This window comes from Malurus melanocephalus, unplaced genomic scaffold, assembly GCF_030028575.1.
Source record: "Malurus melanocephalus ecotype Western Australia unplaced genomic scaffold, MMel_1.1 scaffold_256, whole genome shotgun sequence".
In the NCBI taxonomy this organism is placed as follows: Eukaryota; Metazoa; Chordata; class Aves; order Passeriformes; family Maluridae; genus Malurus; species Malurus melanocephalus.
Genome location: NW_026623488.1, coordinates 878,840 through 1,018,001, shown reverse-complemented (window position 1 = coordinate 1,018,001; position 139,162 = coordinate 878,840). Strand labels below are relative to the sequence as shown.

The window sequence follows — 139,162 nt, the reverse complement described above, 5'->3', positions numbered from 1 at the left end:
AAAAAAAAAAACAAAACAACCTTACCTTTATAATTATGACAAGCTCCAAACTGAAAATTGGCACTTAATCATGATTTGAAGTTATGACAACTTTATGAAAACATTGATTCAGTTTTCAGGAGCAATCAAAAAAGTAAATCAAGTACTAGGAATTACTAAGATGGAGCGGATGAAAACGTTACCATTTCACTGCACAATTTCACAAAACTCTCAAATCTAACAGCCAACATGTTTTTTTGTTCCACAAGAACAAGACAGAACAAAAAAGACAGAGGTAACAAGGAATTAAGGTAATTTCAAGTACCTGGACAASGTAAGGCACAATTCTGTACCTTACAAAACAGACGGCTGGCAAAGTCGTAAAATTAAGATCTACTAAATCTTGACTGCGGAAAGTGAATAGGTTTTTAATTATTTCCCGTTTTGCTATGTTCTCACAAAAATGCAGATCTACAACAATAGGGGAAGCTGTTGCTTAAAAGAGAAAAGCAAAACAGTAAAGCTGTGAAGGAAGTCCAAATGAATGTGTGTCACAGAACAGACGAAGTATTTTGACTACCGAGTTAGCAGATGGAGAGCAAATTATAAAGGCAGCTGAAGACAGAAATACTTGCCATTAGGAAATAAATACTTTTCCGAAGACAATGATGGGAGGGGGTGGTGTGTGATAATCCTCACGAACAGTGGCAGGGAAGGCAGTCCGTGGTGTGAAGCAGAGCTCCGCACCCACAGCTGGGATGTGACATCTCGTGGTCACATGGTGTAAGTGCAGATCAGAACACCGCGCCGCAGAACAGAGTTTTGTTTTCGATATGAAAAGCAGAGACCCTGAAGTTACGGTCAGTGATGAGGGGTAGACGGAATTAAATCAGAAGTATACAGTACTTATAGGCTCCTTCATAGACATGGGTATTCTTCTAAAATTTAAGAAGTGAGGTTATCAGTGAAAGAAAGTTGAGTCAAATGCTATTCTACCATTAAAACAGACATGCTTTCATTAACATTGTTAAATGTGGCTTCAATTATTGAGGAAAACAGACTAAATTTTAAGCCTAATCTGAATAAAAAAAAAATCACAGACCTCCTGAATAATGGTTCCTCAGCTGTGAATGGAATTGGATTTGAGTTTTAGCACATGCATGCTGTATGGTTCTAGCAAACACAAGGACATGGAATCTTTAACTCCCATGCCTTGGAAACAAAACATATCTGTTTATCTGAAAACCCTACTGGGATGCAACTTCCTCCTAACCTTTGTTTTGACTCTGTGCAGCTTTTAAGAACAATTCAGCTCATCATAGCTAAAGCAATACTGAAATTTTATTTTGAGATCCTTACAAGAAAGGCGTATGTTGAATTTCTCACACCTATAGGACAAGATTTTAAGTCTTACAGATACTTACCTAGTTTTAGGTTTGTGAAGAGATTGATTATTTAGTTTTGAAGACAAATCATAACAAGAGAATTACAGAATATGCTGAGTTGGAAGGGAACCACAAGGATCATTGAGTACAGCTTACACAGGACCATCCCCAAGAGTCACACCGTGTGTCTGAGAATATTTTCCAAATGCTGCATGAACTCTGTCAGTCTGGTGCTGTGACCAAGTCCCTGGGGAGCCTGTTCTAGTGCCCAAACCTATTAAAGTTAGTTTTGAGTTTCAATGCATACATATATTAGATAACATATTCACTGAGATACCTATTCAAATGAAAATTTCTAATTAATATAAAAAAATTTAAATCACTCTACTTATCAGAAATATTAAATCAGAAAACCAGTATTTCTTGAATAAAAAATAAAGTAGCAGAAGTTGTTTTTTAAAAATYCACACYATTTTATCTACTTACAATMAKTTAGATTTGTTGAATTTCTCCTATTTTATCTGCTTACAACAAACACACAAGAGTTCATTTCTTTAGAAAATCCTGCAYAACTTTTCTATTCCTTCTTCAAGGRCTTTTTGTTCACCTGAAATCTCAATTAGAATTTGGACTAACAGTGTAAAAGAAGTATATATATGACAAGAGCTCAGTAGTGTTGCAAATTATATTAATCAACTTTTTAAGGAAATTACAATCTTGGCAAGAATATAATATTGACAAAATAAAATAAGCATAAGTAATGCTCCCTTGTTATTAAGTTGCGAGTATGCTTTTCCTAGATGAGAATTAAATACATTCATGAGGAATACAAAAAATTGAGGATTGAGGCCTCCCATTTCTATCTGTTTTTTAAAGTAATAAAAATGTTGTTTCAGCAACATAAACAAACAGCATTCTAMACATTTCAGAAGAAAAAATCTAATCCTCAGCATCAGGGTGAAATCATGTAACAGCATTACTCCTATGGGAAGGATTGAAGTACTATGACCTTTCATAAAACTCTTTGTCAAGGCATAAGTAAGTTCAGAGGGAAGACAGATGAACCCAAACAGAAAGCCAGAGAAASTAAAGATGTCTACACAATAAATAATGTGACCGGATAAAGAGAGAAGGAGGAGGACCACATTGCTCAGCTAYGAATAAGTGTCTTCTCCCACACAGGAAGCTGTACAACACACACATTCCCAGAGAGCATCTTGATTACAAAATCAGTTATACTCASTCTTGCAAGCCATGATGTAAAGATAAGGATCAGACAGCCTTTGCTCTATTTGGAAAGAAGTCACTGCTAAGAGAGATGAGAAAAAGTCAATACCACTACTGTCAGGTCTGTACAGAAGAAGCCATTATGGTACATTGTGATTCATGGTGTATCTGTCTGATTAACACTGCACCTGCCAGGAACTCACAAAAATTAATCCAACACAAAACCATTCATGACCAAGTTTCCATCCACTTATATYTGACAGTAGAAACTGTGAATGCTTCCTATCCATTAGGTCATATTTTGTCTACAGGTAGRTCAARGCACCTCCTGAGTAGAAAGCTTAGWTWAACACCACAGTCTAAGCAGAACTTGAAAAATCTTGAAGCTTTCAGCTGAGACATGCTGATAGAGTTTTACATGCTTTTGGCAAAGCTGGCAGCAGATGTACTWGAGAAGGTAAACGTCAGTCCCAAAGTGATACCAGAATGAAAACATACATATTCTCCTTTCTGTTCATTGAAATACAGCTCCCYTATTTGTGCCAGCTGCTGAAAGACACACCTCTTGCTCAGTTTTGAAGGGAATACAGAAGGAGAGGGGTCGGAGTTCTGGAACACTTACATAAAGCTGCATCTCCTACCCCACCCCTCTTGGTCAGGGACATCCTCTCCAACAGGGAGATCAGATGTGTCTAATGATCAGAACAGATGGATGTGAAAATTGAAATAAAGTCCTGAAGCATGTTATCTTGGAGTCCTCACAAGCAGATGGGTCTGAGGACTTTTGGAGTAATGCTCCACAGACCTCATGTATAGGACTCATTTGGAGTTAATTTTGCTGCCAATCAGTGCTGTAGGTAATCACCTTCTCAGACTAGGTATTAGCAAAAAAAGTCTGTGAAAGTCCAGAAGGCTCTTAAGCTCAGGTGTAATCTTGCTTGTCTAGCAGAGTGGCATGGCAAGTTTCCTCACAGTTAAACTGTGAGATATGCTTCAGCCAAAAGCAAGAGCGCAGTAATTTCTTTAAGATTTTTTTTTTTCTCTGCAAGAATGGACATGTCTTTATTGAGAAAAAKAAATGAAATGTCTGAAAAAAAACCAGAAATGGGTGTATTAAGAAAGACATGAATGAGCTGGGTGAATYAAACAGAAGTCATGTCAGGCACCTAGCAAACACTTATGGTCCATCATAAAGGCCAAAGGTTCAGCTTGTCTCCAAGCACATAAAGAAATTATTTCAGCCAGACTAAGACAAACTGGAAACCATTTAAATTGTCAACTCTGCTTGGGAGCCTATCCATCTACACTCTACACCTGTACATTTAATAATCTGTTGGAGGCTCTAAGTGAGTGRCAACATGCTATCTTTCCTAAAGAAACCACTCCAACACTAAACAAAGACATAAAAAGACAGATGGCCTTTTGTGGTGGGTTGACCCTGGCAGGCTGCCACGTGCCCACCAAGCTGCTCTGTCACTCCCTTCCTCAGCTGGACAGCAGGAGAAAAACATGACAAAAGGCTTGTGGGTCAAGATAAGGACAGGGAGGTCACTCAGCAATTACCATCACAGGCAAAATAGTTGACTCAGGGAAATTAGTTTAATGYATGACCAATCAGATCAGAGTAATGAGAAATAAAACCAAACCTTAAAGCACCTTCCCCCTGCTCCTCTTTTCTTTCCAGGGTTAACTTCACTACTGTTTTTCTTTATCTTCTCAGTGAGGTAGGGGGACAGGGAGAGGGGTTTGCAGTTGATTCATCACACGTCATTTCTGCCATTCCTTCCTCCTCAGGGAGAGAACTCTTCAAACCTCTTGTGCTCCAGTGTGGGGTCTATCCCATAAGAGACAGTCCTCCATCAACTTTTCCAGCATGAGTCCTTCCCACAGGCTGCAGTTCTTCACAAACTGCTCTGTCATGGGTCCCTTCCACAGGGTGCAGTCCTTCAGGCACAGACCCTTCCAGCATGAGTCCCCCATGGAGTAACATGTCCTGCCAACAAACCTGCTCCAGCATGGGCTCCTCTCTCCATGTGTCCATAAGTCCTACCAGGTGCCTGCTCCAATACAGGCTTGCACAAGGTCACAACCTCCTTTGGGTATCCACCTGCTCTGGCATGGGTTCCTCCACAGGCTGCAGGCTGATCTCTGCTCCAACATTAACCTCCCTAGGCTGAACGGCCACAGCTGCCTCAGCGTGATCTGCACCACAGGCTGCAGGGGAATTATGTGATGGTACTGAAACACCTCCTGTCCCTCCTTCTCCCCTGTTCTGGTGTCTGTCGTTGCTTCTCTTACACATACTCTCACTACTCTCTCTTGCTCTTTCACAGCAGTTTTTCCCCTTCTTAAATCTGTTACCCCGTTTATTTTTCCTTTTTAAATCTGTCATCCTAAAGGCACTACGACCATCGCCGATGGACTCAGCCATAGGCAGCGGCACATCCATCCTGGAGGCTGCCTGGCTTCCCAAAGAAGTCAGCCCTGTAGCTTCCMCACTACCAAGACCTTCCTACACAAACTCAATGCAACTTATCACATCTTTTCTCCTATAATGGCAGCCTAAAATCTAAATAAAAACAACAAAAAAGGCATTCATACTTAGGCTAGTAAAGTTATAAATAAATAAGAAAAGTTCATGGAAATATTATAGAGAGTGTTTTTAAAAAAATGAACCAGGACTTCCTTCTGCACAAAATATTATATCCCTCAGGACTAATTTCATTTATTTAAAACCAATTTCTTTATAGTTTCAAAATTCCARTTTATTATGAATGCACAGGTATATATCCACGTCTAGAAAGTTGCACTTGCCTGAACATTCAAAAATGACAACACTTCAAGAATTTCTGACCCAAATAAGTGAATATTGAGACTTAGAGACTGTAAAAATATATTGGCATTCTGCTATTTCTATCAGTATAAACCAAGCACTGYGGTGGGTAACATAGCAACAATCTTGCAAGGCATTATTGATTTACTGAAAATTAAGGTCATCTGAAGAGTGGTTCAAATAATATTAAACAAAAAAAAGATTGCACTTTTGAGCTCTCTGTTTAGTATTTCTCTAGGTGGGATGGAAGGAGTAACATCTTCCAACAAAACCATGCTTGTCACTGAGGAACAAGTKCTGATACATTGAACAGAAGGAAGAATAGATTATAGTTGATGACAGCACATAGAATGCATTCTCTTAAAATATCCATAAGCTATTTTACATACAGAATTCCAAAATAAATAAGACAGAGATTTCATATTTGATTTGTTCTGGCACAAATCTGGGTAAACTACAGTGCAAGGCTACCCAACATGAAGTTATTAAAGGAAAATTATACCCACAGTTTAATAGCAGTCAAAGCAATAGTCATGAGATCGTTTTATTTTATGGTAAATATCTGACATTTTCATTAGTATACACTGGCAAGAAATGCATATTGATGTTTCAAATGCMTATAAAAAGTAAAAATTAATACACACTCCCAAAAATTACAAGTAATTTAGAAATTGCTTTATATTTCATATCAGTTGCAAGCTCCTATGTGATTGCCAGCAAGCAGGAGTAAAAAAAAATATTTTGGGGGAAAAAAATTGAAGGTTTTACATGTAAGTACTGCTAAGTCAGACAAAAAAATCTACCTAGCACAATTCTTTGAGTAGCAAAAGGAAATGCTGTTTAGGGAGAACACACACATCCAGCCAGTTTCTCCCATCACATTCCCACATCACCTACAAATGTTGGGTTAGGAATGCTRGAAAGCACACATTGCTTACTTCTCTTCTTACTCAGTAATTATTTTGTTTATGACAACAATTCCTTTTTGAACCTACTTTTACCACCTGACTACACAATCTCCAGGAGATTCCAAGATTTCAATGCCTACTGCATATAGCAGCATYTTACCTGTCTGTTTTAAATTCACCTCCTACTACCTTCACTGAATGCCATCTAGTTTTAGTACTGTGAGATCTGGCAAGCAACAGTTCCATATTTCATTCATACACTGCCTTCGTGATCATAGGAACTTCAGTCATATTTCTGTGCCTTCTTTTTTGCCGAATTGAACCCACTGCTTTTGTTACACTACTGTATRCACATGCACTTTCAGACAGACTGTGTGTGTAACTTCCAATTTTTAAATCTCCTTTTTACTTAAATTTTACTTTGGAAAGATATCTTTTAAGCCACTTCTGAAAGATGGTTYAACTTTTCAACTTTTGACAGTCAAAAAGTCTCAAAATCCTCAGAATAATTAGTGCATTGTTCTTGTGTCTCTTAATACCTATATATAATATGAAAAATCAGTTTCCCAGTACTTTAGGCATAACTATATACAGTAACTCATATCTGAAAATATTCTATCAGACATTTGTGCATAATGTGATATTTTCCCAGCCTTAAAGGAGTTTGGAATAACTGTTATGGTATTTTGGGGCAACCCAAGCTCTGGAACAAAGAGTAACCAGGAATTCAGCATGTTAGCTTTAACAAAGACATCTAAATTGTACACCATGCACAGTCTGTTAAYTGGATTGGAACAAAGTTTGTCAGACCACCCTAAAAAGTAACTGAAAGAAAATACATTTGACRGGAAGTCTGTTTGGGAGACGTGTCCATATCTTTGCTGCCATCAACTACTACATGGAACACATTAGGAGGAAGAAATAAAGTCCTTATCTTACTTTGAAAGCTCTCACAGGTGAACAATTATAATCCATATTGACTTCATCTGAATTTTGTGATAAACCTCTGTACCAACAGAGAGCAAGTCYAATCTGATACATTTAAAAAATTTAGTTTTTCCATTTCAGTGTTATTCCTGCAGTAGCAGGGCACACTACCTGTTCATTTTTTACTTTATGGATTTGCTTATTATAATTTAAAAGCACAGAAAATACATATGTAAAGCTTCAAAGATACTTCATTGACCGATTTTCCAATTGTGATTGTCTTCATAGACATTCAGAAATCCTTTTAATGAATTTGGAAGACCTGTTGATGCTAAAATCCAAAAGTACTACAATACAAATATCACAGCTGTGCAATTTTTCTCAATTGAGGATTGACCCGAAAAAAATAATGATTGTAAAACTTCAGTTGAAAGAACTTCCATTGGAGCAGCATGCAAGTTGCATGTTTARTATTTTCTGTGTTCTTAATTTTGTTATAAAAGCAAAATGCACAGAAGGAATTAGAAAGCTTTCCTGTTCCACAGCAAAGGGCCAGGCATTCTGTYAATGCTGCAGCTGGCAAGCAAGAGGTAACCTTTGCTCCAGCAGTGCCACAGCTGTTTAGAGTCAATGCCAGCAGGCTTGGGAACCACAAGCCAGGGCATAGGAGTGTCTGTGAGCTCTACAAAAAGCTGTGCTGTGGGCACTGTGTGAGAGGGGAATGCTTGGGGTGAGGTTCTCCAGAGAAATGGACAGACAATAGTTGTCTGCTAGAGAGCGTCAGACAGCGGTTTGCAAGAGTTCAACATTTGTGGGCAAAATTTTGGTATGGTTTGCAGGAGAGTAAAACGAAGAGAAAGCTTTGGAAAATGAAGGGATGGGGTGGGGAGGTCAGGTCAGATTTTGCTGTGTTGAAAGGATGAGATCGACTTGCACATTTCTGTTGTTTCTGTACACCTAAACCCAAGCCTTAGATCATCAGAAAAGTCATCTTTGCTCAAAGGCAACTGGTATTAGACACTGAAAATCATAACAAAGACTTCTTAAAAACATTAGTCAGTAAAGTTAAATAGGTACCAATAGAGGCAAGATGAAGAATAATCTAATTTAAAAAATACACTGATGCTGAAAAAATGATATAAATCATCTTACCCCCAATAATGGAGCATGATTCAACAATGATTAAAATAATATTAAGTGGTTTTCTACAACTACTGTTTATTTTTCATACACTTGAGAAAAACACTGCATATAAAATATTTCTGCATATAACAYAAAGTATGTATATGTCTTGACAAAAAGAGGACAACTAAAAAATTAGGATTATAGCCCCTGTAATTTTACCTTGGCTATCCACATAGTTTTTCCAGAACTGCTTCCTAGAGGAAGTTCTGGACAGATACAATTAATTCCATTTTTATGGAGTTCAGTCTCTTCAGGAAGATACTCRTTAGAAATCAAACACTTATTAAATCATGGATAAGTATCCATATTGCAATATCATGAGTTGTATAAACTTGCATCATCAGTTCCTGCTTTAAACATTTTCCATTTTCATTATGAACCTACACTTTATAGAGATGAATGTTTCAATTTTTTCTGGCCATAGGAAAGTAAAATTTTTGGTTATTCTTCATTACAAAATGTCAAACTATATTCCAAACTTTTTTTTTTTAAATCCTTGATTTATAACAACTAATGCAACAGATTTTTTTCAAGGAAGATTTATTTACCAGTAAAGATATTTTTAGTTCTTTCCATGATCTAAAAGAAAAATGTTGTTAACAAATGYACTTTATCTCACACAACAAGGATAGAAGGAAACTGTCAATCAGTACATATGCGATATAATCAGAACAGATTACTCCAGCTACTAAYTTCTCTATCACCTAACGAAGACGGTAGAAGGAAAAAAAAAGGCAAGAAAATATTGTGGAGGAAAAGTAGGATTAACTAAAATATATATGGCAGTACAATCCCTCGAGATCTCTATTTCTCCATAGTTCTTACATTCAAAAGAATATCAGATATTTAWAATGCATAATTAATTATATGAACATTAATGATATTTCAACAACAAAATCATTCCTAGCCTCCTATTTTCACTCATTTTTTAGTTTACAAAATCRGGTCTGCTTTCTTTTATCACAGAAGCATGACTATACCTTCAAACATTTTTTAATTTTAATTTTGTCAAGTCGGAATATTGCACAAAGGGAGGAAGGGMGTCCTCTTAAAAAATTCATTGCTTTGATAATGAGATCAAGTATGACAGCAAAGAGCCTTGCCTACATTACAAGGTCAGTGCAATGATCAGGAAGCGTGGAAGGATCAACTTGAACCCAGGACTATGGTCAATTTGAACCATCATTTAAGTCATTTGACTGCAGAATATGGCATTGTTCATACATGTCAAGAAAAAGAAATAAAAAATAATTTTAAMATTAACAATGTATTTCGATATTTGGATGACATGCCTGGTCCAGACTCTTTTCTTTTTCTGTCATATACATTCCAGATGATGAGGAAAGACATCCATGAATACATTCTCAAACAAGAGCCCAGTAGAAAAAAATCAGAGGAAGAAGATAGGAAGGCCCAAGAACGTGGAGCCTGCCTTCAGTACAGTATGCCTATATATAATTTACTTTCTTCTCATCATTCAAAAATGATAGAAAAGGTCCCAGGAAAATGCTGCTTTTCTGGAAAGTACATTAATCTATCCTGAATTGTGATTATTYCTTCAAAATTAACTCTCTTTCTTGGCCTTCTAGAACATGCTGCAGATCTATCAAGTAAAAGACATTTCTTTTCACATCATGCTTGACAACTTACAGCTTTGAAACTGCCACTCAAGTGGCTYATCAGTATTTAACTGGTAGAAAACAGAGGTGGAAAATTATGTCAAAGGACTTTCCTGTTCGTGAAAGAGATCTATACCTATGCAGTAGGACAACATTTTTGTTATCATTTGAAGCCCCCAAAAGAGTCACTCAGTTTTCCCCAGCTAAGAAGGAACAATTTTTTTGACTCAACTAATGTATTTAAAATATTGAAGCTGTTGGAAAAGAGTTCCACTGGTTAGGAAAGACTTGAGAATACAAAGCATTTACAGTTTATATCACTGAACTGGAGGCTTATTAAGCCAGGCTCTAATTAATGTAACTATCTCAGCAGAAAATTACTCACTCATTCTTTTTATAGTACCAAATCRTCTATTTATCACAGTACCACATAATAACTTCCATGAATAAGGAATACAAACATTTCCTTCCTATAGCCTACTTCCCCAAAAAACACTTCTCCCTCCCCCAAAAAAAAAAGAAAAGAAAATCTAATAAACAAAACTACAAAATACATCCTAAAAATTCTTCTTCTTTCCCTTTGCTTACTTTATGTGTTTCYCTATAATTTGTACAAGAAATCAATAAAGAAACATTCAAACAGTGGGGAAGCCTGCGCTTGYGCAAGTTCGGAAGACATTTAGCTGAAAAAAGTAGCTAAATTTCCAATTCTAAATACTCATAACTAAGAGAATGAGCAGTTTGGGATTAACACCGAAATAAAATTCAAAAGCTTACTCAGAAAAGGGTAATGGAATTTTAACTGGTTTTGTCATAGTAGCATATGGAAGTTCAAACTTGTTGCAGCTAGTAAGAATGAGTTAAGTGTGCTCRAGACCAGATCCCTTTGCTCAGCTGAAATGCTATCAGAACACACTGCCCTGACAGTCAACAGATGTCTCTGGCTCAGGTACCCTGATTACAACTGCTAGACAGTAACAAAACATTAGGTACCAGCTACTTCAATGCCTTCCACAAGTGAAGGCAGAGCTTACGGGTCAGGGCATGGTAGTTTTTGAATTCAGATAATTTAATGTTTTCAGACAGCTGTAAATTCTGAACATTTCTATCTTGTATTTTGATATTGTAACACCTGTTACTGGAAATGACAATACTCATAYAATGTAAAAGCTTACTATAAGAAGGGTAATCAATAAGATGACAGAAGATGCTATGAAACTTAACCACAAGTCATTAGCCTGTATGGTAATTAGAACCAAGAGTTACACAAGACACTAAAAGTATTTCACAAGGAAAGAAAACATCCATTAGAATTTTAACTGTGGAGTCAGACAAACAAGAACAATTTGCTGCAGGAAGCTGTCATTGAACACCAGAATTTTCTGAGTGTATTGTTAACTCTTACCACTTTCATGATCCTTGAAGGAAACAGTAGACAGACAGCTTTAATTTAGGAGACATTCAACAGACAAATYAACCCTGGGCTAACAACTAGCTTGATAATAAAAATACTATTTATTCAGCTTATGAATTGCATACTACTAATAGTTTTATGTTTTCTTTATCATACTGAAATTATCTGAGTGTGCTTTATCTGTCCCATTTGTGCCACATCCTAGTTGCACTGCAGAAGAAAACTGAATGCACACATGAAACAAATAAGAACAAAGTAAGAACAACTAAATGTCAAGTAAAAAAGAAGTGCTTAATCAGCTTGATACCATATTAAGCCAGTAACAAAATTCTGGTCATACTCTAAGMTTCCTCCCCTCCTCCCTGATTCCTTTTCAATCCAAAACCTTTTCCTTTTTTTCTCTAAAAACTGTGATAAGAGTTTATAGCAATAAATGGCCATATTTGGAATGGYAATGCTGTAGTGCCTCAGAGTTCATACATTTTGTTGACAACGTTTTCTTTCAGAACAGAGTTTCCTTTATAGAAATTAGTGACCGCYCCAAATTACAGTGCTTACCACCAGGCTAGTTCTGGACAGACCTCTTTCTGTTTCYTTTCTCTTCTCGTTCACGTACACATACAGCTCCTGGCATCAACACATAAAAGTCAAAATWCAACTTCCAAGAATTTTCCAGACACTTGTGAAATTGCACAAAGCTTCAAACAGACAGTACTTTCATTTGATACACAGAACAAACCTGATAAGCATATTTTAGCTACAGAGAAAGAAAAGTTAGTCAAGTTTCCCAAATGCAATTTGGACCTAACATTTTGTTTTAAATTTCAAAGTAGAGATGGGACAAAGTAAAAATTACTAAAAATTACATTTGCTTAAGCACAAACAAGAGATGCTCAATTTTAATGCACAAAACAATTTAGCATTTCAAAATCTATAGGCATTAAGGGGACAGCAAGAGAAATTTAGCTCAGCTGAATTCAGTACAGGTTTGACATTGATTTTGTCAATTAAAGACCACTTTTACTCCTTAAGCTATAGATGGTGATGAAAGCTGAATATTCAATGTTTTGTATTTTCAGTCTCTTTAAAGTACTTTCTTCTTTATTAGGAACTTAATTTTTTTTTTTGTCCAACAAAGCATCCGTTCTTTGCAAGGATTCACCATTTCAGTTAAAGTGGGTTCCGAGGCAGCAGCTCAAGGAAGATACATAAATCTATTGTGATTTAAAAATAGCTTTCATATGCACTGAGGAGCTTACTATCATGGTTGGTTTAAAAAAAAAAAAAAAAAAAATTTAAAATACGAACCCTCACCCCCAACACCAGCCACTAAGCTCCTATGTTCAACCGCTTCTTCCTTCAGCAGGTTGCGGTTCTGGATGAGGGGAACGAAGGGAGATTTTCGCGAGGAGCCCTCAGGGCGGGGAGGGATCCCCGGGAGCGGCTGACGGGCAGAGCCGGCCCCTTTCTGCCTGCCGGGCCGGGGCTGCTCTGCTTTCAGAGCTGCTGCTTTCAGAGCGAACCCAAGCGGGCGCGGTACCTGCGGTATTTCTGCAGCGCCCATCACCTCACGGAAAGCCGCACCCGAGCATTCGCGGACACCTGAAGCGAGGGGAGGAGGGGGAATTGCGGCGTCGCCGCCCGCTCTGTCACCGCCCGGAGCCCTCAGCTGAGGGGCGAGCCGGGCATCGCTGAGCTGCATCACCGGCCCCGCTCTCCGCGCCTCCGGACAGGGAGCCCGGGCCGAGCCGGTCCCGCCGCCGCTGGGCGCAGCCCGGGCTGAGGGGAAGGGGAGCAGGGACGACGCCTCAAAGGCGCCCCACGGTGCTTCCAGCCAGGAGCCGCGGCCGGGACAACGGGGCTGGGCAGCGCCGCTGTGCCCCCYGCGCCTCCGCCCCACGACCCGGGGCCTCCCTCAGCCGCTGCCCCGCACCCTCGGGCATTTCCTCGGCAGCTCAGGGGCTCGCCGAGCCCGCCAGGCAGCGCCCGGAGCGCGCAGGGATGTGAGGGAAAACGCTGCGGGACCGCAGGGAGTGAGGGCAGCAGAACCGGCTGTCGATCCGGGCAGCAGCCTCGGAGTTTGTCAGCTTTTTAATTTGGAGTTTCGTCCTCTTTGYTGGCAGCTGGGTAAGACAATTCTTAGTCAGAAGCATGTCCTCATAACATTTTCCAGCACAGGAMCCACTGGCGCCCAAGTCAGCAAGCACAGTGATAAAAACCAGCCTTCTTTCTCAAATCCTTTTTAACTAAACCTTTAGAAATTATTCTGTAATGCTATTTGCTACTGCAATAGGGATAATTTATATAGTGTAAGGTTAAAAAAAAAAAAATGTCCTTTCACTATCCATAAAGAGTTTGGTTCACTAGAAGTGTCACCCATACCTGTCTCTCACACAGGACTGAGCCTGAGCCTGTGTGTGGATTTTTAGTCATAGTTTTCTTAGAGGACTGAAAAAACCTCATTAATTAAAAAAAAATATGCCACTTTTGCTAAGAAAATAAAGGGTGCCTTTATTTTTCTTTTCTTAATATTCATTTGTTCTTAGCAGTCAGAAAATTACCCACTTATGTTTCTCCATTTTAATTATTAACAAAAATCCTAATGAAATAATGAAGTATAAACATATCCTAAATATTTTCCCCAAGAGAGACCTATTTTGGTTTTGGGGTTTTTTTTCCCCCTTTTCTGTTCAAATCCTCCCTTTCATAGCCTTCCTAAAGAGGAATCACATTTTGAAGTGTTTTGGACTTGCTTGTTTGTGGGGTGTTGTCACTTTTTTCTACCTCTACTGCTAGCTACTGACTTTGAACAAACTGTGCTGGTTTGTGCTGGGGTAGAGTTATTTTAAATGTGACATACTTTATTTCTAGAGAAATAAACAACAGGGATTTTAATTGTMTATATTATTATTTGATACTTCCAAATTTTTACTATAATGTAGTTTTGTGTCCTAAGTTGACTGGTGCTACCATCTATGGTATAGACTGCTAAGGCATTATCTTTGAGCAAGATAGGTTTTGTGATCTTGGYGTTGCTTCTGTACAATTTCAAGCATAGAAAGGGATCTGAAGAAAGCAACTATGACTTGGATTTCATTGCAAGGACTTGCACTGCATCATTAATAGATGCGAGTGTTTAACACAGCCTTTGCATCTTCAAAGTGAAATCTAATATAATGTGGTTCATAGAATGTTGATTTTTGTATCAAGTTCATTCTGTTCTAATTATATACAATAACAGTTTTGTATCATTCTAATTATACTGATTATTTAAATCACACATAATAGAAATAGTTGAGAGACTTAAACAGAGTAAATGGAGTAAGCTGTTCTAGGTAAATGCTTTTAACACATCAGAATTATTTACATGTCATAGGATGTTAAGGGCTGGAATGGACCTTAAAGATCATGTAGTCCAACCAACCCTCCGTGCCATGGGCAGAGACACCTCCCACTGGACTGGGTGGCTCAAGGCTTTATCCAGCCTGTCTTGGAACACTGCCAGGGTTCACACTGTCATCTGGGACCTTAACATTTCTGAATATTTTACCTTCCATTTACAATTTTCTAGGTGAGAATCTGATACTGTGTCATTTAATATTACTTATACTAAAACAAAAAACCTATGTTTAATTGCTGATCAGTGGGTTGTTTTTTTTCATGACAGAATTTTTATTTTTTCTCTTTTGTAGTAAAACAGTCTTCCCATGAATCTGAAAAACAAATAATGGAATCAGTTCCTTTGAGGAACACACCTGTTTGACRGGTAGTGAAACCGGAATGTATTTAGTATTGAAAAGTTACTAGGCTCAGTTAAAGACACACCTTTTTACACCGGACATTCTGGCACACATCCTTGTGGCCAYCTGTTGTGGTGAATTATTTGCAAAAGTTTGAAAAGATCTGAGACTTAGCTTTGGTGGGGTTTTCTTGTTTTGTTTTAAAAGTCCAGAATTCRGGTTCTGCAGGCTTCTGCTTGTGCCAAGCAATATATTTCCTTTGTATGTTCTTAACATGTGCTGGGMTTAGGATGTCAAACTGAAGTACAGGGAAATGTCTTGCTAATTAGATGATAATTCYTGATAGCTTCCAAGCTCTAGGCTGGACATCTTACAAACAGCTGTGTAGCAACATGATGGTGTTACAGGAAAAATCTGTCAATCTAATGGAAAAATCGTTCATTTTTATATTCCACAGTTGTTCAACAGAAAAAAAAAGCATCCCCATATGCAGCTGAACTATGTAAGGTTTGCACTTACTAATTAGCTTTTTAATCCATACCCTATTCTAGTATTTCTGTACAAATGGGGTGATAACAAATTCATTTTTATCTCTTCAGAAATCAATTTTTCTTTCAGAAAAAATAACTGACACCATGAACTGTTGTCTACCTAAATATTCAAAATTTGATAGAAAAAAACCAAACAAAACCAGACCGTCTACTACAGGAAAATCCTGACATTAATTTTAATATCACTGTCTTTAAGCTGGATTTAAATGTGTGGCATCAGGTTTTACAATACTGGCCACTGTTTGGGGCTGTTTTTTGTTTAACTATTCTGTAGATAGGATGTCAACTGTATTTTAATGGGAAAATATTACAAATTAAGACATGATTAAAAATAAATGTGATAATTAGTCTGTGAATGCTATCTACAAAAATAGTGGACACATTTGATAGCCCAAATCCTTATGTGCTTTCCTTCTGGATTTCATATTGGCACAGTTTCAAATCCATGTTAATTTATGTAGTAAGACCTCTGTTCTGTAACTTAATGATGTGCAAACACGTTTGTATCCATGTCATACAAATTATTACAAAGAAATGTTAACTTGGAAATAGTATTTTTTGCCCTTCAGCTGAAGGRCACTGCTTTTGGGAAGAAATACAGTGGAAAACAGCATTGTAATACTTTAGCTCATAAAATAGAAAGAAGTTAACACATAACATAAACTTCTGGTGAACATCTTAGTAAYGGTAGTATGTTACAAAGTTTTTAAGAAGTTGCTTTGAGGTCTGTGAGCCTGATTAATGGAGAACTTGTGGTTTCGATTTTTAAATGAGATTCTTGTCCAAATAACAATTCCCTACCCACAGCATGGGTCCTATCTCCATTTGGTCTTTAAGTATTTAAGGAGCACACAATATTGCAATACTTTTCCATATATAGATCAATTTAGCATGTTAGTATACTTCCCTTGCTCCAGCTGACTTTGTGGCATAGTTGCCAAAAGCCCCTTGGGACTTGGCTGAAGAACTCTCACAACATAAAAGCAAACTGCTTGTTTTTTTAGCCGGAAAGGAAACTCCTGTTAGTTATAAATTAGTCTTGAACAGCACAGCTGCTCTTCCCTGTAGATCTCCATTAGACTTGTTGAATCAGCTTGCTTTTATTCCCCATAACAGAGGTCCTGATCTGCAATTTATTCTTGCTTCATTTTGACCTTGGCTGAAGAACAAAAGCTGTGTTTTTGGCAGATGAGGTTACATGTAATGATCTCGTCACCCCGGTGTAGCAACAGAGCGTTCACTGCCTTTCACCTCTGCCTCTGGCTTGGTGGGAGGGTGGGGGTAATAAATAAAAAAAAAAAAATATGGATGTAAAATGATGGTAAATGTTACCCCGTGTCTCACTAGCTCTTCAGCTGTGTGCAGGTGTAACTTCTCAAGAAGCTGGAAAGAGTTTGAAGAATGTGAACTGGATGGGGTCCTTTCCTGAGGAGCACTTGAAGCAAGCTGAGGGCAGCTCCCATTAAAAGTCACTGATCTTTATGCTTTGCTACAGCCTTATTTTGAATGATGGCAGCGAGCTTGGTGAGCTTCAGAAGAGGGAGAAGGGGGGAGTTTTAGTTGCTGGCTCCTTGTGGCGATGCCCAATGGTGCTGGAAGAGGGCTGACAGGCAGCACATCTGTGCCCTTGTCAGGTGAGTGAAGCGTTATGTCCAGTTRTGGGYTCCTCAGTACAAGAAAGACAAGGAGCTAYTGGAGAGGGTCAATGAAGGCTAAAAATATGATCAGGGGTCGGGAACATGTCTCTCGTAAGGAGAGATCGTGGGAGCTCGGCCTATTTAGTCTGGACAAGAGATGCCTGAGAGGGGATCTCACCAGCGCATGTAAGTATCTCAAATGCGGCTATCAAGAGGATGGTGCCAGAATCTTTTTGCTGGTGCCCAGCGACAGGACGGGATGCAGCGGCCATAAACTAAAACATGGGGAAGCACTTATTCATGCTGACGGCAGCAGAGCACTGGAACAGGCTGACCAGGGAAGTCGCGGAGACTCCCTCTCTGAAGGCATTCCAAACCGACCTGGATGCGTTCGAGATGGCCCTGCTTTGGCAGGGGTGTCGGCCTGGATGATCGCTAGAGGTCCTTCCATCTCTAACAATTCTRTGATTCTGCSAGACYATTACAGGTGCGAACACAAACCGGAATCAGCTGCCAGGCCGCTCAGGGGCGGCAGCAGCACCACCCACAGCAGGGCGGAGCCGGCTTTCGGCAGCGCTTCCCGAGGTGCCCGGCTGGCCGGGTGTCGGCCCGCTTGCACGCCGGGATTTGCAGTCCGCTCTTCCCTTCCTGGTCAGAGGCGGGGCCGCCTCTCTCCTTCCGGTGTGGGCGCGCACCCGTTGGCGGGGCCGGCGAGCGGCGTTTGTTGACTTCCCCGGCGGCGGCGGGGGCGGCGCCCAGCCCCGGGAATTCCCCGCGGTGGCGGAGGCCGAAGCCGCGGCCGGGGCGATGGGCTCCCGAGGGGGCCCGAGCGGAGACCGSGAGGGGCGGCGCTGCCTCCCCGCCGAGCTGAGCGCCCGCCGCTGACCCGCCCGGCCGAGCGGGGCCCGCACAGGTTGGTGCTGGCGCGGGGGGCGGGACGCGGAGCGGCCCCGGCCGGGACTCCCCGGGGCTGCTGAGCGGCTTCGTGCCCCGTGGAAGGGGTGTGGCTCGCCCTGGAAAAAGAGGCTGGTCTTTAGTTTCTGTTCCTAAAATCTTCGTCCTTGTACAATCCCAGAATTGCTGGGTTTGGAAGGGAGATCAGGGTCCAACCCTCCCTGAAAAGGCAGGGCTACCTCGAGCAGGTTACAGGTGACACAGGAACGCGTCCAGGTGGGTTTTGAATTACTCCAGAGAGGGACCACGACCTCCCCGATCAGCATGTTCCAGGACTCTTCCTCCCTCAAGTAAAGTTCTTCCTCGTGTTGAGGTGGAACTTCTTGAGTTTGAGAAGGAGCAGACTCGGTCTTGTCCCCTGTCTTAGCCAGTCATTCCTTGGCCGGAATAAGGGAATCATCCCGTGTGGGGACTCTGAGCAGGGCAAGCAGGTACCGCTACCAAGCTGGGGGTGGGCCTCGAGCAGGCAGTCAGRCTAGTTACAAAGCTGCACCTAGTCAAGGTGAAAAACTGGGTGTGTTCTTGGAGCTGCAGTTTGTGCCTTGGTGCAGGGAGAATCTGGCAAAGAAAATGAGTCAAGTAGGACTTGGGACGTGAAAATGGAAACGTGGTGGAATAGTGGAGCAGACATGAAAACAGGTACTGCAGGCCGTGTTAGTTTGGAAGAAGGGAGTGTAGGTATAAGTTGAGGTAGTTTATATAATAGTGGTGCTTTAAACTTTTAAGAAATTTCATCTTTAAATGCATGTGTTTCTCCTGGTAGGGAAAATACCATTATCTCCTTAAATAAATTGGTCCCCTAGCARCTTAGAAGTGAGAGAGTGTGTCAGCTGTTCCAGTGAGTGCTTTTAGGAGCTTATTGTTTCTTAAGGAATTTCCGCACTGTCTTACACTGTATGTATGCAATAAAATCAGTGTACTAGAAGCAAACTCTGGAAAAATTGGAGTTGGGGGAGAATTATTGCCAGGATAGTCAAGTCTGCTGTGCGCTTCAARGGTCAGTTTCTCTTTCGAGACAGTTTTCTGGGAAATGCTGTTTTGGACTGTGGGAAACATGTAATTTCCTGGGTAGTGGTGTGTGATCAGATGCTACTGCTGCTAATAATCCAAGTTATCTGTTGCCACATCTACTTTAGAATTTTGGTAATTCTACTAGAATTACTGTAGAAACCTAAAGAAATCTAAGATTATGACTGCTTTTTGTTCTTTGAATAATTGGTGTTTAACTACAGGACGTTTGTTAGAAGTGTTTATCAGATAATTTTGCTATAACTTAAGTAGATGACTATTGCCCGAAATTTTAAGAACTATTTTTTCATCTAAACTCTCAGTGATGTCAGAAGGCAGAAAACACTGGTTGACTGAACTCTAGGTCAGTTTATATGAGGGACTGAGCCACTTCCTCCCCCCAAAAAACATATTTTTGCTAAAATTGGCAATTTTTCAGAACCTTGTGTGTTGCGTTAGCTGTTTAGAAAAGTGTAAGGTGACCATTGGCCAAGTACCAGCTAGATTATGTTTTATGGTGAAACTTTAATGGTAAAAATTTTCTTCAAAAAGAGCAAAGAGAGTGAAGTAACATGTTTGTGCAGCAAAAATGAGTAATGAATTAGAGATAAAGACTGTCTAAATTTCAAGTATTATAGTTTAGTTTTGAGTATATCTCTGTTTTCTAAAGGGCCCTTAAAAGGTGGGGAAAGTGTAAAAATTACTGGTCAAATACATGTAGTGTACTCAGGGCAGAGAAAGAATAATTTCATCTCACAACAYTGGAAAACCATAGAGTTTGCATACAGTTAGAAATCCAGTAACATTTGTATTATTTCAATAGATGCATTGAATTGAAGATTGTGCACTATGACTATAAAATGTTAAATGTGGGTTGCCTACTTAGGAAGGTGGATATTGGCCAGACTCACATGACTCACATGAAGCCGGGGAAAGTGTCAGGCATCAGTCACAGTTCAACCTTTCATACCTTTTCTTTACATCACACAAATACCACGAGCTCTTTTTACCTATTTCTGATTGGTYGCAAATCTSTGTYTCTTGTTGTAAAATGTCAGCACACRGTTGACATTCCTCAACTTTCTCTCTTTCAAAGTTGATTGTCTATAATATCCAAGGCCACAGCTGCAGAGGCTGCTTGCAGCCTCTTGCTGGCTTTCCACAAGTGGAAGCTTCCTTGGAMAGAGTGTAGACCTGTCACTGCACATGCTATCCATATCTGGCTTCTTTAGAACAGAATTTGAAGAGAACAAGAGAACATGTATAAGGAAACAGGATAAAATGCAATGTCTGTTTACCTTTCGATACAAGCTTTCATTCTTTCATAGGGATTCCCTAGACAGAGGAAGTCCATATTGAATAAAACAGTGATAATGAGATCCAGTTTGCTAAAATGACGATTATAGGATTAGCAAAAAGGACAGGGTAGTAACCACCTTGGTAGGAATCAGTGGGGAATTCTGCTGAAGGAGACTCCTTGTGTGTGTGTTATCCATGGTTCTCTTCGGAATCAGTCTTAATGTTTTTGATAAATGTTTGAACTATAATTAAATGTTTGAGCTATAATTGCATTAATTAACTAATTTACATCATTATACATAGTTTTTATGTGATTTTCTTAGTGTATGAAATCATAGATGCAACTAAAAATTTGACAGAACATTTGGGGAGAGGAGATTAAGTTTGAGAGGGTAAGTGAAGCATAAGCAGCTTGAACATTCTAAGTCACCCACTTAGAAGCTGCTAAGTGGAACTTACAATCAGATGACCAGGTTTGTCTGAAATATTGCAATGTAAATCTGAATATAGAATTTTAGAAGACAGCCCAAGTTGARAAGGACCTGGGAAGACCACGTGGTCCAACTTTTTGGGTAAAAGGGAGCCTGGATGAGATTTGCTGGTACCCTGTCTAGTTGTCTTGGACACCTACAGATATTACGTTGATGTGTTTCGGGATGACCAAGGGCCATCAGTGAGAGTCACTTTCCTTCCAGTAGCTGTAACAGGTGAGGCACATTTCCAGTTGAATTTAAAGTTAATGAAATTTCATAAGGCTTATCACTGAACTTGTGAATTTACTGAATGTTAATTAATCTGGCACTTTCATTGAGTAGAAGGGRGCTTATGACTGGGAGGTCGACCTGCTGTTTGGTTTGCAAAACAAAATATGGAAAAAATTGCATAKCAAACCCTCTAAACTTTTGGAATTAGTTATTCATTATAAACATTTTGAAATGGGAAGGAATGAACACCAAAATCAGGGTTTTCCAGTAACCTTTTAAGATATTTATATTTGGCGCTAGAAATGTTCAACAGCCAAAAGCCGTCTTGCTCCTACTTGTATTTCTTTGACARTACTGCTCTTAATTAGTTTCAACACTAAATGTAATAGTTTAATAAACAGGATTATATGATGCTGAGAGGATAATATTTTATTGACTCCTACTTCTGGGTTTTTATTTTTCCCCTTTTCAGGTAGTTGTCAGGGAAAGTGATTGTGACAGCATCCACAGGATTGCAGATTGAATATATTGCTTGAGGATGCATAAGGTTTGCARATTAGCAGTGGAGATACTGGAGTCTGACACTGTTCAGGGAAAGTAAAATTTATCAAGCACTGTTCTCATAAAATAGGCTTTTTATTGCTTTTCTACTTCTTGTGAGAATAGATTATTTATTTTTAAAAGCTTGAGATTGAAAAAAWTTGGCTGTTGTACCTAAAGTGATTTTGCTTGGCTTTTCTAGCTTACTCACATGTTCAGGATAGATGAACTACAGTGATCTGGTGGATGAGCTTGGAGACWGCTTTCATTTCCTGAAGGCAAAAAAACGAAAGTGCTCTGGAGTCTGATGTAGCTCCTGTGCTGAAACAGCACTGAGTGCCCKGAGGCGGCCGGGCTGTGCCCCTGTGTGCAGGGACTGTGTGGGAGAGTGTTGGGCCTGTGGACTTTGTCCATGYTGAAGGGTGAACAGTGGCAAAAGTAGCACACACACTGAGATGTGTGTGAACTTTTTTTTCTTTAAAAATGGAGCAAGTATGTGTAAAAAGTGATGGCTTTCTCTGTAGAACAGTTTGTTCACAACTGGAATCAAAGAGAGCCTAAGATTTCTGAAGAGGAGATGCAAAATGATGAATGAAAGAGACTGGAAGTCTTGCTTGTTTTAATACCTTGTATGATATGCTCCAAGTATTGTGTGGAGTTTTTGATGCTGGCTGCAGGAATTCTSTATTGTTCCTTGCTGTACTGAAGTGTCTTTTTTTAAAAGAAAAARWAMWGYWYTKYTKWWWYKAARTTGAGAGCTTTAATATGCTTACTCAAGACTCCTGTGGTTCAAAGGCATTTCTTGAATTTWAAGTTTTATTTTTATATATACATGTGTGTATGTATATCTTTCTATGTAAAGCAAGATAAACCAGTACAAAAATTACGTTCTTAACAGTTGGAAACATACTACCATTATTAAGTCAAACCMCTTGAGTCTGGAAGGTAAACAGTAAAACAACCATCTTGAAATTATTTGCATTTGACGTTTGGAAGTATTTTGAACATTGTTCTGTTCTCTTTCAAATCAACGGTTAGGCCAAAATGGGAATCTGCTTCATACTGGGAAAAATTTAATATAATCCTGCTTTTACTATTTCTTCTGATCTGAGAATAAGATTAGCATTTCAAACTACAGAGATGTGTTTATGCAGTAGTCTGTTTGCTATTAGAGCCTCTGCATCCCATGTTCCTCATATGTAGAATGTGTTTTATGTTTAACTGCCTCCCATGGTGTTAATGAGTAGTACTTATAAAGCTCTGTAAAGAGAAAAGCTGTTTTTCTGCCAAGCATTAGTAGGATACAGGAAAATGCTCTTTTTCTCAAGGTATTTATTATATTAAATCAAAGCTGTTCTGTAACCTATRTTGAGCATCAATGAACAACAGAAGTGGTTCCTGTAAACTCTTCCTCACATTATGTGAAAGAGAACTTAAATGGTGCCACCTCTTCAAACTCATGTATAAACAGGGAACGTAATTAGTCCTGCTAGAACTTAATACTGTGTCCTGTCAACAGTGTGTTCAGGTTGGGCTTTTTGTTCGTTTGTTGTTTAATACAACCAGTAGTACTGATACTCACTCAATGTCTTTATTTTTGGACATGAAGATTAAATTAAACTCCTTTTGAGTAGGCTACTTCGTGTGCCAGTCATTCTAAAGCGTAAATGCAATACTTTTGTCTCAGGCAAAGTGTTTAGCTASTGTGCTGAAGTAAAGGGAGTAAAATGTAAAGTGTTAGGGAGACCTTTCTCAGGATGATGGGATGTGTGGTAAATGGGAGTGTAAAGCTTGCTTTAAGGAGGCCAAGATGGACATGGATTGTATTCATAGACATTAACTTGTCAGTATATTTCTTCAAATATTTTAGTGAGAAATCTTTCACTTGAACTGGTTACTAGTACAGATCTATATAGTACAGAATATCTCATGAACTGCAACCCCAGAGAGGTCAAAATTCACTCAGGTGCTTCAGAGTGACAGCTCTGGGGCATTTGCAGCAGTGCATACAAGCATGGCTTTACATTAAGAGAAGTCAAACAGATTAAAACAGGGCTTAAGTGGTTGGACTTGCTGAGCCATCTTGCAAGCCCTTCTGGCACCCTTCTGCCAGATCCAAGGAGTCGTAACTTGTGGAATAATCCAAACGCTTCTTTGTTGCTTGCAGCTAATATTTTTTAAATGAGGTAATAGTGGAGAATCTAAATTTTGATTCATGTTTTTGAGTGAAATTAGAGACTACAGCTGTAGTTGGGGATTTCTTACAGATATAGCCCCTTTTTGTATCCTAAGTGTTTCTCTCTGTCCTGACAGCAAAAAAAGCTGGGTGAGCTGTACATTGCACCATGGCCTTTATAGTATTGCTGATCCTGAACTGTTTAATGGCAGTTTGTCATCACTTAGTATGCAATACCGTTTTCTGAGCTGTTAYTGTGGGTGTAGAAATTTAGAAAAGTGTGCAAACRAAATCCTTCTGAATTATGTGGAATKATATGCTTCTCTTCTAAAAAATMTCCAGTTCTGGCTTAGAGAGCGGCATCAGAAAATCCAAGTTGAATAATCCTATAAACTAAATGAGATCTTTCAAAGAAAAAAATGCAACTGATATTCTTAGCAGGTACCAGTTAAACATGTGTCTGAATTTATAAAATAGTATTTGTGTATGCTGAGTSTTCTTTGGAAGGAGTTTCTCTCTTGGAAGCTCTTAAAGGCACTTCTGGTTAACAAAATGCRGAATAAATATGGTCTTCTGATGTTGTCTCCTCTTTTCCCATATTGCCATCTCCTGGTAGAACTGATGAGTGCAAGAAATATGGAATTTATGATGCCCAGGTTTAGGAGCCATAGAGAAGCATGGGGACAAAGATCTATTTTATGTACAAGGTCACAAATTTGCTGCTTCCYTCGAGAGATAATGATAAGCTGTGACACTTCTTTAACAACATTTTAGTCAAGTGTTCGGAGAAAAGGAGATGTGTTGCCTTGAGAAGGCAAGCTCTTGGGAATTTGATGAGATGGGTGAGAAGAGTTGCAGGGCCTTTGGTGAAATGGGGGAGGATAAGCTGGTGTGTTATGCTCATCTTGGAAGACAAAATGAGCAATTCCTTCAGTCAGTTAATGCAGTTTGAATGATGTGGTGCTTTTAGTCAAGGTYACCTTGTGCATGAAGTGATACTGTTCTTACAATGAAAAGGAACCAAACCTTTTTTGCAGGGCTCTTTCTACTTAATTATCATAGAAAACACAAAATATTCAAGGCAGAAAAACAAATAAGGGAAGCTTAGACTACTTTTTTTTTTTGTCAGAATGCACCAAACAATATACAAGGCATCTATTCACCTCCTGAACATAACCATTAAAAGGAGTTCAGTTTTGGTTTRTAGTGCTTTTTTAGTTTTTCACTGTTGAAATTCCACTCCTGTCTTATTTAGTATAAATGAGCTGTCGCAGTTTTTTATCATATTGTCTAACTGGCTTGGAGCAAATTGAGACAAATGGGTTAACAGCACCACTGTTCAGGAGTAGATGTACTACARCTCTTCATAATGCTGCACTCTGTAAGTGTTCTGTTGCTAGCATGGTGAGAGAAATGTGACCATATAGACAAGCTTCAGGCCTTTACTTCTTATAATCTATAATCAAATGGAAGTCTAGTTTGAATTTAAATAGCAAATACACAGGAGAAGCCGCATTTGTGGCTGTGGGGCTTTTCTGCACTAATGCCTTCRTTTTCTGCAAAGTTCTGCAGATCCAAGTCAGTTTTGTGTTGAAGTAAGTTTTTCCTGCAGTACAAAAAACTGTCTTCATTATGCTCAGTTCTTTCATTCTGGCATTTCTGTTGGTTCATTACCTAATCAGGAATCTAAGGATTTGTTGAAGGGGGTAAAAAATAAGTCTGCTTTTCATAGAATCACATCAGTAGTTTGTTTAAAGGGTGTGTAGCATTTCTTCATATTGCACAGAAATGCAAGGAATCTTGATTTTCATAACTAAATGAGATGTGTCTTTGGTTGGTTCCTTTTCAGTTTTGGGGGTTGGCTTGTTTTTAAATAAACTCCAAAACTTGTTCCTGATAACTAGTAAGTTAAGGRAGATGGATTTGGGGATTTTCCCTTGAAATCTAGTGCTTAAGAAAAGATACAGAATTTCTTTAAGATGTTATTTTCTTATTGGATGTTTTGCTGTGCTTACGTGATGTAGGTTGTAACAAAAACTCATTTGTAACTGCATTTGTCATTCAGGTGGCTTTGCCTGGTACTTTAGGGTGACAGTTCACTAAGGGTCAGATTATCGACAGTTTTCTCCATGCATATTAAGGCAGGTCATGTTACTGAGCATGTTTTCATTTGCATATTTTGAGCCCAAAATTACTGTAATTGTTGTTCTTTTTCCTGGAAAGAATAGATACTCATGCAATCTTTTTAAGGACAAATGCAAGTGTACTTCAAGATTCCATTTTAAAGTTTGGGAAAAATATAAGTATTTGCATTCAGAAATGAAGGAACTCTGGCACTTGTGCTCAGGAGCCATGGTAGGTAGTTGATTTGTTGAAATTATACTTTCTTTTACTGCTCAGTGCTGGCTTGCAAAAACTCGGATACAATATTCCTTTGGAGTTCATATAGTTGGTACCAGCCAAATTCTATATTGGTGTTAAGACTTARTAAAAATGAATTTGAGGGTTCATAAATCTGATATGTACTCAAAATACTTTTATCAAGTAACAGTGAAACATGTCTTTTCTAAACAGGGTATTTTCAATGTAAAAYGGATTTCAAAATTTTTCTGCAAGATTAAGATACTTCCTGATTTTTTCAGTCTTGTCATACTAGACAGAAAAACCCTGCAGTATTATTTTTTTGAAAGGTTTTCAAACTCTTGATGAATTTGTCTTTGTGAAAACTTAGCACTTATATCTGTCTTTTTAACAGCTGTCATGGAGGAGTTGGTAGAGGATGACATCTGTATTTTGAACCATGAAAAAGCAGACAATGCTCACAAGAGAGACAGTGATATTCCTGTTCCATCATATAGTGGAGATGAGTCTGTTGCCTCACACTTTGCACTTGTCACYGCATATGAAGATATCAAGAAACGACTGAAAGAGACAGAGAAGGAGAACTCCTTCTTAAAAAAAAAAGTGAGAATTTTAGAAGAGAAGGTAAGAAAGAGGTTGATATACCAGTTTCTGGTAGCAGCTTCTTTTTTGCTCCTGGCTGGATGGCAGAGAACAAGGTTAAGGATTTAAAATACATGCTTGAAATAATTTCCATATTTARAWGTTTTGATGAATTGCTTTATTTAARTGAAATGCAGCTTGTTCCTCTGATAGTGTAGTTGTGTCATACTGGGATTTTTGGTTCTCAATGGGCATGTGTATGATGCAATGCAAAGACAGTGGCTTTGATTCAGACAGCTGTGTAGTTGCATTGGATTATCGCTGTAATTTGGGTGCCTCYTTATGGTGTTTATTAGCTTGGGCACATTTGACACAGTGAACAGTGAGGTGCAAAGCTTGGAAACTATAAGAATCCAGGAACTGTCTATTGAAAGACTCTCTTGGGCTCAGCATACCAAAATGATAAAGAAAAATTGGTTGCTAACAATATCCAGCTAGGTCTAGCTAATCACAGCCTTTAACAGATGTTGGCTGGTTAGCTTTTGATGCAGTAATTCTAAAATGCAAATGAATCTTGGAATTAGTTTTATCGGCAGTTTCTCATGGCCATAAACTAGTGAAGTTCATTAAAGCTAAAAACTGACCAGGGCACTTCTCTCCAAGTAATGGATGCTGTCATTAAACGTACATCCATTGTTCAGTAGTGAGTGTCTTTGTACTGCAGAAGTTTTTGACTTGATAGATTGCTTTCTTACATAAGATGCAAAGATAGATCCTAGTGTTAGAGCTGAGACAWTTTTTAGGAATTACTCCTGTGTGCTACTGACTCTTAAAAACTTTCCAAGTGTGCATTTTGTGGCATTGGAATGAAGAACTTGAGTTAYTTGGCACACTTTGAAAAAACTTATTCAGGAACTCTTGCTGAAGACAGGATTGTCTTTTTCTCAAAAAATAAATCTGTCTTGGGACTTTCTTTATGTAAGGTCTGTTGCCTTGTTGGGAATAGGAATAGAACTTTAGACYGAATACTCTCTGAACCATGCTGAACATAACATCTTTAATGTGGTTACTCAAAATCACAATAAACAGGATTTGACCTTAACAGTTCCTTTTGTCTTGTGTCTTTTGGTTTGGTCTGGTTCAGCTTAATTCTCTTGAAGATGATATTCAGCTTAATTCTCTTGAAGATGATATTTTGTTTTCTGTAGAGAAAATTTACAGTATGTGAATACCACAAGAATGTTTCTATGAGAGAGGAGTATTAGGAAGACTGACTTTCAGTCTTTATCAACAGTTAATATACTTGTATGCTTAAAAAATATACGGGGAGTTACCCATTTGAAGTTTCCAATTTCAGTGTGCATGGAAACTTCCAGTAGGCTTATTAAGGCTTTTGTTCTATCTGAGTGGTTTTATTAGGGGGAGAAAAATATGAAGGACAAAACTTAAAAGGAGTCATACATGTACTTTGAGATTCAGTACAAAAGGAAAGAGCAGAAGCTTTCTATCTTTGTGGCTTGATTTCCCATACTTTCCTTCAAACAAATACTTACTACATATTTAAGGTAGATCCATGAGTGTCAATGCTTTGTTTTCAKAATTTTTTTTGTGTGGCTCTCAATCTCCAAGAAATTATGTGCAAATCTGTTGTGAATATMTACAAGAGGTACACTGAATGTGTTTAAATTTAAAGGAAGTGTCCAGGATAAAAAGAATTAAAAGGAAAATGTAATACTTAAAGGACAAACTTTCTGTATGAATGGATCTAATTTGATATAAGGCTTCTTTTCTTCCTGTCTTGTTAAAAATGCTGAATATATTTTAACTCTGTCTCCCTTTTTCTAACAATGTAGTTGGTAGTGCTTATTCTGCCTTGTTTGTCTTTTCCATAGCAGGTAGTGAGAAAGTGGTGATCTGAAAGTTAATAGAAATTTGTAAAGTAATTCTGTTTTTGGCTTTTCTTATGTAAATACACTGAAATAAAACTTTATTTACAATATGATTTGGTTTTCTCTAAACTTTGTATGTGTTGTGTATTTCTGTGCTTACAACTCCTTTTTCAAAAAGCAGTTCACAGTTTTTCAGAGCCTGGAAAAAAATGACTAAGGGATTGTCAGTGTGAATAATCATGACTTGTGAATGTTTTTTAAGTACTCAGAGCAGTGAACTCATAGCAGTGTAATGGAAAGTGTCCCTGTCCRTGGCAGGGGGGTTGAACTACATGAGATTTTAAATGTCCTCTTCCAACTCAAATGTTCTATGATTCTTTAAACTAGTGAGCACTAARTGTGGTTAGAACTTTCAGAATTTGTAGACACAAAGTTTTACTTTTGTATAAACTTTGGCCCAGTGTATTTGATTAATTTATTATCTAAACTGAAAAAAAAGTTGTTAGATTAATATTGCAGACTGTACTATTTCCTTTTTTTTTCAAATTTTGCAGTTCTCAGCATAACATATAAAACTTCTTACTTCTGCTATGTGTTAAACCTTCAGGTGCTTGGCTCCCGACTGGAAGAAGAATGCAGCTCAGTTGGGCGGGAACAAGTGAATAAGGCTTACCAAGCCTATCGAGAGGTCTGCATCGACCGAGATCATTTGAAAAGCAAACTGGAAAAAATGGTGTGCCTTCTTAAGTAATGGCTTAAATGCATGCTTTATCAGTACTGTTAGTTTAATTTAAACTACTGTTAGTAGTGGAGTTAATTTTTGCTGTGGAGCTAATTTTATATACTAAAGATCTGTGGTGTTGGTTTTGTCATTCATTTAAAGTACATGACAATGCTTTCTGTAGGATAACAATTTAAAGAACCTCAGTTTTAGTAYTGGGCTAGAATAATGCTAAAAAATATCAAAGCAATATTTCCTTTTTGTTGTTTTTGTTTTAAAAAAATTGAATTCTCAGACATGATAGAAAAAAGCTTCACAAATTATTTTGGGTTGGGGTTTTTCCCTCTGTGAAAACAGGTGAAAGAAAGTGCAGAATCCTTGAAAAACTTGAATGAACAGTTGCAGTCTAAAGAAGTAGAGCTGTTACAACTAAGAACTGAAGTGGAAACTCAGCAAGGTATGCAATTGGTTATTTCACCTTAGCCTATGTTGAGGAGCCCTATGGTTATACTGTGATCTCGGGTATGAAGAGGTCCCCTAAGCGGGGACAAGGTAAGAGAGGCATGTACAGCAGTGAGGTACTTTGAGCTTGTCTTCATTCTTGTGAATGGTGATATGCGTTTTAGGTCATCATAAGGAGCTTCACTGTAAAGATCTGAGCCTATTGTCTTCTTCCACTGATGATGTAATAAYTTCAGAAATGGGCACCACCTGATGCTGTGTCATGTATATCTCTGGACCCAGAACCTTTTCCTCAGAGCAGGGCAGGAGCCTGTTCAAATATAAAGAACGTTCAGTCAATCCCACTTCCAGTGGCGCCTGCAGAGGGTCCAGTATGTCGCTTTGTCTCACTGTTGGGATATAACAGTTGCAAGAGGATGTTGTATAGCAATAGCTGCAGTCACCAAMAGTTACTTTGACAGCTGGGAAATGAGAAAAGATAGAAAAATGCTGGTTAGAGAGAGCCTGGTGAAAAGAGAGAGAAACAAACAGTATATTCTGGCAATTCCAAAAGCCCAAATCCAGCTTCTGTTACCACAGTTGTAAAGAGTGCTGTGTACATGATAGATGCGTAAAACAAAACTCCATGGAAGAAAAAAAAMCCCTTTATTAATTTAGTTACAAGAAAAGAGAGCAAGAAAATGCTGTCTGTATAAATTCAGAGAGATGGACTGACTTCAGGGTCTGTACATATGCAGTCATTTGTAAGCCACTTGTAAGTATGGATGTGCTTGAATTGGATTACTCTCCAAGAGGACCTGGAACAAATGTTTAAACCTAGAAAAATAAACTGCRGGTAGTCCTAGTATCACTGTTGAGGACCTCATTGTTTTAGGAAATAAGAATTGCAGAGTTTATAAGGAGAGCTCTGAAAATGTGGTGATTTCAATCCTTATTTGTGACTCAGTTTTACTCATAAGTGGACTCTGAGTGCCTCGTTTAAAGAAAAGAATCATTAAGCTTGTTAAACTATTAAATCTGGAAATAAGTGTACCATGCAGTTGAAGGCTTGTGGGTTTCTTTCTGTCATGTTCTTTCTTTTCTTGCTGTCWTACTAGTGTCCTCCTACTGATCTGATGGTAATATGGTTGCTTCTTACCATGTGAATTGTTTAGTMTAATAAGATTGTGTAACTTTCATGGTTTCTCCTTTTGTTTTGATTGTATCTTTGGCTGTTCTGTTTGGAACTTCTTGATATTTAACTTGGGACAAACTGRTAAATTATGTAAATACAAATCTGCAAAAGCTCATGTTTTCAAAGTATGTAAGAACTACGCAGGTTGGCATATGTGATGTATGTTTGCCATTAATTGATACTTCTATTTCCACTGACTTTTTGTGGTGGTACTTCCTTTTTCTGTATTTCGAATTTCCAGTGCATTCCTAGAAATTTGGGCTCCATGTTTTAAACCCAGAAAATAGACCACTTCTCTGCCAACAGCTTTACCAGTGTTACTAGTTCTGTGTTGCCACAGACTCTAGTTTCTTCACAATATGATGTTTTTTGTAGGGTATGGGCTGGTTGAGGGGAGTCCTGTGTAGTGTGTTATATTCCTTGGTCTGAGATTGGAATCTGATTGTCTTGCTTGTCTTCTTTACAGTGATGAAAAGTCTGAATTGTACTCCGGCTAACTGGGAATTAGAGAAGCTGAGCAGTGACCTGAAAGTACACAGTTTGGAACAGGATCTAGAAAAACTCAAGGAAGAGTGCAACAGTCTCAGGAAGGAGCTGCAAAATTCCAAGCAGAAGGTGCCTTAATTTTTAAGGAACTTTTGTATTAATGGTTTCTTTTATATCCCATGGTTAATCAAAATCAAAGGTTAACAAAAATATKAAATATATAATTGAGTAGAAGATTAATATCTTGGTAAAATTAACCTGAAACATTTTAATAGACTGTCATTTTTCCTGGAAATAGGAACAGGCTCCTCAGGGGAGTGTTCACAGCATCAAGCCTGTCCAAATTTCAGAAGRCTCTGGGTGATGCTCTTAATTATAAAGTTTAGTTTTAGGTAGTCCTGCAATGAGCAGGGAGTTGAACTTAATCCTCAGGGATCCCTTCCAACTCGAGATATTCCATGATTCTATACAGATGAGATTTCCCAGCCATTGCCCATATAACAGCAGAAAATATGATTATGATTTTTTTATAAGTAGCCACTGAAGTCTTCTATGTAAGCTGGGCTACTAAGAAAGTTTGGGCAAAATCTGGTCCTCTTTTTCGAACAATGGAATGCTAATGTTAAAATATGTGAACTTCATTTAAGGAGATCTGGCACTTTTCTTTAGAGTAGACGCATGAAGCTTGTCAGAAAAGGACCTCTTTGGTGCCTTTCCTTGCCATTTCTGGGGTAAATGTCTGTTTTAAGTGACAAATTTTGTAACCTAGATGTTGCTAGGATCTCAAAAAAAATAAAAAATAAAAAATAAAAAGATAACAGTAACAAAAAGCAGTAAGTTACTGCCTAGTGCATTCTTACTGCTTTCCATTTTACCTCTGATGAAAGGTATGGTGGCAGTTTTTAGGACTCTGCAGTCACATTGAATTTACACAGTGGACATGAAACATTYATATGTGATGGTTTGAGGAGGCAGACTATTTTAGATACATTATGATCTTTAATAATGGTGATTATGTAATCCTGATTCACGCAGCATTTGAGCGAGTCTGCATTTTTTTCCACTAGGTGGGGATAAAGCACATRAGGTGTTTTGTTAACTTCCCTTACTGCTGGTTTCACTTGTTCAGGTGCTTTCAATAACTTGTAAAATCTGAAGGCCTGCTGTAACTTGTATGCAGTTCTGGTGTCTACGGGTAACTCTAGAGCAGAATARCAGCTGTATAAATAATTGAAGATTTCAGATTGTATTGTGAGAGTGAATGATGTCAGAGAGAAAAGACTAAAATAGCAATTGTAAGGAATGCTACACGTGACATGGTTTAAATAATGTTTATGGCAGCAGCTTTTGTTGCATAGAACAAATACAGGGAACAGTGTTTTGTTTTGGGGGTTTTTGTTAGTTTTTTGTTTGATTGGTTTTTGTTTRTTTTAGTGTAATTTCTTCTCGATCCTGGTAACTGCTTAATATAGGAAATAAAAGGGTGCAGGTTTTCAAATGTGGGGTAATACAACACAACTTTTTTTTAACTCTGAATTTGAATCTTTGATGGGGAATGGTGAGAAAATTCAGGAGGTGAACAAAGTCTGTCAGGTGAAATACAGTCAAGTGTGATCAATGGGCAATGACAAATAGAATTGTTTCATACTCAACTGGTATTTTCATTATTACCTACTGTAATTATATTAGTGTTTTCAAATGTTTTCTACTTTAGGCAAGTGTACTTTCTAATTTTTTGTATTTTTAGATATTCTTACAGGAGTTTTGCATTGTACTTGATGCAGYGTGCACATTATATTGACAAGTTGCTTGAAATGTGTACAGGTTGTCATAAAGTCACAGTAACAAGTATCAAATCCCTAACAGCTGTGACTAGCAGGAATGGTAGGAAGGGAATATGGAAAGAAGGGATATATATGAAAAGGAGATAGCTCATCACAAGTGAGGGTCTAACAGAAATGTGTCTAACAAAGTGAGACTAGTGTTTGATTGGTTAAACAGTCCTGCTAAATTCAGTGAGGCTGCCTGTATGTGCAAYTTTAAAGTAGTCTTTCAGACTCAAGAGATAAATTATGTTCTGTCATAAAAGTAACTTGTGGAAGTAATTTATACTGCAACAGTTTGCTTTCATTTAAAGATCTTTATATACTGAAAAGAAGGAGCAAGGAAAGACTTTAAAAAGCAAAAATTGAGATTAATAACTTTTTTTAAGGTAAGACAACAACAGTCTTGAATTCTGAGAGTTCAGCTGTTTTAAAAAAAGAGGAGGCGGCTGAGCAATGTGTTTATATAAGAAGGTAGTTTAAGCATTTTAAAATGCAAATTCTTAGTAGAAGCCTCATTTCCCTTTTGAAACCCGCTGCAGCTAACACAAATGRTGACTGCTTTTCTTGTGAATTTCAGTATTAATGAACTTGAAGTTTTGCTGGTTTTTGAGATAGAAGATCTGAAATCATGTTTGTTCATTCTCTGTCTTGTCTTTATTCTTTTTATGCAGGACCACACTCAAGAGGAAAATCCATTACATGGAGACCACCTTCAAAGGCAAGACATCCAGAGGTATGAAACATTTTATTTTCAGTTTACTAAGGGACAGTTATTTGAACAAGTAAATTACTCTTGCAGACTCTTTAAGTATGTTATTTCAAGTTCCATAATTTAATTCAAAGTCTAGGTATATTTATTTAGTAAGATCATTGTAAATTTTTTTATTTGTTATGATTGTAGTTCAGGATGACGATGATGAACAATTATATCTCCAGATTGTTGTACAGAAAAGGAAAATTAATTAACTTGGATTTTAAAATCAGCTTTTTTAATTAGTTGACTGAAGGAGGTGGTAGATAAATTTCCAAGTCTCATGCCAGCTATGGAGTATCTTCATTCTGTGTATGGAGAGGTTTCTGTGTTTGTAAATCCCTCACTTAGKGCTAGAATACATTCTTTGTGGTGCAGTAATATTTCTACTAGATTTTTTTTAATAATGTAGAGTTGTTGTGTGACCTACTCAAAAGAAACAGCAATGTCCAGAAAAATGCTAAAATATTAGAAGCTTTTTTTCTCATTTTGCACCCATTCAAATAATAATTATGCTTATGATGCAAACTCCTGTATTATGCCTTGAGTATGTGTACTGTATTAGAAGGTACCTCTGTATTTCAGTTCTTTATGGAACTGTTGACGGATGCACAGAAGTTGGCAAATGTTTTGTCTTGTGGGAATGAAACGCTGTGTCACTTAACAGCCAGTTATGCCTGGTGGTGCACTTACACCATTTTCCACCAGAGGGAAGAGTGGCCCTTCACAATGCCATGGTTCAGTGCAGTGGGCCTTGCTGCTTCCTTGGGTGTTGAAGGGACACGAAGGGAAATCAGTCACTGAAAGAGAAGTACASATATTTCTCATCGGATGTTCTCTGCTGTAATGATAATAATTCACACACTATACACAAATCACACTTTGTCCTTTCACCTTGACTGGATATTTATTCCTGGCTTCTGCTGGAGCTTCCCAGTCAGCCTTACACGGCTGATAACTTCCGTATCTTGAGAGAACACCTTTTRTCTCTTTGATCAGATCACTGCTCTGATCAAACTGATCATTTGATCACATGATCATCTGTCAGAGCAGGTTTATTCCACAAAGTGGTGCTCAGGTGGCAGCCATCTAAAACAGCATATGTACAGTATAGTGTTTTTTGCAATATAASATAAATAGTGAATGTGTAATGAATATAGAAGCCCATCCAAAAATCTGTGGAAAAAACACTCGAAAACCTGCTATGACAAATGCTTTTGTAGTAAGCAATCCTGCCTTTTATGGGAAATGGAGGCATTTGCATTTAGTTTACTTTTTGGAAAGTAGTTATWTCATATTTGTGAGTTGCCTGCAAATCTGACTTTAAATTCTCAGTTTGCAAATCTAATTTGCTGTACATTTAGACATGCTGTCATAGTGGAGGTTCGTATTACATATTGAAAGGCAGTATAGGTTAAACCTCCAAGCAAGGGAATCCTTATAAGGTTTTCAATTACAAATTCATTGAAAATTAGGCTTTGCAATGGGATTCTAAAAAATCCCATTAAATGGGATTGCATGTGATTTAAGTGGAATTCTGGTACCTGCAGCCCTTTGCAAGATGCTTGTAAAAGGGCTAAATGCACTTTAAAATTCCATTCAAGCACTTTTGTTCTGGTTGGTGGCAGACACTGAATTGTCCTTATATTTACTACTTCTGTGTTCAATATTGGACAGGTCTGGTTGGACATAGCTTAAAGTTTTGATCTTATTTTTTGACTAAAACACAAGAATTAATGAAGTGTGATTGCCACATCAACTTAAAGTTACCATCTCTTAAGAGTTGAAAGGGCCAAAAGAAGTCTGCAGTAGAAGAGCCACAAGTTTAGCTGAACTTCTTGAAACATTAATTCTAAAAAATTTAACTTTATATCTGTCAGAATTGCTGACACTTATGTTACCTGTTAAACTATCAGCATCCTCTGTTCTTTAACAGAGCTTTTTGAATCTGGATGTTCGTRTTCTGGGAAGTATTTATATGCATGAAGTTCTATTTCTTTGTTTTAAGGGGACTCTCTTAGCACTGACTTGCATAATAGCTGCTTCTCAGAGTGATTTTTGAACACATTTGTGCTTGACATATTTCATGCAGCAGCGATCCTATATTGCTGTTTTAGAAGGATAGTGTGCTTGAAAATACAGTTATAAAGCTTATTAATTCTTACTCATTTCAATAGCTGTTTCCAAATAAATGCTTTGTGGGTGAATGTAGTGAGGAAGAAATATTCTAGAAACTCTCACCCATGATATTTGTCTTTATTAAAATGTGTTTTGGTAGAATGTTAAAAAAAGTATTAAATCATTGATTTAATGTTTAAATTGAARTAACTACATCCTTATGTCTTTGAACACTAAGTTAATTATTAATCAACATAAATGTGATATTCAGTGAGCCTCTGCTAGAAATTTTACCAGGAAACATATGGTAATGCTGACTTCTCTTACTTTTTTTGTTTTCCTTGATTTTCTTACCAGTTACTAACCTGAAACATCAGTGTTGGAACAGTGCTGCTGTTGCTAAATATGTTTCTCRAATTATGCTGTCTTAGAGAATGAATTGGGTCACTATTTTTCACACTGTCTAATAAGGCAGTATATCAATATAARTTAGATTATTTGAATGTGAAACAGTATGTTTTATATTTTAGTTTGGTCTGTATGTGGATGCTCAGTTTGGGTCTCAAGTATTTAGTCTGAATTCTGTGCAGCAACATGGATGSTTGTAAGACCCAAATATTTAAAGTTGATTATTTAAAGTTACAGTCAWTCAATATTGCTAGGCTTGTAATAGGTATTGCTGTGTGTGGTCATTTATTGAAAGGTGTTTAAGGTTAACATTCTGCCCTTTTTAGAACCTGGTGTTACTTTAAATAAAGTATTCCTTTGAGATGACTAATTTTATTGGAAGACGGTTAGTTTCAAGTAGAAAAGTATGCTTCATATTTCTTTGCATTTAAGGAGTTGAAATTGCTGTTACTACCTAGTGTGTCATTATATAATGTGTTGTATATTGTAATAGGCAAGAATCAAATAMAGTATACACAGATCTATACATTTAAGGTAATTCTCAATACTGTTCAGACCATTTAGAGTTATYGTACTCTTAACAAAACTTGCAGTGTATGTCAGGCAAGAACAGTATATTGACAGTTAATATGATAAGCATGTTAATAGGCTGCTTTAGAGGCAGCAATATTTAACTTGTAATAAATTTTTTGTTTTGAAAGTTTGCAACAAACATATTGGGACCTGAAGAGAGAAATGTCTAATTTGCGTGTAGTGACTGACAAGCAAGCTGAGGTTCTGCGAAAACTGAAAAGGAACCCAACAGGAGCCAAGAAAGGCAAGTCAGTGTTTGTAGTAACAGACCTTACAAACATAAAACATTGATTAAAGCTGCAGCATTTCAAAAATAAACTAGCTATCATATCTTRTCAGAATCTCATCAATTGAAGTTGATAAGCTAGACTGTATATTATGGTTCCAGCTTACCCATTTTCTGCTTTTGCTTCTGTCTCATACTGGTCAACTTCACACATAAAGGTGTTGCTGATGTGTTTTTTTCTCCAGTACTGTATTCTGTTCCCCTTGTGGCTTTTTTCTCAGTCAAGTGTTGCTTATGTGCACAAGGCTGAGGTGTTAAGTTTACTCGTATTTGACCTTTTACCACAACTACTTCATATTAGGGGGAAAAAAAATCTTTTTGCAAATGCAGTCTTTATTTTCCCAGTACAGAATATATGAAGTATTAAATTGGCAAAATTTCTAAATTAGATTTTAATAGACTGAAATTTCATTATGGTTCCATATTTCTTTTTGTTGGTGTTCAGAAAATTGTCTTTTCTAGCAAAATACTATACAGTATGACATTTTCTGAATGTCAGAATACTGGGGAAGCACAACTGCCTTAAATCATTTCAAGGGTTAAATATTTTTCCCATAAAGTATGTAAAATCTCTGAGCAGTTCATCAGACAGTTGTTCTRTTTCATACATAATGTTTCTTTCAAGCCAAATGCTGGACTATCAGTCGAACTGTGGTAACCAGCTAATTTCCTTTGTTTTCTGCTCACTTCAATTGTGGTCCTTACTGTGCTCAGAATACTGGTGRAAGACAGTGACCTTGGTTACAGTGTACTGGTGACACTCTCTGATGTCCCTGTCCATTCCCAGATCAAGACATTTTGTTTCTAAACAAACAGCTCAGTGAGGAAATGACAGGATTCACTTGCTGAGCAGTCCCTGCCTTTGTGGTCAGYATTGACTAATGATCACTTTGTCTCTGGTACTTGGCTGATACAAACTATCAACCCCTTTTGTACACTTGGCCATATTGTTACCAGGTGAGTCTGTGTTCTTACAATTCTAAAATGCATTTGTCAAATAAGCAAAGAAACTGTAAACTGAAATTRGTCTAAGGAATCTTAAATCTGTCAAGGTTTGATGTGATCATATACTRTCTTTATGCCCTTATTTTTAATTTGGAGTTACCTGTGTTGCCACTACCCAAGTGCTGATTTTTCTCTTTTCCTTGGTGAAYAGTCTCATTTTCTGCAGTTGTAATGCAGTTGTTCATCCACAGCCTTAGAAGGCATTCTTGATTGATCAGGAAACAGTGGACTTTTTGCCTTTTCATCTGTAGACGTTTTTCAGTAATTTTTCAGAAGTATGTGAGAGTGGACAGATCTGATCTTGGTCATTAGCCACACTTATGAATGCAGTACAGATCCAAAACCTTCCACTTCCTCTACCTCTACTACTGGCTATTTTAGCATCTACAAACCAGCTGCCATTGTCAGAGTTGCATTGAGTCTGCAGAACATGTGTTCAGTACTCTGTGTGGGACATGAACAGGATCAGTTAACATGTRGATTATACTTACCTGTTATGTATAGAAGCATTTTGAACAAATGTGTATCTGAGGTTTTTTTGGTTTGTTCTCTTGGGTTTTTTTTTTACATTTTCAGTCTGTTTTCAGTGGATTCAATTTTTCTTGAACTTTTAAAGGTCTGTAGGCCTTAAATTGCTTTCTATACCTGCCAGCACTAGGAGTCCAAATCCAGTGCCTTAGCATGTCTTTCAGACATGATGTCCATGCTATTGGTAAGTGGTTTTGGCTAACATCCACAAATTTTGATTTATAGTGACAAACAGAAGTTGTATTCTTTGACCAAGACACCAGCTTCTTTTTCTGTTCCTTAAGAACTGAAGTTAAAAATAGCAGTTCATCCTAGAGATTCACAGCTGCTCTAGAAAACTCTATGTAAAATGTGAGTTTAGCTACAGGAGGCATTAATCTACTCCCCTTACACGTTTGTACATTACCACAAGAAAATAAAATGACCTGGTTGTATTTGGCCTGCTGTTCAGAGGTGTATTGAAGGCACAGCTCTTCCATTTCAGGTAGATRCTGTTCTGCTTCAAAATCCCCCCCTTCCTAACAGTTTTAAACTCCCCTGGAATTTCAGATGTCTGAACATTGCAGTCTGTCACTTTACTTTTGGAACTCAGACAATAGGGAAGCACAGAGAACCTGTGAACACCCTCTTACTGCTTCATGGGCAGTGAGAATTCAGGTTCTGGGTGACCYGAGAACACAACTTGTTAAAAAAATCAGTAGAATAGAAAGCAGCATTCATTCTAGTCTGGTCAGAAAGATCCATCAGTTTATCTGTATGGAAATGGGAGTTGGGAGGTTTCCTTGGAGTTAGGTATATTTTAGATACTGTGATTTCAGGATTTCAGGTTCATCTTGAGACTGGTGAGGGTAGTATGTYGTTTGTACCTTTCAAGTAACTGAGTATGGTCTGAAAACTTGTGGCTTGAAGAAACTGTGTTTAACATCCCTGCTAGACTGTAGTACATTTGGAGTACATGAAAAATGCATTAGATAATGTAATTTTAAAATCTTTTTTTTATCTTCTTCCTTCAGCTGCCTCTACTGCACCAGTGCAATGTGTTGACTTGAACATTTCAAAGCTGAATTTGACATCTGGGGTAGTCTATAAAAACCTCTCACAAAACGACAAAGTCCTCGGCAACGCCGTGTCTCCCCCTCTGCTGAGRGACGTCCGTGTCCCCTCAGAAAGGGTGACCCTACAAGCATGGACAGATGAGAGACCAAGTCCAGCTGATGGCAAAACATTTCAGGAACACCATTCTTATGGAAAGAGCTCTCTGGAAGATAATTCCTGGGTATTCCCAAGTCCTCCAAAGCCCAATGAGAATATGTTCTGGGAAATGAAAAATAATCCAACTTTGTTAAACTGTCCAGCAGATTACCTGGATCAGTGTAATCAAAACTGTCTGCACAAGAGTTAAACAATTTTTAGAATGAACTGAGGCATTTTTGGAGTGATTTTGAATAGGCACCTTAATGCTTGAACTTTTCAGAAGAGAAAACAAGTTGCTTGAAATGTTCTTTCTTTATTTTTAATTCCAGTTCCAAATCAGAAAGCCTAGTCTTCCTCTGCTGTTAATCAGGAGCGAATTCCTTTATGTTAAAGCTGTGCTGGTATAATGTAAATATAAAGAAATCTAGCGTGGGGCCCAGATAGTCTTGTACTGCAGATGACATACATTTGCAAAAGGATACACTGAAAAGTGAGTTCGTGGAATAAAACAAAATAATCCAGTTCTGTATTTGTTTCCTATTTATATATTATGAAGAAAATACTTGGTATCCTGTGTTAAAACTTGGACCAGCTCTGAGCTTRTATTTTGACAATGCTTTTTTTTCAGAATATGACATAATATGAAGAATTGGATTCTCTCTTCCTTCTTCCTTTCAGTTAGCTTTGATTCCTCTGGTTTGGAAATGCACTTTCCTGTAATATTTAACCAAGAAAGGTGAGATTTTTGATTTTTTTTTTCAGCCTTGATTTATGAGATAGTGGCAAGAAAAAAAATCACCCCAAGCCTATCCTGTTTAGATTGTCCTACTGGGGCTTGATTGTGAATTCTGAAGGACTGCAAGTTGTGCTGCTGAACACTGTGAATCCTGGAGGTTCAGCTTGTTTCCCTCAGTTCCTGCTGAAGGAAGCTGATAGAACTCTGTGCACAGCGGTGCTGCCACAGACTCAGCCTGCTCACAGTGCAGTTTTCCTTTCCTTATCGTGCCTCCTTTGCACAGCACCACAGCTTTTGACTGTTAGTGTGGTGAAGGCTTCTAACTTTCCTTTTGTTAAAGAAACAAAGCCTTAATTTAATTGGATTTGGTGGTGTTGCATTGTTGACATACAAAAAGAAGTACTTTTGTGTTATCTTTASTATGCCACTGAGAACTAGAGCTTCTAGAATTGCAGCTACCTGCCTAATAGGTTATGAATGTCTAGGAACTTTTTTTTTTTTCTCTTAAGGCTATGAACTGTTTCTGGACAAATACAATTTATGCCTCCTTTTTTTAAAAAATCTGCTTCATATCTGTCTTATTACAACAGGATTAAGTGAAATGTCTTGACTGCTCAAAAAGTGAAGAAAAACACTTTATGTTTTAGATCCATGATACCTAACTTGTAATGGACAGTAAGATATTTAATACTGAATATGCTATTTACAGATGTGTGGGTGGGTGAAGTATTCAGCTTCACAGATCCAGCTTAACATCAAAGTAAAAAAAATGAATTTCACAGCTGTTTAGTAGCAAATTATGTTAAGATTGCTTGCAAATACATGGGGAAGCTATGACTGTAGCACAGCCATAGTCATGATGGGCTGTAGAAGTGTTACCAGGGTACTACATCACCTGTGTGGTTCCACTCTTCCCTGCACAGTAAGTACTTGAGACAGAGCCCATCTTTCAGTTTGTCTGTCAGAGGCAAAAAAATGCCTTCCAGATACGTTCTCCTGTTGCAAACAGCATACATAAATAATGTTTCCCATTCAGCAGATACTGTTTTTATCTTTCTATTATCTTGCTCACATATACTGGCTTGTCTGTGATTAATGGAAATGGTGTCAGATGCTGGAATTTATTCTGACCAATGAACACAGCTGACTCAGGGGAGTACAATCTCTTGGAAAGTAATAGAACAAAATCCAATATGCATAAAACAAATCCAAGTCACTAGGCTTTAGCTGATAGAACCAACTACCTATGTAATAACAAAGAAAACATTTCTTGTGTGGCTGCATAAGCTATATGGTACCTAGTTCTAATGTAGCTTACTTTTGGGGTTCCCCATCTTGACATTACAGAGGTTTTTTTTATTAAGGAATGTAATATCCAACAAGCATTAACACTATTTGTGCAATGACAGAATTCTACTGTGTAAGATATTAAATAAATTTATTTTTGTTTGAAATTGGTTTCACTAACAAATCTCCTTTCTGTATTTGGCACAACATTTTTTACTAATGTTTTAATTCCTCTATTGTGTATAAATGTTATTCCAAATACAAACAATTAGACTTGAGGTTCATCTACTTTGATTCAGGGAAAAAAAAACAGCTRTGTGCTATAGCCTGCTTCAGCATATTCTGGGAAAAGTGCCCTCCTGGATGTTGAAAGCTGAAGGATTTAGTTACCTTAAGCTACGGTGCTTTAACTACTTTTGTCAAAAGGCTCCCAGTCATCCTGTCCTGTCCTGTCCTGTGTGAAAGATTAAGCTTTTTTGTGCAGAGCCTGAGAATTTCCAGGTTTTGCATTTGACCCTTGGTTTATATTCTACATTTCTTCCCATGCTGGAGACGGGAGCAGCAATGTTTGCTGGGAGGGACTTCACCAGCACTGCTGATAACCAGGGAGAAGAGGGACTGATGTTGGAGAGCTTGCTGCAGGCAGTATTTCCAATCCAATCACTCACTGCCATGTCCAAGCTGTAACAYTTGAAAAGGAAGTCCCCAGATTTGGAGTCACTTGGGAGCTTGTTGGCTTGTGAAGCATCTGTTGGTCCGAAGCTTACAATCAGATTTTGACTGAAGATGGAAAAGTCATTTAAAGCCATGCCACTAGTGGCTTACATTGCTTTTTCYATTTTCAGTAGTGAAACCTTTTCATCAAAGTGACAGCAAATTACATGCAGAACTAGCTGTAGTGACGGGGTTCTGGTGTTTGGGTGCATGTGTTATATAAAACTGTAAAATCTCATGTAGCAAGAACCAAAGTCCTTCAATAATTATGTTAAATGACCCCAAGAAAATTTTAACTTGAATGCAAACTTTGAAGATTTTAAAACCTCACCCCATCCCCCACCAATCTGACAAATTTCAATTTAAGAAAGCACCAGCTCCATTTAACAGAAATGAAAGCCAGCCTTTGGGGCAGGAGGAGGTTGTTGCTTTGCACATTTAAATGAGCATATGGCAACCTGATGAATATGTATTTGGGTATTTGGTGAGTTGGATGAACCTTCTAATAACTTATATGTAAACTTGCACTGTTTGGTTAATTTTTTTTAAATCTGTTTTAAGTTTCCCTGCCAGTTTTGTGGTTTACAACTGATCAGCTTTCCTCACATGTGAATTASCCATATTGAAGAAAGCAAACTCCCAAATTAGCTGTGATGCACTGTCCAATTTTTACAGCTGGAAAAAGACAAGAGCAGCATGAGACATATGGTGGAGTTACAGTAAAACAATACCCATTCCAAGTAATGAAACACTGGCACATGTAAGTATCATGTGAACTGTACTGGTGAGATAAAGCAGATTGAAATTTTTTCCAAAACCAACTTGCAGTAGACTTTGACGCTCCTATGCTGAGACACCTGTAGCTTTAATGATTGTGTGGCCTGGTAAAGGGCAAGGAAAGAGCYCTGCTCCCTGACTGACACCTCTATTATCTTCTGATCTTCAGACAAGCCCTGTGAAGAACAGTGATTGCAGAGGTGTAAGGTATTTCCCTGATTCTTTGTGTAGTTTGGSTATAAAAAAGGCAAAAGGGCATGTGGACTTCTGATATGTTTTTTGTATTACTTTTTGGGGTCTTGAGCAGTCAGGYTTTTGATCCTTTTTAAGGGAGAATCATGTTACTACTTGCAATTATATGAACATAGGACAGTGGATGAAAGCATTTTATTTTTTTAAGATCAGCAGTAAACATAAACACCAATTTTAGCTGAGCTGCAGCTTAGCTATTAAAAAAAAAAAAAAAAAAAAACCCACCCTGTGAGCTCAGTGTCCAGGAAAGTTAATTTAATTGTATTCCAAGATGGAAGAGAGCAAGTGGTTCAAACATTAAGATACAGTCATTGAAGTGGCCCAGTGCTCATGTTTGAATATAGTTGGTATATCTAGGGAGAAGCATGCAAATAACACCCAGGTGCTTGCTGTTACTGAACCCATATTTAGCTAGGTGTGGTTACATTGCAAGTGTGTTTGACCATTTTTTGATAGCAGAGTAAACAGGACACAGCAACTGCTTGCAGGAATTACCTGAGGAGGAATATGGCTGTATTAAATGTGAAGCAGAATGGGTTTCTGCCTTGCAGATAAATTTCTGGGTGATGTCTCAGACTGAAGTGGTCAGCTGTTACACTCCCCTTTGAAAACCCTATGCTTTACAAACTGCCCCTCATGTTCCCTCTGAGTCTGGATTTTACTCTGTGAAGGCAAACTTTTAATTAAGTATATGGCACCTTCTCCTTCCTTTCAGATCTCACATCCCCTCAGGAGTTTGAAGAGACTTTAAGTACAAGAAAGAGAGTGCAGCCTCTGGTGAAAAATGGGGGTGTTTTCAGTGCTTGCCAAGTACACTGAAGAGGCAAAGATAGGCCCCTGTGATGCAGGGAAAGGGACAGATGTGTGCAAGGATATTCAGTGACACATCAGCCTTTGAGTTTTAAGGCCTTCCTCCATCAATGGCCATGACCAGTGCCTAAGGAACATCACATTAAGGCCAGGGTGTATTACAGAGAAAGCTGATGCCCAATCCAAGAGCCAATCCCTGCTCTAAGTGCATCCCAGGGCAAAGAGGAACTGCAATAATCCAGATGTGGGAAAAAAAATAAATGGCTGACCTCATCATTCGTTACATGGAATTTCAGGCGTGACATCACCATGGAAGTGAGTTGTTATACAGCCTGTATAGAAGGTGGGGAGCAATACCTGCAGCGTCACCTGGGCTTTGTCCCATTCCATGCATTCATCCCTCCCCTACAGTCCTGGTCACTGCACTGGGGCTCCCCCCTCACCTGCTGAATGCAATTTCTGCTGAGCCAGAAAAGGAGACACACACACACACACACACACACCCTCCCCCTTGCTGGTGCTGGTGCTCACTGACCAAAGTGAGCCCTCAGTGCAGGCACCCAGCACTGGCAGCACCCAGCATTGCCCCTAAGAGAATCCTCACCCAAACCCTCTTGGGAAGGACTTTTGCCAATACTTAACGAACACCCAGGCTGGCTTCCCAGGTGTTGAAACTGTAGCAGATTTTCTCTGTGGGCTAACAGAACACTCACTTTCCTTGAAAACACATCACTATCTACCTTAAATTTCCTCCTTTTAAAAATACAGACAGCAAAACAATGAATTGGGAATATTTTTGTTTTCCAAAATGCTTGAGCTTGACTTGTTTTACACTTAATTCCTGCAAAAGGTAATCTCCATCCTACAGGCCAGGTTTATTGACCTCTATCTGCAAGAATTTTGCAAGTGTGGTCACTTGCTCACTCCTGAAGCATGGCAGCCTATCCCGTTCTCAAGGAAGGTCTGGATGAGATTGCTTTCTCCTCTAGAGTCAAAATGGTCAGTCTGGACCACGCACAAGCACAAGACATCCATCCCTTCTGACAGTGTAGACTTAAAAATGAGTCACAGTGCAGGCACAAGTACTACCAGGCTCTCAACTGACATTTTGATGAAAAGGGTAATTCACRTTGGTCTGAGCAGCACTTCTGCATYTGCCACCCTTCTCTTCTAGAAAGTGCATCTCCATACACAGCTTGAGATGATGACTAACAGACTGTTTTTCAATGTATACTCAATCTGTGATCAGTTACAACAACTTAAATTATTCACCCTTAAGTTTTTATGCAGCCTGGCTCATGGAGCTAGATACAGGCTTTAAATTCCAAATCAACAATCTGGAATTGCAAACTCCAAACTGTACACTGGTAACAAAACCTCAAGTCCAGATAGAGGAACGGACCTTTGCAATTTCTTTTGCAAACTGTGTACAGCATGCTTTACATCTTTAATTACCAGAAGTTTTAAAATTGACTCTTARTTTCAGGTATTATTTTATTCTCCATCTTATTTTGTGTATTTCAGTTAAACTCCACACAGAGAGGTTCAGTGATTTAAGTCTGTTTAAATCAAGTGAAATCCAAGTTGCATATAAAATTTGAAAAGTTGATTTTAAGTTTTAATCACACATTTGAAGTAAACTTCTGTCTTTTTTTCTTAATTCCAGTTGCTCTGTATTCTTCTCTTTGCTTCAAATATTCTGCTTTGCATTCTTCATAGAATGATGGATCAGTATAGCTACAAGACAGAAAAATACATATTTCCTTTCATCTTGGAACATGGGACAGATATTGCATGAGTAACACTCAAAATTGATCTTCCTTTCATGCCGAAAGAAAACTTGTCTGCCTTGAACAGTAAAATACCTTTTTTACAAAGTACCTAAATGTAACATTACCTTTGTAAACTCTAAATACTGTCATGATACTCTCTCTTGAAGCACAGCCCTTTTCAAGCCTCTGCAGTTAAGCCCCCAAGAGGAAAGGCAGAAAAAGGGAAGACATTTGGTATTTAAGGTCAGCTGAAGAATTTATTTGCAGTTATCCTCAGCATGGAAAGCTGCTGGAGTTGACTTAYTCTTTTAATGTACCCAAGTAACTACTGGAAATAGGTTCAAGTGTATGTCTTGAACAGTAGATATGTATGTCCTTGATCATTACTTTAAATTCATAATATTTTAAAGTATAACTATTCAAACACTATAGACCTTTTTTTGTCAGAAGCATTTGGTTCATTTTTTTTGAAAAAGTAAAGGTATAGACAAATAAAACTGAGTAACTCCAGCAAGTTCTGACTGCAGTTAGGCCTGAATTCTTACCTGGCTGCGCATGTTTTTTTCCATCAGTTTCTAAATACTTGAGGATAACTCTCACTAGTTCAAAGGTTTTTAATTTTAATCACTGGTTTAAGAGAGCAGGACACAACAAAAATCAAACCAACCTCCTTTTCCCCCCAAACTTAAAAAAATCCCCAGCTCTCACCCTGGGAAATCCAAGGATCTAACACTTCAGGCTAATGGCACTGGGGCTAAATTAGGACTTCCAAAATAGATGTTTCAATCCACCATGGCATTGACTTGACCTCTCTAATATCTAACRATTTCCCACTGCTGCTGCTACTGCTGTTCACAACAGCAGGACACTTTCAAGACAGACTAAATCTTAAAAAMACAGAAACAAAATGAAAACAAGCTTATTCTATCTCACTAACAGATTATGAAGGAGCTTCACTGTTTGCTCCTATCCCCCCACATATGTGATGTACCAGAGCAAATAAAGGTCTTCTGGGCTGAAATCTGTCACCAGGTGAATGAAGAAGAGAGTCTCTGTATTTACATTCATATGGTAAATAAATTTTGCCAGTTAGGGCCCTGACCAGCACAGTTTTAATAAAGCAAAGATACCATTTTCAGATAATACATCCAAGTCCCTAACCCTGCACAACCCTTTTCAGAATGTTTAACATTTCTAGATTAGTATAGGCCATGCACAAAAATCCAGCAAAAACTCATGAGGGACTTACTGGCCAACCAGACAGTCYTGCAGTGCTGTGTTCTCCTGACGACACTTCACCACCATCAGAAGACCAGTTTCTTGACAGCATTTAGTAAATGCTGGGGGGAAAAAAAAGCATCACAAACGAAAGTGAAGTTAGAAAAATGACAATAGGTGAAAAAACCCTATGTGAAGGAGGTATCAGACCAGATCTGATTTATTATTAATATAACCATAGTTGGCCTAGATTCTCATACTGTTTGCAAGGTCTTTGTCACTTGTTTAGCAAMAACACTTTAATTGGGATTCTTCCCATCTCATCATGTAACACATTCACACACATACTGCTGTTGCTAATACCATTTCTGAAGTTATTCTTGCAGCAAATCCATGATTCTTGTGCCTGCTTTTCATATGCTCTACTCAGGGCTATCATCTACATTTCTGGGATCATGATCTCTGGCATKTAAGAACAATGAAGTAGCTCAATGAAGTGAAAGTATCTGGTCTGTTTTAAGAATCTTAAGACTTTAAAAAAAAGTGGATAAGATACCAAAAATAGAACAGCAGTCAAGGCAAATGACATGAGGTTTATCTGGGAATAACGAAAATTATGCCTTGTTGTTATCAGCACCCTGTACAGATGTTTCACTGAATAATAACCCTAGACAAGACTTGGCTGTTAATTCTATCTGGAGATTTCAAACTTTTCTGTTTAAGAGATCTGCTAAGAGGTAATCCACTACATTAGCAGATGGAAAAAATAAAAAAAGAGAAAAAGAGAAGAAGACAGAGAAAGAGAGAAAAGAGAGCGAAAAGAGAGAGAGAAAAAGAGGGAGAGAAAGAGAGAAAAAAATAGAGAGAAAAAGAGAAAGCCATGTGTCCAAGATCAACCAAGAGCCAGATAAAGAACCAAGTTCCCCCTACTGCATCCCGCYCCAGAATTCCATCCATTTCTCCTCCTCTAAAGTCTTCCTGGTAGTGATTTAATATCCAGCAAATTTAGGGCATACTGAAATTATTATCTTCTTGCACATATTTAGCAAAATTTACAGCTAATCTAGTAACATCAAAACTCAATGGTGCATCATACAAATCACATCACTTGTGCTCAGTGTATATTTACATCAAGACTTAAATAAACAAGAAAACAGAGATTTGTGCCCATAAAGGCATCAGTTCTTTGCTCATAGCAGATGCCCTCTGAAATGGGCATTAGACAATCATGGACCTCAGTAGAACAAAATCCACGTTCTACTCTCCCAGACACTACTGGCAAGCCTTTGAGAAAGGGATTCAACAGCTGCAATCAGTCCCTAGAYAGATTAACTGCTTGTCCATGGCTGTATTAATTAGTCTTTTTCTAAAATAACTTACAAGAGAAGGTAGGATTTGCTGAAAGTGTTGATGACAGATTTAAGTGTCCTTATATTGCCAAAGTTTGAAAAAAAATTACTTCACATTTACTTCAAACGTATTTACTGATGAACACTTCAAAAACGTGTTCCAACACAGCACCCAGCGTTACACACCAGAAACTCCACCACACTCTACATGAAAACCAGATGAAAGTGTGCAGAAAATGGGTCTAAATTAACACAATTTTGAGGAAACACCTGGACAGCTGAAGTTTAMAAAGCAGTGTAAGCTCAGAACAAGACAAGAAATCTGTTATTTGGTTATCAAAATGCTTCTTTGGTTTTCAAAGGTGAATCTGACATTTCTTCTGTTCTTTCCTACTYTGTTTATACTGATTGCTCCTACATCAGCATCTAAGAAAAATCATACCTATTAGAACATTTCTAAAAATGTCCTTTGTTTTTATTTCTGGAAAAAAACATCCAAAGCTTTTGAAAGCTTATGGTCTGTCTAGTGACCAATTTGATTTATATTCTCTGCAGGCACTTCTCTAAGTGCCRTGCTGAGGTTTTGGGTTGGGATTTTTTTTTGTAGTAGTAATCATTTTTTCTGGAAGCTGTGAAGTAAAAAACCACTGAAGACAACAGGAGGTCCCTCTCACTTGTTAGCTCACCAGTCTTGATTGGTTAAAGGCGTGATGTCCCAGTGAACATAAAAAGGCTGAACTGCAATTGCCAGCATTCCCTGGCTTCAGAAGGCCCTGCCTTGCGGTACATGGCCAGGCACTGTTGCAAAGTGATAAAACTGCTTCCAGCTGTTTAGTGCTAACATTACTGATGCTYAACAACAGAGAGGAAGAAAGAAGGTTAAAGCATATTAGGCAGCTTTATATGAGCACACAAAACTTGATTATCTATCTCTTCTGTTTGGCAGTCACATAAGGACTGTAAGACAGGTTTAGTTACACACACCAGAAACCTTCCAGGAATCTGGAAAATGTTTTATTTCTAATTCTACTTTTTCTTTTCACAGAGGGGSAAGTACCAATCTCTTCACTCTCATAACCAGTGACAGGACTCAAGGAAATGGCATGATGCTGAGTCAGGGGAKGTTTAGATTAGACATCAGGAAAAGACATCTACCCAGCAGGTGTCTGGGCACTGGAACAGGCTCCCCAGGGAAGGGGTCACAGCAACAAGCCTGCCTGAATTCAGGCAGCATTTGGACAAGACTCTCAGGCACATGGTGTGATTGGGGTGATCTGTGCAGGGCCAGGTGKTGGACTTGATGATCYGAACAGGTCCTTTCCAACTCAATATATTCCATGATTCGATGAGTCATTAACTCTTTCATGAAATGAAACGTCTCAATGTTTAGCAGCACAAAGAGTGCTAAAACTACTGGTTTGAAGAATAAATCTCAGAAACAGTTCCAGGTATCTCAAACCAAGAATTAATTTTCAACTCTGTCATCCTGACAAATCCTCACTCATTCCTCACTCAGGCAGTATCTGCATTGTAGACCAAAGTTTCAGGATGCATAGCAAGACACCACAAAAGRAGCAGATACACAAGATCAGATTACAAACTGTAATCCTAGAGAATCCAGCCTCATGCTCAAACCAACCTTCTTCCTACACTGCACATCATATAAAGAACAGAATTTATCTTTTCAAAGTCTTGTGTCTTTATGATTTTAGCAAACTGCTTTCTGTGACCTTACAAGTTCATGGGCTTGTATGTTTTCYTTCTTCCTGCAAGCATCAAGCTACYAAAACAGAACCTCMAGCAGYAGCAAAACTAGAGGTAAATTTGGGTGAGTCTGGAGATTCATTGCAAACTGTAACACAAAAGAAAGACCTATTTCAAATGGACAATAAAAGTTATCCTCAATATTTCCAAATACAAGCTAYATCAACTGAGGAACAGAGTTCAACACAACAGAAGTGAAAATGTCTTGTCAGAAAGGGGAAAAAGGCTTGCCCTCCATAAAATCAACCCTTTGCCAAGGCTTTTCTAGGACAGCTACATATGTCCATCACTGAATGCTCTGTGCACAGACAAGGACAGATCCACTACTGCGTCAGCGAGCTGCAGGTGCCTACCAGTTACCACGGAAACTGGCTACAGAGCTCCCCTTTCACCTGCAGCAAGCACAGTTCATGGCATCATATCTGACACAGGTCACCCCACAGGCTCCTCTCCATGCCACAGGCTCTGTCTAAGGATGCACAAGGAGCAAAGATCTCTTCTCGAGGCTACAGCTCAAAGATACTTCACTGCACAGCTCATCATTGATTTGAGCTGTATTTCTTCTTCCTCTCTCATGAAGAAAGCTTTGCATTTCTGTTGCAGGGCTAATAAAAAATAAGTTTTGGTCACAGTTTGGAGAATTTTAAGTCTCATTGCATTTTGGCCATTACAGCCACATAGATTTGAACTGCTACAACAAGCCTGTAATTTAGTACCTTCTCTAAATCAACCAAGTATGTAAGGCCAGAAGATAYCTTTGCCAAGACAAAGGTCTGCTGTCAACTGAACAAGAGCTGAACAGCCACATCTGAATTGCTGGCATGTGTAGGTGATCTGACCATGATGGGAAGACCACATTTTCAGGGACAKGCAGGAAGGCTTTTTGGCTGAGGCCAGCAATGAATGAGTCCTTCCAAAGACTGACTCTTCAGCAGGGAGCATCTCCAGCCCTGAATAGCTCAGGGAGGCTGCTGAGTTTGGTCCCTGGCACCTCCAGATCTGCACTGGATCCAAAAGCAGGATTTCACTGGATCTTCCCATCYCAATTTATCTGAGAAACCACGATACAGAGAACTAGGAGAAATTTGATCCTGACAGATGTAAAGTCACAGAACAGAAAAAAGAGCTTTTTAAAGCCTTCTCATTTTAGCTATAATGCTGTATAGACATCATTTTAAAAATAAAAATCCTTTTCCAAGTCTTTCCATAATTCCCTTCAGATACAGAATTATACAAATTACATTTGAGGTATCAAGAATTAGTTTTGAGGGCCAAACTTAGTATATTTGATGATTGATTAAAAACTGCTTTAATTTGCAGAGCAGTCTTCTTATTAAGGTTTCTTTGATAATTAGCTAGAAGGTTGACACAGTAAAGAACACTTTGTTTATAAAGATCTTTACAGTCCACAATAATCTTTGCTGAAAAAAACCAGTATCTAAGAAGAATGTTTTTCTTTAGCATTTTTAATTGTTTTTTCTCCAGCCCTGTTTTATGACTTTACAACAAGATAATATGGGAAGCAGATGGAAACTGAAGTGAAACTGGATAACAGTTCACTTATCACAGAATAAAGACTRGACAAATTATTTCCCTGCCTATCCAGGCAGTCAGACAGACATATGCAATACACACTAAAGTATTAATTTTAAAAGATTAGATACACTACCAGAAAGTTACAACAAAGTTGGTGGGGATCTACCAACAGTTGTCCTGGTGCATGCAACACCTAATTTTWAAAAAAAGGAGATAAAAAGCCAGGGTGTTGCCCATTTTAATTTTAGGACACATTCATAGGTTCAAGAAATATTTGCTCCGAATGACAAAAATGAAAAACTTGTAGGATTTTGAATCAAAGGGACAAGCACATCTGGCATAAGATAGAKGCATAGCTCTGCTGAATAAATACAATCATTTTCTTCCACACCATTAAACCAGACAAGGTTAAATTTAACACTGTTAATCTCAGGACTACAAACAGTAGACAGCGAAAACAAGGCATCATATTTACAATGCAAGTGTTCTTCATGTAGCCTACAGCACCCTCCCATACCCAAGCAAAATTAGGCTGGTCTCTTCACTGTGCTGCATTCAAAATGAAATTATGGAACAGGTGTGTTGGACTGCTGAAGTTTCAGTTATGTGTACGTAAAAGAAAGACTTTAGGAAAAAAAATCTGTAACATCCTTCCCCAAGCTTAAAATCAAACTGAAATTCACGGGGGGGTTTTGTGATTTAATATAGTGGAACAAACAGCATCAGATTATATTTGTGGCAGATTTTTAAAGGATTTTTTCTCTTTAAATATTTTGAAATACTAGATACATAATTATTTCTTTCTGCAAACATCGAAGTCTTCCCATGCACAAAGTAAGAGAAGAATAAAAAGTGGGACTCATCTCCAGACAAGCAGCTGCATGGAAACAGTGTTGATACAACAACACCGAGGAATCATCCTTGTTATTTTCAATATATGAGCTGTTTGTAGCGAGAAGGCTATTTCTGAAAGTTCMTTTTTTTCAGATTATAAAAATACTTCGCACTTTCATATTGCCTCATATTGTGAAGTGTCATACATTTCATATAATATTGGAAYTGTACTTTTATCAATTATAATTGTGCATCTGTTTTCAGATGTGCTTGTAACAAAATAAATTAAATATTCCCCATTATCAAGATAAATTGATCCTCTCAGGTCTGGCTCTCGTTTATTTAAAGACTTTACAATTTTACTACTTAAGAGAAAGTCCTACAGAGGTGTTATCTCACCATTTATATTTTCTCAACACTTATGATACTGCTATCACACTCTTAAGATAAAAAAAAAAAAACCACCTTGCATCACGATCCAGACCGGGCTTATTCTGGGGTAGCTTTTTCTCCTCTATACACAAAAAAAGAAATAGTTTTTTCTGGTGTTTGGATCATTTCTTGGGCTATATCACTGAGTGGAGAAAAGATGCCCAAGTAACAATGGAGATTTGGAGGTAATGGTAGAAGGAAGATAMAGTTCCCCTTAAAATGTAAACAAGGGCAAAATTTTTAAACCTTCCTTTGTAAAATGTGCACAAAACTATTAAATGATCCAAAACATTATCAGCAACCTTTTCAGAGGTAGTTATTAGGCTTTTAATTTTCTATTAAATTATGTTTATTAGCTTATTACTTTGAAAATTACTCAGTATGCACAGAACAGATTACTGGTGCATTTAATGAGCCAGAGGAAGTAGTAGCGTGAAGAGATTGTTTTACCTTGTAGAGTATGAGCTATTTGATATTTCCAACACAGTACAAAGAAAGCTTCTCTGTAGATTGATCATGGTTCAGTTAACATCACTGAATATCTAATACCTCCAACTCAATTAATTCTCACCTGATTAAGATCAGTCTGATATTCAAACTAAATCATCTCTCCAGTCAAGTAGAAATCAATATTTCTGATTTTACTTTTAAATTACGATAACAAATAAAATACATGCATCGTCAGTATGCTAGGAATAGCTTTCCTATTCTAGTCTACTATGGCATGCATAACACAGCTGATTAAAGAATTATTCTAATTTGAGCAACAATATATATAAGACAGATTAATTTGAATAGAAGGAGATAGCATGAACTAATTAAATGCATCTTATATAGGGCAAAGAGAAAATTGACATGAAATAACCTTGATTCTTTCAAGTGAACCTCTGTTATCAGATCAAATACTTTGTCTCCACAAATATTCATTTGCTATAACATAAAAATCATATACGTTCTATTTTCCTGCTCATCACCAGCCCCCCAAAATCTTCATTTCAGCTTTTGTAGCTGGAGGCATGTGTCCTAGGATAGATGATCAATACATACTAGCACACAATACAGGACTGGGGAGAAGAGAATCCCAGGAATTCAGGCATTTTAAGGAAGGGATATTCATCCTCCTGCCCAATTTTTCCAGGGCACTCTCAGCATAGAAAAGCAGCCTTATCTTAAAGTACAGAGTGCAAGCAGAGGACCCCCCAGCAGACCACGGCCTCTCTGGCACTCCACTATGAAATGTTTAAATATCCCTCATCTCATGACTGAGGTGAACWTACAGCAGGAGAGAATCATCAGGAAGGCAAAGAGCACAACTGTGATCTGCAGAGGAAGAATGTTTTCCAAAAAACCCTCAGAAACTCTTTGTTTAAACACAATGCCTTGGGATAAAGAAGGCATGTTATCAACATCCTTGAAACAAATCTGAAGTCATTGCCTTAAAGGATATTTAGAGATGAGAAAATAATATACAGAATCAGGCAAAGGGCTCTCTTGCCTTGTACACCATCTTTCTCAGAAGCCAGTAATAGCTGCTTTAGAAAAATGTGTCAGAAAGTCTACATTACAGAAATACATCTCCTCAGGTGAAGTCTCTTCTTAATCCCCATCAACTGTAAGCTTGGCTTATACCTCGAAGCATAAAGTTCTCACATGCTCTTCAAAACCCTTAGGATCCCTTACATGGTGGATGTAAACTGACAAGCATCCAAAAGATGAAGAAAGAGGGAAAAAACATCCCACAATCAGAAAGGTATATGCTAGCCTGGATTCCTTCACCATCCATCTGCCCTGGCCCACTCAAGTCTTGCTAAACTCCCAACTATTGCAATTGTAGTTATTTGTTTCATACCATGCGTGCTTTTTTCATTAGCAGGTTTTCAAAATCCTGCTGCAAAAATTAATTGGCCTCAAAGTATCTCTCAGCTGGATGCAGAACAGGCCAAAGCAGTAGGGAGCAAAGGCACTCCAYACAGATCAAAAATGTTCGGGGGTTGGTTGGGGTTTTTTCAGAATAATCCAGTTACTCACTCTGTAAATGCCACCTACTTATAAACAAAAGTCTTCAAAATCTTCATGTCCTTCATATATTGATATTACAAGGATTTAAGTTCAGTCAACTGCTTACAATGGCTTTTTAAATGAATATAGAAAATCAATGGCTTATTTAAACCTTGTTCCAAAAATTATTTAGTTGGGTTTTTTTTTACACCACAATTCCATACCAGTTCTGAAAACTCACGTAAGGCACATAGGAATTCTCCAACATCAATTAATTCAAAACAGAAGTAATTGCTCAGCTGCTGATCTTTTCTTCACAGAAATGTTAGCAAGGTTTCTCGTGTTTTCAAACCTAACAATCACTAAACACAGAATTTCCGGGGGGAGGGGAAGAGGATCTTAAAAAACTAGCACCAAGGAATGATGAGCAAATCCAGGAAAGCCACGAACAGTGAAGATACAGTCCCATTCCCATGCGATGCAGAGGCTTGTGCTRGGGAAACCTCTCTCACCAGATTCACTATGTGTGTTCTGCAGTTTAAAATTCGCTACAATTCAGAATGAGAATTGTGGATGTTTAATAAACATCCACATATTTAATAACCAGAAACCTCAAAGAGGCAGAGAAGCACTTCTGTCTRTCCCAAGTAACCCACACTTAGCCACTGCAGATTGTTGGACCATTTCTTTCCAATTTCATAATAAGCACCAAGAAACAGGGAATTAAACTGGAGAGAAGTTTAAGAAAGAGAAGAATTGTTTTGTATAAGAAAGACACATAAAACAATCTGAGGAGCACAGCCAAACACAGTAATTCAAGCCAACCCAATCAGTTCAACTAACAAATTGGAGCCAGACAACCCAGACAAATACTTAAAAGTGTTAGCAAAACTACAGCAGATTAAAGTAACTGAGAGTTAAAAAATAATTCTGTTCTGAAAATAATATATGCATGCAATCTCACAATACTTTCAGGAGCATTTTGTTCTGTCATTTGGACAAGGACAGGTCAGCCTTCCTCATTCTATGTCTTGTACACGARATCTGACCAAAATATCTTTTTGGGAACAAGGAGTAGAAAGACTAAAGATAGTTTTCGGTTTGATAGGAATATGGGATGCACACATGAAACTTGACTAGGAAAAGTGTTTTCCTAAGTAGTCACAGAGTCAGAAATAATGATTTTTTAAAAACATACACCTTAAAATGTCAGGCAGTGTTTTCCTGACTATTGCTAAAGGATGAAATACTATGGTAACATAAATTTATTAGGAATATGTGCTTAGTCACAAAAATTTCAACAGAACTTGGACTTTAACAGCAAATGGAGCTTTGGCAGAGTTGATAGAGAGAAATGTCATTTGTTAGTTTTAGGGCCATAGACTCGATCTGATCTTGACCTGATCTGATCTTCCGTCATGGATGTACAGAGCTGTCAGCAGTTTCTGTATGCATGAGTATGCACACGTATCTACGTGCGTGTTTGTGTGTGTGTGTGTGTGCATTTTGCCCCAAACACACAGAAATCTGTGTGTACACTGTCATATCTTTTAGGTAAATTCCAGCAACACAGCTCTTTAAGAGCTATAAGACAAGTCCTCCTGCTTCTGACTAAGCAAGACAAGCAGAACACAGCAGTACATAGAAGAGGGTTCTGTCCTCAGAAGACACTGCAGAAATTGCAAGGGCATAACTATTATGTAYAAGGCTTTACAGTGACAGTTTTGTCAGGCAAGGCAGATTTAAGTGCTCAAAGATGATGATCTGCTGGGCTATGCAGGCAGATTTTTCAAGGAAAGCAGACCTCCTTTTCTTCTTAGTGAAATTACAAAAATCTACCCTTTTAAGCAAAGTAAGCACACTGCTGTGAAACTGTTTATTTGGGTAAATCATGATTTGTCCACTAAAGGAACCTGGTTGAGGAATGTTCTTGTCAAGTACAAGCATTACCTTCTTTATCAGGTTTCAGGTAAAGCATGCCCAGCAAGCACAGCCACCTGGTTAAACTGCACTGGTTTTAAACAACTGCTTCCTTTAAGACAAACTTGATCTAATTTTCCTCCCACCCTGCAGTAAGGATCCCTGACATCAAGTGTTACCATACCAGGCRCTGGAAGAGGCAGAACTGGAACAAATGCAAGTTCCCCCATGGCTACTGTCTGTCACTGCCTGCTTTTATATAAACAAGCACATCCAACTTGAGCTGTACAGAGCAGCCTCACCACTGCTTATCCTCCCGCCTCCTTCGGGAGCTGCCGAGCCAYTCAGGGATAGCTGAGGAGTTAGGATAACAGATGATTTAAAGAAACAACATCCCCCTCCCTCTGTCTGACTGACTCTGTAGCTGAACTCCAAAGTTTAAAAAATTTATCTATTTCGCCAAGACAGAGCTTCGCCGAGTGGAAGAAGTAACAGTGATGTCCTTCTACCACACGGTGGGGATAGAGCAGGGCATTCATGTAACTCCTGAGGAGGCACTTGCCCAGCTATTCCACCATGACACCAGCTCTCAGTTACACCGTGCTGTGTTTGGGATTATTCCTTTCTCCCCTGCACCCCGGTTCAATTTAATGGACTTCCAAAACTATGTTTTTAACTGAGAGGTCCAACACCGAAGGTTGGTGGTAGTAGCAGTAGTAATTCAGGCTCCTCTGAATGAACCAAAATATTCTCTAAGCAAAAGTGAAACTGGTTCCAGGGTTCCAGCTAGAAGGTGGAGGTGGAAAGGGGCACACACAATAGGGTCAAAATCCCTGGTCTTTTGGGCACTCCAAAAAGGATAGAATATAGAAGGGTCACAATTCAGGTCCCAATTCATCCACAACCTTCATTTCAACATCTCCAAAACTGTTACCATCTACTTACCCTACTTTACAGTAGTCTCTTCTTTTACCAAAATGACTAGTCATATGCTGGTATGAAGGTATGGGAAGAATTCCTGCTGAATGAGGTACTACTCAGGGCTAGTAAGGATGACAAAACCAACGTGAAAACCTTTCAGAAAAAATGCCCATTCTCTGAACTGAATAGTGAAGAGTAACTTGACCGTTTGCAATTGTAGCCACAGTGCAATAAAGGTATGTAAAATTACTTTTTCAAATGAAATTGCATCATTGACTATGCAGGCACTTAGAATTTCAGACTTTACTATTCACTTTATGATTCTGAAGAGATGACTTTAAACCACGTGACAGCAAAGCACACTACCAAAGCTTAGTAATATCTGGAAATTTGGTACTGACTGTGTAACATTTATCTTCCAACCTCTGGAAAGTGTTTTAAATAAATCACTGCAAGAACCAGGTACATTTCTTRAAAGCAAAAGTTGTAATTTTGAAGACAGCAAAATGAAATACTGGTAGACAGGGGATTTACAAACAAGTCTTTGACAAATCTACAAAGCAAAATGAAATGCACCAGAAACTAGGTATAAAAGCTCCTCAAAAAAGAGAAACTGTTTTTAATGTAAAGCTTAATGGGCAAATGGYATAAAAATCTAAAAATCTGTGTAAGACCATCAACTTTACTAGCACAAATCCAGGTGCAGTTTGGTATAATGAAGCCTTGGGGACAGTGCTCTACCTTCTAACAGTTGACTACACCATACTCCTCAAGCTCTATGCATAAGGACTCAAGTTTGGCAGGAGGTGGTTGTTTAAGTGCATCTATTCTGCCTGTTCCAATTATCTTGTTCTTGATGCAAAAATATTTTAGAGTAATATGGTATAAACACTGTTATGAAAGAAAGCAAAAATGTGGTTTCCATACTTAGAAAAAAAATGAACTTCTATGAATTTATTTAGCAATTGTTCAAATAAGTATTAACAGTATTTGTAGCATCAGCTACAAAATCATTGGCAAAGAAGATATTAAAAGTTAAGACAAGGGGAAATATATAAATGTAGCTCCAGTTGTAGAAGGCATTCGTCACACTTCTTCCCACGGCATGAGGACACTTCCAATGAAATATCACATGCCTATTATCAAGAACTTATGTTTTTGTCAATTGCTTTMTAAAGAAGGAGACAAAGTTTGTTTCTAACACATTCAATCACRGGACCCATATCCAGGGCTCAACCTGCTGCAAGGCCAGAAGTAACAGAAGACCCCTGTGCATTAATCAGTGGCAGCTGAGAGCACAAGAATTTGAAGCACCATTCAGTGGCTGGGACACGAGCAGAAATGACTGAGTCTCCTGCCATTACAGCCCCCTGTGACCTTTTGTCTCCTATGTTTGCTTAGGACAGAAAGGAAGGACCCTTTCTGGTTGGAACTTCAGTGCTATGACTGGTTGACTGTGAGTGCATTCTCCACTAGCACAATGAAATTAAAAAGAACATAATCTGACTGAAAATCTATCCTCCATTTTCTGGGTTTTGAACTAAATGAGTTTTACTCACTGCATGCAGATGTACACATGCCTCCACCACCACAGATTTGTCAGTATGTAAGTTTTTTCCAAAGACTTGTCTCACCTTTATTCTGAAAGAAGAAAAAACACCCAAAAGCTAGCATATGCTGTATTAATGTAAAACCCCTAGAGGGCAACTAAGCTTCAATTTCAACCTGCATAAATATTCAGTTCCTTAACTAGTTTACAGATTATGTAAACTATTTCCTTCAACCTTATTTTTTTCCCCTCGTTTAAAAGAAATGAATCCTTTTCATTCTCAAATCACATTATTGCTGCCTATTTAGTGTAAGTTAATCACCACTGCCCAACCAGAGACTGAGTCCTCAACCCAACAAAGCTCAAATGTGTGCAAAAGAGAACAATAAAGAAAACACATGTAAAGGCTTCATTTAAGCAAAGACAGAAAACAAGCATATGAAAGTCTGAAATCACTTTCTTTCCATTAAAGACCTTTAACAATACATCTTGTTTATTATTCAGCTTAGTATTAATTTATTGCATGGCATCTGTTTTCTTGTCCAGCAGTCTGGCTACAAGTCTCAGACTTATGAATCGAAGTTTACACTGTTGAGAGTATTTGCCTGTTTTCCCCTACATAGCAAAATATCAGCCTTATATATTTGGTGACCAAAAAAAAAAAGTGATGAAATAGGAAACAAGACGTCAAATTAGTTATGAAAAATGGTTTCATTTCATTTTTGGTATTTAGCTAGAGTCCAGGACTGCTGCCAGCRGTGAAAGTAAAAAAAAATGGAAAGCAATTGGAGCCATAAAAATAAAAAGGCAACATTCAATTCCAAGTGATCCCCCAAAATTTTAAAATTTGTAACAGTGTAAAGCTGAGCCTTATTTGCCATGAACCAGCAGGCATCATCTGCCTTTTCCCTACTTCCACCAGATCTTGTTGGGAGCTGAAGACACTTACATCCTGCCAGTCCACACCTGCACAGAACCTGCAGACATGTTGATGTTAATGTTAGACAAGGCATTAACAAACCGATGGGATTCCCAAGATATGGAAGCAACCAGAGACAGGAAAAAAAMCAGCTCCAAGGAATCCTTAGGAAATGCTTGCAAAGTCCAAGGGTTTCTACAAGGCTTTTGCAGGAGATCAAATAGCCAAACAAATTGATACCACAGCCATCTTTGCTTTACGCATATCAGTACAATGTCCCAAATGCTTTGATCGTACAGTTCTCCTTCACTTATCATCTTATCACCATTTACATGTCTTAACTGAGACTAAGAATGACTAGTAGTGGAATTCACTTTATCTAATTTTAGCCACCTAAAATTTCCATATCCCACCTAAAGCTGATTCTGAAAGGACCTTRCTGTCCTTGTTGCCTTGAGCCTTGACAGGGAAGGTAGGAGGGGCGGGGAAGAGAGAGAGAGGACTAGAACTGGCATGCAATGTCTTCCACCCTACATGACCTAACAAAAAATCAAAGGAGGACTTCAAGGAACTGACATAAGTCTCCAAGGGTGTTCCACTCATAAGGGTCTCTGCTGAACACTGCAGAACAGGATGAAGTAACTTCTATCCCCCTTGAGCTTTGAAAGACTGCAGAAGGGAGAAGAGGAAAGCTAGACTCCTAGACTTCTTACTCAGATTCATCCCCTCTGATTGCTGAAAATACAACAAGCTTTAAGTGTTCATTCTGACCTTTTTGCCAGAAGTTCAGCCAAGGCTTAGATATCTGAAGACTTGAAAACTGTTAGTACAAAAATGCCCAAGTAGAAGCTTATTTTACAATCAGTTAGGGTCTGGACACATGAAACACTTGTTACTACCAGATCTCTCTATATGGATGCCCATGACACATGGTGGAACACAAACATCAGTGTACAGTCTTGGAATCAACTTAAGGCATTGACTATATTAATTACAAACAAGGGAATTCTACCTGCTTCACACAGAACAATTATAGTCACTGTTACAGTATACTGCTTAAGTGAAATCTGGCTGAACCCGATGCCACAACCCAAATATTATTACCYTTCAACACACTCACAGAGGTGACTATTTCTCCTCTTTATTAGAGTGGCTGCATTAGCTTTCAGGCAAGTCAGGTTATTGCACCTCAAATTAGATAGACCTGTAACATCAAGTCTGGAACAAACAGCAATGCATGGAAACCACAGCAGAAAAGAAAATTATGAGACCAGAACTGTTCATCTGMATTACTATAAAAAGGCAGTCAAATCAAAAGTTTCCAACTCTGTTAAATATCTTCCTTCTGCAGAAGTGCAAAATTTTTTKGGGGGGGTTGTAATTTACTATGTATTTTCTGCCCAACAATGAATATTTCTCAATGGTTTCTAGTAAGTAACTAGTATTTGCATGAATTTGACAGCAGAGTGAAGAGGACAGATACCCCAAATAGTATTTTGGTTTAAAACTGCTGAAGTGTTGTAGTTATTCAAGAGAGGGAGGATATCAAAATGAATTTACACAACAGTCTTGCTGAAACAAAAGCATTTTTACCACACCATTCTCATTCTCTTACTAAGGACTCAAAAATTCTTCAAGCTGTTTGGAATATAAAAAATAAAATTTAAAAATTCATCACACATACATACATGTATATGCTTTTTTATTTCCTTACATTTGGAATAGCTTCCAAAAGTATGGGGACACCTCTATTACAAAGGGAAAGCTGAAGAATTATTAATACCATTATTCAACTGTCATGGAGCATTGTTACACACAGATAACATAAAATATTTTAAACATAGGACGTTTTATATAAGTCATTGAAAGCACCACAAAAGCAGTGAGGTCTTTTAGCACCTCATTAAAGATTAGTTAATTACTAATTGSTTAGTAATTAAATCTTAAGCTATATAACCCCAAACAGTATATTCCTCTTTTCCATATTCTATGAAAAGCAATGGTAAGTTTCTGCTCATTAACTAGACACATGCTGAAGCCTACAGTAAGCATAAAAAAACAAACCACTCAGAAAACACATACATAGAAACACGAGAAGGAAATCAGGACACATAAGGAATGGCAAGGATTATTTACAMCAGAGAAAAATAAAGAGGTATTTTCACCACTGGACTTACGAATCATTTTGACTGGGCTGTCAGATTCACTGTAGAAAATTATCACCCCAAAGGCAGGAAAAAAAGTAATGTGCAACAAAGTTTGAAGTTGCAGACTGTGGTCACTCGTGTTTACTGCATATAATTTTCATCAATCTGAAAGAASGAGTTCTCCCTATGAATTTCAATGTAATTTTTAACATCACAATTGTGATGTTAAATATCACATTTGTGTTTAAAATTCTTCATGTTCCTGCAAACAGCTCTGGAATCTCAAACTTAAACACTTTCCCTAAGCCATTTCAGGGACTCTGATAGAAATAGTTTTCCAGGAYAGTTATTAAACAAGTCTTTTATTTTTATTTTTCTCTGTTGTCTGTTTAACATAAATCAAATGATCCTATTTCTTCTATTTAAAGTACTGTTTTTATTCAGATCACTACCAGGAATCTGCCCAATGTCTGAGAGCATAAATGCTTAATATATGAAGAAAAGTAAATTTAGGCATTAAACCCCAAAAAAACTTAGAAAACAAAACAGGTTCTTTGAATGGTAAAATGAAACCAAGCATTGAAACAGGCTGTCTATAGTAGCTGCAACATTAACCAGATTACAGGACAAACAGATGCTTACTAGACATGGCCTAAGAGAAGACAATGGCCCACAGTGTCTTCTCTAAGTTTTTTCCAGACCTGCATCCTTTTATGTTTCATAAATGTGCCCTCCAAGGGCACTCATGTTTGATAAGCATTTCACAGAAACTAAGTTCTTGCTTTTGAAGCATAGACTAGTCTAGATTGCATCAAAACGTCCTACTTTCAAATCTCTCCTATGTCTTTCCACATTACACACTCCCTGTACATTCCCACATATTAAACCTTAGCATTCAGAAGTTCTTTTTGCCAACATTAGCTGCATCTCCCTAAAACAACTTTTTAAAAAAATGACAATCTACAGCCATAGGTGAGATTACGTCTCAAGCCACAACTTTGCAGCACTTTATTTTCACCAACTTCATGAGCATCCCATCACAGCAAAGAGTATGGCACATTTCTRTCACCAAGAAACAAMGCAGGACCTGTGTTAAGCCTGGCAYRCACATGTAGCAATAAATTTTTGATTTTGTGCTTCAAAAAGGACTATTTAAATATACCTGCAATATGTGGTTGATCTGAAAGCTTGAAGGGCATATTTAGTGTTTACTGAAGAGGGAGAAAAAGAATAATGACTAGAACCTCCTTGASAGATTCTGGATCACAGCCAGAAAGAAAAAAACTGTACAACATTATACGTGATAGAAGTAATACAAGGAAATACTGAACCTGAATATCACAAGTCCAAAGAAAAGGCAATAAAGACTTAAAGAAACCTTTCTTTAAACACACTTTAGGAAAAAGTTAGGAAGGCAGATTTCTTAATAGCATAAATAAAATCCCAAACACCCTACAACCATTTCACCTCCTTCCCAATACTGTGGATAAATACCAAGAGAAGAATCTGTACATTCCAAGGGAAATTTTCATGCAGTGCACTTCTATATTATCTTCTTCAAAATTCGTAATGTAAGTTTCCTACTCATTATCCCATCAGGATAATTACCTTCCATCTGTTGCATGATTCCTTTCAAATTCTTTACTAGTATCACTCTCAATCTAGAATATAGCAGCTAAACTGCTTTTCTTGTTCCCCGATCATAAATTGAAGCCTCATCCATACCTCCAAAGCTCTGTACAGCTCTAGCATTCCTTGCCCATCCCCGTTCCCATCCTCTGACCAGCTCTGCAGCTCTTGACTCCTCATCCAAAACACCTCTCACCTTCTGTTATATGACTACACTTCCTGTAATCGTATCTATCCTGATCTGAGGCAGCAAATGTTCCAGGTGTTCTTTTCTGCAGGACTGCTAAAAGTAAAATTCAGAGGCATGACAATACAGCACAAGTGTTTTATGACCTTTCATTACTGCAGCTTTTAATCCCTTCTCAGGCATCAGACCTATAAGGAGAACACTCTCCAGAGCACCAATCTCCCTAYGCTTTTTCTGTGCAGCACCACTGAGACAACTACTGGAAACCTTTTACAACAGCAACAAAACTAAATTGGAAGGTGGGAAAGAGGGGGATTATTTTTATTGTTGTCATTAAAAGGACCTGAAGAATAATGTACAAGAACAGCAATAGACAAGACTGTTTCTACTTAAAAAAAAAAAAAAAAGGTGCATTGTCAGTGTTGTTATCACAAGACCCACTAACTACAACATCAAAGAATATGCTGGAGGGACAACTCACTCAGTTTGAACTAAGTAATCTTCAGAACTACTGTTCTACATGGAAAAATAAGTTTAAAATGTTTTCTTCCCAAAACAATTTGAGATTTCATTGTTTTCAGAAAGCAAGGAAGAACATTTAAACCAAAAAGCATAAAGAACACTTAGAACATGGTATCTTTTTGAAACTGTGAGTATTTGTCGAACTGTATTTCAACCTTGTGTTCCCTGAGGCCTGGTAATACCTGTGATTCCTGSCCTCTATTTTTGACTGGCTCTGTTGACTCACAACCTTCTACACAAAGATATGTACAACAGGTACTCAAACAACAGTCTCCAAACTACAGGACAAAATTGAGATCAGAACTAAAACTCTCATTATCCACTGCCTCATTAAATCAAAGGAAATACTAAGTAAAACAGTAACTCCTATTCTGATTTCCATAGCATTAATTGCAGTTGTGCTTCATTTCAATTTCTGTGATTTGGGTAAGCAATTTTTTTTGGCAAATACGTGTTTTCTAAAGACTGGACAGAAGCTTTTCCCTATCACCTTATGGTAAATACAAGGGCAATACATTGCTTTTAGGCTGCCTGAAAGCTCACTACTTATTGTATTTCTGAATACATAGGAGATACTTTTTTACCAAACTAAGTTTTATTTTCCACTGCTGAACCTAATGGTACTTACACAACACATTCTGACTTCAATACTTGAAAAATAACCTATTTTCTGTGTGAAAGTAACCCCAGGGTAATATTAATAATTCATATACAACATAAATATTTATACACAGGAAATGGGAGTATCGCATGGCCTCTTAAAAGTATTAAGATTTATTTATACTAAGTGCTAACTGTGTAACTGTTGAATGTAGTACCTAAGAGAGAGTGGTTTATAATCCAAAGTTACAGAGCAATTACTTAATACATTGTTCAGGATGGGCAGCTGAAATAACAGCTACTGTGAGTCACATGTACTGCCATGAACAATGCATTGCTCTGTCCACCTACACTGCAGTTAACACCTCCCTGTAACACTCTAACACTGCACCTACAGGTTACTACCACCATCAATGGAATGRATGCAAAAAATCCCTTACAGAATCCCAAAGTTGTGCTCACTTGCTGGTAATAAGAATGACTGACACAGAAGAATCAAAATGTGTCAACTGGGAAAGAACACTATGAGATCAGCAAATACTGYCTATAACATCTGGGAAAAGGTATTAGTAAGTGGCTGGAAGGGTAATCAGGCTACCCTCACCCTTTTGTTGGGAGAAGAASTTGACCATGTCTCCCCCTCTACGGACACTCACCTCACAGGCTTCCCTAAAAACTGATCTAAATTCCATGAAATACCCCAAGAACAGTAGCTACAGGCAAGRTTGAACTTCTCTATTTTTACAGTTTGTGCCAATCTTACCTCACCAGAACTTAAGACATGAAACAAGCTATTCAACCCAACACTATTCAACACAACACTGTMGAGTGTATGAGTGGAGAACTGGAAATAATTATAGCACATAAAGGCATATACATTGATGTTAGCAACCTTCCTGAAAACACAAGTTTGAAGAGACTTTTACACTTTTCTCATCAGTGGACAAAGAATTTCCAGGTACAGAAGTCAAATGAAGATGGCAACAATGWTTCAGATTTAATGGGGAGTTTGTCAGGGAGTATTAATATGACTAACGGGCAGAAACTGATGATCCTGATGCTTAATTTCAACTCTTCCAACAATCCAAGAAATTATACAAAAAGACAAAAGCAATTTATTTTTTCCTTTCCTTATATACAAAGTACTCCCATTCTGCAGATGTTAAAACACTATGAATCCAAAGAAGAAGAGCTTTCCTCCTAAAACTGGATCATCAACTAAACAMCACAATACAGTAATTGTATCTCACCATAAGAGTTGCAAAAGAAGCAATCCTATTGTTCAACTTTCAGGCGTTAGCGTGGTAAGTGCTCCTGCCACCGATATTACTACCAKGTACTACATTAATTCAAAAACACATAGGCATCCTCTATTTAAACCAGCATTTGTTAAGAACATGTAGTTAATCTGGGCTATAATATAATTAATATATTTATGCTGACCGGGAAATCAATTTGAAATTCAGGATCTTATCTGGAAACCAATAAAACCTGTAACTTGAGAAAAGCAAATTGAAAGACTGGACAAAACACAGGTAACCTCTTGAGGTTCTCACCTATGAGCCCCGAACTACCAGTACCACTTTAATATCTATACATAAAAACCTCGACCAGGTAAGAGAATCAAAATCAAGACTGGGCTTGTAAGATATGGCAACCTGGCTGAAATTGATATTCATTAGAGTACTCTTTGCATGAATAGGAGCATTTGGACTCTGTGGTCTTTATCAGAGCCCCAGCTGGTAATGGTTGAAGGTTAATGCCTTACCCCATTCTGTTCAATTTTCTGTCCTAATTAGTCCTCTAAATCTATAGCTGTGAGCACCAAGTGTCTGTGCTCAAAAGAAACTAATTAATGCTAGCAAATTAGATCAAGTCCAAAGATCCAACAGCCAAACTCTTAAATGCTCCTTGTTAATAGGAAGTGTAGCTGTCAATAACTGCTGTTGGTGGTTATAATGAGGCCTCTTTCTTTCACTGAAAGTGATTTCATTTCTCTTTGTCCCCATAAAAGCTGTTCTATTCCCTAATAAATAAAAAAAAAAAAATTAAAAAAATAAAAACCCCCACACAACTAAGTTGCAGTGGTAAAGCTAGCTGTCTGACCCATTTCTTGTCATCAGCTGGGCTGMAATTACATGAAGGGGGGAAGAACAAAAATAATCAAACAAGACAAGCTTCCTCCCTGAACATTTCCTTCAAAGTCCTAAAAACTAGTTAGAACACCTAAATTTCAATCACCAAGCAAGAAAATATACCCTCATATTTCTTTTCTACAACTTAGCTTAGGGTAGCTAATGCTGTTATCATTAAAACAAACAAACAAACAAACAAACCCACACAGATCTAGAATCTCATTTCTTCAAATTCTCATTTACATATAGCTGTTCTCTCTGCCCAGTTTGTTGGAGCAAAGCTCAATATACCATAATCCCTCAAGAGATTTTATTAATTCACATAGTTAAATGTGATGAGAGTAAATGTTCATTGGAAATATACAGTGCTGAATCTTTTTTTTTTTTTTTCCAAATTAAAAGCTATTGTGTGCAAACAAGATCATCTAAAAATACAGCAAATTACTTTTGATGAACACTAGCCAGAAAAAAAAGCTCACAGCAACTTACTACCAGTACTAAATATAAACGTATATCATCAAAACATCTAAAATAATTTAGATAACTGACAACTACACAACATGTACAACATAATGTARTATCAGTAGTTTCATACAGCATTATGTGGTCACACACAATATGACTATAAAACACTTCATATTCAGATAATAAAGAGAGCGACAGAGGACAACAGTTTTCTTCTATTCTCCACCTGCAGTTTTGTTGCTGAATTGAAACTATTGAAAAACAATTTTGTTGGTGAATTGAAATAATACCGACCTTCCTCTGACAAAAATGAAGCTGCAGATAATAATGCAGTATTCTTTTTCCATCCTCATAAGAAAAGGCTATTCTGGTCATAAAAATAATCTATGATTCCTGCCACGTAACTTCTCAGGCTTTCCAAAYTCTGAATAAGGTAGATATAAGCACATATAAGCAATTTCTGATCACAGCAGCTCAATTTAAAAAAAGGCACCAGAAGTTGTCATGTTAACCCATTGATTTTTATCAGTCACTTGATCATTTTGCTTTGGGCAATTAGAAGATCTTTGTGTTCCCAGATACTCCTAAGAGATGCGAACTTAAAAGAAAAAAAATTGTAAGGACTATATTTTCACAATGAGGCAAAATAGATGAGCGAAGTCCAGCTGTAAATGGTGATTTTAGTTTTTAGTTGCTTTAAGACAAAAAGACTGATCAACAATTTTAACTATCAGCCATCATGTAATTTTCCTCAACTATCAGTCTTAGTATCTTYCAGTGTTGGAACTGTAGGTACCAACAGGTTAATCCTCCCTCAGCACTCARCAAGGGTTAGCAACAATTAACAGAACTTGGCCTGTAATGCCAAGAAAATGAGCAACATTGAGCAAAATTTGCTAAGGATTTCACACATTTCATTATTTGCATTTCTGATACGAAGGTATATAGAAAAATAATTTCTTTTTAAGAAGGAATATCTAAAGGTGTGCTTGGGTATTTAAATGTACAGCATCTCATGTAGTTCAATCAGAAATTTCTTTGGATTTATGGATCTTGATATGTCAGGTGTAAGGGTCATGGTCTAGAGCAGGTGGCCCCTACGGGGACAGAGATAATGCCAGTGACAGGACTGTTGAGTAACTGCACATTATCAAAACTCTGGATGACACTGGTCATGCTCARCTGTAGAGAAGCCTGCAGTAGTGTTGCATCCCATCATCTTCACTAAGTATCAACACGAGCCCTGAGGAGGAGAGGGCTAATGGGAAATCTGGAGAATGGGAGGAGGGTRGTTGCTTGGAAATGTCCTTTTCCAGCCACACTTTCCAAACCATTTTTTCAAGCCTTGCCAAGTATCATGAGATCTCTTTCAGCAATGTGACTCCTTTGAATTTGCCTAATTACACAGCTCCTTTCTAACAACAGAAGCAACACAACAGTGGTCTACAGTGAAGGTTCTCAGCTCAGCACAAGTAGAAGTACCTTCCTTGTGCCTCCCTCATAAAAAATTTAGAAATAATTAATGCTTTTCTAAGAAAGGACAGAACAACTTGTCACCTTAGTCAAATGGATATCTCCTGTAATACACTTTAAGTAAGAACTCACTGAATTTACTGTCTTTCTAACAGCAGAAGCAGGCTGAGCTGAACTATCTATCCCTGTACTCACCCTAAAAAGCATGTAGTTCTACTTTCTGCTTAAATCCTTGAAGCTTACAAAGCAGTCTCAGTTACAGAAGATGTCTGCAGCTCCCTCTTAGTGACCTTAAAGACTTAAACCCAGATGATGTACCAGTAATAGACAAAAGAATTCAGAGGAAAAAAGCTCAGAACTAAAGCCCCTTGTCTCTGGAGCAAGTTATTCTTCTCCCAGACAAAAAAAAAAGGTTGTGAGGTTTTGGAAGGTGGGCAGAAATACTTTACAATACACAAGAAATACACAAAACACCTACAATAAACATAATACAGAATTAATTTCATGACTGACTGTGACCCAGTAATTTCTTTTTGSGATCTCAATTCAAGACAACTTCTTCAGAAGCTAAACCCACAACATGTCAAAGTCAGTCAGCTGTTTCTATTTTCCAAGCTAAGTAATCCAAAATTAAACCACATTAAGCTGACAGTCCAAGTTTGTGTATTTCTGTTACCAAAAAAAAAACCCATCAAGTTCAGTTTCAGAATGTGTAATTTTGAACAGCAGAGTAAGTGCTTTCAAGAAATTAGACAAACTTTTCTGTAGATATGATCAAAATCAACATCAACCAAAGCTCTTGCAGTTTTTTGCATGAGTGTCCCTAGGTTTAGAGCATGGAGTCATGGAAAACAAAGCACAACTGGATGGAACTAGAGAAGATTTGATGTGCAAAAGATCACCATTCTGATGAAAAATGCTAACTCCAGGTTCCTGAAATTTGCTGTGATTTTAATTTAAAGAAGCTTATTCATATTCAAATTTTATGACTGGAAATTGAAGAAAAAGAGGAAAACAGCTTGCTTAAGAAATTATTTCATAAAAGCAGTAAGTGAGGCAATGGCTAATTCTTTTAAATCTTTTAGTTACTTAGGTTTAAAATGTCAAGTACATGCTGATACAGCAAACYCATAGTACAGTTTGTATAAATACAGTGAAAAGTTCCTGTATGACAATGTTGTTTGCGTTTTTTGTTGTTGCTTGTTTTTTGACACTTCTGCCCACAATTTCACCTACACACATACAGTGCATGGATATGAACACAATAAAGCATATTTACATAATGATAATGGAAAATTGACTAGTGTTTCCCAGAAAGCATGTTAACAGAATTACTACCMAAGTTAACAAAATTACCAATATATCTATTTGCACTGAAAAAAGTGTTTGAAAATCTTAAAACACGCAAAAAAATTTTCTGAAACTGAGAGGTACAAAATTCTTAACAAACATGCAGCACACACAAGAACTTACACTGGAACAATAAAAAAAAAGTTGTAAGCAAATTTAAATAATCGAAGTAAAATAAAATAYGACCAGACACAACACTTAATTGTTTTTATAAATTATCAGATGGACATATTTTACAYGGTTATTTCATCCTTAAGCCATTTTGGTAGGCTAACAACCAAGCACAGCACTGAGTTGCCCATTTAACTGTGCACTAGACAGCAGGATCACTTCTTAAGTTAACAAAACCTTTACTTTTTATTTATTTTTGTAACCCTTGGGGTTTCTTTTCCCTGGACACCCTGGAACACGTGCTGGACAGGCTGTCATTACTTGCATTATTAGCTCTGATAAGCCCACAGCTCTAGGTGGTATAGCTGCAGGCTACGGTACCAGGCTGGTACAGATGGACCCCTGTGCTCCTGCAGAGCGCTATTGAATGTATAGGGGCTCCCCACAGGAACACGTGTGAACCCAGCCTGATCAAGCCAATCGTAATGGCCCATACTTGTGGAATAGCTTCATTTCCTACACTGCTGATGTGTTTATCACAATTTCCTAACGACAAAATGAAACAAAGGTGTACCAAGAATTTCTGAAACATAAACYTCACATATAGCAGAAAAATCCTACACTGAGAGCCCATTAAACGAATATCTCTGCCCTCAGTGTAAACAACTCCATTTCACGTGTGTTGTACACTCTGCAACACACAAACTGAGTTGCAGCAGCTTTGATTACTTAATTACACAGCTTATGTTCATAGCTTATAATTGTTTACAGCACAAAAAGCATAGCCTATTTACTCTGATTAACACCCATCCCTGTGTACTTACAAGACAAATTCATTCCAGGAATAATCTCACAACGGATTTATGAGATGATAAATCTACTGATCACAAAACTGCTTAAGCTTCATTTCCCATGGTTTGGTCTCTCTGTCCAGATAAAAAGGTGTACAACAAAATAACTSAAGTTATGCTATCACCTTTTATTTTTTAATAGGGGTATCAATGTGAGGTTTTCCTTGCCTATTAATTAAAAAAATTTTTTTCAGAAATACCCAGTTTCCATATCTCACTTTAACACAATTTGATCAAAGCTGGCTTACAGGTCACAGAGAAATGAGGAGGTGACCAATTAATCCAAAAACCTTATTTTCCTACAAATACACAACTAAACTATAAACAGGAGAAAGAAAGAAGAAATTATAGTTTTGCCTAACACCACAGAAAGAAAAAAACCATAACATTTGGCTTTAAAATTTATGGAGGGAAAAAGATGGAGAAGCTACAAGGTGACGGTCCACAACACACAGCTCAAAAATCTCCAATATTGGTTGCTGCCACAGAAAATGAAGAGGCTGAAACCAAAGTCCTCATGTTACACAGAGAAAGTTCAGAGGAGAAAATCACCTCTCCGTTTGGTTTACCCTCAAACAATATTATACAAATAGCAAGCTGAAAATRCTTCTAACCAACATCTTCTTTCCAATGGCCCACAGCAAAAACAAAAGCAATTGCTTTTCGTCTTCATTTTTTGTCTCCAACMGATAAAAAGAGTTCAAAATAAAAATCAACTATTGCTCAAATGAAATAAAAGGTTTGTTAAATCCTTCTGGCAGCACTTGAAGGCAACTGATGATGCCACTTTTCTTTGGCAGRTATTACTCTAACACTAAGTTTTTGTATTTTTTTGAGAATCCCTAAAAGCAGCTGCTTAAAAATAAACTGGTCCACTTTACCTAGACTTGACACTAAACCTAGTGATAAAAAGTCTAGAAACATCCTTTGAAGTTTCTGAAATAATAGCGAAACACAAAAAGCCACGTGCCTTTGGGGAAACAGTTGCTCTTCATGCCATGGTAAAAGTCACTGAAATAACTCAGGGAAAACAATATGGCAACAAAGTAAAATACACTCCTTTGTCAGTAAATACTGTTGGAAGATGCACAGAAGRCACTGCTGAAGAGTTAAAGAAACACRTATTAGAAAATGTTACACAATATGSAAGGTTTGCTATATAGCTGGGTGAAAGTACAGAAGTTTCTAACTTCTCTCATCTTGTGATATTTGCATTTCAACAATGAAATGCACAAAGACCTCTTTTTTCGTGTGAGACACTAAAGGAAAGCTGTACTGGAGAATATCTATTCTCAACAGGAAATTACTTCTTGAATAAAAAACAGTGTATTATGGAAAAACTGTGCAAATGTAGCCACTGATGGAGTGGCTGCTTTCACTGCAAYAAAAAAGGGATTCCAAATTAAGGTTACAGAGAGAGCACTGCACATGAAACTCCCTCACTGCATCACTCAGGAGTGATTGCAAAGTAGTTGGAGTCAGGGGTGTACAAAGTGCTACAGGATGACATTGATATTATACAGGATGACATTGATATTATACAGGATGACATTGATATTATAACTTAACAAAAACATGCCTTTTACCAATGGCATCTTTGCCTGACTTTCTAATGAGATGGGGAGGGGCCATGAAAATCCCTGGCATCACACAGAGGTTCTCCAGCTATCTCGTGGCAAAGATACCTTGTGGCAAAGCGCTTAAAAGTTGTCAAACCTGCCAAATTTTTTTAGAAAAGACGAGTGTTCCAAATCCACTGACCTTCTCAGTGATGACAAATGGTAGTGAGTAATTTGCTACCGAGCAGGAATTTCCAAAAGCTAAACATTCATTGTGTCYCTTCAAGGCGAAAGTGTTGTTTTAACAATGAGTAACAAAGTAACTCCTTTGCAAAAGAAACTTGTGCTTYGGAGAAAGCATTTTGAAAATAGGTATTTGGATATGTCCACCTAATTATGGAATTTTTGGTTTAGTTTTGTTGGTGAACAAAATGAGTGTCACCAACAAAAACCTCCTATACATGGACACACATTAAAAGGATAGAAACATACTTTTCTAACCTGTTAAAAACATTCCCAACGAGAGTTTCAGGGGCTTGAAAACACTTAACATGCAACACCCTCTCGTTAGCTTGGAAGAACAACTAATTGATAYCAGGGGAGAGGATCATGTATTAGCTCAATTTCAAGCAAAACCTTTGCAAAACTTGTGGATAGGATTGAAAAATTAGCATACTTAAGTAAAATTTAGGAAGCGCAAGAAACTATGTACTTCTTCCTTGGGGATGTATACATCTCTGTAAGGTATCTTTTTCAGGCATGACACCCATTAAGATCAAGTATTGAAATAAACTGAACTTAAAACCAGAGCTTCAAATTGCTATATCACAGTGTTAAAGATTWTTAAATTATGAACCGTGTTCAGTCACACAGATTTCAGTAAAAAGTACTGTTATCAAAAGTAATCTTTTTAGAGTAAAAACAGTTTTGTACCATTGACAAATAGCTTAAAAATGTTTTAAAGWACTGTTTATTCCACCTTCATCTCATCCCTTTTTAAATTCTATTTTTATRTTTTATAATGTATGTAGCATACAAGTATAGTGATACATATAAATTTACATAATTTATAAATKAAGATACCCATTTTGGGATTGTATAGTCAAATTTTTTACTGATGGGGTGCATGAACAAGAGAAGTTTAGAGAGCACAGATCTGGATAAACAAATGCAAATGCCCTCTACTGAAARCCTGACACTTGTAGAGGATAATTCTGTGGCTTAAGTCTTTTGCTCCAGTCTTATGTCCATCTTATAGCAACATCCTTGGCTAACCTCTGTGTAAGCAGTTCTCAGAAGAGGGGGTGATACCACTTTAAAGAGTTATTGTCCAGTACTCTTCAAGAGAAAAAGAAACAGAAGACCCTATTTCAATGTCGGTCTAGTAACATGTGTGTGTTTATGTGCATGGATCATTTCAATGCTGRAGCAGAGAAAGGAYRCAGTTAGTTGGGAATATTTAAACAMATTTATTATAATGAGAGACRCCTTAACTGAAACTTTGCATAAGGCAATTCAATTTATGTAAGTGTTAAATACTACCTACAGAAACACAGTGACTCTTGGGTTGCTCTGTCACCATCCGGACTGAGATGTGCAAAGTTTTGTAATAATAAGGCTAAACCTAAATTCTACAGCCCTCAAGAACAAGTCATTTTGGAAAACAGTCCACATCACCAAGCAGCCAAAGTCAACAGAGAAGATTTATATGCCTCAATACTGGTTTCACAACGAACTGATAAGATGCAGATYACATACATTAATTCTCTGACTACATCATTTCAAAAACAAGGATTATATTCAGGGCACAAAAGTGAATACATCTGATCTYCTAATGAATATTTGACTCTTACCTTGTACCTGATCTGAACACAGCTCCTTGGCTCGATCCCTCATTATTTGTGGAATCAAAACATCTTTTTCTACATGTCGCAGCTTAGAGCTTTCTGCAAGAGTGAAAAAAAAAGAATTTTGAAAAAAATCATTACCTATACATGAGAGAAAGTCTATGTACAGAAATAACACAGCATTGTTTATATAACATACACAACTGCACAAAAACTGTCACAACCAGCAACAGAAAGTACYGTGGAAGGACCACATAGATGAAAAGGATGGAAAGTCCAAAATTTGCTCAGATACAAGTATGAGCATTATCCTGAACATTTCTACTTTGTTCAATGTGTACAATGAACCAAAAATAAAGGAGCAAATTCTGGCAGTACATTTGAATTTCTGCCTTATTAAATAAAAGATCTGCATGCAGACAGCACAGCAGTTCATTACTTTTGTTTCAGGATACTAGCATTTTTCCATGCACATTAYCTGTATGCACTCTTTTATTCACTGACACAAAGCTGAGAAACATWGCACATAATAGACAACAACCTAGAATTTGTATGGCTACATGGAAGACTTCAGTTCTTCAGAAGAAATCTAAGTCTCTTCAATGGATGATCTAGGAGCTTTTTCATTGAGAAATCCAACTTAAAAAGAAGAAATGCTACTGCCTGAATTCTGTACTTAAAGGAACAGTTGCAGTGTGCTTTCACTTGTCTCTTGAGTTCAGCTAGTGATTTTGAATAAACAATATAGACCATTAAGAAAAAAAAAATACTGCTTTTCCAAATCCACTTTCTTCAAAACAAAGGGATGAGAATTTATTAAGAATGGTTTTTTACTTCTCAGTTTCTGAGTYCAAAACCCTTTAAACAATGTTTGCACAAAACATCATGGAGTCCAATGCAGTTATACCAAATACCTGGTTTTCATCTTCAAACACACTAYTTATTCATCCTTTGATGTTGGTATTACATTTCAGAATAGCATCAGTTGGGATGCTCACACTATGAAAACTCTACTATCAGATATTGTTATTTTGGGTGACAATAATTTCATTTGTAAATTGCTTATCAAAAAAAGGAAATGAAATGAAAAAAAAGGTGAAAGTGCAAGGTATTGAAACTAAGAAAAGAAGCAAGTTTTAAGTTACCTACAGCTTTAAAACATGCTATATTTAGAGCTTTTTTTATTATTTCTCCATAAAAAAACAACTGAAACTAACATTAGTCATCCTTAAATCATCATCTTCTAAAGTTTACTAATGCTAAAAGATTAYATTATGAGATTACACAGTATTGCATATATGATTACTAGTGGAAGCTGGCAACAAAACAGAGGATTATAAAGAGCAATATACAGAATCTGAACTAAAGACATTTTTCTTCACAAGTATCTTACTGAGCATTTCTACAGCAGGAGAAAAAAGTCTATTCTGTACATACATCAGAAACACTAAAAAGAAATTATTCATGACTTAGATTTGCTTCCATGCTCTGATTTTCACAGAATAAAATAATTACAAATAYCCTTCATTTTAACCTTCTGCAAAGTATCAGTGAAATTACTGTACCAAACACTTAATAGGCTACAGACAACGCAAAGCTGTCAAAAAACTTCCAAGCACGTTTTGCAAACAGGCTAGATCAGTTCAGCTGCATGACATTGCAGGAACTGGCACCACCAAGCTACGTGCCTCAGCTCTACTCACTCCCACCAAAGCAGGCTGGCACTGCAGCCCTCCTGCCCCCTCCCCATCCCCATGAGGCTCTTTTTCCACCGCTCACAGAGATAGGCTCGGCAGCTCTGCGATGAATGAAAGGGGAAGTTAATTTCGTTTAAAGGTAAATAAAACTCCTGTTAGGCAATTTTTCAGAKAGATAAATTCCTTAATCCAGTTCACTATACAGCTCCATAATAGCCCATTAGAGGGAATTCAGTGAGACTAGGACAAGAAGAAAGACTGAACTACCATGATTATCACTGGCTCTTACAAGCCTAAATTTCTGCTCCCCACACTTTATCTAAACTTAACTTGGCTATGTTGGTGCTTAGAAAAGACCAAACGAACTATGAATGTGGATACAGTTAAGGAARTGGGTTGCTACCTGTCACCAAAAGGGAAGTTTTGCCAGTCTCYCACTGCCTTTACTCACTCCCATTACATCAGCATTATTATGCACCTAAGGACACAGTGAGTGTGCAGGAAAAAAACAGAAAACTCAAATACATGTAACAAAGTGCTTCTCAGCTGATTTACGCTTTGGAGTAATTAGATCTACTTATCTGCTTCCAATAATTAGCGTCATAGAACATCCTGAGGTGGAAGGGACCCACAACGATCAATCCAACCCTTGGCTCTGCACAGGTTCAGCTTTCATAACACAGCACACACGGAAATGTAGCAGAAAGCAGAGAAGTCTTTAGGGGCTGGGAAGAGCGGCTGGGCTTCCCCTGCTGGCAAAGCTGGCTAGAAGCAGCCAYAATTTTCACAATGTCAGAGCACAGGGCCCCAGTGCAAGGATCAGCTACCCCTCTAGTGACAAAGAGAAGTGGAAGGAATGCAACTGAAGGCTAGAAAGGAAACAGGACACAGTGCCATGTGGGAAAAAAAAAAAAAAAAAAAAAAAACAAAAAAAACAAACAAACAAAAAAAAAAAACCCAAAAAAACAAGCAAGCAAGCAAGCAAAGAAAGAAAAAGAAATCCAAAAAGAGAAGGCCTCCCTGCTAGCCCAAAACAGTCAAAACAAATTTTCGGGTTTTCTCTTAGCTTGAGCACCCAATTTTCTGTTTGATTATTTAAAAGAAAAGGGGTGCAAGAYCAATAGCAGGGAGTAGCTATACTGGTGTTAACACCAGCTCAACCAGAACCATGACAGAACTATGCTCCAGGCAAACTCCTTCTTTTTAGTCCCATGTTGTCAAATCTAAAGAGGCTGAAAATGCAGGAAGGAGAGGGCACATCAGGACACTGGGCGTCATCCAGTAGAAAGTATAAGAACAGAACTACAACAGTAATTAAAAGGATAAAATCAACAGTATAAAGGAAATTACAAAAATGTTTATCCAAAAAACATCTACAGTTTTCAGAAGAATCTCTGTTGGGAAGTATCCATTTTAATTTTTTTCCCAAGTGTTTGTATTTAGAGGATTTTGATTTTGTATTTTTAATTCGAAATTATTTAGTGCTTAATAATGGTTGGACTYGATGATGTTAAACTTAGCCTAAGTGACTCTATGAAAATCCYAAGCAATTTAAATTATCTTATACTGTGTAAGCTTCAGGGTTTGAGTGCAACCATCTCTCCAAATAGCTCAAATGCAGATGTTCAATTTGGGCAATACCATATTTACTTACGAGTTTTTGACTGTACCATTTTAAGTATTTGAATATTCTTAATTACCCATTGCACTAAAATTTTTTGTTCAACGATCTTAAAATACCTTACTGAAGTCAGTATTCCTAGCATTTATACAAAATATTAAAGAAAAATAAGGTGCAAATATTAAAAGTAGCAGCAACCAGCTAAAACAAATATGTACATCAGGATCAAAAATGCAGTTAACTCTGCACATGAACATCATCAATCCAAACTATTCATCTCTACAGTAACATATACGGCAAGAACTTTCAAAGAACACATCAGAAGTAAGACTTCATCAAAAAACATGACACAACCATGATGTAAAACCATCCTATCCTTTTGCCTTTTTTCAACTATATTTTAGTTTCCAGAATAAGTACTTTTTTCCCCTTCTGAAAGTTCACTGTTCTCCACTAAGAAAGGTAATTCTTACTGTAATACCAGATTTGCTGCAGACTAGTCCCTACAGAAGAATCTGCATTTCAATAGCCTTACTCCTGTTTTATTTCATATTGAAATGGTAATTCCCAGACAAGTAAGAAATATATTTTCCTACAGTTTGCCTTTTGCATTTGAAAGCTAATACCTTTCATTCCCACCRACATCCTCTACACACTTTTCCTGGTCTTCTGGGTAGACTGAGATCATGGCCTTTGGCCACAAAATCAACCAATGAGAGCATGCCACCTCTCAGCTTCCAGAAGGTCAGACAAAATGTTAGCAGCAGCTTTTTTCTTCTCCCCTTGCCAGCCCAAACTTGGCCACGTTTGTTAGATCAATTTCAAATTTTGAGATTTTACCCTTACCTCARTCTCTGATGTAATTTCCACACACCATCAAACATTACAAGGGAYAGATAGATGAACAGGATGAATTAARTAAAGGTTACCAAACATAGGCTGAATGGTATTAATATTAMAACCTAAGTATTTTATAAAAATATACATAGAAGTTAGCAAGAATTATAACCARGTGCAGGCTTGCAGGGGTTACAGCTAAGTCACTAGCTCCTTGAAAATGTGAMTAAGTCTTCAGGCAAGGAATCTGKGCAATAAAACTACTAAATATTTCCTAAAGACTAATCAGCAGATTCCAAAATGCTCTGTGTGAGGACCAGAACAGAGGAGAAGATAAACAGCAGCTGAAGAAGTTACAAACTTGCAGGGAAAAAAAAAAGACAGAAGACAGAAGCGGAGAAAGTTACAGAAAAGTGAATACCTTTGTGAAAAAGAAATTGTTTTGCATAAAACCTCAGCCCAGTGTAAAGAATTAAAGAGAGGGATTACTAAACTGGGAGATAACCCTATTCACCAAATCACTAAGAAACATTTAAGAGCTGGGTTTTTTTTTAACAAATAAAATCTGTGGGTTTTGGCAAAGCTCAGTGCTTGTGGTTCTCTTGTTGCATAYAACATGTAGGGCACAAGATTACAGTTGTAAAAGCCTCCTGTGGTTGATCAAAAACCTCAGCTGCAAGAGCTCTTTAYTGCCATGGAAGGCCAAGGACAACTRGTCAATTAAATGGTTTTCATTATTTTTGTAAAAATGACCAAACCCAAAAAAGCTAATAYACATCAACAGGAACAAGAACATCCCAAGCACTAGAACATATCAAATTCACTCTGTATGGAAGNTGTAAAAATGACCAAACCCAAAAAAGCTAATACACATCAACAGGAACAAGAACATCCCAAGCACTAGAACATATCAAATTCACTCTGTATGGAAGCTGGGAAAGCAGATGACAAATACTTTCTGGCCTCTGACCAAAGGACCCAGGATGGCCTTGAAAACAACACAAGCACCATGAAGACCTGTGCTGAAGGCAGCAGACCTTTAACCTTTACAGAAAAGAAGAGAATTAAATACAGAGCTGCTTTACAGTTCTAATAACAAAAGGAACTGCAGCAGCTTCTCATATTAATTAGAACAAGAAGAGGAAACCAAGACAAAAGCTTCCTAGAAGAATGCCCTGAGAGAAGTGGTATCATCTCCCCACTTCATTCCATACAGCTGGTAACTGACTCACCCTTTAGCAGATCCTGCTGATAGCTTACAGCTCTGCTTTCACCTCTCTCATGACTTCAGGTAGCAGGGACACAGATTACTCAGAAAAGTTGGAATCTGCTCTACCCAGATATTTAAAGAAGCCTCACACTTTCTGCATCCAAGAGGAACTGAGTCAAGGAATTCCAGTAACAGTCTCTGAAAAGTGCATTTCTAGTTATACAACCTATAATTTGGATTTACTTGGCTTTTCACTTAACCACGTTCAAAAAAGGCTCAAAATAGTACTTTAAATGCTATTGCTCTTTCATTAAGAATTACAATATACATGAAGAACAAAGAACGTTTTAGTAATTTTATTATCATTTTAATTAACAACTGTAATACCTCAGGTTTTCTTGAAATCCCAGTTCTATGAACTTTTAAGTAACAATTATGTTATTTGCTAGCAAAAAATGCTGTAGAAAATTCAATCAAGGTTCAAGAATCCAAGTTAAAATCCAACACTCCTGAAAATATATATAAATTTTAAAAACAATCACTTTCATTATTTTGGAAGCTTGGTTGAGAAATATGAAGCCATAAATGGGATCTTTTTTATAATACACCTTACTATTTTTTTCTTACCAGCTACCATCAAAGGTAAGCAGTTGTGAGCAGTCAGATTTCTAAGATGCCTTTCTTTTTCTAAGCTAAGAAATAAAACTTGAAAAAGTATCAATGTGAACTTCAGTACCAGAAATAGTAGTTACTAAAGTGAAAAGGGAAGAAAACCAAGGAGATACATGCAGAATTACCATTCTTTAACCTACATCACATTGAAAGAAAATCTTCACCCTAAAGAAGCTGGTTTCCTGGAAGGGAAGGTCTTGTTTTCATCTATGGAGTCGACTAAAACTTGAATTTAACAGCCATTCTGCCATTTCTTCCATATGCAGACCTATAGTATACACAACATTTGAAATGGTTTGGAGAATGAATAGTAAGTTTATAACTAAGTTACAAAATTACTAATTTAGAGGATTCAGTTATTTTTCACATCACTTGGTAAAAATTGTTTCTGTGAGATAAACATTCCCTTTCATTAACACAGTTTTGTTTTAAATAACAGAGGGAGCAGCACAGTCCACTGCCTGCTTATGGCAAACATTCCCTTCATCAATCAGACTATTGGCTCTAGACATTAAATTCTTTTTTACAAAAAAAAAAATCAGATTGATTTTAGTGCACTTTWAACAGTGTTTTGAATAAACAAATATAATTAGAGCTATATAATTAGAGCTTAGTACTCCTTCAGGAAAAGAATGCATTCAACTCAAAATTTTCATCTCCATTATTCTGCCTAGCTTATTCCCCTTGTATTAAATAAAAATTACCATTCTTAGGTTAATTCATGTGAATCATTTATGCATATGTGCATCATAAAAACTTATCCAAAAAATCTGTATCATTGAATATATCATCAACTTCTCAAAACCTCTATCTGAAAACACTAAGTTACACATCAGAACAGATTAATTTAGAGATAGACCCACTGAAGTCATGGAAGGAAAAAAAAATATCTTTCTAAAATCTTAGGGTCTTTTCCTACAACTGTAATTTGATGTATCAGTGTAATTCATATTCTGGATATCCAATGCTGTATCCTTGGGGAAGGCTTCTGTGCCTTTGACTGCATGAATTTCTTGCCAGTAAAGTGACAGAATAATTTCAGCATCCTTCTTTGTAAACCTCACTCCCACAAAAAAATATGCAGAATCCCATTAAAGGTAAAGGGTTTAATCAATCAAAAATATCCAGTGTGAACTGAYGGATGATGGACCAGGACCAAACAAACAACTTTATACATATGTGAAATGCTACTGAGTTTGGTAATTTCATTTGCACATCGGTGTTTGCATACAAACTAGAGACTTAAGTTGTGAGTTTCCACCGAGGTTTGAAAGTACAGAAGGACAATATCAAATGATGGAAGTGTTATAATCCAAGTGAGACTAGATCTGTGATATCCTGAAACTCTGATTTAAAAKCAGAAGAAACTTATCAATACAGCTTCTCTATGCAGCATCCTTCTTTTTTTTTTCTTTAAATGTATAGGGATAAACTTATTTGTATCAAAAAAGTTCCAGATTTTGAGATCTTTCTAATACTGACATCATTTTAAATTAAGATGGAGTACAGGGATGACAATAGCAGGGAAAATTTCCAAAGCTTTAACTTCTCACCATTCTATCATCACCTCAAAGTCAATTTTCACCTTTTTCACTGGCTGAATTTGTTATCTTATATTTTGCTTTGGGGCTCATGTTCCTGCAATATGGCAGCACCGGATTACAAGAATACTGTTTGCTAAAAGTGAACAATGGCTGTACTACARAAAATCTGTAATACCTAGAAAGAAAAGGAAAAGCAGACCCAGAAAAGCATACTTTCTTGTTAATTACATGCAGATTGCAAATGCTCATACATCTAGTGAGTAATAAGTAAAGCCAAGCCRGCACAAGGAGATATTTTTACACTGCTGATCACAGAGCAAATCCAGTTACAGGTCCTGAAAATTAATTACAGATTAGGACTTCATATTTACTACTRGAAATAATGCAGCTTCATTAAYATGTAGCCTGTAGCATTGTTCAAGKATGACAGACYTGCCAGTTAKGAAAACTCAGGTTGTGAGCTACCTATACAGCAAACTCCTCAGCCCACCTCAAATCCCATCTGACAACARATGAGAATTCCAACCACACACAAAAAACACAGAGTGAGTAACAACTAGAGCTGTGGACTGAACAAGGATTAAACTAGCAGAGACAGACCTAATTCCTCTACTGTAAAGCTTCTGAGCATTTCACTTGGTAACTGATGCAAAATCCTCAACACCACTTTCTGTCACTTAGACAAAGCACCATGCAGCAGTATTTCAGCAACCAAATACACATTGCAGGGTTTTTTCTGAGATGTCAAAATAAACCAGCAGTACGGACACAATCCAATTYCAACATATAGGGTTYCACTCTTTTTARAAAGTCAARCCCATGTGTTTGAGCACCTCTTATCTGAAACCAGTCCCACGTGTACAATCCCTATTTCTTCTATGCCCTTTCTAACTYACAGTGAAAGCTGTCCAAGAATTTATTGCTTACTTCCACTTGGAGTAAGAGAGAAAGATCCCGAAAAAAAACCACAAACCATCTGAATTGTATAAACCAAACAGACCACATAAAATAGAACTAATCAACAACATATAAAACTGTGCAATAATCTGCATCAGAAACAAGAGATGAATAAGAAGTAAAAGATAGAAAGAGCAAAGTACCCAATATCTGGACAAAGAAGGGATGCAGAAAATCTAACAACCAACAAATCCCTCAGTTATTACAAGAGGAGATGTTAACCACCTAACACTTGCCACCATGCCCATTACCATTGATCAGCTGCTCCAGCACTACATAGTCCTCTTTACTAATTTTYARGAGTGTGTGACATRGTGTAATGAARAGCAATGTAAATCACAAATAAAAGTTTCATTATAAGAAAAATCTGCCCAAACTCCTTGAGCTTGAATATTTAGCTCTTTAGCCACTCCTTTCATTCCAAATAAACAATACTACACAAACGAAGAGGAAGGCTTATGAATAACAGGACAAAATACCATTCTGCCTGCATTTTATTTTGATTTCTTTAACTGGAAGTAAGGATTAAGAGATAAAAAAAAAAAACCAGTGACTACCTCTGACTTCTGTGCCTACAAAGTTAATGAACAATCAGTATATACAATACAAATTAATGAAGAACTTGGAAAATAACATCAGGAATATTATCAAAACACATCAGCTTTTTCTTAATTTCCAGAGCATGAGGTGACAAGCCTAAAAGCCTTTYAGTTAAATTAACAAAAGGCTTGSAGATGTTATTCTGGCAACTTATGYTATTAATCMCAAAACTTACCTAAARGAAGTTTAATTAAMAGTTGAAAAAGAACAGCTGAAAAGYCAGTTTTCCTTTTACTTATATATTTTTGCTCTTTAAATTCAACATTGTTTTATCTCCCATTATTTTATCCTTTCTATCTTTTGAAGTTATTATTTCATTCTTTTCAGTATATTCTTCTATCTCTAGTCTTATTGCCCTCGCCACTTTGAAACAAGTCATAACTATTCYACAAGCCAAATTTTCTCCTTCCACYSATWAACTACTGYTSTRTTTAACAACCTAGACTTCCACATGACATCAAGAGACAGACATGTTAAATATCTTAGGAAAAATATTAAATCAGTCTTCAGCCCTCCTGCTTTCAAGCCACATATGTAGGATAGGTACCAAAAGCTGTACTGTGTATCTCAGCTGTTGTCAATGACTCCACTTTTCTCTTTAAACATCTGTGATTCTTTAACTGTGGATCTACACATCACCAGCAGAAAAGGACARCTATAACAAAGTGCACATTAAAAAGAAAATGAGCATTCTCATAACCCATGGCCTCTACTACTAAAAACATCACCTTACGTAGTTTTGGAAGTGCTGCATACAAAAATCAAATTCAATGCTGGGCTGCAGMACATTCATTTTGGAGAAAGATAAAACAAAATAGTGCAATGTCTTCCTAAATTGGGAAGAGCTGTTGACTCCCTCAAAGGCAGAGAGATCCTCCTGTCTAGAAAGACCTAGACAAATTAGAGAGCTGGACAATCGACCATGTAAAGCTTAATGCAGTTTAGCCCCTGGCACGGAGCAACCCTGGATGTACATACAGACTGGGGACCAAGCATCTGCAGAGCAGCACCGAGGAAAGGGAACTGGGAGTGCTGGTTAATGGCAAGCTGAATGTGAGCCAGCAGTGCCCTGGCAGCCAGGAAGGCCAACCATGTCCTAGGGAGCATCAAGCACAKCATCACCAGATGGGAAAGGGAGGGGATTGTCCTGCTCTGCTCTGCACTGGGGCAGTCTGCCTTGAGTACTGTGTGTTTTGGGCACTACAGTTCAAGGACAGAAAGCTTTTGCAGAGCATCAAAAGAAGGGCTACAAATTTGGTGAAGGGCCTAGAGGAGAGGAAGAGCCTAAAGCCATTCAAGGAATAGCTGAGGTCACTTGGTTTGTTCAGCCCAGAGGAGACTGAAGGGAGACCTCACTGCAGTCTACAGCTTTCTCAAATGGGAAAGAAGAGAAAACAAACATTGATCTCCCTGGTGACCAGTGACACGCTGAAGGAATGGCACTAAGCTGAGTTAGGGGAAGTTTTAAATTGGATATTATGAAAAGGTTTTCACCCAGATGGTGGCTGGCTTCTTCAGGGAAGTTCTCACAGTACCAAGTCTGACAGAGTTGAAGAAATGCTTGGACAACACTCTCAGGCACATGGTGTGATTCCTGGGGAAGTCCTGTGCAGGGSCAAGAATTGGAYTTGATGATCCTYGAGAGTCGATTCCAAGTCAGGATAATCTATGATTCTATGAACATAAAATTTTGTGAATATATTTATCTACCAATTTATTTACTGGATATAATCTCCGAATGACATAACCACAGTTCCTTGACAAACTGCAGCTATCAAAAAACTCCTTTCATACAAATCACGACATAATTCACAGGTTCTACTTTCTGAGCTTCAGAGGACTCCTTGATATTCACTTCCTACTGCCTCTCAAAGCCCTGAGAATATTTTTGTCTTTGTGACTATTAAATGAAGTATCAGTCATAGTAACAATTTATAAAACGGTGGTACTCTCTCTTTTTTCTCCTATATGAGCCAAGAAGCAGTTAACAATGATGACACTAAAACCCACCACACCRGGGTATTTGGGTTAACACCTTACTAATACAAACAAGGCAGCTCACACCTCTTGCAGCTATTGTTCCAGTTTCTCTATTTCCTCACTTAGACATCTCTACTTTTAGTTYATTATGAGGTTTTCAACAGAGCAGTAACAGTCAGAGACTGATGGGGAGTGGGGGGAGGAAGCAAAAGATACTGGATAACAAGGTAGAAGATTTAGAAAGGTGTCAGTAAGCAACGCCACGGCTCAGCAGATGAATCTCAGTATTGGTGTCACATAGCACGTAACCAAAGTACACTCTCAGGAGTCCTACCACAGCTAACATACAACCACAATCTGGTTTGGGAGGGACAGATAATGTCATTRTATACATAAATAGGGAAGCAGAACACTGATGAACTCCAGTGTTTGGCACCATCCTTTTTGTTTTACACTGAAATTGCAACAGTTTGAATCACTGGGATTAGCTCAGTTGGTTAGAGAATGATCCTAGTAACACGAAGGTCACGGGTTAGATCCAATCCATTACGGACCATTTACTTAAGAGTTGGATTCAATGATCCTTGTGGGTCCCTTACAACTCTGAATATTCTGTAAATCTTTGCATTAGCTAATATATTAACTAGGCTTTTTCCAAAGGACAACTGGGAAGCAAAACTACACTGTAGACGAACATCCAGCATTTGAAATACAACGGTAAGTTTCACAACTTTTTTTTTTTAATTCAGATCAATGTTTACAGGATACAATCAATAAACCCAGAACTTGACTTCTCTATGAACACCTTGTTTGCAAGGCCTGGAGAGCCGGGTCCAGGACAGGTTTCCATCAGAAACCGAGAGCCTGGCCTTGGAGAGCATCCTTTGGCTTTTGGAGAAGCAGCCACAGGCTGCAGGGACTAAGGTGCACAGCCACAACCACTGCAGCTCACCACCAGCTGCGGAAACCTCAATGCCTTGCGTTAGCTGAAGCAGGCCCAAACCCTTTTAACACACCAAGCCGAGGGCACCTGCCTCGGCAACTCTGGGCACATGAGCGAACACTGCATGGGTATTAAGGACAGGGGCTTCCACTCACTCCTGTGGACATGTGTGTAGCACCATTCGGACAAGATCTCGTAGCACGAAGACGAGGACCACATAACCTTGGTGTTTTGCCTTTAGGTTTGTTACACAGCCAGAGAAGCTACAGCMGGCACCCGCGGGCACCGGGATGCCCCGGAGGTGGCCGCGCCCCGCGTCGTGCAGCTGGAGGTCACGGCAGCGGTAGCAGGGAGGCAAGGAGGGAAGGAGGGARGTGGCGGCGGGCGCCCGCTGAGGGCGGCGGGGACGTCCCAGTCCGCCCGGAACCTCGCGGAAGACGGGCAGGAGTCCCTGAGGGTGGCCCTTCCCAGCACCCACCGGCTGTGAACCGCAGCCCAGCTCACCGCCCTCTCTGGCGGGTGTGAGGGGCCAGCGGAAAGCGGCGGGGGTTTCCCACAGGAAGCCTTGAGAGGCGAGAGGACGGTGGGGGTAGTATGGGCACTCCCCCGCATCACTGCTCCACCGCCCCGTCGTCCTCCCTTCTTTCTTCCCTCCCTCCCTCCCTCTTTCTTTCTTTTTTTCTTTCTTTCCCTCCCTCCCGCTCTGTCGCCCGCCCGCCCGTCAGCCGCCCCTACCTGCGGCGCCGGGGGGAGGCTCCATCTGCGGCCCCACGCGCCGGCGGCAGCTGCGCACACCCCGCGCGGCCACTTCCCCGGCCCTGCGGCGCAGGCGCAGCACAGCCCCGGCACTGCCCCCGCACAGCCCCGGTACAGCCCCGGCCGCTCCTCCCGCTCCTCCCCGCATCGGGCGGAGACCGGGGCCGGCAATGCGCAGCGAATTTTGGTGTGCGGTGTTGTGGGCTCCGGGGCGGCTCTGAGGTGACCTTTAYGTGACCTTGAGGCGACCCTGAGGAGGCCCTGAGGCGAGCCTGAGGCGTTGGGATTGAGCCGCTACCGCTACCGCGGTGAGCGGGGCCTAGGGAATGTAGGTGGGCTCATACTCGGGGAGTCACCGAGGGGTCACAAAATCACTGAATGGGTCAGGTTGAAAAGTGATCGCAGTGGGTCTTTTGGTCCAACCTCCCTTCTCAGTCAGGGTTATCCTACAGGATTATGTCCATATCGTTCTTGAGCCCAGTGAGGGACACTCCACACCCTCTCTGGTCAACCCGTTCCAGTGCGTGGTCACCCACACAATAAATAAGTTCTCCCTCATATTCAGGTGGAAATTCCAGTGCTTCAGGTTCTGCTCATTGCCTCTTGTCCTATTTCCTGGCACCACTGAGCAGAGCCTGGCTCCATCCTCTTGGCACACTCTCTTTAGATACTTACATGCATTGATAAGATCTCCATAAATGATTTCTTGTCGACGCTGACCAGGCCCAGCTCCCTGAGCCTTTCCGTGTAATAGAAAATGCTCCAGCCCCCAAGTCATTCTCACTGCCCTCCACTTGTACTGAGGAGCCCAGAGTCTGGCTCCTGACAATTGTGGGCATAAGGAGCCCCGGATTCCCAGGGAACCTCAGGGAAGTGTGCAGCCTCTGACAGAGACCAATGTCACAGCCTCCAGGACTTGGGGTGCCCAAGGCTTCCACAGCAAGGACTTGAAGTGGAAAATGAGAATTTCATTGGTGGCTGTTTTTATTGATGAGTTTGTTTGTGCCCATAAAAAGGGCCTTCCAGTCAGCAGGTAAGAGGTTCTCTCTCATGCTTCAGTGTCTTTGGGACCATGTTCCTGTGACAGCTGTTCGGTTGACAGAGGAATCAGGAAATCCAGTGCCCTACCTGCAACTCTTATTTAGGACTCTGCAGTATACTTAATTAACCAACTTTTAGTTTTTCATGGCGCAAGGCAAGGTTGGGACTCAAAACATGGAATTAAAAAAAAAATTAAATTGATAAATTGCCAGAAACTGCCATATATTTAAAAACCCAAGAACATGATTCCCTAGAAATTAAAAKAAATGAAAAGCAAGGAGGCATGTCTGAAACTCAAGACTTGTTTTAATAAATACAACCCAGAATTTTCAGAAAACCCACCCTCTTTGCCCATCTTTARTATTTTAGACTGACAGCTGATATGAAAAATCAATTATTTCATGCAGTAGCCTCTTACAGGAGGCTGCAAAAATTCTTTTAAAGGCAGTATTTCCTCTGTTATCTGGCATTATTACTTTCTGTTCAGTGGAAAGGTGAAAACATTGCATTCTCATTACAATTAAACATTACCTTCTCAGGGAAGTGAGAAGTCCGGGAGCCTCCCCCAAACACCAGATAGACCTTGTAAGCCTCTGGAAGATAACAAGCAGTCTAGAAAATTCAGGTTTGATAACACCATGTTATTTATTATTAAAAATAATTTCCATCAAAGTTTCAATCTGGGGGAAAAGTGCGTTTTTTCCCCAGATTGACAGTATTTTCACTGAATGAAAATTTAGTCCCTTTATTTGAAAATACATTGTTTCAACTTGAGGCCACACTAAGAGCCAAGTTCTTCATGTTGATACATTCACAGAAATTAGTAGAGCGTGATGTAGACAAAATCTTCCAGTCGAATGCTTTTGGCCTTACTGGTCTAGAGCTTTATACCATTAAGTGCCTTTCTGCTGTTCTTTTTTTAACAACAAGTTTGGTCTCACTCCTTAGAGTACAATGTGAATATTACAATTGTTTTCTGCAACTTTAAGCTATACCACTTCAGTTAATGTTTATAAATGTTTTGAGAATTTTAATTGGACAGAGCTGTGCAAGTGCAACATGTCAACTTATGTATATTTCTTTTATTAAGGGATTTTGGCCTATGCCACTTCTGCAATGAATGTAAGAGAGTGGTTAGAAAAAAAAAGGAAAAAAAAAGATGCCAGCCAATCAACAAAGAGGAGCTTGCAGTGTGAGAGCCAAAAAGAGGAAAGTACACTTCCAACAGTAAGTTCAGTTTTTTTAGAAAAGGTATTATTTAAGTTAACAAGTTTTGCTGCTCTTAACCTCTTGGCTAGTGGTGTTTATATATGCTCTGCAAAATTAGAATGCTGAAGATTTATTTTATTGATGGAGATTTTTGAACTTACATGTCAGCTCAGTGTGTTGTATTAATTCAATCGGTTTCAGGCCCAGGTTACATGCTAGCCAGAACTTTACTTCTTATTTTATGGAAACAGTTCATGCAAAAATAAATGTCCAATAGCTTTGTAGCTTGGAAGAGTTGTCCTCTCCCACTGCTTCTTCCAGTAGCAGGCATGGAGAGCAGAAACAGGATTTTTCTGGGAGCCTTATTTCCAAGTCTGACAGACAAGAGTGATGAATGCTGAGAACTGCAAAAGGGAGTAAGACATATCTTGAGGAAATAAAAACAAATACAAAGGGAAAAAAATGATAGAACAACTTTGTTCTGGAGATTTGAGGGTCAGAAATAGTTTTTGAGGAGGRCATATGCAGCTGTGAGGCTGATAACAGTCCCATGTCATTTGGGGTTAGTAGAAAYTATTGGAAATGAGAAAGCATCAGAGAAGGTGATATCTTGACAGGTAAGAAAATGAGACTGACATTATGCAGAGCAGGAATGGCATAAGACAGTAAGATAGAAACTGTCCACAAATGACTTTAAATTAAGATAAATTGCTTGTGTCTGACTTGGGAGTCAGTGCAGTGATCCCAGGAAGTGGTACAATGGCTGACTCAATGACACAGGAAAATTACATTCTTACAGCAGCTTGAATGAATAGGAGCAGAACAATTTTCATGGCCAGAGAAGAGGAATTTACTGCGTGAGAGATGTGAAGTGTTAAGAGCCATGTCAAGAATTTTAGTAGCACAGATAAAAAAGCAAAACRTTTTTGTTCTTCATGCTTTTATATGCAGTCTTGATGTTAGTAAGATCTTCGACCTTTACAGAGAAAAGATATATTTACTTCCTTCATTAATGTGGAAATGCCTGTGAAAATGAACTTCATCCTGTGGAAGCATCCAACAGTATAAAGCGATAGTTTCATTAAAAAAAAAAAAAAAAAAAGAAAAAATGTGCAAAGTGGGTCTTCCTTAAACATGAGGTCTAACTTGTATCTTATCCCAGGAGAAAGTTTTGAAATGTCATCTGGAGTATGCAATTGTGTTTAGTCAAATCTTTTAAAATATGAATCTTGCACAACTTGGGCAGCCCTGTGAAGTTGTGCTGAAATGTGTGGGGCTTTTGCCATGTAGCACTTTGATACAAGCTTGTACTGTATGCTTTGTTTAACTAACACTTGTCCAGTAAACTTGCTTAATTGAAACATCTCCTGGGGCACTCATGTGAGACCAGTTCTACTTAATACACACAACTGTACTTAATAGGGCCCTAACAGACACTGGCTACTGCTTAGAACCCCTTGTTGTTTGGGACTGCTTATGTCATCTTTCTGTCACAGTYTCTTGGAACTTGTCTATACAAAGAAAATATTCCCTGCAATTAACTCCCTGAGRGTAAAATACTGAGTGCACTAGTGGAAATAGATTGATGATGGTGGTCACGRTTTCCACTGATTGTTACAGTGGCAAGATATGGTAACTTCCGTTAGAGTCTTGAAGGATGCTTGACAGAATATTTTTCTTATAAAATTTAAGCAACATATATTGTCAGAAGTAGTGTTGGGTTACAGTAATTTCTGTGTTTCTAAGATTCATATTGTCATTTGATTAGCTAATCGCCCATTTTCAAAAGTGTGAACATATTTTCACACTTCAACCAAGACAGTGTTAACAAAGAAACTATAGATAGCAATAGAGATTAATTATCTATCCCATGAGTCTCCACACCTTGTTCTTACCAGATAAAGAGAGCCTATCTGTCTGCACACAGGTGTGATTTTTTTTTTAAACAATAGCCTTGGTCAAATGGGTTCAAAGGCTTATTTGAAGTGGCACCTCTTTGACATTTGTTCGCTGTTGACATTTTTGATCTTTTTTCATGAAATACAACTTCCAGTAAAGGGTTGTGATTCTTTGCTAAGCTTACCCATGTGAAATACATTCGCTCATAGGTGTGAGATGTGGGGGAGCTTTAAATGAGAATATTTAGAATCAAAGAAACTTGATTTCCTTCTTTTCTRGAGGAAACATACTCCTGCTGAAGCAATTGCAAAGTTTTTGTGTGCCTCATTTGCAATTGACATCTGAGATTTTCACTGACTCAAGGCATATCTTCCAGAAGAGGGAAAAACATGAAGGAGGAGTTTGAAGTATCTTTCTGTTGCACAGGTTGCAGCATTTTATATTTATTCCCTCACAAAATTAAACTCATCTATATATCTCTTTAAGGACAGGGGAATTCTATCCTAATTTACAGCAGAATCTGTTAGTGTAGGAACAAGCATTAGGCATGTTGAACTGCTTCTGTCCTGTCCAATGTGTCTCTAATTCTGCTTGTTCTGGATATTAGTGGATTCTAGTATGTTGCAGACCTCTGAACCTRCAGCCTGTCGAGTCTTACATAACTGACATGACAATTCTGCAGTGTTTTCACAATGCAGGCACTGGCACTGCATTGCCTTGGCCTCTCTCTTGCTCTAGAAGAGCCACAGCTGCCATATTGCTGGGCGGCAAGCTCTGTGGTGGCAGTGCCAATCTTGARTACTGTGGACTGTTACCACTTCACCAAGAATGAAACCTTTCCCTTCATGGGCCTGGCCTTTCCACTCATGTTTCAGTGGAGTTGGGACTATGCGATTAGGGTGACTATCAAAACTTGTTGTCTTTCTTGCAAGATGTCATTGAAGTAGTGTAGAGGGAGCTGGCCATCTGCTTAAGTAGAAAAATTGCWTCAAATCATAATTGTGCTTGCCAGTCACTACTAGATCTGATTGCCAAAGTGAAAAACAGTTTATTCCTTTTCTGAAGTCTGCAAACAAGAGCATGCACTTYTACCAGGTTTTGTTTCCTTAGAAATTAATTTCTCTTTAATACCAACAGATTCAGATGTATCCCAAAGTTATAACTTCTGTAACAGATGTATATGAATTGACTGTCATTAAGATGCTTGGTTATTAGTAGTTCAGTAGTGTACAAGGAAGTGTAAAAGGTGCTTTGTTTTGTTCACCACCAAAACAAGCTTTCATTGTTTGATTTGCCTTCCTTACAAGAACAATTACTCTTTAGGCTATGGTCAGAATGCTTCTCTGTCTGAATGTATTCACAGCTATAGAGTGATTCTCACTCGTATTAAGGTTTTATTTAGAAATTTATTTCTGCCGTTACTTGAGCTTTGGATTTTCATTTTTCCTCCTTGCAGCTCTGCATACAGTCACAAGTGTTCTTTCTGTTCATGATGTTTTTTGAAAAGATACTTAGCCATTCTTTTGTTTTACCCTTTCCTATTTTTTTTGCATGCCACACAGGGAAGGGCTAGTCCTTGATGATAGATGTTAAAAAAGGAATGGTTCAGTAATCAATGTGTCTTCTAGGCCACAGTAACCACTCTGTCGTACAGTCCTCTGGATGTGTGAGATGGCACAGGAGTGCTCTTACTGTCTTTCCATTAGTACTTGCCTGGATATTTCCTAATCACTCCTTGGTCTTGATTTAATTTGTTTGRGATTTTTTGTKCCACRGCAGAGAACATATCTATGGAGGTAAGCTCTGAAATTCTAAGGTACTTTCCAATCCAGTCCTTAATGTAGACGGGGGTTACAGCTCCACCCCTGGTGTGAGTTGTATTACAAGTAGCTGAAAAGAAAGAATAAGCCTTTAACCACTGAAATGTGCTATATAGTCAGTCCTGTTTGACTGCCAGTCTTGTTTSTACATACTCATTTTATTTAGTAAATCCTTGCTTACAGACACACATCCTCTTAACTGATGGTTGAGTCGCAAAAATCATTGTCTATTACTTTAGTTCTGGAAATGTTTGCTTCTCATAGGGTGCAYCACCCTGTGATGTAGGATCACCATTCTCTCTTGAAGTTCAACTGCAGTAGTTGCTTCTTGCATCTCTAAACCACATAAAACCTTAGAGATAGGAAGAAAACATCACAAAGAGCTTAAGCAGTTTTCCTGTCATTGTGGAGGAGTGGAGGAGTGCTAGTGGTAGAGATCTGAAGATCAAGCTTAAGATYAAACTTCTCCATTTTTAATCCATTCAGATTACATGAGATCATAACAGTACTCATAATTCAGGAAATTAAGCCTAAGTGCAATTCATACATTTGGATTGTCATCACTGGAAATTATAACATCTGAGTCAACAGGGCAGAAGAGAAAGGCAATGAAACAAAAGCTACTTTTTAATGTATGTAAAGAAGGATGCAGAAACGAAAGAGAAAAGAGTTTCATTGCTGAATGTGGCCCTGATGCTGTCTAAAAAAAATCTTTCTGTCAGCAGCTGGCTTGTTTTTGCATGTACAAAGCTCTCAGTATTTAACTTTCAGTAAATCCWTACACCTATTCGTACCCAGATTTACAGTAGGATAATGTTACATAATTATCTAGGATGTTATATTTGCATGCATACTTCATTTACATTGTTGAGAAGTCTGTGGYTCTCTCCATGAAATAAAAAATACAATCAAATATGGGGATTTATTTTCCTTAAAATTTGTAATAATTAATTACCTTTATTGCACTTGTTTTAATTCAGACTTGTTACCCAAAGTCTTATAAACAGAATGTGAGTAGGGGAAGATGTTTTTCTACCATGACAGATAAGGGCAAAACTTGTTTTTTTGTAAAGTCTTTTCCCTTCCCTTTAGTTTTTAGGTGCATGAGAGTGATGCAACAATAACACTGAACACTTAGCTTCTTCATATTCACCAGYGTGGAAAATTCAATGTGACTTTAGGTTTAACACTACTCTGCTAAGGAACCTCAACTGACCAGCACYGATTCTGTGGTTTTAGTAACTGAGATATGGATGTTGTCAAGAAGAAGAATTGGCAGTCATAAAACTCCATAATCTGAAATTCAGTAAAGGGAAACAATTTTTACATGCTTCTTTGTGTTCATCCATTGCTTTAAAAATCAACGTCTTAGTTCCTAGTATCTTATCTATGTTGTGTAATTAAGCATTTTTCATGTTTATTTGTCCAGGAGACTTWTTGGTGAAGGCAGGGAAATTATCATGTCCCATGTTTTTGAGCTGAGAAATAAATTCTCCTTTTAGCTGCAAACAAATGTTATTTTTACCCTCATCTCCCTTTCTGATCTCTTTTTTATGTTGCTGAGTTTAAAACCTGCTGTACTTTCATTTACTGACATTCATCTAAGTGTTAAGTGAGCAGGGGAGATTTGATTTGAAAACTCAGTATTTCCCTGCAATCTGATTCTGGTGTGTTCCTAATTACCTACCTCTCTGAGATATTTGCATCCCTAATACAGGCTTTGTGAACTCCAGTTCTGATGTCTTATTGGTGGGGGTGCAGCAAGGGTTGTCAGTGCTGCTGTATCAAACTATAGTGTTGTTTAAACAATCATGAGATATGTTTTGGACTGATTAATGTGACATATTGTCATACATAGAATCCAGRTGAAAACTTGAGGCATTTATCCCATTTATTCTGGGATTGCATTTAGGAGGCCTTAAAAGCCTGACAACTTCTACATTCAAATTCTTTGTTGCAGAGCATTTAATTAACCATCTCCTTTGCTTTACAACCARTGTTCAACCTTTACTCACAACTGAAAAGTATATGAGGATATGTAATGTAATTGAAGCTTGAAACAGAAATAGATACTCAATGGAAAACCTTAGTGAAATTAATAAAACAAATCTTTTAAGATCTAGGAAGTGCTACACAGTTCTGAAACTTCAGTGACAATGGTAACAATATTGATTGAGAGCAAACTGAGACTGGGAGTTGAATACAGATACTATGATTCAGGATTTCGTCATTATCTCTTTGTTCTCCAGTTAAATATTTAAAATGTGTACTATGTTTCTCAACTTTTCCTAGTAAGATGCAATTTTGGATTACAGATTTTACTATTTTTATTATTTAATATTTATTCAGSATTAGTCTGATCATTGTGCATTACTAACATCAGTATCAGAATTTGAGTCTGTTTTTTCAGGCATTACTGCATATCTGTTCCAAAAACCTTATAGTATAAACATTTGAAATTGCCTAACAAGTAGAACTGAAAAGGGCAAAAGCAGCAAGAAGACATTACAAATGTMATATTTAGTATGAAGTCATCTGCTGCATATCTGTTATCATTATACATTGGTAATATATGTGATATGTAGTAAAAGTTTCATATATATAGATATTTAATTATATTTCTGACTTATCCTACAGAATTAGAAAGTAGCATAGCTCAAAAGATATTATTGAATGGTGATGTGCCAAAAGAAAGTGTAACTTTAATGTTTTGCTTTCTGTCATGTTTTTATGTAACTGGGACAAAGTGTTAACTCAGAAAAGCAGGGATTTTTGGTCAGGTAATTTCAAATTCATTCTTTCTTGGAGGCTGGGATTTTTTTTGCCCTGCTTTTTATAACACCTTTTATTTCATTTCAGTGACTAATTCACATTTTAGAGAAAAGGATATTCAGTGCTCTAAACTTTCAGTAAGGTTCAATCTCTGAGATTTCCCAGAACTTCTACAACAAAATTCTGGGACAGCAGATTTGTTATTTCTGGTAAATCAAAGGACTGAAACAAATGGAAAATGATCATTTTAAAAATGAACAGTTACAGAAATTAACATAGAGAAATAGGAAAGCACAGAAAACAACCAAAATACCCATCCTCCTGATCTTTCTGTGCTTTATTGTGAATGCGTATTTGGAAATGTAGCTGAATCCCTGCAGTGCATAAACCAACTCTTTTTTCATGAGCACTGTTTTCTATGACACAAACATGTAAATCTCCCTTAGTATTGTAATTTGTATTCAGTTAAGTACCAAAAAGTTGATTGCAGTTTGTGATGAATCAATTCCCATGGTGGGATAAGCTGTAGAAAGGGAAGGTAAAGTTTGAATTTGATGATTTTCTGATGTGGAACAGCAGATTAGGAGTAACAGCAACATTCTAATCCCTGAGTTCTAAACGAACACTGGATTTGGAATGTCAGAATAACTCTTTTTCACTGAGCTATGCTATATGCTTTGCTGACATCTGTAGAAATAAAAGTTCTATTTGTTCTGAGGGTCCTTTCTCACTGCTTAGAAAAGAAGGTTTTAAGATGTGGAAATTTCTACTGTGAGGAAATCCTACCAAAATGGAGACAGCCAAGTTAGGTGGGGAAATCACAGCACCTTTAGAGAATTACAATTCTTTTTTTAAAATATATTTTTATTGGGTTCTTACCAAGTGCTTCTTCCATCTTCTTGTTATATTTCTTGATTTGTTGTTCCAGAAATATATGCTGTAAGTACAGTATCTTGATTTTGCATCTTTTCTTCCATTGGTATATCACACATAGAAAAACACTTGTTATTCTTTTGCATTGTTACCATATGAGAGTTTGGCCTTTTGCAATGTATAAGGATCATTTTGGTCCATTTTCAGTAGGACAAGAAGCACTATGTTGCCAAAGTTTATCTGCCATCTCTGGCAAATGCTGTTCATGTTGGGGTTCCAATTTCAAACASATTGGTATTCCCATTTATACTGTCATCCATTATATTTCAGTTCATTAATATAATTTARTTTTCGTCAYGATTCATCTCCAGAKTAGTCATATTAATTGGCTTTCTTGCCATCTTTTGTTGTCCATGAAAGTTTTTGTTTACTTTTTTGAATATAAAAGTTTGGTTGGTGAGTGACATCTGATCTTGTACCAGCATTGACAGATGTGCAATATTAATCAGGTGTATGGCTGAACTGTGGTTTCTGCAGATGCAACTTTTACAGTCACTTCATATTTACTGCTTAGTCATTCACACACTAATTTGCCTTAAAAAATAATCCAGAACCTGAAATGTCAATAAAAATACTGTATATGCATTGATGCTAYCTTTTAGAAGTATTTAAATATATTTGTACTTTAACAAAAGTGATGGTAGATATTAATACTGTAAATAAAAGTACATATGTACTATTGTAATTCAGTTCACATATTGTTTGAATGGWCCTAAAATTTTGTTAGCCAAAAATGGTTTACACAAGCAGGAATATATGTTATTTTTTTTAAATGTCTAAGCACTTTGCWGTACCTTCAGGCTTCTAGGATAGTATGATGTTTAAGAATGTCTCACATTGATTTTGGTTCTGGATTTCATTGTGGAACACAGAACTACTCATATGTGAGAAATGTAGAATACAATTGTGGCTGGGGCATCCAGCATTAGTGCAAACGAAGACTTTCTGGGAAGTTGTAACCAGTTGTGGCAAGAATTTCAGTTCCATTCATTTTCTAATCACATCTTCAACAAAGATGGAAAGGTAAAGGATTGTTCCAAAGAAAATATTTTGTCACCTAGTTTTTTTTTCCTAGTAACTAAAATACCATTSCGAACTCTTTAGCATTAAATTGACTCTGCATTTGATGGTTAGGATATCCATCTATTGAATGCAACCTGCACTGAAGTCTGTCTTACATAGTATTCTGTCTGAGCAGTTCTGTCAGTGGCAACTGCACTGACATTTCTTTTGGTATTAGGGGAACCTACAGGGTCCATTTCATTGACTTTCCATTCGTCAAGCCATGTTCTGCCTTGAATGTAAATAATTCAAAATGTCCACTTCAGCATAATTTTTTCCCTCATAGTTTCCTTCTATTGGTGCAGCAAAGACCCCATAGAGTGCCAGTATCTGCAAATTGTGAGTAGCAACCAGGTTAGGGTGCTGCAGGCTTCCAGCCATAGAGCTTTGGTCCTTGACAGGGTGACATTGATTCTCCAGGGCCAAGGCCATAGAAGGCGCCTTTGGGACACCTCCTGCTGTGGTGAACCGGCACTGGGAGGGTGGGAAGCAGCTGCAGGCAGAGCTGCTGGCCAGCCTGCCTACTGGAGGGACGGGGCCAGGGCAGCACAGAGCCTGGGTGGGGAAAAGCAGCAGAATCTCCGCAGCGCAGCTCTTGCCAGGTTAGGGAATGTGTAACGGAGCAGCTGTTGGATATGCAGTGACAGCTACCACGACCACCATGGCTTTGCTGGCTGACAGCATGTCTCCCAAAGGGGGGTAAAGCATGGGCTACTCTAATCAGATGTTCATTGGGAGAAAAATGAACTTTCTGTCATTCAAGTCCTTGCGGGTACTGCAAAGAGAACAAAAGAATACAGTCATTTAAAAAAAAAGTCACTGGCTACTGACCTGCCTGTCAATAAGCATTAAAGCAATSTGATGCTACTGCTGAGAAAATATCAAATATGTTTTAAAGAGCAATGCTAATGTCAAATACCAAGTCAGAATTGGTGCTGATCTATAAAAATCATGCTGGAAACTAASAGATACTTTTGGTTTTCTTGTAAAAGAAAAGTCTTCCACAAAAGATACTTGCATTAGCAAGGAAGAAAATCTGCAGCTGAAACAGGAAGTGAGTAGAGGAAGGAAAAGGTAGTTTCTTCAGTCCATTCACAGTTTGGATAKCCTCGCAGTTCACAACACCAATTAGGCTTTTGAAATTGGCAATAAACTGAAGGATGAGCATATTGTGAGAACAGTTGTTTTTTAAAGAGGTGCATTCACTCTGACTCAGGGAGGAGCTGGAGTCTGCAGTGAAGGGAGAGCAGCAAGCCCTAGCATGCTTAAAACTCTGGAGTTAGAGGCTTTGCTATCRTAAGGAGCCATTCTTCTAGGAAGGATCTGCAAGGCCCCCAGAAGAAGAAGACATGCACATAGCAGTTTCTGCGTAATTAAATTCATATCCTGTTTCAGAAAAGAAAAGAAGCTTTGAGGTCTCACTTCAGCTTTTACTGTGTTTGATGCATATCAGAAATACCCTCCTAGTTTATCACGCACTTCTAATGATAAAACTACTGTAATTCTGTAAGTGSTATGTTTTTCTGGCTAGGTGGTTTTGCCATAAACTCTTCTTGACACCTTTTCATTCAGTTTCTCTCTCTTCTGTCATTTATTTCAGAYCACTTCTGATTTCTGCAGTATGTAAAAACCCAACTAATAGTATGTGGAAGCCTGAATCATACTTGTTTATAACAAGTGTTTTTTTCACTTCTGTCCATTTCATTGTCATGTTTGAGGCTTCTACATTTTTCTTCTATATTGCTGATTATCTGGAAGGACATACAGACATTAGGGCCTTTGGGAGAAATTTTTCCTGCTTTTCATTTGAAAGCGGGTCACTGCTCTTATTGATTTCTGGACTACCAGATATTGTATGTGTCACTGTCAAGTTTTAGGTCTCCTCTTGTGTTGGTATTGGTGATGAAGAATTCATCATTTGGGTTTTACAGGGGCACATCTAGGTCATTTTATCATTAAAATTACCAGAGGACCAGAAATACTCTCTTGTTTTCAACTAACAAATCTCAAGGTTATTCAAATACATTTAGAAAGGTAATTTGTATAATTGTTTTGTGTGATGGTGAGGTTTTTTTCTTTTGTATATCCAGAAAAAACTTAACAAATTACTTCTTTTTATTCTCTTACAATTTCATAARAACTGGGCTCATTCCTGGAATGTAATATTGGTGTTACCCATCTTACAGAAAAAAAAATTGAGATTAAGAGAGAGCGAGTTATGATGTAATTGAGTAATTGATGAATGATGACAAAAGTGTCCATGGGAAATATGTAAAACAATTAAGGTGTGTAGGAATTAAATAGTGTTTAAGATTTGTATAATCTGTCTGAAATACAGAAAACTTCAAAGAATATTGCCAAATATTTAGCTAGAAATTTATAATTTTGTGTCCAGTTCTTATGATAAAAGTAATTTTGAGCAACTTTTGAAAGGAGAATTCTTGTATTTTTCATATTAAAATGTTAAAATGTTTGTTATTTTATTACCTGGAAAATTTCTTGATAAAGAAATTATAAAACTGAATGATATTTTGGCTGGAAAACTAGCTTTTCCCTTTCAAGCAGCATGAATATTTTGCAACATCTAGAAGTGCAAACCAACAGCAGTCTCTTTGAGGAAAGAGTCTCAGAAGATTCAGATCCCTTGACCCTGCCCAAATGTAGAATGTGGAAATACAAACCACAAAACAAATTGGGTACATTTATTAATGACAACTGTTGTTTTTTTATTTCCCTTCCTCACTTTTCCTGTCTGGAGACTGCARCAGAAACCATATGACTAGACAGATGCCTTTCAAATAAATTCTTAAATTAAYCTCCTGTTCTTGAAAACAGATGCAAAACTAAGAACACCTTAAGCAACCCTAAATGTTTTCAAATGTGCACATGGATTCAGCGGGATAGACATGTACTATTTCTTCTAAGCATAAATTAGTGTATTGCAGAAGTGAAAAGTAAACCTAGTTCTTGTATTTAGAAATTAAAAAATAAATCCTTGTAAGTAATCTGGAAAATGGTCATTCAGCTGTCCAGGTTGAATGAAGTCTGCACATGAGGTGCAATGTGTTGAACTTCTAATCTGAAGTTCATGTGGAAAAGAAACTGCTTAAACAATTTTATTCAGATGTGGAGATTCTTTCTGACTTTGTGAGYTTGGCTTTGAATTGGCTGGTTTGTACCATAGGAGCAAACTTCCTTCACTTGTGTCTTATCAGTTTACCTTGGCCCAGAGTTTACTTTCTCCAGCTTCAGAAAAGAAGAAGAGCTTTGAGGTCTCAATTCACCTTTTTTTGTGTGAAACGGGATAGAGTTACCATTCAGGTACTCTGCAAGTCATCCTTATGTGTTGAATTGATTCTTTTGTTGTGTTAAGGCACCTTTCTGGACTACTAAGGAAGGAGCTCTGACAACATCATTGTTTTAGAAAACCCAAGAGCAGGGTAAACCGCTGCCTACCTTTAGCAGCTGTCTTTATGTTCTTTCATTCCTTCTTAAGCAGACTTTATTTGCCTTCTGCCTGTGACAAATAGTACTCAGTGGTCTGCTATTCACAGTCACAGGCTTTGAAAAGTGTCACTATGCACTCACTGTGCTTGATCCATGCAGCTCTACTCAGGCAAGTGGCTTAACGGCAGATGTAATTATTTCAGAGTTTTCTGAAAATCTGAATTTGAACATTCTGGGCACTTTTAAACATTATTGGCTTTTATACTGTGTTACCTTTTAACAATAGCTGTCTTTTTTTTTATGTCAACTTTATGATGGAACTGTTCCATATTTGCCCAGGGATTGTTCTTCTTCATCAAGAACTAAAAACAGCCCTATGAATATGGTTCTCTAATCTTAATATTGTGTATGTGGAAGACAAGAGAGAAACAGAAGAGGCAGGTTCAGCAAGGAACAAGGAGCATTAAATGACTTACAAGTCACTGGCATATCACGCAGCTCTTAAGATTACTACCAGTCATGTTGAAGAAATCACATGAAACCTATATCCCAGCAGTAATTACAGTGGCCAGACAGCTCTTGTTTTTAGTGTGAGAGCACCAATTTTTCCACCATTCCTACTCCAGCAGCAATGTATTAGGCCTTCTACTCACCTGGAGGGAAGGACAAAAGCAATTACCATCCTGATCCGTGAATGAGCATTCAGATATTTTAGTACACTGTTAAATGTATTCTGGAAGTGTTCCTGTTCATTGCTTAAGTGCCTTAACTTACGAAAGCAATGATATGTGTAGTGTGCTTTGTAAAAAACCCCCAAGAAACCCAAAACCTAGTCTCCCTTAATCTGTAAAATTTACCACCAGTTAACCAAAACTCTCCAGCATGCCTAGGCCATGGTATTGRTGACGGTTCAAGAACCAGTATTGAGTGATGCATTGCTTGACTATGGCATATTGTCAGTGCTTTCAAGACTTTTCCTGCACAGGTTAGTACCTCAGTGAGCTCTGCCACAGTGATCAGGCAACCACTTCATTTTTCCTGACAACGTGTCCCCATCTTCTGTAGCTTCATAAATGCTCTAAACCCAACAGGAATGTTTGTTCTAACTGCTACATTAGTCCACCAAGCAAATGCAGAAAATGAAGCTACAGAATAGAAGGGTTGYTAGTACTTTCTGCTCTCCTGAGAGGGGAGCTAGTACCATGTGATGCTTTGGGAAAACATTCCAGAAGATAGTGGACTGGCCTGAGAAATAAGGGACTCTTGAGCTAAGTACTCCAATAAAGGTTCTTGTTTTTCATTTCAGGCCTCTTAATGTAGATTGAAACATGCTTGGTGGTGTTGGTAAGCAGAGTAAACATTTCATGCACTCTAGTGAGTTCATGGCTGTCTGTCACCATAAATTCATGGATGTTTTCTCATGTAATCATTTTTTGGTGATAGTTTCAGTTTGACTCATAATTACCCACAGGAAGACTTACAGCAATGGAACCTTTGCAATTATGAGAGATGTTATGTAATCTCATCAATCAGTTTGTGTTTGCAATGTATACTATAACTTTATTTTTTAGCAATTTGAATTCTTTATAGATAAATTGCCGAAAGTTTCATATCAAATTTTAATTATAAATCATTAGAAAAACACAAGAAGTTGCATGAAGCTGGCTAGAAAAGCTTATGGAAAAGGCTTTGRCAAGAAGATACCTTAGGGCATATTTTATGGGCTTGTCCAGGGGTAGCATGTTTTTGGAAAAAAGATTATTGCAGTCATAGGAAAATTGAAAGGCAAGCAGTTTGTTTTGAGTAGCAGCTGAGAAAAAAAAGCCCATATCTAATGAAAGATGACTCAATTTTTCTTTTTACTAAGTTTTCCTTTCAGTTGTATGAAACATTTTGAAASTCTGTTGCCTCAAGATAAAAATGTAGGAGGCTGAGAGATTTTTCTTTGATACAGGTGGAGAGAGGCAGAGACAGAGAAAGAAAAGAATAATGAAGACTTTGGCAGAAAATTTTTGGCATCATAAAATTTGTAATATATGAAACTCCTAGGCTGAATAGGCACGCAATATTTTCATATATTTACCATTTCAATGCAGCTGAATGAAAGTGACTTTTTATATTTTTCTTTTTATGTCTGGTCTTATTTTTTGGCATCAAATATTTGTGTTGTTATGTTCTTACTGAACTTGGGAAAGTATGCCTCAAATACAGTGAAAGTGTGGTTCTGTGAGGCTTGATGAGATTACCAAAGTTCTTTGTCCTTTTGATAAGATCATTTAATGTCTCATTTTTTTAAATATTTTCCTAAAACGCTAAATGGCCTGTGTCAAATTCTAGTCTTCAGTGCAGCAATAGCGCCCTGCTTTGGGAGCACTGATTCGTTGTGCAGTAGGGAGCAGRATTAATTCATTGCCCTTTGTTTGTATGCTGTTGTCTGTTGCTGTTCCTTCGTATTCTCCATGATTTGTTTGGCACATGTTAAGAAGAAGTCTTATTTAGTGGCTCATTTAAAAGAACAATATACTTGAATTTGTTGATACTTGAATTTGTTGAGGAAATAACTAGTGCTTCTATTTTGAAGATCTTGAATGCCTCAAGATGACTCCCCCAACAGTTGGTTGCCTTACACACTAATGCCCAGTGGAAGAAGAATCTGTGCTACAGATAGTTRCCACATCAGAAATAATTCAAAACTGTAAGAAAGAGAAAAATAAAAAATAACTGAATCTCCAGACAAATTGGCAGGCTGGGTTGTGTAAATAAAATGGCCAGCTAATTGTATTCCCTAGTGAATCCAGTCCAAATGGACCAGACGGGTTGAGTGCATAATAGAACACATGCACCACAGTTTGAAAATCTCTGGGAATACTGAGCTGTCTTGTGCCACCCCTGATGGAGCTGAAATTGTAGTGAACAGAATGCTGGAACCATGTTGTATTATCAGAGGACGTGGAACCACTTATTYGAACTAAACACTTAGTGCTGTCATGCTGGTGTGACAGAAAATGGCACTAAAGCACAGCTGAGTGGCTATTTTTGTCTGGATAAATACTCCAGTTTGTCAAGCTCTGTCTTCAGGTCTGCTAAAGCACAAAGGTAGAGTTCAAGATTAGACAGTAACAATTTTGTGTTATGTTAGCTCAGGAAGAAGTGTTATTCCTTTTGTGTGTGAAATTCTAAATGTCTAGTAAATTAAAGAAGTGGGTCTCAGGTTATTCAGAGAGGATACTTAAAGCTATGTTTCATATTGTGTTTTCACAAAGTAAATCTTGTGGAAATTTCCTTCTTTCTWTATTTCAGTTCATCAGGCATTGCCGGTGGTGAATGTAGTCTCTGGTTTAGGAAGCACCCCTTTATAAGATGTGGGCTTCACTATACTACTATGCCTGTAGCTCCTGCTTATACAATTATCCAKACTGTGCTGGAGCACTTCAGCACTTTTGTGTCCCAAAACTAACAGCAAATRTTAAGAGAGTAATATTAATTATAATAGCAGTAATATGATAACAATAACACTTTATATTAAAATATTATAAAGATTACAGTCAGAAAGACTCTAATCAAGCAACCAAGCTTGGGGTATAAGTGGGAGTTCAGGGTTTCCTTTATTGAAACTAAAAATCTGAATTTAACATTTAATAGTTCTGGAGGGGAATTTTTGTCATTAAAATGKGCTAAAGTTAGAGTTCAGGTGGATCGGGGGAAATAATAAATTTAGGGCTCATGATTTTTCTGAAGCATTTTCTACAAATGTGGACTCTTATGCCTAGTTATGTTCATGGCACCTTCCAGCTGGGGAATGCTCTATGGCAAGCCAAAGAGGGTCAACATGACATTGGTGTCTCCTGTTAGAGTGAAGAGCCAATAAAGATCAGAGAGGGGGTAAAGAAGTRCATCAAGCTTATCTCAAGGCATTCCAGGGGCATAGCTTTCAGGATTCAAAACTTTAGGGGAAACCTTAGTATATGGGTTATGCATATGGAAGGACTGTATTGCTGTGTGGTAAATCTCCTGGCTTTCTGTCAGGACTGCTCAAGTGGAAATTTTTTTATTTGATCAATAATCAGAATTGTAATTTTACATTGAGTTAGTACACAGAAGTTAGAGAAAGGGYTCAGGAATACTGTCTTGAGTATAGCTAATGGGTGTTCTTGCTAGCCTTGTGAATGAATACTGTTTATGTTGCCTTGAGGAGTGCTACGCCCTGAGAGATCMATGGGGAAAGGTGAAAACAATGTTTTGCCTCTGTCTTCCCCTAAARACAGCACTCTCAAACTTTCACTACCATCTTCCTGCAAATGAAGATAAAAACGTTTGGTCAGTGTGTGTTTAGAGGACAAGAAGAACAGAGGAGGCAAGTTTATCAAGGAAAGCAGAGGAGCAATAAATGACTTACAGGTTCACTAAGGCAACACACAGCTTTTGAGATAGTTAAGAGGGCCACTGTCAATCAGACTGGTCAGTGAAGAGTAGTTCTCTGTTCCTCTCTCTTTTCTTTCTTTTAATCTGACTTYTTCTTTCCTGAAATCGATCTGTGTCTTTAAATAGTAGTATCCAAGATAYCAAAGTTAAGAGTTGAATATTGCTTTAAAAATGCAATTTATTCAAAACTTTTTAACCTTAATATTTTTAGAATTTTTATAATACATTTTAAACTCTTCATAATGCTCATACTGATCCACAAGTGTTGTTTCTGAATTTTCAGGTCAAAATATAATAAGAGGCAGACTATAGTCTAAAAGTTGTCTTTTGGCATGAGGCATACWTTTATACAGCCAGATCATGCATCAATATCTGTGGGAAAATTCTGAGGCTAGAAATGAAAGCAAGACAAATGAAAATGACCAATATGGTTGAATTTTTAACAAACCAGATAATGGATTCAGTATCAGCTACTTTTCCAGTCAAAATGTTAAGGGGTTTTTTTGTGTAATGCTGTAGCTCAATTAGGAAACTTAATCTTCGTTTTACAACTGTAGTCTTCTTTGCTCGGGAAGTCAGCCACAGTAGCCAGAATGATTCCTTCAAAGTATGTATATACATACATTAAAGTAGTGTAATAGGTGTATAATCTGCAATAGATTCATTAYCAAAGTAGATCAAAAGACCTTGGCAACACTTGGAAGAAGGAGTAGATCTGCAAGAATGCTTAACTCTTGAGAATATCTAATTYTAAATTTTACCTCATTTCCTATCTCAAATTCATAATTTTTCACTTTTCTAAATTGTATTTAAAACCAATATTCTTCTTTAGTCTTTAACATTCATCCAGGTTAATACAAAAATTATTTATATTACAGTCATAGCAGAAGTTTCACTGTGCTGTGTACACTGATCACAGTCTGAATGTGCCTTTAGCTTTGAAATATAGGAAGCCATACAGTTTTAAATTCTTCATGGTTTGAATCTATTTTGAGTCTAATTTATTTTATTTAAAAGCAGCAAAGCAAATAAAATCAATCTGTTTTCTGGGGAAAGAAAACAAAAACAAACAAGCAAATATGAACACCATAAAAAAACCAAACCAAAATAAAAATAACAATAACAACAAAAAAAAACCAACCAACCCAAACATAAAAAAATCCCACCCCCCCGAAACCTGCAGGAAAAAACATTTTCACTGTGTATTTGTTTCCACGACCACTGCTTTGCTGAGAATTTCTTTTGTTGCCTTAACATTTTCAAGCAACACTTCATAATTTTCAGAGATTTTTCTGTGTACAAATCTGTTCAAATTGATGGCTTTTTAGTTGGTGCATGAGTACTTTATTCAAACATTTCTTACCATTTCACTTTTTCTAATTTCAAGATTCAGAAAAATACTGAAATAAAACATAGATTTTCTGATGGTGGGATATATCCCCCCCGATTGTGCACACAGCTCCCTTTGGTGCATGTCAGAAAACAAAAGGCAATAATTGGAGCAAATCAGAGTACAAGACTCTGATTAATTTAATTTTAATTCATTCTTATGGTCAGGTCTAAAGGGAGTGGTCTGAGACTAGAGCCTATGTGAACCTAAAGCAGCAGATAGAAAAACACTGGTTTCATTACKAATTTTGTGTTGTGCCATGTAGTTTTAACATCTACATAATAATATTCTTTTTTTTTACTTAATTATTTTTAAGGAGAACCAACTGATAATATTTTCAGGCAATTAACCTGTCAATATTTAAGTTCTTGTTTTCCCCTTTGAACAGGAAATACACTCCTCTGCTACTGAGCTGCATGTTGTAGCTACTAACTCTGACAGAAACTGTGTCAGAATTGCTGTACATTCCTCAGGACAAACCCAAAGCAAGTGTAAACTTCATTATGTATTGTGCTCTGCACACAGTTTTACATTGCTTTTCCACAGGCTAGACAGACATTTCCAAATGAATTTGTTGAGATGATTCACTCCTGAATTACATGATGCCAACCTAGAAAATTGACAGGAAGCAATTATTCAGATTCTTTTAAATTTTTAATTTTTAAAGCACATTGTTATGTATTTCTCTACTAGGTAGGGTAAAGCATCTTCCTGGYAATACTGGAATGCCCTGAGGATCCCCAAAAGCCTTTTAAAGAATATTTTATTTACTGTGAGGAGGACTTGAGATAACCCTTTTAGGTGCCTGCAAGAACTGTAGTCTGGTGAGAACRGATTGGCAGCGGATGCCTTCAGCTCAGACTGTACTGCAAAAGGTTTGCTGTGTATGGTTTCAGGCTGCTGGCAATACTTGGGGCATTAAGAGTGCCATTGTAGCATTAGTGTTGATGATATGGAAGCTTGTATGCATGGCTGAGGCTGAGTCCTGTAGAGGCTGATCCACCCAAAACTCAGAAGTAGGTTTCTTTCTTTCTCACTTTTCTGTTGTTCCCCAGAGTCTTGTTTTACATACTAAATCTAAAGAAAAATAGGTGCTGGACACAGCAAAAAGAATTTGGTTTTGAGTTTTTTAACTCGTTGCAAAGCGCTTCTTGTTATTTGCGAACTAAAGTAAATTTGCTCTCATTTTCAATCAAGAAACAAATTTTCTTACCCGCGTTCAACCCTTTTGCAGCAGGTAGATTTCTGTGTGGCCAAAGATCTGGGTTGGCGCAAGAAACTGGATTTCATCTGGTCATGCATATAATTTAAAATCAAAATACTTGTAAGTTTAATGGGAGTGACCCCTGGAACAACTTCTTTAAMATAGCAATGGAGAGAGCAAACAGGGTTGATTTTAAGAGGGCATTTTACCAGTTCCTGAAGAGGATTAGAGGGCCCAGCTGGCTTTAGCAGCAGGAGTCTGACATCAGTCCTGAGTGAGGTAGAAAGACACTTTTGAGATCTGTGTGTTACCAGCCATTATAGTCCTGATTGTGCCTCATCTGTTTTCTTCCAAATCTTCTGGTTTGGGGATACCATTTTAACTGAGCTGACAACATGTTAGACTCATTTTTGATCTGCATATAAATGCATTTTCACAAAAGAACAAGTTCTTCAGGGCAGGATCAGAGCAATTCTACAGTCCTCAGGTCTGTCAGCACAGAGCTGATTTCTTTCTCTGCTGAGTATGAAAACCTGTAATTGAGGGGTAGACTGGTTTGTAAGAGCATTTGGCCATGAAACAAAAGGTAATAATTCTGTATAAATGGCATTCAGGACCATCAGATGCTTCTGCTTCTGGTATTTGAAGGAAGATTTAATGAAATATAGTGGATTTGAGTAACTTGTCTCTTTTGTGAATGAGTAATGAAGTCAGTAGTTGAATATGCGTAATGAAAGTGTTGATTCATTCAGTTTAGTGACAGGATGATAAAAAAGTTGTTTGGAAGGAGCCTACAGAGGTCACCGACTCCAGCCTCCTGCTCGAAGTGGGATGCATTTGACAAGTGTTTGACACCTTCCTGAATTACATCCTTGTCACTAAACTGTAGAGACATGGATTGATGGATGGGCCATGCAGTGGATTAGGCATTACCTGGATGGTTGCATTGGAAGTGCTGTGGTCAATGGCTTAAAGTTCAAGTGGAGACCAGTGATGAGTGGTGTTCCTCGGGAGTCTGTACTGGGACCAGCACTGTCTAACATCTTTCGGTGACACTGTCAGTGGTGTTGAGTGCACTCTYAGCAAGTTTGCCAACAACACTAAGCTGTTTGGTMCAGTCAACACATTGGAGGGAAGGGATGCCATCCAGAGGGTCTTTGACWGGCTTGAGAGTGGGCCCATGCAAACCTCATGAAGTTCAACAAGGCCAGGTGCAAGGGCTGCACCTGGTCAGGGCAATCCCAAGCACAAATATAGGTTGGCCAAAGAATAGATTAAGAGCAAAGGTACAAGTTTAAATTAGGGCAACTGCCTCTCAGGCTTTTTGTTTCTGTTTGATTTCTTTAAAACATGGGGATGAGTAATTTCCTATATGAAATATCCACTTAAAATACCTACTGCCAGRCTAAGTAAATTACCACTAATAGGTAGGTATGTTTCCTACAAATGAAAAGGAAAATAATTTAAAATACTTCTTATTTGAGATATTTAATCTGTGCAACATCCTGGTAAGTGAAATTTAATTGTAAAATGTAACTGAAAGGATTTTGAAAAGATTTGTTGCATGCAATTATGCTTATTCAATCAGGATGCAGTGAAATTAACTTCATTCATTCTGTATTTTCAGTATGTTAGGTTTGGATTATTAAGGAAAGARGGAAATATAAATCCCTTCTATAAATCTCTTCACTTTCCCTTAGGCTAAGCRAGAATCAGTTTCTAAATTTCCCAMAGATCTTTTCTATGCCAGACTTCATGCAGGTGAAGCACCACAGGTGTTTGCACATTTATAGATTTTGGAAAGTCTGTGATGCTTGTCTGCCTCTCCTGTACACATTGAGGCCATAGCTGGGTTCAGCTGGAGCTCTATTGGGTCCATGGAGCTGGACGTCAATTAAAAATGTCAGCTTGTAACTCAAAATATAAAAGRAAACATACAAAATATGAAATCAAAACTAGAAGTAAACTTCCCTTTCCTAAGAAAGAAAGTCCTTTACCTGATAATATATAGTGCATCTAAGTACCTTAAGCATGCAGTGTGGTAAAWTACTAACAGAAACAGATGTAATTCTTTAAACAATGCTGGCCACAAACTAAATTTGATAGTTCTRTTGTGAGGATGGATTGCATAATGTATTTCCCTTATCTGAGATAATTTTGTAAATGAGGAAAGACCACAGGAAAATGTTTGAGTAGGTACAGAGATAAAATCATGAGAGATTTAATCACCTCAGACTTGGAGGTKTTAGCATCAGCAAGCTGATGAATTGTCCCGCATTTTGCAAGTGTGAACCCAATCAATCTAGTGGCATTCTGTATACCAAGATTTCTGTATTTTCACCAATGTTGTGTATGCTGAAATACCTTCTAGAGTTGTAAAATTTGTCCAGACTGCCACTATRTATTGGGTGTTTTTTTCAGGTTGAAAGAGAATTACCAAAGAAATTTATCTCCCTGATTATTTGMATAAAGCCGTACACCAGATTTAGCTATGATATGAGCAGTTCTAGACCTTATTCTACGTTAATTCATATTCAGGTTCCATTTTGGTTCCAATATATTATTTCACTTCTTATTTTTCAAAGATTCATACACTTGCCAATTAATATAATAAATATATTATTTTTTATTCACACACTTGTGTATTAACGCTATCAATATATATGCCTTCGCAGCAGATGATGGCAAACATGCCTTTCCTTTTCAAATTACAATCTGCAAAAGGTTTCTTTAATTATAACTTTTAAATAAGCTCTYGGTAATAATAATAACCAGCTGAATAAAACATTCCTGTTCTTTAGCTTCAAAATTGTCTCTCAGCTGGCTTGCATGTACTGTATGAGTCAGTTTCAAAAAAATAAAAAAAAAGATGTGCAAGTTCTTTGACTCAGGCTATACAGCGTATGATTGAAGTAAAGAACATCATCTGCTTTGTTCACCAGGAGGTTTTATTATTATTATTTCTCTCTGGTCTTCTACTTTTCTGCTCCTCAAATAAGGCTAATTACAAAGGAAAAAAAAAGTTGAAACTGGTAGAGAGAGATCCTTTAAAGCCATTCCTTTTGCAGAATGGAACAAAAGAAAGTACCAAGGGCATGGATAGGCCTTGAAAAAAAGAAAAGAGAAAAACCATCTAATGAGGATGCTGAGATAAGTGCTTGTGAAGAAAACTGGCAAAAAAGGGCTTTTAGTCTAAAATCCATAAATAAGTGGGCATTAGATGGGTACTAGAACATTTTTAACAAGAGAGGCCACCAAACTATCATCCTATGCAAGATCTACTATCCTAAAAACTCTTCTTCTTAACAAGATAAGGGTTTCTTTCTTTGAAATATTAATTTGAAAAAGATATACTTGAAAATTAAAGAGTATTATTCATGTCTSTGAATCCATTATAGAGGAAGACACCATCAAAGCTGCTTTAGATATAATTATGAATACTGTAGACTTTCTAAAGGTCAAAGATCCTAAACAGTATGAAGAAATTGTTCACAGCATATGATGGTTCAGACAGGGTTTGACCTCCAGTCTCTCTTTGGGTCTTCCAGTCTGTGCTAAAGAAGAAGCATGCACAGCATCAACTACAGAAGAGTTTAAGAATCAAATCATTTGCCCATCCTCCAAACCTATTTCTTAATACTCCTGGGTAATTGGGCACTCAGACGTGCTTGATATCCATAGATGTGCAGGTCAGGTGTTTGAGGCTCGGTCTAATTACCAGAGAATGACTGCCAGCTAAGCATTGTCCATTTCAGCTCTCAGTGCTGCTCTTGTAACACATAAAGGAGAAAAACAAATCTGAAAGGGAGAGAAGATAAAAGGACAGAGAAAAATAAACTATAGGACCTGATCCAAAGACTGTAGAAGTTAATGGAAAGTCCCATTAGCTTCAGTGAGGTTTAGATTAATCTCAGTTTTTAACAAGACTGGCAGTTCTTTATCCCCTCATGCATTAGATCTCCTTTCACCCATGTGTACCAGGCAGTTTGCATTTAGTACCAGTGATCTGATTTTGAACATGTTCTGACAAAGTAATGAAATCAGTTGGGAAATTATTTAACTTTGGTTCTCTTTCAGAAGCTTAATATGAAATTTTAAGGGCTTTGAGAAAAGGTTACAGTACAACAGCAGTAGCCCCCCAAATGTAATAATTAAATAATAATAATAATAATAATAATAATAATAATAATAATAATAATAATAATAATAATAATAATAGCAGTAACAACAACAGCTTATAAATCCCATGACTAAAAATCTGATGCTTACACTCTCTTTTGTTTATGAATAAAAGAAGTAATAAAATATTTAGTGCAGGTTTATTAACTGTTTCCTAAACATGTGGTACACTCTCTTGCTTCTTTCTTACTCACTTTTAGTCACATTTCTGGCACATGTTCTGTGCTGCAGATGGACCAAGAAAATACACATGTATCTAGTGATCAGGTGTTTGAATTTGATTGCCAGCTAGCAGCTTTTGGTACAATAGGRGATTCACCCACAGGTGTCCTACACATGGGAGAGTAATTTTTTGGCAYTAACTTTTCACAGCAGGTTACCTGTGTGGCTGGTAGCCATTGGCCATTTTATTCACATGCTGCAGCATTTCCTAGATTCTGTGTGAATGATGAACACATAGAGCAGGATACTTCCAAATGGTTTGGTAGATGTCCTTCAATAATTCAGTTTTATTYGTTATGGTTTCCAATTAGACTTACTGAGTAGTGAAGCTGAACTAATGTGTTGGGTGGTTTTCTCTGTCAATGATTTTCTTTTTTTTGACCAGGGATTCTCTTAAGCCATCACTCATAAAAATTATATTTTATGAGTTTTTGATAGTCTAGATATTATGATAATATCTCCTGCATAAAGATTAATAAACCAACTACAGCTGCAGAAGAGATGATAAGAGTACTTTTGTGCTAGATTCAACCTAGAGAAATATTAATATTGTTTACTTGTGAGACAGTCTTTTATTTTGCTTTTCAAGGCACACTTAATATCAGTGAAGCATCAGAARTAATTCCATAATTAAATTCTGTTGATACTTGCTTTAAAAGCAGAATTATAATCCTTCTGTTTCACACTTTAAAGATTGAGTTTGGTCTCTGAATAATGCTCTAACTCTTCAGATGACACTTGAATTTTCTTTATCGCATTTTAAGAAAAAATAATTACTGATTGTAACAGAGCAAATTTATATAAATGCTCTCTTATTGACATTTTGCACAGCTTTCTCACATTTTTGAGTTCAATTAGCTAAATAACAACAATTCCCACAAACTACAGATTTCATAGACTCAAATAGTGTCTTTGATACATTGAGTATCTTGAAAGAAATATCTGACTRGCTAGATGTAATAATAAATACATAGATGGAATGTGGTGTCGGCGATCACTTTATTTGTATGGTTGTCGCACCAAGAGATTTCGAACTTGTGACACAGCCCTCCCTTCTCCCCTGTATCTAAATGTCAGCTGGAGTTGGTGTAGAATGGCAGTACCCAGCATAAGCAACCTTTTGATCTGGTTTCTACCAGGTGGGAATGAGAGCTCTGTAAAACCTCCTGTGCTGCAAAGGAACCCAGTTACTGCTGTGTCACCACACCTGCCCATGTCAGAAGTGCTGGAACTTCTCTGACATCTTTCTCTGCTTAATGTAAACACAGGTTCAGGAGTCACTGGCTAATATTCCCTGCTGCAGAAGGAATTTCCTACARTATTCAGATTACATGGCCACAAAGTGGCCTTCTGTTATTAGACAATCCAGACAAAAAATAAATTATTAGAGAGTAAACATTTTATTATAGGAAGGGAAAAAATTTTTATTACTTTTCATATAAGCAAGCTGTTCTATGAATTGTCATCTTTACCCAGGCCAAATCCAGAGCAAGTTTAGCTAGTTCAATGCAGAAAAATGGCTACTTTTTGTTAAATAAAAAGGCTAAGGAATGGGTTCTGTAACTGGAAATGGAAATCTTAAAACATGATAGAACATATCAGATATGTGTCTGCTGATAAAAGAAATTGATCGCAGGAAATGAATAATTTTCTAGAGCAGTTAATTTTTGTAAACAGATGCAAAAAATATGTGGAATGTATGATATAAAAAATGTACACTGAAGCTGTTGTTTAAACCAGAATGCCTTTTTCTTGAATGTGTTCACAACGAAAAATTGATAATCTTTGTGGGTCGCTTTCCAACTCAGACTATTCTGTGATTCTGTGATTCTAATGGGGTTGAATGAATGAATGACAGAAGTGGCCTTGCTGGAATCTTCATTTGATTCTTAGCTGTAGCCTGCCTGGCTAATGGAACACAGTTGTGGAAATACAGAAGTTCTCTGAGATTTAGAACTAGAGTATGGTTTAGTATTCACATTGTGCTCTCATGGTAACTCAGACAGCAAGCTCACATATTTGATTTCAGGTCCCCCGAGTGCCCACTGTTGGCTCACATTCAGTCTCTTCTTTGGTGCAGAACAATTGGCTTCTAACAAAAAAGCTTCAGCTGGAAGTGCAGAATATATGAAAAACTTGCCCAGACCTTTGTGGTTCTCTTTGGGAGTTGAAAGGCCAGGTCAGTAAATTTGTCACAGRCCCTCGGAGGCCTATAATGCAAATCTCAGGAGTCTGCCTAGATCTAGACAAATATAGAGTGTCCTTGCTGGGACTGTACTTAGGCCTATCAAGATGAGAGTAAAGAGCAAAGAAATTCTGTGTCTTGTAACTTCAGGGATGATGGCCTCAAGACAGGGGAGCCACTTACACCTCAGACTTCATCAGGTCATAAATGCTGATGCAGTTTYCTTGTGCAGGGAGTTCAGTCCCGACTGAGCCAGGGAGATTCTCACAGGRTGTGCTGGAAGATGATAAGATGTGTGAAATGCACAAGAATCACTTCATATTTAACCCTGAAAAGGCCTCTCATTGCTGAGTGCAAAAGCAAATGAGCCCAGCAAGCCTCTTAAAGTGAGTTGAATGCAGTGGGCATCAGTTGTGAGTGAATGTGGGATGGCATARCTGGCTTTGCCATTTGTCTTTGGGAGCTTAAACCTGGCAGCCAAGAGCACATAAACATGCCTATAAAATGCTCCAAAAAATAAGTAAGATAATTAGCCTCATCTTTCTTGGTCAGCCAACAGATTTACAATGGTATGCTGGAGCAGATTCATTGCATCCAGGCATAAAGAAAACATAGTATATTGTGTGTTACATTTATAAAGTTGCATTTAGAGATGAGTCTTCATTCTAGTTTTTCTTGCTAAAAGGTTCTGAATTGTGTAACCTTCATAATATCATTATCATCTGTCTGGTAAGACACATGCAGGTTTAATGGCCAATCTAATGTAAGCAGAATTTTTAGATCTAAGTTTTTAAGATTCTTAATTGCTATTAAAAGACTGCAATAAATACTGCTTTACTGTATTCAGATTGATGGCTAAAATAGCAATAGGAAAACAAAAATGGGGGAACAAGTCTAATAATGAGTGGTAAAATGAAACAAAGAGAAAGACTGTGCAACTCTCCACCCCTACTGCAAGGCTTTAGTCATTATTGTGGTTGAATCTCTTTACCACAGAGCAAGTTGATTGTGATGAGCTATTCAGACCTATGATTGCTTTACTTCTTTTAACTCACTGTGCAGCTAAATCTGCAAATAGTTTTATGTATAAACATAATTTGTGGAAGCAAATGCTATCTGTGTACATGTGCTGTTGTAAGAGAGGTATCATATGGATAACTACACAGCTCTTGTAGTAAGTGAAAACAAGAGCAAAGGGGACAGAAASTTTCCTGAACAGCAATTGGCTTGAAGACTCCAGGAGGCACAGATCTTAGGTATAGCACTATATGATTAAAATATATCTTACAAGTATGTAGTGCTATATTTGTCTACAGATACTACAAATATGTATAGGCTAGATTTTTTAATGGTTTATGCACAAGTTTACAAACATTGTAGAGCCAAAAGCATATGTGCATTTATACAGTATGTAAGCTGTGTTTGCATTTAATGTGTCACTACTCAGCCAGGCCAACATATTTAGCTGAGCTTTTATACTTAAGTATCTTAAGTATCTTCAAGCAAAGGTCTGAGAATATCATTGTCATGTTGGAGATTTTCACTGACCATTCAAAGATGGCTACTTTGAAAATAGAATTTGCATCAATGTTAGGCAGTACTGTAGGACAGAAAGTGAAAGAAATGCCCTCCTTGTTCRAGGGGTCTGAAGAACATTCTTTTTTAAAATTTACCATGTACTAATTATGTATGACATTTCAGGGAGTGAGAGTTGTTTGTAGCCTATGGGAACGAGTTACTGAAATGAGACATTACTGAGACAGAAAAAAATGTGTCAGCATATCGAATGACACAGATATTGGTAGCCTACATGTATTTGGAGGTTTGGAAAGCTATGTTTGATGTTGTGAAATTAAAGTATTGCACACTGCATTTAGATGGTGGCACCATGTTCCTTTTAAAATGACAATACTGAAGTAGTTGGGTGAAAAGAAATGGAATTCTTACCTCATGGCAACACTGCAAAGAGAGTCAATAAATAAAGTATCTTCTTATAACTTATTCTGGAGCTAATAAAAATTGCTATGAGGTACATTTCACCTCCCCTCCTCACACAAAAATAAAGCATAGCATCTTTCTTCTCATTCAGCAAAATAAGAAAAAAGCTTATTGAGGGTTTATATGCTGTGTGTAAATATTTTATTTGTTTTTCCCCTTCTTTGGAAGAATATCTTTCTCTAGCAGCGGCCTTAGCTACAAAATTCAAAAGGAATTCCTCTTTCACATAGGGAAAGGATCCCCAGCATTCAGGAGACCAGTTATTTTTTAAAATTTAATAATGCTCTATTTTACAGTGGGTTGGATGTTGCGTACTGTATTAGCTGTATTATTAGAGTATGTTTGGTTGTTATTTTCATATCTTTTGATCCCATGGAAAGAGAAACTGTCTTTCTCACAGCCAAAGACAAGCTGTTGAAATGTCTGCCAGCAGAACTCTGGTGTTAAAAAAAAACCCAGCAAAACAAACCATAAACCAACCAACAACCATCTTACAAACAGGAAATGGTTGATCCGGTGGGAAGTCTTTTGATATTCCTCCTGCCCTACCCACTTGGGTGCCTGTATGTCTCCTGAAGTGTGAGGTTCATATTAACCAGCCAATTTACAAGTGGTATCTGAAAARTATTTCCTCCTAGCGCCTCTGATATTTTAAGGACATCATGTTTTCCTCCTTCTTTTATATTGCTGCAATCTCCATGGTCCACTGTAGGGGAATCTGGACGGAAATTTCTTAAAGTTTCAGGACCTACTGCTGCACAGTGCAAGATGAGCCATCCTTAGCCTRGGTAAATGTTCTCATCTGTGCTGGTACACGTTGTAGTTAAGGATTTGCAGTCCTGCAGCCCATCTCAAGGTTATATCAGTTAGGTACATATGAAGCTCTAATGGAATTAACATTCCATTTTATTGAAATCTAGAAGTAATGGCATTTATCTTAGCAAAMAAAAATTTAATGTGGGAAAAGCAGTTCCTACAATATGTGCAAACACTGCTGCCCCTGTTTGGAGTTTTCTGGTTTGTGCTGTCTATATTCAGTACCACAATAGCTTCATATCTRCTATTCTTACTGGAGACTTTGGAATTTATGGGAAAATACTAATAATTCATTCATAAGACCTATTTTTTACATTTTGTAGTATCTTCTAGCTCATAGTTCTCATTTGTTTTTGAATATAAATTGATTTTAATTAATTTTAGTTATTTTAACAATTTCCAAAGTACTTCACATTTGTTCTGCAGAAACAGTGTATATTGTACTGGGGTATTAGTCATGGTTCAATACTGATGACTACAGTCTTTACGCAAACTATGAGTGTTTTTAATTTCAATGACAGGTAGTACTTCACACTTAACAGAGGTTTCTCTCTTTTTGCATTCTGCAATGCTAATGTGCTTCCAGTCAATTATATGTGTACTGAATTATTCTCTTCTCCTTAGGTTTTACCATTTTATCCCTGCGCCTTCCATCAGTGTGTAAAGCTGACTAATGTCTATTGTGTTTGTTCTTGGACTCCAGAGAGGGAGCAGTGTGTTCATTGAAGTGCCTTTATTTTGAAAAAACGGTTATATTAGGAAGCTCAGAAGTGTCTACTTGAACAGGCGGACATGAGGTTTGTGACGGTCTGTCGTTCCTCAAGAAGTGGTGAAATGAACAAGCACTTCATAATCTGCATCTTCTGYACAGATAAGATAGTCCTGATTCTTGAAAGCTCCAAGCAGAAAATTGCTGTCAACTGTCATCTTCATATGTGGGCATTAGGTCAACTTTCATACTGATAATCCTTGTGTGAGAAAGTGAATGCCCAACCTTTGATATTCAGTGGGAAACCAGAACAAGGGGAGGAGAATAGGTTTTGTGACCTGGTATACAGTAGCCGGGAAGACATGTTGCAGTATTTTATACTTTTTATGCTATACATGGTTTATAATATTGCTATAGCAGTCTAACAACCACATGATTAATGCAGTTTTGGGGAGCAGGTCATGGTTTAGCAGGATGGAGGAGTCAACCTACCCAGCTGAAGATAATGCTCAAAGAACTAATTGGAAAAATTAACATTAGCTTGCTAAATATAGTAACAACATACCAAGCAGTTGTAGAATGCAAGTCTGCAACCAAGCCAGTTGTAGAATGCAAGTCATGAATTATGTGTTGTACAGGGAATGGTTTCTTTATGATAGAAATGTGTATAAAATGCTTCTCATTCTTTAATGGATTAACAGTGAAGTGTTCAACTTTGTCTTTAACTGAATGCCCCAGCTGAATGAGAGGAATTCTAGTAATGGAGGAGGTGGCACTAAGAATAGCAAACTGTGCGGTAGCTATAAAATCTTAACTAAAAGATATTTTTGAGAGACTTTGGGCACATGTTGAAATTAAATGACAGCAATGGAATTTATTAAAGTAGTTGCTGTTAAAAGTGAAAATCATSGTGAAAAAATGCTGTTGGTTCTTGAAAACAAGAGCATAAATCTCTCCTTTAGCTGTTCTAAAAGAAAATTTGAACACAATGTGAGAGAAAAGGTGACTACACTTTAGGCATTTATACTGCATTCACCTCTATCACATGGAACTATTACTGTGTTCTCCATTACATGTAATAAATAAAAAAAAATAGAACCTCATTTTGACAAAAGTTAGCAAAATATCTGTGAGGACTATTTAACAGTAGAAAAGGAAAAATGGATTCTGCTTAATATCCCTAGTCATCTTTGTCTAGAAAGACATGCATTTCTTCACTYTTGTTACCATGTCATCTTCCTCCTCAGTCCCTGTTAATGTCTTCCTCTGGTCTTATCCTGCTGTGACTGAGCATTACAAAGTTTTTCACGCCTCCATGCGTAAGTCCATCAACCAATTAGTTTTCRGAGAGCATGATACATATAGATGGCATGGCAGTGGGTTCAGACCTAGGTCAGCATACTCCAGGCTTTCAGTCAATATGAAAAAAGTATAAGTSTACATTATCAGTGGTATCGATTTAGAGAGTGGATTGTTCATTGTTGCTTCTTTTTCAAACTTGCTCCCAGCTGTGATCACCACTGTTGTTCTGATTTTTGTCTCAACATTCACCACAGAATTTCTCACTGTGACAAACACTAATTTTAAACTGACACCTGAAATGTATCAAAGTATAGGTCTCATATTGACTCTTTATGGAGATTTGTTGCACATCTTGCATGGCCATCTTTTAGAACATTGAAGTAAGATATCGTATTTTTGCATCTAATCACTTGTTGCTTTCCTTYGAAACACTTTGGAAGACTTGCTGGTGAGGTCTTTTGTGGAAAGTCTGCCTCAAAAATACATCTTGCTTGTAAGCTAATGTAGAACATAATGGATAATGTATTTCAGTTGAAATAAAGACTCAGGTTTTCAAAGTCTAAACTAAAATAATCATGGATCAATTATTATCAATTGTGTTTAATGGAGATTGAAACAAATATGAGTAAAACAGTGGGAGATCCTGAATTAGGATGAACCCATCTTGGTATTTTGGTGGAGGCAATGTATCACTTTCTAAATATACTGAGGATTTGGGATCAAGTGTATCTCAGCAGAAAAAAGGGAAATGCATTTCAGAAAAATATTTTGTCTGCTACTTTAGGAGATAGGAAAAAGCTTTTCTGCTGGTTGCTTTGTATTTTATTTTATAGTAAAGAGAAACCTTTTACCTGCACAGTCGTCTCTAATTTTATTGAGCATGCTAAAGCATAAATCTGTATGGCTGTGATCTACCTCTATCCTGTATTAACTTGATATTTTCTTTTCTTGTACAATTTGTATTTTGTTCATTAGAGCTAAAATGAGAAGTGTGAGAAATTTAAAACAAAGACCCCTTTATATTATTGTAAAGTTTAGATATTAGAAAATTAGATGGTACTAACTGTAATTAAAGAAACATAAAACTAGAAGCAGGTCTATTTAGCTTCAATCTGCATGGAAATGAGGAGGGGTGTCTGCAATTGGAAAGTATTGCCACTTTGTTCTGTTCCTTGCATTTCTGTTRAAATCAACAGATTTCCATCTTTCCTAGACAAGCAGCTGCTTCTGCTGTCTTTGACAGAGATGGAGCTTTTATAATTCCATATAATACACTGAATAAGTGCATTGTAATACAGCACACATTTTTAAATAGTTCTGATATTATCAAAAAATATGKTTTACATCTCTTTTTCTACAGGAACATTGATTATCAGTGACTGTGATAGAACAAGGTTGGTAAAATGTATTTTTTCTGCAAGTTTAAAAAAATGGCTACCCAAGATAAAAATCTCAATCCATACTTAGGCATCTAAAAAATTATTTGATATTTTAGAAGTAATAATTACTCTGGCCGAGGTAAATGGATAACCAGCAGTGCTGATTATGAGTCTGCCTGAGTCACTCAATATAAAATAGAGGTGTTTAGCTTCAGACACCAATCAAAACCAAAAATAAAATATCTCTTGTTTCCTTGTTTAGCCCCACCTGTGTCCTGCTTTACTTTATTCCCAAATCCACTGAACTGGATAGCTGTTACCAGTCATTTCCAGTCTGCATGAACATGGACAATTTGTTCTTTTTGACTAAAAACAAGTGAATTTTGCCCAAAGATCTACAAAAAAGGATGGAATTTTGAGCTAGATGAGGTATAATTGTGGGAAATGTGGTCTAGAGACAGATCAGTAAAGCATTTTTTCTTTTTACTTCATTTGAACTATTGACCTTGTGAAAATATTCAGCTTTCTCTGAGGTTTTTTTTTTTTTTTTGAGACAGGTTTTGGTGCTTGAGCTTTGAAACATGTATGATCAGACCCAGCTTATCTGTGAGGCTGCTGGGTTTTCTAACCTGCCGCACTGGAAAACACACCGATCTTGGGAAATCAAGCTAATGTCTCTCAGCTGTGCAGAAAAAGTGTGAACAGCTCTGTCAAATGAGCTACCCCCATCTCCTTTTTTTCAGGCRGCATCTTATACTGGAGCAGTCACTTCACATTTGCCATTTGAGCAGCTGTGATATAACTGCTGTTTTATTGCCTATAGGAGAGTTTCTGTGAGGAATCAGAAGCTGGTCTTTCAGCTACCCTGGCCARGAAAGGTTTTAGTCACAGGACTCCATTACTGGTGAATGCGTAAGGAGTCCTGACAGGATTACGAGAGAATATGAGCACATAGCTCTGGCCTAAAGGTTGCTAATTGACCAAATGGTAATACGAGGGGAAGTATTTTCCAGCCTTGAACCTCTGCCCCCAGATAAGTATATTAAATGCCATCAGTTAACCCCTTGAGTGCAATGACCCAGTGCTGCCAGGGACACTCCTGGTGTGATAGACCCTTATGTATCCTAATCAGTGGTGATGTATCAGATAGAGTCATAGGTCCAGATGAATCCCGTGTGTATTCCTTTGTTGGATGGAAAGATGTCTCTAGACTTGTCAAAGGTTAAMCACAAAATTTAAAAGTGTACAGCTACAGTATCTTTAAAAACACATGAAAATTGTAAAGCAAAAGAGCAGTCAGAAATGAAAATAGAACAATGTAAAGTGRAAAAAATGCTCTCAGTAGTTTGCTTTGGAATTGAGTTGGGGTTTTTTTTTAGTTAGTTTTATTGGATTTTTACTATTTTCTCTAGATAGTTTCAGAAGAGGGAATGTGCTGAGTTATCTTCAGCTTAGTTCCTTCCTGAACTTATTCTCAGGTCAGGAACATCACTAAATTTCACTGCAAAATACCAAAGCTATTATGTCAAGTGAATTTATGRAAAGTAAGTTCATACTTCATAAAAGAAGGCAGTTCTGTAAGATATGTTCTATACGAAGTTCTATAAAATATCTTTTTTTTTTTAACCTTTTTTTTCTTGTGGCATCTTTCATTTAATTTCTAGGCAGAATATTTCTGTTGTTAAGATRTTGTCTTCTAAGTCAGTGTTTTTCTGTAGCAAAAAGATGTTAAGTTCTGTATCAATATATGTGTGCAGGAAAACAGAGTCCAGACTTCACTTCTGTTGCCTTCAAAGATSTTTAAAGTAAAATCATCCATTAGTACTGCCCTTCTAGTTTAGAAGGGATCTTTAAACTGGGATCTTTTTTGCACTTGAATTATGCAGCACTTTACCTCTTGCCTGATTTCACTGAAATTAGTGGGGTTACTCATGTCATATGGTACCAGTCAGAAGATATATCAATGGCARACTCAGCCATGTGGAAGTTGTAGTTATTTAACAAAGGTTTAGTCTTTACTGTAACAGAGTTATTTACCTGTATTTTACAATGTGATGACTAATTCTTTATTTTGTGTATCTTACAAATTATGTATATTTGGCCACCAGAAACTCTCTCTGTTGCCTTGAGGTACATTGTTGCATTAATGGATGAAAAATTAYATTTGCCATTTCATAATTTGTGTCCATATTTTTTCATGGTTTAGCATCAAGTCTGATAAACTTAAAATCAGTAACTCATAAGCTATGTTGTTGACTCTTGGATGTTTAATGTGTTACACAGGCTTAATCAAAAGTAACACTTCCCATTGRAACTATTAAAAGAGGCAAGTGCTGATTTTTTCAGGCCAGAGAACAGAGCTAGAAGGCAAAAGTCCTTCTGAGATACGACTAKGAGACATTGTAGGTTTTGAGTGTTGCTTTTGATCATGAGCTGGTGYATTAATGGATATGGCATTGCCTTTTAAAGAGGGACACTGAATATTGTAGGGAGGAGAGAGATACACTTGTTCTGTGTGCATCAGCAGTTCTATAGCATGGGAGGCTTTTTAACTTTTCATTAAAAAAATCCTTCTTTCCAAGCTCCAGTCATTTTTTCTTTGGTCATCTAGCACTACATTAACTGAGGCTGGAAGAAGCTGTTCATCAAGTTGACTCTATTCACCCACGCTCTGTGATTGCAATCTGAGCTGAGGTTTCCTACAAATGCTTGTTGCCAATCTGGATGTTTTAGGAAASGTTCCTCTGCATGTGCCACCTGCATATATGTCAGGCTTATACGTGCTTGGACCTAAACTAAAAGCATGAACCTGAATTTTTCTCCTGTGCGGACAGGGGACAAGTTTGGACTTTGAGTGTTTTGGGGGAGCTATACTGCCCAGTTTCCTGCCTGTGGTCTTTTCTGGTGTGTTACAACTTTAGGTACACATTCATAAGAAGTTTTAGCCTGCCTGTGAGAGCTGTGAGAATCYACACTTTGGTTCTCACTAGCTGCAGGTCTGTGGCCACATTATATAGATGTGTGCCTATCCCCTACAAAATATCATGCTGGTACCAAATAAAAACTGGGCATCCCCTCTCAAGAGAATAATTGTGGTTATGTTTCATTGTCTGCTTTGCTTACGAAAACTTGCTTAACAAGTGCAGGTCCATGAATACGTGGTTCCCTGCCATACAGCGGTTTGCAGTGGTTGGCTTGGAGACATGCTAATAATGCAAATGATGATATCATAATATTAATATCCATTTGTGATGTCCCTTTAAAGTGCAACTTCTTGAAAAGGTGTGTCTTGTCTTTGGAGTGCTAATAATATGCATGTTAATCCTGTCTTTAAAGCGTACTTTTTCTGATTAGGGAGGARTTATCACTTCAAATGTAACTAGTGCATCTGGTAGGTGGGTATTTTTTTGAAGGAATAAAATTATTCTCCTTTTGAAATGTCAAGCTTTAGAGAGAAGCAGTTCTAGGTTTGTCTTCCATAACCTGAGCTCCAGAGCTGCACAAGAGCTGCCTTCTCCAGTGCACATGTACTAACAACATCCTTTTCATGAGGCATCAGAGCAGGCCAGTCGGATGTCATACTTTTTATATTTMTTTTAATTGGTTTTGGTTTCTGAATTATAATAAATTTAATTAGATTGTAGTCCCTTGACCCCCAGGGGCTCAATTCTAATTTGCTTTTACTGTCTGATAACTGGTTAACTAGGTCTAGACATGAACCATTCCTGGCAGGGCTCTCTACACATTAGTTTAAGAAGCCATCATTTTTTGTATCCATCACCCTTGCCTTCATTCAATCACACCTCTAAGGTTTCCCCAATTATACAGAGGTAGAAATTCTCCATATCAGATCGTCCTTTGCCATGTATGACATCTTTATCCCATCATGTAGTACACATCATTCTTGACTCCCTTGTTTTTCCTGGGGGTAGTGAGGCTTGTGCCATTCCATGGGCCTGAAGAATTTATGTGCGTGTACTATGCCTTGCACTAACTGTASAGCTCTTTGTCCATCCCTACTAATGCAATTCATTAAAAGAAACTCACATCAAGAATTGGGGTAGGTAGACAACCTATACATTCAGCAAGTTGCCTGAAACAAGTGCCGTGTGATAGACCATCATCTGCAAGACTGCCATGTAAATTCAATTAAGATTGTATCCCAGAGAATCCACAGAGATTATGTTATTTAGTAAGACCTGTCACAAAAGAAGCTTTAATTACTGATAAAACACAAAGACAAACCAGGAGACGTCAGTCCTACTTTCCATGGAATTACCCTTTTCTTTTTTTTTTTTTTTATATAAGTAATATATCTTACTATTCCAAATAAAGCTGTGTGGGTGATCAGTAAAGAGTATTATCCCCAGCTTTATCACAGATTTCATTACATAGAAAGTAGCTTAAAAGATGACCTAAAATGTGAAAGAGTATTTTGTCTCCTTTTTAATCTTTACTTGTTAAGAACATTGTACAAGAAGGAAATACTTGACTACCGGGTCCAGTCCCTGCTAACAGTAGAGATCCCACTGTGTAATCCTTTTAAGTAACTGGCCAAGCTCCACATGCAGAATAGTAGTGTTTCTTGCCATGCATCTCGCTCTAAACTGGGCACACTTGATGTATTACAAACTCTAGTTGATACAAGGAAATAAACAACGTTTAGTAAGGTGTAAAACTGGTTCGTGTTTGCTGCTAATGCCTATTTAACCCAAACAATTTAGAGGGAAATTTGCTGTGYAGTTCTTCCCTCTTTTCATCTCTTCAGAGCTAAAGCTTTCATGGGAAATGCTTAGAAAAGCTGGAGTTAAGGAACATTTCCAAGGCACAAAACAAACACTTAAAAAAATAAAAACTGGATTCATAATGTGACCAAAAAAAAAAAGAAATACAGTGAAGATTTCAGGAATAAGTGGGAAGAAAATGTTTCACAGTCACTTGAGATATAATATGATGGAACTATTATAGTTTATTTTTTGCTTGTTCACAAATCTCTATACTTGCAAAATAAGGATATCAGACTTTTAAAATTTGTTTCTCACTTCCATAATTTCTGTTTTGTGCTTTTGTATCACACAAGWTGAGTTTAATTTTTCTGCTATATTTTATTGCTTCCTCTACCAAACTTAACTAGCAAGCATGGAGTGTGTTGTTCTTTTGTTCTCTTTTATCATTGAGTGAACAGTTGAAAAAAAGCATTCCTGTTTCTCCTAGAASAGTCTGATTTCATTGCCTTAATTAGTGTTATTCCTAATTTATGAGAATGTTAATGTATTTGTTTTCTGATAGTTTATAATAAATCTTTAGACAGTAACTGCCATTCACTGCATTTAACATGTCTGATTATGCAGTARGAAGATAACTTTGCTATCCTATCACTTCAGTCACTGGGAAACCTTTCTTCCTGTTCTCTCTCTTTTCAGATTTAAATCACTAATTTTATATCTATTAGACTCAGATTTTATCRTATCTCTCATCTGGCTGTTTCCTCTTTCTCTCATTAATTTGTCTAATTTGTTCCTGATTTTCCAGGTTTCAGTAAACACATTTCCAGGCACACACAATTGAAAACGGTGTCAAACATCACATTCTGGTTAGTTTGTCTTATCATGAGATCACAGTAGTATTATGCATTTCCTTGAACACATAAAATGTGTCAAATTCTCTCAGCAAAAATCATGTGATTTCTGAATGACTAGTTGCAGGTAGAAGGATTAAATAGTCTGCATAAGGAAACACAAAATAGAGTTAAATAAAATATTGTCCAGAAGCTTTCAGAAGCCTCGTTAGTGGGTCTAATAATATATAATAGAAGCCAAAAGACTCCTTTTTTAACTCTTACTGTACAAAATTTCAAAGCATTACAATCTCTGAAGATTGGACAGTTTAAAACATGAAACATGGTTGTTGTAACCACCACGACCCCCTAGATTATGAATATTAAATCCAGAACTCAGTTAGATGGGAATAATTTTCAGAGACTTCTTAATCCTGTCACTGGGACCTTTCCTGTTCACTGTGCATTTGTTCAGGTCTAAAAAATGGACTTACTGGGGGGAGAAGCAGAGGCAAGGAAGGGATATCAGAGGCAGCTAGTTAAAGTTTTGTATGTATTAAAAKAATATAAATAATAATAGTTATATGTAAGTATATGTAGTATTATACTCTCATTCAAAGATCAACACAAGAAACTCCATAGTTGCTCTAGGCTGCTGTTGAACAATATCTTAAAATGTAATTAATGGTATTCTAAAACTCTTCTTTAATTTTCTTTTAATTTATTTTCAGATAAAAACTATTAATTTGTGCTGTGAAATTGGTCATAGGTATACAAAGAAATAGATTGTCACTTAGCACTCTTGGCCTGTTCATTTATTCACTCCTTTCAAAGCCAAACAAGAACAAAAAAATTAAGAAAGTCCAGGAAAAATCTTGAGGGAATGAGGGACTATTTATATCACAAGGCCCAATCTCATAACCGCTTGCATATATTGTGATTCTTAAAAGTGCAAGTAGACTTACAGGGCTATAATTTACAGGATGCACCAAATAACAACATTTTTCAAATATGTCTTTTCTGTGACCCTCAGTTCTTGGAGAAAAGAATAGAGTACATTGTCTGTATTAGCAATGTATTTCTTTCTCTTCCTTGAGCTTTATCAAGARTTGTCACGCATTATAGTTTGGTGACAGTGCTAGAAAAAAGTGAAGACAGAACTGACCTCTCATAGCATTTTTGTGACCATGGGGCTCACACGAGCAGCTTGGCATCTGCCGGCACATCTTTAGCGAGTTGGCAGCCCCAGCGCCCTTTGCAGGTTGCAATCAAACCTGCCTTCTACAGCAGCCTCTTTCTGGCTGATTAAGTTTAATGTAATTTTAATTAAAAACCACAGTGTCAAAGGGTTTAGCTGCTCGAGAAATGAGCACAGATTGTGGCACAGTGGCAGCAGTCACTTGGAAAATGGAAATGCATCCTGACAATATTGTGTAGGGGCCAGATAAACAAAGCTGCAGCTACTGTACCTTGTAAAAAGCTGGGAGAGACCATCATTGCAAAGAACCTTATTCAAAAATAAAGTATAGAGCAGTTCTGTTTCTTGTCTTTTAACTGTTTTTAAATGCATCTCAGCAATGTAGTAGAGCAATAATTGCCAATAATTAATTTTAGTTTTCCCTCCATATTTTTACTTTTGTTCAGTGGCATGTTTAAATTTTCAGATTTCAGTCCTTATTTATTTTGAACAGCAAAATATTTCCTTCACACAATAGACTTATACAACTTTTCTCCTTAGGCTATAAAGAAAAAAGTCATCACAGATTTTATCAATGCTGAAAGCAGGTTTCATTTTAGGGAGTTTTTTGCTTTTATCTGTTTCCAGCTTTTCTTGTCCCTTGAAGCAGATCACRAGGAGATTTTAATACTTTACATACTGCAGATATTGAGCAACATTTGGAGAATGACCAAAAGAATTACTTCAYCAAGAAAATGTTGCATCATATCTGTAAGATTTAATTTTATTAGGTCTCAGAATATAAAGAAATATTGTTAAGAATGGTTTAAAAAAATAAGTATCTCTGTAGTATTTTATTTTCTTAGTTGCCATAGTATTTTGAGTAAAGAGAATTGCTTTGGAGTTGTTAAACACCCTTGTCTTGGCAGAAGTTGCTGTTTTTTAAACCCGTCCTTTGAACRCATGTATTTCTGGAACCAAGGCTTGATCCAAAATCCACTGAGATCAGTGGAAAATCCCCAGTGACTTAGAGTTTGGATCRGGTCCTGGGAAGTATATGTGCAATAGGTAGGTATTGTAACATTGTTCCCAGGGATTCCTTTCAGCAAGCCTTTTTATTGTTYGTAGATGCTACTGATGCTCAGGGGCCAGAACCCCAGGAGAATTCCACCTAGTGACGTCAATTCTGTAGAGGAGAACTTCCTCTGTCCCCTTTTAGGTTTGTGGGACATTTTCGAACAGATGGAGCCTATATAGGTGGGACGGGTTCCATCTGAACAGAAGGGTCACAAATGCACCAACTGAGAGGATAGACAGAGCTATRGGGGAGAGTTTAAAGGAGTGGACAGGGGGATGGGAAGTCTGTACAGAATCCAGCAGAGAGGAAGAAGCAGCTAAAATAAGCAGATGGGTAGACAAGGGGAAATAATGTTAAGGATTGAAATATGTAGCACACCTAGAGAAAAGGTTAAGAGAGAAAATCAAAAGATAGAAGTTGTGTTGCAGTACAGTTAAGAGGCATAGAAAAGTCATTATTCAACAACACWTGTAAGAGGTCTGACAAAGAAAGTAAATTTTTAGAACTAGTAACGGTCCAAGGGAAGGGTTGTCCTGAGCATCATGTGGTGGATGCAGGTACTAGAACATATTTACAGGCATTGAAATTGCTTTGCTAGATAGGGGACAATGTGATAGAGAGCTCAATGAAGACTTGAATTAGGCTTCTAAACTAGAATTTATTGACAAGTAAAGCACCTTACCTGAAGTACCTGAAGGTATGATRCATTCTCTGTCTCTCAAGAAAATAGCAGGGAGGGAGAAAAAAGAAACAGAAAGAAAACAAAGCAACATCCCATCACAGAATCTGAAATGCAGATCACGCTGGAAGTAACAAGCCAGGGGATGACAGAAAAAGATCACTGTGTATAACCAAATTGTATAGGAGAGAGACCTTGGAAATTTGAAAAAAAGGAAATCATTTCAGCAATACAAATAAAGAAATGTGTCACTTCCATTTATATTGACCCTGGATCTAGATGGAAAAATATATTTGAGTGCAGCTCCAKTTACCACTGGTTTTGGATACTGGTTCAAAAAGGACTTTCTCCCGTTCTTAACCTACTATCACTATCACTTTAATGAAATTTAGATGAACATAACCATCTTTTATTTAGTAGTAGTTATGATGTGAGGATAAGATTAACTTCCTAATATAATTTTGCAAAGGGCAGCAGTTCATAAAGCAGCTATTAAACCACAAACAATTTCAAATTAATAAGTGCTACCATCCATTATCTTACTACCACTAATACTATTTTTATGAATAAATATACAGTATTTTGTTTCTAAATGTTCCAAAGCATTTATAACTTGTAATTAGAGATGATTGTCAATAATGGAAAGATCTGTCAAGTACAAATGAATATCTAGCTTTATAACAGACCAGAATAAAGCCCCAGAACAGAGCACTGAAACATTTAAGTTTAGTAAGATATCTTCCATTATTTGTAACATATTGCTATGTACACTATGGCTTTCTCCTCAAAGTTATTATCTCCAAAATYCTTAGTGTGCCAGAACCACTCAGGTTTGCTTCTCAGTTCTCCCTATGTTTGTGARCAAGGTTCTAAGGATATTCCATATGGAAATATGCAAGTGGTGCTTTTATGATCACCAAAGGAAGATGTTTCCCTGAAGCTTTTATATGTTTTCAGAAAAAATCTGAGCATCTGCCTGGAGCCCATTTGAATCATATATGCAGTTCACTTCTACATCAAAATCTGACTGTGAATGTAAAGGAAAATGCCCCAAGGGTTACATGACACAATAGCAGGTTACATACAGCACTTCACTGACATATATATCATCCTTTTATTTATGCATACAGAATTAGATGTTTATCTAGGCTTGTACAAATAGCTAGTAWTATTTGATGAAGCAATGAACTAATTAATACCTTTGTAATAAAGGTAATTTAAAAATTCTGAAGTGTCAGAATATTTTACTTTCAAAACATGCTGAAAAGAAATGGTGCTATTACCTTGTTAAGAAAGCTAGGATTAAAAAAAAAAAAAAAAGAGGGTAATCAATAGCCTTCTTTATCTGTTTCATGGTGAAACAAACATAATACATAAATATTTATATAGATTCCAAAGGATTGACTGAATACACTGGTAAATCTCTGTATTCTGTGAAGTCCCTCAAATTTTGTTATAAGGACGTACAAAGTTTTGTGTGTTTCCAAGCTACCAYAGATCTTACATTGCACAATATCATTTTGGGTATGTCCAGCCCTTCCAGTTCTGTTGCATAAGTAAAGCAAATGCAGGTTAAGTGGGTGACCAACATTTTTTTAATGCATTTAGCAGCATAAAAATTACAWAGAGTAAGCCTTAGTGAAAGCAAGAATTAGTGGTGCTGTAGTTCAGCTGCTAAGACTGGCTGTAGACATGCATGGCAAAATACAAAGGGTACAACTCTAAGAAGAGTTGCACTTTTTCAATACTCCCAACAAATGACTTGATCTACCACCTGTGTTTGCACAAGCTTRCACAGCATAGCATTTGATATTTAGGTAAGATATTGTATAAGCAATAATCAATAGAGAATAAACAAGGTCCTTTTTTTTAGTACTGATTCTTACAGAAAATGTTAGCTAAATGGTTTCCAGCTTTCTGTGGCCTGTGAAGTTTTTTAAGTACTCCACTTACTTGAAGATAACATTACAACATTGATGCAAATTTGAGTACTAGACTACTAAAAATTACAAWCTTTGACCAAAATATATTACTTCAGCAAAGCTGCATCATTGAGAGGTCTTGGGTTTTTGTTTTGGCTGGTTTGCTTSTGTGTTTTRTTTGGGGGTTGGTMATTCTCATYTCTMATACAGCAAAGTATTTWAAATTTATTGTTAGATGAAAAGTTAATTTTATGTTTGTTTCACCAATACCTCAGTAAGAGAGGTTTGATGATAATGATTTTCTCTCTTGTGAAAGTAAAAAATTTTTGTGCAAATGAACTACCTTCTACTGTCAGTGTAGCAGTTCTCTCTGCTATGCTGCTTGCCAGGTGGACATTGCATTRCTGTGTTCCTATTTAAATTATTTTAGATGTTTTTCTCATTCGTTGTGCAGCATTCTTTCTGCTTTTCTACAACAATAACCAAATCTTGGCAGATTGGAGAAGTGTGTACTGTATAATATTTTTTCATCCCTTCTAAAATTAAATTAAATCCACTCAACATAGCAAAAGAGCCCTCAGGCATAATTCTACATACTACGTATTTGCAGTATTAAATATTCAGTATTTTTTCTTTTAAAAGCATATTTTTTACAATTGTTGTAAACTTCCATGCTAAACCGTATTTGGGGTTGCATTTAACCTTGTTTTTTTCCAGGTTGTCAAAACTAAGCTTTTCATATTCATCAGTCTTTCTAATATATAAAAAAAATGAGTTGATATGGAAGGGAATTTTTAAGTAGCATCTTCAGTCTGAGCTTACATCCAAGTGGGTTTTTTTACATAAYGTAGAAGAGTGAATAAATGGGTGAATTAGTCCAAACTGTTGCATAGGTCCAATAAACTCAAGAACATTCATGATTCTAAGCCACTGACTGTTTGGGTAGTCTGATCTATACATTTTATATATTCTCTTGATTGATAGTCGCTCCACTATTCATATTGGAATCAAATATACACATTTAGAACTGTAAAAAACCTCAATAATAAAATTATTTCAATACARTGGCAAAGTAATATCTATTTCTAAGTTTAAATCATACTTGACCTTTATTTATGTGGCTAATTTCAGTATGCATATTATGCATTGATTGGAAAATTTGTCTTCTGATCTCCTCTAATTATCTATCCATGTTAGTGGGATTGTAGGAGCAATAAGTAGTGTGCTAGTTATCATCCTTGGAACAAAAGACTGCTAAACAAGAATATGGCTTGGATACAATTCCACCAGTAATAGCAGAACTTGTTTGCATTCTCTATTTTTTGTGAGGATCTAAGTAATGAATTTGAATACTTAATTTATAGAAGAGTAGTTTAATATTGCAGCATAAAATACCTCTTTCTGRTAGCTCATAAATTGCCTCATTGACAAATTTTGTTTTCCAAATTAGAAGTGTGAGAACAGAAGCCATCTTCAATAAAGYTTTTTTCRGGTGGCTATTTTTTTMRTAGAAKTACAGAATGGGTCAGATTARAAAGGACCACAGTGGGGTCATCTGGYCCAATCTTCCTGCTCAAGCAAGGCCATTGCAGAGCACATGGCACAKGATTGAATCCAGGCAGTTCTTGARTATTCCTRTGAGAGAGATTCCACATCTTCTCTGGGCAACCTGTAGCAGTGCATGGCTATCTGYGCAGTAAAGATGTTCTTCCTCAGGTTCAGCTGGATCTTCCTGTGCATSAGATTCTGCTCCTTGCCTCTTGTCCTATTGCTGAGCACCACTKGGCAGAGCCTGGCTCCATCCTCTTGGCAYGCCCACTGTAGACACTTACAGACATTGCTGAAGTCCCATCTCTGCCATGTCTTCTTGAGACTGAACAGGTCCRGCTCCCTCAGCCTCTCCTAAGAGAGATGCTCCAGTCCTTCCCTACACCMACTCCAGGAACTCCAYGTCCCTTTTGTACTGAAGAACCCAGAACTGGACCTTTCCCCCTTAGAATTTATCAAGAAATACTTCCATTGGCCCACTGAATCAGAAATTAAATTCTCTCATTAACTAATTATTCATTAATTTGATTGTGGATTTAAAATTTAATGACACCAAATTCCAGCTGCCAGAGTGCAGCAGCGATCAGGGTATTGCAGGCCAGCAGAGCAAGGACCTTGTCAGGCAGGGTCTGTCCTSCTGCCATGGCAGTGGAGCAGGGCAGGCACACAGATGATGGCTGGGTCCCATCATGGGTTGAGATTGAAGAGTAAAAGTCTGTGGTGTACCACCCTCAAATATTCTTGATCAGTGACCTTCTATCCATCTGTAGCAAGGAGTGGAAAATAGTAAGTGTGATCCCACTAGAAAATTGGTATGGACATTTGAATCTTTCTTAGTATTGGCTTACTTTGAGATGATAATAATTTTTTTTCACAATGTAAAGTCAGAGACAGAGACATTAAGTCAGAGACATTTACACCTTTGTAAATATATAAAGCCAAGCTCTCATTCACAACTTCATACCCGTTTCAATTTGCTGGCCACAGAGGAAGTAATAGAAAGGATAAGTTTGTTTTATTTAGTGAGTTTATTTTTGCTAAATTCTTCTTTTAGAGTAAAATATAAACATCTGAAATTGAGATCCTCTTTATGGATGTAATTTTATTATAATAGCAAATATTGAACAATATCGATGCTGTGTAATATAAAGATGAAACTCCAAGGATCTTATATCAGAATTTCAGTCTGTAATGTTGGCTCTTATGCTATTCAGTTCAATTCATCCATCTCCTGCCATGATCTTGATGTGCTCTGAAATTGCACCAAAATATAGCTGGTCACAAATTTCACACTTACCACTTTAGACAAGTGAAAGGTCAAGGGCTTACAGCAGTTGAGCAGCTCCTTATCAGTACCACAAAGCACAGACAGGCATGAAAGTGACTGCAGGTCAGATCAGCTGTAATTTACACTAACTGTGTAAATCCACACAGATCCATCCCACTAMCCTCAGATAACAGAGTATATGTATTTGAACACTGCTCACTTGTCTCACTTCTCATCTGCTCTGTGCAAGGTTGGAATCAAATATTCAAGCACACTTTCATTTAGCACCATTCTTTTGTTTTCAGATTAAACAAGCATTAAGTAGCTCTTCCAATAAAAAGCCTTTCTGTATTTGGAGGGCCTTTTTTAGGAGGATTTATTTAAAGTCCTAAGACTGAACTAAGATTTAAACCAACTAGCTAACCAAAAGAAAATCAGGAGMTGGAACTAGAAGTGGTCTAGTATCTTGTTGAAAATGTTGCTAGAGGGGAAATATAAAATTGCATATTCTGTWCATTCTAAAATTGAAAAATAGCCATTGTGTCTAGTCTACAATGAAAAAGTATGCTCAGTGTTGGTTTGAATATTATAGTATGGGGTAAATAAAGTTTACTGCTTGAAGTCCTTTGAATCATATTACCGGACTGCATTTCAGCAGTCTGAACACTGGATTTAYGGATTTTTGTTTACAGGAATCTAACAGTGTAGGGCTTATATTGGTTATTTTAATGTTCAGGAGTGAAAGGACTGCATTTTGTATGTCTTGCAGATAAAGAGAAAAAGCAAACTTAATATTGATAACTTAGCTTTCATTCCTGAATAAAGTAAAAACAGTGACCAAACCTAAAAAAAAACAACCAAAAAAAAAACAACCCAAAACCCAAAAAGAAAAAAAAACCACAAAACAAAAACCCCAACAACAACAAAAAAAAGAACAAACCACCAGTTTCTGATGTGTAGCTACTTTACAAGTTAGTTTTGTCCTACAAATCCTGGTCTCAACTAGATTCACAATCATTCTTGGGCGAGAAGAAATTAATATTTCTTTGTCATGAGCAAATATATAGTAATCTATATTACTATTTTTATTTACAACTGGGTTTGTTAATGTTCCAATTATTAAGTAATTATTTTCTGAGTTAATTGTCATGTTTTAAGAGGAATTAAATTTTATGATGTGCACAGAATAATAATTTTAAAAAATAATCCCTTTTTGGGTAGACAGACCAATTATTTTGGTTTTTTTTCTAAATTTGACACTCAAGTCAAACAACTGGTTCTCTTTCTCACATGGTTTACCCAACAGTGCAGTTCAGCAAATCRGTTTGTTCCTGATTAACAGAATCAGTATTGTGGATATAAAATATTTAACTTTGACTAACTCCTGTTTTCAATATCAGTGGCCTACTAGAATCATATTATAAGCAGCATTTATGCAAACAGTTCTGTAGTTACTATTATCAGAAACTATATATTTTTTTTTTTAAAACTCCAAAACTTTAAATGGCATTATAGACCAGCAAGGTAATTTTTACATAAGCCATGAAAGAGGCACTTCAATTATTTTTATATGCGAATGGATTATTCCCCTATATCTAAACTGGCTCTGAGTACAAATAATAATGATACCTTAAAGTTTCAGTACCAAAGTCTGGTAAAAAAAGGGGTTTAGATTCAGTTTAAATTATTGGCTTAGTATGCACTATATCCAGTCCACTGCGTAACACTTATAAATTCTGTTCAAGTAGAACGTATTTATTTTGTCTTGAACACGACAATTATATTGAGTTAGACTAGGCCATAGTATCTTTGGACTATGGCATTGCAAATCAATAGTGATGAATTTTGGCCTTTTATGTCAYTGGACATAGTTGAGGAATGTGGAAKAATAGTTACAATGTAACACRYGCACARCTGGAATAGTTGCTGGAAATAGATTTCAACAGAAAAAAAACAAAGCCATAATCAAAAGAAAATTGCAATTCAGMTGCTCCTCTGGCATTGAATTTTGGAACTCAAGGAGTACTGGAATTTTAARTATGACTGCCCATCTTTTACATCAAAAGTGTGTCATAAGTACATGTAGAAAAATATTTCCTAAGAGAAAAGTTTTTCCCTCAGGTTGTTGCTCCACTCAGTGTGAACCTGACTAAAAATCAAATTGTGAAATAATAAATTTGACATAAATTAAAAGTTTATTCTTTGTCTCCCAGTGCGTGCAGTAACTTAAAGCCAAACACCAACAAACAAATTGGCAGCTGGCATTTTAGTCTGTGAGGTGTTAGCCATCTGGTCCCACAAAATAAAACATTTATTTGATTTGTCTAAAGTATCTAAGTTAAGAGATACCCAATATGCAAAGGCATTAAGATTTTGCTTTCAGAATGTTGGAATTCTTTTTCCTTGGAGTTTCATCAAGAGTATACATACTCACTACCATGTRTGCATCTCTGCTATATCAGATGAGGGACTTCAGAATAAAAGTTGTCTTCAGAAATTTCCATATGGTTTTGAATAACAGCTGCTATAGCACAAGCCAAGTGGCGCACTCAGCTTTATGTAACACTCCCTACATGGTGCTTTCTGTTCCAGCACTGCTTTCATTTGTTCCCTTCTCTGCAACAAGTACACTGGTCTCAACCACAGAATATCCAAAGGAACTTCTTTCATGRAACTGCATTGCTAATGGTTTTTGCAGTATTCCTGATGTCTAGTGATATTAAAAGCTTATTTCAAAAGTTTAGTCACGAATTTTGCTTTCAGCAACAAAATAATTTGAAAATATTATCTATCCTTCAAATGGCACTGAAATTATTAAATATCAATCTAATATTTACAAGATAATCCAAAACCTGCCAAGAGCATTTAACACTGTCCAGAACATATTTGCCTGGGAGTGTTTCGCTGTTAGGTGATAGGTTACAAAACTAAAACCAATTGTCCAAAACAAGACTTAAAAGAGAAAAAAATTCTTCAGTGGTAAAATTTGGCAGTGCTCTGTTTCTATTCTTCTT

The 139,162-nt window shown here is 37.5% G+C and overlaps 2 protein-coding genes across 3 annotated transcripts; one reads left to right on the top strand and one right to left on the bottom strand.

Annotated features, from left to right (window-relative positions):
- The first annotated feature begins 18,086 nt into the window (after nucleotides 1–18,086).
- On the top strand, nucleotides 18,087–44,436 carry AZI2 (5-azacytidine induced 2). Of its 2 annotated transcripts, none has more exons than XM_057375718.1 (8): nucleotides 18,087–18,318; nucleotides 26,842–27,071; nucleotides 29,526–29,606; nucleotides 29,997–30,096; nucleotides 31,742–31,890; nucleotides 34,259–34,320; nucleotides 37,566–37,681; nucleotides 40,270–44,436. In XM_057375718.1, the coding sequence occupies exons 2-8, from the start codon at nucleotides 26,847–26,849 to the stop codon at nucleotides 40,656–40,658; spliced, it is 1,122 nt and encodes a 373-aa protein (XP_057231701.1). In that variant the 5' UTR covers nucleotides 18,087–18,318; nucleotides 26,842–26,846; the 3' UTR covers nucleotides 40,659–44,436. The 2 variants fall into 2 exon arrangements, with proteins under 2 accessions (XP_057231701.1, XP_057231700.1); XM_057375717.1 differs by having other exon boundaries at nucleotides 18,088–18,318; nucleotides 29,526–29,651.
- On the bottom strand, nucleotides 41,745–89,005 carry CMC1 (C-X9-C motif containing 1). The gene is made up of 4 exons (XM_057375719.1): nucleotides 88,911–89,005; nucleotides 76,121–76,213; nucleotides 48,048–48,138; nucleotides 41,745–46,763 (listed from the first exon to the last, which is right to left on the bottom strand). Exons 1-4 carry the CDS (start codon nucleotides 88,933–88,935, stop codon nucleotides 46,649–46,651), a joined length of 324 nt encoding a protein of 107 aa, XP_057231702.1. The 5' UTR covers nucleotides 88,936–89,005; the 3' UTR covers nucleotides 41,745–46,648.
- Nucleotides 89,006–139,162: the final 50,157 nt, after the last annotated feature.